At 53.5% G+C, this 139,963-nt stretch overlaps 25 protein-coding genes across 25 annotated transcripts; 15 read left to right on the forward strand and 10 right to left on the reverse strand.

Moving 5' to 3' along the window:
• Nucleotides 1-7,553: 7,553 nt before the first annotated feature.
• On the reverse strand, nt 7,554-8,090 carry KRP23_307 (uncharacterized protein; the record flags this gene model as incomplete). Its single annotated transcript, XM_067887650.1, has 1 exon — nt 7,554-8,090. One exon carries the CDS (start codon nt 8,088-8,090, stop codon nt 7,554-7,556), a length of 537 nt encoding a protein of 178 aa, XP_067750864.1.
• A 7,624-nt stretch (nt 8,091-15,714) lies between these two features.
• Nucleotides 15,715-16,135, forward strand: KRP23_308 (uncharacterized protein; the record flags this gene model as incomplete). Its single annotated transcript, XM_067887661.1, has 2 exons — nt 15,715-15,790; nt 15,870-16,135. 2 exons carry the CDS (start codon nt 15,715-15,717, stop codon nt 16,133-16,135), a joined length of 342 nt encoding a protein of 113 aa, XP_067750865.1.
• A 6,013-nt stretch (nt 16,136-22,148) lies between these two features.
• Nucleotides 22,149-23,168, forward strand: KRP23_309 (putative S-adenosylmethionine carrier 2, chloroplastic; the record flags this gene model as incomplete). Its single annotated transcript, XM_067887673.1, has 1 exon — nt 22,149-23,168. The coding sequence occupies one exon, from the start codon at nt 22,149-22,151 to the stop codon at nt 23,166-23,168; it is 1,020 nt and encodes a 339-aa protein (XP_067750866.1).
• A 203-nt stretch (nt 23,169-23,371) lies between these two features.
• KRP23_310 (Replication protein A 32 kDa subunit-B) lies at nt 23,372-24,244 on the reverse strand (the record flags this gene model as incomplete). Its single annotated transcript, XM_067887685.1, has 1 exon — nt 23,372-24,244. One exon carries the CDS (start codon nt 24,242-24,244, stop codon nt 23,372-23,374), a length of 873 nt encoding a protein of 290 aa, XP_067750867.1.
• A 26,059-nt stretch (nt 24,245-50,303) lies between these two features.
• KRP23_311 (uncharacterized protein) lies at nt 50,304-50,696 on the reverse strand (the record flags this gene model as incomplete). The annotated part of the gene is made up of 1 exon (XM_067887697.1): nt 50,304-50,696. One exon carries the CDS (start codon nt 50,694-50,696, stop codon nt 50,304-50,306), a length of 393 nt encoding a protein of 130 aa, XP_067750868.1.
• An 879-nt stretch (nt 50,697-51,575) lies between these two features.
• Nucleotides 51,576-52,985, reverse strand: KRP23_312 (uncharacterized protein; the record flags this gene model as incomplete). The annotated part of the gene is made up of 2 exons (XM_067887708.1): nt 51,576-52,017; nt 52,489-52,985. 2 exons carry the CDS (start codon nt 52,983-52,985, stop codon nt 51,576-51,578), a joined length of 939 nt encoding a protein of 312 aa, XP_067750869.1.
• Nucleotides 52,986-53,434: 449 nt separating this feature from the next.
• Nucleotides 53,435-53,776, reverse strand: KRP23_313 (uncharacterized protein; the record flags this gene model as incomplete). The annotated part of the gene is made up of 1 exon (XM_067887718.1): nt 53,435-53,776. The coding sequence occupies one exon, from the start codon at nt 53,774-53,776 to the stop codon at nt 53,435-53,437; it is 342 nt and encodes a 113-aa protein (XP_067750870.1).
• Nucleotides 53,777-54,380: 604 nt separating this feature from the next.
• Nucleotides 54,381-54,649, reverse strand: KRP23_314 (uncharacterized protein; the record flags this gene model as incomplete). The annotated part of the gene is made up of 2 exons (XM_067887730.1): nt 54,381-54,408; nt 54,471-54,649. The coding sequence occupies 2 exons, from the start codon at nt 54,647-54,649 to the stop codon at nt 54,381-54,383; spliced, it is 207 nt and encodes a 68-aa protein (XP_067750871.1).
• A 5,073-nt stretch (nt 54,650-59,722) lies between these two features.
• KRP23_315 (uncharacterized protein) lies at nt 59,723-61,198 on the forward strand (the record flags this gene model as incomplete). Its single annotated transcript, XM_067887741.1, has 1 exon — nt 59,723-61,198. One exon carries the CDS (start codon nt 59,723-59,725, stop codon nt 61,196-61,198), a length of 1,476 nt encoding a protein of 491 aa, XP_067750872.1.
• A 2,125-nt stretch (nt 61,199-63,323) lies between these two features.
• Nucleotides 63,324-63,548, forward strand: KRP23_316 (uncharacterized protein; the record flags this gene model as incomplete). The annotated part of the gene is made up of 1 exon (XM_067887752.1): nt 63,324-63,548. The coding sequence occupies one exon, from the start codon at nt 63,324-63,326 to the stop codon at nt 63,546-63,548; it is 225 nt and encodes a 74-aa protein (XP_067750873.1).
• A 1,097-nt stretch (nt 63,549-64,645) lies between these two features.
• On the forward strand, nt 64,646-66,427 carry KRP23_317 (uncharacterized protein; the record flags this gene model as incomplete). The annotated part of the gene is made up of 2 exons (XM_067887764.1): nt 64,646-64,663; nt 65,621-66,427. The coding sequence occupies 2 exons, from the start codon at nt 64,646-64,648 to the stop codon at nt 66,425-66,427; spliced, it is 825 nt and encodes a 274-aa protein (XP_067750874.1).
• A 715-nt stretch (nt 66,428-67,142) lies between these two features.
• KRP23_318 (uncharacterized protein) lies at nt 67,143-67,442 on the forward strand (the record flags this gene model as incomplete). Its single annotated transcript, XM_067887775.1, has 1 exon — nt 67,143-67,442. One exon carries the CDS (start codon nt 67,143-67,145, stop codon nt 67,440-67,442), a length of 300 nt encoding a protein of 99 aa, XP_067750875.1.
• A 157-nt stretch (nt 67,443-67,599) lies between these two features.
• On the reverse strand, nt 67,600-70,110 carry KRP23_319 (uncharacterized protein; the record flags this gene model as incomplete). The annotated part of the gene is made up of 1 exon (XM_067887786.1): nt 67,600-70,110. One exon carries the CDS (start codon nt 70,108-70,110, stop codon nt 67,600-67,602), a length of 2,511 nt encoding a protein of 836 aa, XP_067750876.1.
• Nucleotides 70,111-73,060: 2,950 nt separating this feature from the next.
• KRP23_320 (uncharacterized protein) lies at nt 73,061-73,990 on the forward strand (the record flags this gene model as incomplete). The annotated part of the gene is made up of 1 exon (XM_067887797.1): nt 73,061-73,990. One exon carries the CDS (start codon nt 73,061-73,063, stop codon nt 73,988-73,990), a length of 930 nt encoding a protein of 309 aa, XP_067750877.1.
• An 82-nt stretch (nt 73,991-74,072) lies between these two features.
• On the forward strand, nt 74,073-75,797 carry KRP23_321 (uncharacterized protein; the record flags this gene model as incomplete). The annotated part of the gene is made up of 1 exon (XM_067887808.1): nt 74,073-75,797. One exon carries the CDS (start codon nt 74,073-74,075, stop codon nt 75,795-75,797), a length of 1,725 nt encoding a protein of 574 aa, XP_067750878.1.
• Nucleotides 75,798-76,181: 384 nt separating this feature from the next.
• KRP23_322 (uncharacterized protein) lies at nt 76,182-76,952 on the forward strand (the record flags this gene model as incomplete). Its single annotated transcript, XM_067887819.1, has 1 exon — nt 76,182-76,952. The coding sequence occupies one exon, from the start codon at nt 76,182-76,184 to the stop codon at nt 76,950-76,952; it is 771 nt and encodes a 256-aa protein (XP_067750879.1).
• Nucleotides 76,953-83,759: 6,807 nt separating this feature from the next.
• KRP23_323 (Ammonium transporter Rh type B) lies at nt 83,760-85,160 on the forward strand (the record flags this gene model as incomplete). Its single annotated transcript, XM_067887830.1, has 1 exon — nt 83,760-85,160. The coding sequence occupies one exon, from the start codon at nt 83,760-83,762 to the stop codon at nt 85,158-85,160; it is 1,401 nt and encodes a 466-aa protein (XP_067750880.1).
• A 4,625-nt stretch (nt 85,161-89,785) lies between these two features.
• KRP23_324 (uncharacterized protein) lies at nt 89,786-90,982 on the forward strand (the record flags this gene model as incomplete). The annotated part of the gene is made up of 2 exons (XM_067887841.1): nt 89,786-90,076; nt 90,599-90,982. The coding sequence occupies 2 exons, from the start codon at nt 89,786-89,788 to the stop codon at nt 90,980-90,982; spliced, it is 675 nt and encodes a 224-aa protein (XP_067750881.1).
• A 565-nt stretch (nt 90,983-91,547) lies between these two features.
• On the forward strand, nt 91,548-92,762 carry KRP23_325 (uncharacterized protein; the record flags this gene model as incomplete). Its single annotated transcript, XM_067887852.1, has 2 exons — nt 91,548-91,802; nt 92,373-92,762. 2 exons carry the CDS (start codon nt 91,548-91,550, stop codon nt 92,760-92,762), a joined length of 645 nt encoding a protein of 214 aa, XP_067750882.1.
• A 136-nt stretch (nt 92,763-92,898) lies between these two features.
• On the forward strand, nt 92,899-95,202 carry KRP23_326 (uncharacterized protein; the record flags this gene model as incomplete). Its single annotated transcript, XM_067887863.1, has 3 exons — nt 92,899-93,673; nt 93,739-93,778; nt 93,843-95,202. The coding sequence occupies 3 exons, from the start codon at nt 92,899-92,901 to the stop codon at nt 95,200-95,202; spliced, it is 2,175 nt and encodes a 724-aa protein (XP_067750883.1).
• Nucleotides 95,203-95,272: 70 nt separating this feature from the next.
• KRP23_327 (uncharacterized protein) lies at nt 95,273-97,528 on the reverse strand (the record flags this gene model as incomplete). Its single annotated transcript, XM_067887876.1, has 1 exon — nt 95,273-97,528. The coding sequence occupies one exon, from the start codon at nt 97,526-97,528 to the stop codon at nt 95,273-95,275; it is 2,256 nt and encodes a 751-aa protein (XP_067750884.1).
• Nucleotides 97,529-97,944: 416 nt separating this feature from the next.
• On the forward strand, nt 97,945-99,638 carry KRP23_328 (uncharacterized protein; the record flags this gene model as incomplete). Its single annotated transcript, XM_067887887.1, has 4 exons — nt 97,945-98,007; nt 98,076-98,088; nt 98,148-98,317; nt 98,400-99,638. The coding sequence occupies 4 exons, from the start codon at nt 97,945-97,947 to the stop codon at nt 99,636-99,638; spliced, it is 1,485 nt and encodes a 494-aa protein (XP_067750885.1).
• Nucleotides 99,639-99,832: 194 nt separating this feature from the next.
• Nucleotides 99,833-100,867, reverse strand: KRP23_329 (Guanine nucleotide-binding protein subunit beta; the record flags this gene model as incomplete). The annotated part of the gene is made up of 1 exon (XM_067887898.1): nt 99,833-100,867. The coding sequence occupies one exon, from the start codon at nt 100,865-100,867 to the stop codon at nt 99,833-99,835; it is 1,035 nt and encodes a 344-aa protein (XP_067750886.1).
• Nucleotides 100,868-102,600: 1,733 nt separating this feature from the next.
• KRP23_330 (uncharacterized protein) lies at nt 102,601-103,260 on the reverse strand (the record flags this gene model as incomplete). Its single annotated transcript, XM_067887910.1, has 1 exon — nt 102,601-103,260. The coding sequence occupies one exon, from the start codon at nt 103,258-103,260 to the stop codon at nt 102,601-102,603; it is 660 nt and encodes a 219-aa protein (XP_067750887.1).
• A 2,640-nt stretch (nt 103,261-105,900) lies between these two features.
• KRP23_331 (uncharacterized protein) lies at nt 105,901-106,290 on the forward strand (the record flags this gene model as incomplete). Its single annotated transcript, XM_067887922.1, has 1 exon — nt 105,901-106,290. The coding sequence occupies one exon, from the start codon at nt 105,901-105,903 to the stop codon at nt 106,288-106,290; it is 390 nt and encodes a 129-aa protein (XP_067750888.1).
• Between the last annotated feature and the right edge of the window lie 33,673 nt (nt 106,291-139,963).

Consider the following 139,963-nt stretch of genomic DNA (forward strand, 5'->3'; position numbering starts at 1 on the left):
TACGAGATGCTGGAGAAAACGTTCTGGAAGAACTGGTAGAAAATGACCTGGTAGACTGCGCGCTTCTGGACCAGCTTCCACAGCTCGCTGATGTAGTGCTTGAACTCGATTCTGGGCTTCTTCTCCTCATTCACGAAGAACCACGTAATGGGAAGAATCGGTGCTGTGATGACCGCCACGATGGTCATCAACTGAGGAAATGTGAGAGAAAAGTCGAAGTCACCGCCGTACTCTTCGCCGTTGAAGCAGAACCCAACCAGAAGCTGACCAAGAATGACGAACACCGTGCGCACCGCGTAGATGGCCGACTGGGTTTTGCCACGCCGTTCAATTGGCTCGCGTTGGGCAAAGTCAACCACGATACTGTCGGCGCAAACGACTGCAAGCACGTAGCCAAAAGCTGCGAAGAACATGAGCATAACGTACTTGCCGGCCTGGCTGCCGGCATTGAAATTGATGCGGGCTTCGATCTCCGCAGTGTAGTCCGCAGGGTTGACGTCGCGGTCTGACGGAACCGTGTAGTACGGGTCTCCGGCAGGCGAGACTGCCATCACGATAAGCATGGCGAGACAGATAGTCCATCCTACGAGCATCCAAGACTTTCGGCGGTATCCGTAAATGGGGACACAGTCCGACAAGATGCCGTAGAAAGCCTTGAAGCTCCACGGCAGGATAACGAGAGTCGACGCCGTCGTAACCTGAGAACCCGTTGCATTGAGATACTGCTGTAGGAACGGGTAGACCGTGGCTGGCAGCAAACCGTAGTTGATTCCGACAACGGCATACTGAAAGAGTAGGCCGATGCTGTCCTTACTCGTCAGACTGGGGACTTCCCCAGCTCGCAGTGCACCACCTTCGAGGCTGGCCGGGTCGGGGGTCTTGACTGTCGATTACCCGTGGTCGGTATCCTTTGCTTGCGAAGCGCCGCTGACGTAGGATAGGCGGAGGGAAGAGAGATCGTGTTTGCTGGGTCCAGTTGATGCCATGCTGCTCTGCTTTGAGCTGCTGCGGCGCGAGAGCGGAAATTCCGGAATGGTAGCCTCGGTCTGCTCTGAAAAACCGAGGCAAAGTGTACATGTAGATGTATAGCCGTTGTTGCTGTGAATCGAGTGTTTGGCCTTTCAAGATCTTCAAAGCTGTGCTGCTTGGGTATTCTTTCGTGGTCTTTGTTGATTCCTGGCTGGTGGTTTTCGTGAGAAAGTAAACCTGCTGGATGCGTCGACGGATGGGAGGATTCATATCTCTGCGCCAGCTGAAGATGGAAACGAGTGACGCACTCGATTTATGAGCTCGCATTCGCCCCTATAATACTGCAACATCTCCACACCGGCTTTGGTTGTGTGCATGTATCTGCTGGCCCAGCACAGCCAATGGCGTTGTTGGCAACACCACATCAACACCAACAGCTTGCTGCAGTTGATGTCGTGCGGTGTTCCTTTCCAAAAGATCACGACCAAGATAGGCCTCCCGTTTTCTACATCGACAGATTAAAAAATGACGATAAAAGCGTGCAGGCGCCACACCGCGGGCATTACATTACCAGCTGGTCAATGGTGTGCGCGTCATTCGCCTTCAACTCCCCAGACTTCGAGTTGCGGACAGCATCGACAATATTTTCCCGATTCAATAACGAGGATGCAGGCTGTCACCGCAGGGTCATGCAGCCTCAAGAACTAAAGTACTGCTAAATTGGAAAACGACTGAATTGAACACCACGGTGACTCTGTTGCTCTTTCCCACCTTGGCCATGTACTTCGGTAGCACAACGTCAACATCCGCTCCCCCCAGCGATGAGCAGACAGCTCGTGCTCGGTATGATCCCCATGATATTCGCCGTGACAGACCAAAGCAGCGCGACGATTAGATAGCCCACTGTCAGCGCTCCCAGCAATGCACTTGATCCTCCCGATTGCTTCAGCTCTTGCGTCTCCTTTTTCTGCTTAGGTAGAAGAAAAAGAAAGAGCCAAGATATCGCACTCATACCGTACATTAAGAGCACTGCCCCCGTGATGCCACGCCGCACAGCATAGTCGTCGACTTGCACCCGCTCGTTGCTTAGGTCCCACAAGCTGCTGTCGACGGCCTTTGTCAGTGTGGTTGCAAAAGGCGCCGAGAGGTTAGCCACCGTCGTAAGAAGACCATACATCGCGCCTTCGTGGCCTTCTCCTACCAACTCCACCGTCACAAAGGTGCCGATCAAAAAACTGATGCCGGCTGGGACGTTCACGGCTATCGGCAACCCCAGCCAAAGCCACTGACTGCGATACACGTCCCATACCGTGACGAACGTGCACACGGCGTCCACAGCAATTACTATCGCACCAGTAAGCACCGTCATGGTGCGCCAGTTCCAAGCTAGTCCGTACTTGCCCGTGAGCATGATGCCAGCCATGAACACGGCACTTCCGAGGATGTCGCTGGTGTTGTTGATGGGCGTGACGCCAACCATGAACAACTGAATTGGAGACCCTGCAGTGTACGAGAAGTTCGCAAAAATACCACTAAAAAACGCGTAGAAAACGACTTGGTAGACCGCACGCGTTTTCATGGCATACCAGAGCTCGCTCACGTAACTCGAGAAGCGCACCGGCGACTTCGTCGATTCTTCGATGTAGAGCCACGTAACGGGGATAATTGGCGCTACGCAGACCGCGAGCACGAGCATTAGTTGAGGGAACGTCAGCGAAAAGTCAAAAGACCCTCCGTACTCGGCTCCGTTGAAGGCGACACCGGTTAGAATTTGCCCCACCGTAGCTGCGAACGTTCGGGTGGCGTATATGGTGGACTGGGTCCGTCCTCTCTCGGCCAACGGCTCTCGCTGGGCCAGTTCTACCACGACGCCATCGGCACACACATCCGATAGAACGTACCCGAAGGCAGCAAACATCATAAAGGTAACGTAGATGCCACCTTCAGACGCAGCGCTGCGGTTCAACCGCGCCTCGATTTCAGTCGTATAGTCGTTAGGAGAAACGTGACGGTCCGAAGGCTCCAAGAAGTAAGGTTGTCCCACTCGACTGCACCCCATAGCAAAACATTGCCACACAAACTGCCCACCCCATGATCATATACGGTCGGCGACGGTAGCCAAAGAGTGGGAAACAATCGGAGAGGACTCCGTAAAACACTTTGAAGCTCCACGGCAGGACCACCAATGTGCTCGCAGTGACTACCTGCGCTCCACTAGCATGAAGGTATGCCTGCATGAACGGGTAGATTGTCGATGGTAACACACCGTAGACAAGTCCAACCGCTGCGTACTGCATCACGAGGCCAACATGCTGCTCAGTGAAAAGATTAGGTGCCCCACCTCCACGCAATGCACCAGCAGTTCCGCTTTCCACCTCTCGGGGAGTCTGCGGGGTCTTCACATTTTCATACTCGCTGTATACGCTTTCCATCGAGACGCGGTCTGTCGCCTTCATATCACTAGCTCGCTTGGCACGGAACCACGTCATCTTGCAGCTTTCTTCGTGTCTCTCGGGAGGCTGTGCAAATGAAGTGCATACTGGTTGCTCAGTGCTGCGTTGAGGCATCAACCTGTCTGATTGGAGTCCACATCTTTCAACGTCGAGTGAACACCAAGGACCATGATGGTTTCGTTTCGTTTTTCAGTGAGGTACATTGATGTCACTTAGTTGTGCTAACGACTTCCTATGTCCGTTCTAACCATCGCCCCTATGTCGGTAGTTAACCTTCTCCAGGTCCTAGCTTACGCTTCCCCGTTACGTGCCGGTGTCCTTACTGACTGTCGGCCACGACGTCCGCTTGCGCCGCGTTGTCCTCGTGTGTTTTCCATTGTATCATGTCTCCATCTAGGTGGCGGAGTACTTTCCTCCATTTCCCTGAATCGGTGCCCGTGTCAGCCGTGTACTGTTGTACGCTCGTTCTGCTTTCGAGCGCTGTGTTTGTTAGCTCCATTGCCATACGGTTGGCTTCTTTGGCGTGGTGTAGCCATTCTACTTCCCGGAGCCGATCCACGATGCGCCGACTCCTCCAGTAGACTTGTGTTAAATGCCGTGCCTTTGGGGGCTTTGCGTTGCCGATGCTGTGCAATCAGCATCTTGTTCGTGCTCACCACCCATAGCGGCCAGTACCGCTTCTTCTCGCACGCCTTGAGTCCCATGAGGAGCCCTAAGTGTTCCGCTTCCGTGGTCGTCGGTGACGAGCTGGCGTATGACATGTGCCCGCTCCAGTTGGCCCCGCTCGATATGTCATTACAGCTGACAATGATCGCCCCGCAAGCTCCTGATCGTTTTGTTCCTGCCACCCGTCCGGCCACGTACAGTATGTACCTGGTTCCTCCCTCGGCGTGATCCACTGCTGGCAGTGTGTCCCCTCCCGAGTGAAGGGCTCTACCGACGATCTTCGCCGCCGTCGCTCCAACTACTAGTGATGGCGCTGCCCGTAAGTGTGCCTGGACAGTATTGTAACCCTCTCGCAGCCGCTTGTTAAGGAGTGCCACGTGGTGCCCTTCCGCGATGTTGTTCGACTCGTCAAAGTGGTTGACCCGCCACCGCCAAGCTGCGTGGAGATAGATGGCTACCCCAATGCGCCAGCTGCTCTCAACGAGCAAAGTCACCTCCTCCGCAATCTGAGGGCGAAAGTCCATCACTTCCCGTTGTACTGTAGCCATGCTGCCCCATACGCCTGCAGGTATTTTCGATAAGTTGCATCCCGAATACTTCCTGCTGCAGTCCGTCGTCTGTCAGTCCTAGTTGTCGCCATGGCTGGAGTAGGTGCCTCCGTAATTTTCGCGTCGCTGGGCATCCCCAGAAGACGTGTTCCAGATCCACGTCCAGCAAGTGTACACAGGATTCATGTGGGCAGCCGATCTTGTCGTGTCGCCTGTCAAACATCGAGAGTGCTCTGAGCTTGAGGCGCAGTAGTAGTTGTTCTCCCCACGGATTGAGGCCCACTACTCTCCGGATGCGTTTCCATTCGAGTAGTGCAAGCCCTTCCGCCAGTTGTGGGCTCCGTTCCTGCCATTTTTTGGTCCTGCCGTCGAGGTCTATAATCCCTCGACGTCGTTTCGCCGCTGCCACGCGCTCTTTGTACTCACGGCGAGTCCGTGTCCACCTGCGGCGTCCCGCCCATAAGCACACGAGTCTGCTCAGTCTTGGATGTGGGTGAACCTCATGCACCTTCAGTTCCGGTCGCATTCTGGCCGTAAGTACTCTGCATAAGTCTGCCCCGCCGTGTATTGTCTGCACCCACGGTTCCTCAGTGATGGATGTGTGGAAGACCACTTCCACCGGGGAGTGGCCTCTGACCGTCACTATCACCGGGTGTTGGTCTGGGGTAGCAGTGAACTTGACTTCGGCAGGGTATATCTTCCGCGTCAGCAGGTCCATATAGTTAAAGAGCAGTGCTTTCGCAAATTTCTCGGCCTGCGCTCGGTTTTGCGACGCACCATGCGCTGCGTTGAACGTGAAACATCCCTGCCCTGTGGCCGTCCTATTCCAGGCAGCGATGTCCACTACCGTCGGGGTTCGCTCGCCTGTCAGTCCCATCTCCTCCGCCAGCGATCTGCGTTGCCCGTCACTCGAGATAATCTGTAGTGTCTGCACGTCCGCGTGTGCTAGCCACTACCATGATGGTTTCGACCAAGGTCATTGAGTTGGATTAGCGTTTGATCGGAAACAACGAACCTTTGCGGTGACAAATTGTTTGTGACTGCGACCTGATGCATGTAGATACTTCAGCTCCGGCGGCACGATGGTCACTGCTGTCCTGAATATATCGTTGCGGTTTTTTTGGGATCGTACAGAACCCACTTACTTCGAAGAATTGAGCTTCGTGGCGCCGACATGTTGTTCGCCGCGATAATAAATAGAATTAGGTCCGCTCGCGGTGCTGTCTTGCAGCATCAGCCGATACTTCAGTTTGTGAACTTTACATGTTTCAGAGGAAATGTGAGCAACTTCGAAGGAGGCGCATTGCGGTACGGTGTAGTTTCTAGACTATGGCCTCGCGAGTGTATTGACCTTTCCACGCAGTATGCAGCGGTGGAATTGTACGTGGAATATCGTGCGTAACCAGCACTTCTTCCCGCTGACGCTGTCGATTATGGAGCAATTCATGTAGGGCGTGGGCTTCAACGTGTCTACTGGTGTGGTTGTGGGGCTCACCGAGCAGCACTTTTACGGACTATTTCGAAGTACGGACTACTCACCACTGTGGAAAACCATTTGATATCGCAAACGAGCGCATCCAAAACGATGAGCGAGGAATCCGATGGGATGCCACGGCTATATTGGTGGTCATGTACGTTGCGCGGCTGCTTTCGTTGAGTGCTGCCCAAGCAGACCTCAAAGTCACAGATGGGCGACGTCACGGCAATCTACGTGATATTTGCCGTGGTCTGGTCAGTGGTGACGAATTTATTGTGCATTCTGCCGTCTACGAGGAATGGCTGTGGCAGCTCGAGAAAATATATACTCGGAGTATGAGCAATTATTATGTGATTGATAATCTTGACAATCTTGCAATTACAATCAAGTTTTCCACAGCCCTGCACAGGGCATGCACGTACGTAGCACCATGGGGGTTTGTGCCAAAATACAGTGAAATGGACTCCCTAACTTCTTTACACTGAATGATTGCCATTCTCAGCGTCTTACTCTTCAGTCCGAGCCACGTTACGACGTCAAGACGCACATTCATTGCGACTCTCGCTTTCACCGATCAGCCAGCGATAGAACTGCTGTGCACAACGCGAATACTGAGAAAGTATGATAAGTTCGTGGTGCCCTTGGCTGTACATGTACATCATTTTCAAACAACCTGGCAGCACGAAAATATAGGCGTTGCTGCATCCATTAAACGATGCCCAGGCGGTCGTTTGCTTCGGCAGCTTCCACTGCATTTCGTAGGCGCCCATTGACTACGTTGTGGGTGGCTGGGTAAAAACAAATCCGTAAAGTGGTCACGACATGCTACCTGCGCCGCGATCATGCAGTCAGAGCACAGCATCAAGATGCATATTCCTCCAGGCATTACCATCAAACCAACGAGACCATCGAGCTATCCTTGCCCCTCCAGCTACAGTAATAAATTCATTCGTCCTGAATTATCTACGTCTACCAAAGTGTAAATCTGCCCCGGATACCATCTCGACACTACCGCTACTAAACGCTGTCTCCAGTACTGTACTGCGCTGTCGGCATCTGAAGCAGCACGCTCGATCCCCACGACCGCAAAACGCTTTGAACTCTCTAAGATAAATAATTCCCCGTCCATTGGATGCGAAGTCCTATCGTGTGCCAGTCCTCATTTACATTCTCCCGAGTATGATAATATCTGGGTCGTAGAAAACTGCACAGTATCCAGGGCATCCAGCACTCGCAGCGTCGGCCACACCTCCGACGTGACTTTGGATGTTTTAACGAGCTGTCGCATCATTTCCAAATTTCCAGGACGCATCTGCTCGCCTTATTGACAGCGGGAATTAAAATGGTCTGTAGTGAGGATCGTTGAGAATAAACCTTGTGTTCTTCAGGAGTGTTGTCAATGTTTTCAAAGGAAAGCTACTTATCACTGGCAGGAGATTGTTAACGCAGAGATGACGGCTTCACGTTAGGGGCCTTTGCAGCGAGGTCTCCAAGATACGTAGTGTACCGTTGATGGATAGTATTGTACTCCGTAGTAGTTTTGCCCATAGACTGCAAGGCTTGAGCAACCCTTTTATCGGAGTATCCCAACTTGTTCCACACCTTGAACGTATTGTAAAGCGCATCGTCGCTGCCCGCAATATTGTCGAATAGCTTCGCATCCCCAAGCCACTTTTGGTCTATCTGCTTCGACGTTGGTTTCAAGGCTTTCGCCGTTTGCGCAGCTTTCCACGTTGAAGTCCCCGGGACCAGCTTCTTCAGCCAGGAAAAATTGAACACGCCTCTCTCTTCGTCGTCGGTTTCAACCCCCTCGAGTGCACGCAGAAACTTGTTGTCTTTGTCTTGAACTGTGTTGAGCGACTCAACCGTGTCCAGTGGCACGTTTCGAGAGTTCGCCACCGCCGCCGCGGGAAGCGAGTTGCTGCTGGCACAGAACGTGGTCACGATGGCAACCAGTAGCACCAAGGAGAAACGCATCTTCGAGCTGGACTGTTAGCGATCACTACTGCGACGCGGTTGTGGAGAGCTTGCGAAGTGGAGCAACTTCTGAAATGAGCACCAAGCTTCAGTCCGGCAACAATGTATAATACGGTAAATGCATGAACTTCGCCGTAATCAAAAGTTTTGCAGAGCTCAAAACGTAGCAAGCTATCCCGTCTGCTTGTGGGTCAGACGGACAGGTTGCGCGTTAGTTGGCCTCTTACAACTAGGCTTTTTGTTACAAGAAAGTACCAAAGACGTAATTGGTGATTTCAAAGGTGCCAAGTTAAAAAGAAGCGATACTGGAGCTACTCAAAACCGCAGAAGATGATCGGCGAATGCGTGGTCGCCTCGTAGAACGCGTACACGGGGATTCTCTCGTATAACCGCTTCTTGGGCATGTTCCACGACGCGGTGAGGCGCGCACAGCTGGAAATATCTTTGTATTTCGATTGAACTAACGACATTAACGGTGCTTTATTGTGCTGTAAGCGCTGGGATGCATGGCTTCATCTACTTGCACACTATCGAAAGTGTGGCTGTGGACATCCCATGTATCTGTGTGTGGTGGGCCAGAAGATTGTCGGCGAGCAGAGCAAGGAACTAAACGTGGGCGATCGCGTCGGCATCGGGGGTATCCGCGGCCTGTACCACCTGGGAATCCAGTTTGTCAAGCGTCTTCGCCTTGCTGTCGGGTTTTCCAACGCGGTAGCCGCCTTCATCAGGGGTGTTCAGAGCATTCAGATCGAAGTTAACAGCGAGATTGTGGCGGCGGTACCCATCATGTCTACGCGCCGCCGTTAATAGCAACGAGTCAAGCTTGGGAGAGCTTGTTTTGGTGAACGGTAGCAAGCTGAAGGAGTACTTCGGCACAGTTGCATGTAGTAAGGTTTGGAGGCAGTACGTGTAGATCAAACAGAAATTCGGGAGCAACAACTCGTTCCAAACAGCCGTGGAGAGATCCGAAAGGTCCGAAGTAGTTAATGCTTGGAGGGCCTTAGATACTGGCAAGGAGTTCAGCACCTTGACATCGGTCGTGCTCGGCGTGGCTTCGATTCCTCCCGGCACACATACTGTTGAAGGCGATTTCAGCACCCTCGAGGGGGTGAAAAGCCCACACCGTGGCTCATTGATCAAATATGCACTGGAGGGCCAGCTTCAAGCGAGGCAGTTCTTTTGCGTAGTTCCTCTCGCCGACGAGGTCGCCAGCGCAGTCATTTCGCATTAGTAAAGTCGAGGTGTCAGATAGGCGTCACAATCGCGATTATAATCCACTTCATACTAAAATCAACATTAATACATCTGCGTAATTTTCCCTTCAGTCGGATTTCCATAGTGTGCTGTTTGAGGTGCCGATTTGACGTTCGATCCCGAGCCTAAACGAATACATCTAGGCATTTTAGGAAGAGTGCCTAGTTGTAAGAGCCCAGCGCATTGCACAATCAGAGTGACTAATGTTGAGTCACTACATGTGTAACTGAGCAATCCGCTGCCTCAGGCAACTGATGAGAAGTAGATATTGAACGTGGTCTGAATCCTCCTAAGTTCAGTGCAGGTGTCCAAGGTTATTTTTCCTTGTTAGAGTTTGTATTCATGGAAATCTAGTATGCGAAGTAATAGTCATGCACACTATGAAGTGCCAGAACAGTCCGTGGAAATGCTGCGCCACTTGATGGCAGTGCATGTTTTGTATGCAATTTAACTTAGATGGGTCATAGCACGCATGGATTTATGCAATGCCTTCGAAAGCTCCAATTTAATGTTTTGAGACGCTCGGGTAGGACTCCAACCTTTTAATGTACATCTTCACCTACAACACCAGTTTATACAGCATATACTATGGTGTCAAGGATGCATCCATCGTCTTCTTGGGGGCATCTTTTGAAACTTTAAAGTAGACACCGCGCCCGGTCTACTCACAAAATGCCTACATTGATATGATGCTATTATAGCTCGATGCGACAACACCGGTTTTCTGCACGCTCGGTTTCGAGTTGATTACGCGACATCATAACCGCACACCGATGTAAAAGTGATGATTTGCAGAGGATTAAGACAGCAATGGATAGCGCGAAGAGTAAGGTAAGAGAGGGTTCTTAAGAAGGAAGTCGGCATTGAAGGTGGTTTGTGTATTGGAGGCCCAAAGGAGAAGTTTGAGAAGTTGTGAAGCGAGGGCTGGAAGTCTTAAGCGGGGATAATAAATCCTTATCTGTCATACCTAAACTGGTCTACATTGCACGGGATACATATCCCTAGTAATACTTGAGTAATATGACAAAGCGTAGGCACGTCGGAGATGCATACATGTACTTTAACACCGGAGGGGCGGGGGTCGTAGTTCGTAAGAACGTTATTACAGGGCTCCCCGGCAGAGGGAGAAAGGTGAGACCAATTGCTTACCCGAGCCGTTCCGACTCGGGGGGAGGCGCAGTTTTGTAAACAAAGATAAAAAATAGATCAGATTGGACATGAGGTGCGGAGTCGTTCCTGCAACATTGGGGCAACCCTACGACAACGGGATGAGAGTAACACAGTCGCTGTTTGTGTTGCTGGGTATTTTATTCCACTTTAAATACCACTTTCTTTCAAAAAAATTATCACTCAAATTCAGAAAATTGGGGGGTCTTAAAAATGGATAAGGATGAATATACGCGTCTTTCCGACGTATAGCACGGTAGGATTGTTGCCTGATCAGCTACTTCGTTGTTTTAACCAATTAGATAACGTTATTCCATGATTTTGTCCAATCCGGATCGATAGGGTTAGGTTTTATATTCCAACACTTTCCGACAAATATTTGTCGGAAGAACTCTCAAAATATGAATATATGTTTACAAAAACACAAGTGTAATTTATATTTTACAAATAATATTTCCATTCATACAATGAGGCATGGTCATACGGTATCATAGATTAGAAAACGTTGGCAGGATAGCTAAGTTGCGGGTTACTCGACACGTGTACGAGCTATTCGACACTTGTACGGATTAGTCGACGCACATATAGTACTTTTAACAAGCGTTTCGAACAGTAGCGAAAAAGAAGAAAAGGAGCCATGAGTCTCACGGCGTTCATCCCTACGAACACTCAGAAAATGCGTACCACCGCGATTGCAGCTTTCGAGCGGATGCTGTAGGGAGAGGATGTTAGCGTAGAGGTTTTCCATTCCGGCTTTCTCCTTGACACCTCCGGTAAACGTTTAGTGATAACAATTCACCGGTTCGGCTTCTATCTCGCTACAAATGAAGGTTAGAAAGGTAAGTTTGCTCGCAACACTGCGACATCATATCATAAAAATGTAAAACTATGGCTCTTCGACAAGTATCCGCACCTGCGTGTGCCTACTGAGTTGATCTTATTGAAGCAAGGAAAGTCTCTAGATAACCATTGCTTAAAACGAGAGAAGGGCGGCTTAATTAACAACGCTCCTGCTTGTACAAAGGAAAATTTACAGTCTTTGATCCGCGTGTACAGCACAGCACGAGTCAATGCTGACTACCAAGACGCTGCACTTGCATGCTTGATGTGGTATTGCTTTGGACGATCTTCGGATCTGGGCTACATAAGAAAGCAGCACGTGTCAGTGTCAGCGGATAGCACCTTCTACCTCCGGCTACTCCGCGTCAAGACAACAGAAGAGCAGGGACTCACCTTGGTCCCGGACAAGGACGACTTCCTGACGTGTCTTCTGCATGCGTTGGCTGCAGCGCTGGCGACGCAGGACTCTCCGTGTGCAGCGCTGCTCGGCCAGCTCCCAGAACTCGTGTCGGAAGACGCGATGCCGTTCGACTTGGGTGCCCCGCTGCATGACTTACGGTCTGTTGAACTTGTCTCCCTCAAGTGTATGTGGTGTCCGCGGCGGCATCGCTGCCGGTATCTTTAGACGCAAGCTGTTCCCCAGCTACCGCCGTCTTCACGCTGCCTACGAGCACAGAGACACAGACCCCAACCGTTTCAACGCAGAAGAAGACACCCAAGCAGGGAGAAGACCGTGTGCAGGCGTACGTGAACAGGATGCTGAAGCGTGTTGCTGAGCCGGCTGGAGTAGCGGCCGACTTGACCTCGCACTCATTCCGGCGCGGTGGAGCCCAGCACGCGAACGGAGACGACCGTCTTGGTGCCCAGTGGGTCTTTGACCTCGGCGCATGGGATATGACGAAGACCAACAAAGCCTTCGCGTACACCACGAACACAGCGCGGGAGAACAGGAAGGTAGCTCGAGTCTTGGGCGGCTGGAGCGCTGACGACAATCCATCGATCATCGACATCGTGAAGCTGGACCATCCGACTCAGGGACGACTTGGGCATTTCCAGACGCTCCTATTCAGTTCCTGCTCGGGTCTGAAGGTTCAACGACTCAACGTAAGCAACAAGGTTCACAGTGTTCTCACTGCATACCTGATCCGGTACTACCCGAGGTTGAAGAAGCTTTCTCCAACTGTCCCCATCGTGATGGCTGTTGGCATCCTGACTGCCAACATGCTCGCGTGGTCTATCGCCTGAATAACGGTGCCTCTCAACCTGTCCAAGAATCAGAGCAAGATACAAGCAAGCACACAAGCCCAAGAATCGATCACCGTTTAGATGTAGTTGATGAGTTTATCGCCTCGAACAAGGCCATGGCTGTGGGCATGACAATTGTCGAGACTGCGCTGCTTCCGTCTAAGGGGCAACCAGAAACGACTGAAGAAGAACAATCACATGAGGCGTCAAATCAAGAACCCAAGCCTAAACGCAGAAAGAAACAAGCTACGAACCTGTCGTCAATGTGGTTCGAGTGGTACATGCGCTTGCCGCGCGTCTGGGACTCCACCGAACGCCAGAAGAAGTCGGAATCCCGCCACGTTGTCGCCTTTATGAAGCTCTTCCTCGATCAGATCTTCGTCCTTGACGCCAAGGCGGAGGTCTTAAAAGATCACGTGCTAGAAATTGGTCATCTCGCTGAGCGCAACGTGCTTGAGTACTTGAGGGGTAATGACATCAACGCCAAGGGAACCGGGAGCGTGTTCCGCGAGATGCGGAAGCTGCTTCGATCTGGCGGTCTTGACGAGCGCATCGTCGCCAACAAATTTCTCCTCGCGACTGAGCGATTCCAAGATCCAGCTCCTGCGGACAAACAAGCCATACTCTCAGTGACAGGTCACGCGTGATAAGTGTAAGGTAACTTTCAAGAATACCAGAAAAATAGAAATGCGATAGGCTGCTGAGTAGTCCGTACATGTGTCAAGTAACCCGTACATGTGTCGAGTAGCCCACATAGCACGAACATTCTCACTTTGAAGCGATGAGCGATGGACACGGCCACCACAGTCACTGGCCAACAGAAGTTGGAGGCTGTATCACTATGGAAGCTGGAGGGGTATCAATTCTCGATCAACGCTACTGGGATAGCGCAAAGCTGAAGGGAAACTCCAAGTGGGAGTCAACAATGCCACCACGACTCGACCCGGTCCCCCATCATCTACACACGGTTATGAAGAGGACCTCGTGAACATGATCAAGCTCTCTAAATGTATCGACGCTGAGATGACGCGAGCTGTTATCGTCGACGACTGTGCAGTAAAAATTCCTGGATTCGTTACCCGTACGAGAGGAGCACAACTGTCGTGGTTAAATAGATTTATCAAGCGCCACAAGCTTAGTGAATTTATTGCCACCTATGAGTTCCACAAGCAGCCCAGCAAGAAGAAGAAGTTCAAGGTCTTCCCTCCTGCGGTATCGGATTCTCCCGCTGAAGTCCCTGTAGCGCCGCTGAAAGGGTCGCCTAAAAGCTGTGAGACTATCCCAGGCTCTCAATTGAGGTGCCTTTATCGCCAATCGGAACTCACTATTCTCCATTGGAAATGCCATCCGCGATCGATAAATCGATGGAACCGCCCAAGATTATACCATTGGTCGACAATACTGAAGAGGCGAAGAAATATGATTCTGGCGGAGAATATGATGACGGGTATATGAACCCATCCAATATTGTCTGCGAGACTCAAACTCCCAGCTTTGCTCCTGGAAAAACCAACATTCGCTTGGTTGTTGAGCAAACCAATCTGGAGACATTGGAATGTGATAACTGGCTAAATGATGTTGTTATCACGTACTACATCAGGGAACATATACCAGTGTCTGGGAGAGCCTATATAATGGACGCGAATTTCTTTGGATATATATTTGCTGCGTTCAAAAGTTCCGGGCGAAGCATGAAGGCGGCGTACAAGGAGTGCTGTGAAGCTATGAGTACATTTCCCTACGATGGTTACGATCACGTGATTGTTCCAATTAGCATGGGATGCCACTGAACATTTGCTGTAGTACAGAACCCAGTGCACGCAGTCGTTGGTTTACGATGATATATTGTCCACATGAACTCGCTCGGTATTTCGAAGATTGAAACAGTCAAGAAAGTTGTGGGTGCGTATTTTGATGAAGTACGCAGATAAGGACGCAACAGCATTCATCATGAAAGGCGTTCACACAAGCCCGAAGCAGACAAACACGGACGACTGCGGAGTGTTTCTTGTCTACTTCATGAAACGTGTTATCGAATCCTTCCTGCAAGGTGACGTGCTCCTTCTTCTTGACCTCGACATGATCTACACGGTGTCCAGATCGACGCGCTTTAGTCCTGCAATGATCAGGAAGGAAGTCGCAAACCTTCTCTCTTCAGGAAACAAGTAGCTGTAAAGTTAGAAGGAAAATCATTTTGCTTTGATTGACTTTATATAAAAGCTCGCACCTTTGGAAACCGAAGCAGGCAGCACACACAGGCAGCACACGCAGGCGGCAGAAACATCAAGCGGCAGAACCAGGCGGCAGAACCAGGCAGCACACGCCGATAAAACTGTGAGCATTTCGTAGTAGCAGGTCGAGCAAAACAGATAGGAAATGCCATCAGTAGGGAATTGGACCCCCCTCCCCCCCGCTCGATACCATCCGAGCGCTGCACCAGCAGTGTTGACTAACCTTGGCTGCGTCCTTGAATGCAGAGAGGTGTACGGTCGTTTGAGTGTGTGTGTGTGTGGGGGGGGGGGGGGGGGGGGGGGGCTTGGTCGAAAAAGCGAGACTGAGAGCATACTGGGGTGCGGCGCCGAAGTGAGCTGTGAATGTCTTCGTGTTGCTCTGTCTTTGGCCAGGTAAAACCTCGGTGACGCTTTATAAAAATGAGTGGCTTAGAGATCTGCTGTCACAATTGCGAGAGTTATGCCATTCTTTTGAAACCAATCGTAATTGTAGCCCCCTCTGCTGGGATGCAGCCCTCACTATTAATAGTGAATTGCTGGGCCTCGTGCACATTGCTATGGGGCCGAAACGCATGTATATAAAAATAGTCGTGTTTTTTGCCCCGAGGCCTCCACAGCCCATTTCCTTGCTGCTGTGAGTTCGCTTTCGAAGCTGACTGACCCCCTCTCACACTAGTTTCCCTTTTATTTCCGAGCCTATTTATTTCCGATTCTACCCCGTCTTTGTCTGGATCCTGAGTGTCGGAAAGTGTAGGGAAGTCGGAACAGTTGCGATATGGTACGATCCTTCCCGCCTCCCAATTGTTTTTGCCTGAACCAGGAGTGAAGCAGCTAGGATGGTGAGGGAAGGAGCACTCACTACGCGCACATCCACGAGATCCACTACGATGCCCAAGGGGGAGAAGAAAAATGCTGAGAACGATGAAGAAGTCCCGCGTGGGCACACTTCAGAGGAATTCAAGAGTAAGTAAGTTTGAGGGAGGAGCAGGTACATCCTGGGAACTAACACGCGTGTGATTAATGCTGCTAACGTTTTCTATAGCGCAACGCGAGTCACTTCGAGCGCAAAAGCTGGTCGACTACGTTCGTACTGCTTATAGCTTCGTCAAGGACAATGAAAGCGACGACGACTACGATCCGCATAAAAACCCGGACGATGGACTAGATGACGTTACCGTGAATGCTGCAAATGACCTCGATACTCGTGACGAAATGATTGACGACGCTGACGTCAACAGCCGAGGGCATGGCACGGCGGAGGGGACCAGTTCCCGTAAGTTGAATGGCTGTATTGTTTATTTATGTTAGATGAGCGTGTTGTTTCATTATGTTGTTTGCTGCTCGCGAAGATCCGAATGATGCTGTTGCCAAGAATGCTGCTCGCGATAAGACGCGTGATTATGCTGTGGAGGGTACCGTTCGTTTTACTATTATTTGTGTTGTTATTATTATTGTAATGTGTCTGCCGTTTACCCTGCACGTTCGGGCTTGGTCACCTAGCCAGTTTCACAGTCCAAAGTCCGTCAGGCCGTCGTCTACAGAACTCCTGTAGACGCGCCGGTGTGTACCCGCTGGTACCACGACATATTTTATTTGCGTTTTTCGTATCGATTCTCTACCTACTCGTTTTGCAAAGTGCTCGCAATGAACGCCAAAGGCGACAGCGTCGTTCACTTGGCCACCGGACTTACACCTCGGGCGCCTATCCGCTTCGTGCAGCTTTCAGCAAACGCGGGCCCTTCGGCCACTTTAGCTATCGTCCTTGCTGCCCACTGTCCGCGTCACCGTACACAGCCACCAGGACGTACGCCGTCAGTAGCTTGTTGTCGACTCGGGGCACGTCGGCCTCCTTCTCTGCTCGTTTCGTTCGTACAGCCGTTGCTGCAGACAGCTTGGCCCGGATGGCCGCGCTGCTTTTCGTTCTCCGGAGCTTGTGCTTTGCAGCCCAACTCTCGTAGCGGGGCTTGTGCTTCACCGCGCAAATCTTGTACTGGGGCTTGTGCAGCTAACTCCCTCGCCCTCTTGCTTCCAGATCTTACCTAGATGGCTTGTGAGCCTCCCGTTGTCAACCCACCAGCCATCCGATCTTTCAGCAAGCGTCCTTTTGTCGAGCGGCGCCCACCCTCAATCAGCAACTGCTCGCCATTCGCGCAATCTTCGGACGTCGCTGCAGCCAACTCATTACATTATGTTACTTGCTAATGTTGCTTCCGTATATTGCTTGATTATGATGTTGCTCGTTGGTGGGTTCCTTTATGTAACGCTAGGAGCTGGATCAAAATGAGACAAAGGACCAGCGTGCTAAAAAACCGTCACAGAAAAAAAAAATGAGAGCGTTGCTCGACGAGAAGGATAGTGATAACTGAATGGCGAAAATGCCATACAAGCAACAACACGCCCGAAAGCCAGCACGTCGAACAAAAACTTGGGAAGCCCGAGAAAAGATGAAGAAAGCCCCTTCACCAGTCACAAACTATGAGCCGAAGCTACCTCAAAAAGCGTTTGACAGTTGAGACGAGTTTGAAGCAACAGGTATGCACGTGTTATGTTGGTTTAGGTCTTGTGTTGTTCACACTAGAAATTCACTTTATGTGATTTTATTCGGGCTGGAGCAACCCAGCTTCCACCTAAAATGGCGTACATATTTAAGCGAATGTGGTGTACGCATGGAGCTTCGCAGGTTTCTCGTGGTGAGGGCCTACGCGATCGTGACTCCATGTATACCGGGTGTGAAGCAGGATCTCATGTGCGTTCGGAGAAGGTTGTCGAGGACGGACAGGTCAAGTGGCAGGCATGTGGTGTTCCAGGCTCAGGGGTACATCTACAGTATTATCGGAACCATCTACTTGATACTAACCGAATAGTGATGTACAGATATCGTTGCACAACCACAAAACCAACAAGATCATCTTTGACTCGTACCGCGGAGCAAAGTCGATGCCTCTTGCACCCCAGGTCCGCAACGAACTGGGTCTACTGACCGAGATGAAGACGCACACTGCTGACATTAACCGATATTTGTCGGATAAGCTTGATGGGTGCTTCTGGTGAATCTGGCTTCTCTATTTTACTGTTGTTATTGTCTACCAGTACTAGCAAAATTTAACTTTCTCTATTAAAATTGTGTTTTGTACTGGTATGAGGACAGATAAGGTTCTAACGCCGCAGCAAACACGAAACATTCTGCAACGTGTACTGGGAACGACAACCATTGAGCGATCCAAAGCTATTCTGGATTCATTTGCTGGAGAGAATTGTGGAAACGACGTCCTGCTTGTTCAGGATTCGATGGGTATCACTTGCGTCATTGCGATGCAGGCATCGATACAAAACGTTGCTTTGAGTAGTGGGGAGACGGCTTGGTGATGGATTGGACTCACGGTACTAATAACTGGGGTATCATCTTGGTAATAGCGATATTTGTGAGCTGACATTTATTGCACCTGGATAGAAGGCATGCTAACAGGACTTAGATTTGGATGTGTTGCATATGATATAGAGAGACTCAAAGACTGCTTTCGCGAAGCTGATCTACTGGTATGGTTGTGCTGTGTTGCACGTTCCGCTGTAGTAATGTCGCTTTCTTTACATTTCTATGTTGCTGGTTATTTTGTTGGTTGTTGTGTTGATTTCAGCGACACCCAGGCAAAATTTGAATCTGGGCTTGCCAATTTTACTCGGACCTGTGCGAAACAGTGCCCCGCACTTCTGAAGTGCTTGCAGGCAAACAGGAAAACCTGGACCTCGATGTGGGCAAATTACGTTCGAGGTACATTCTTTACTCTTTAGAAATATTACGACCAATCGGATCGAATCGAATTGGAACCTAGTCAAACTTCTTTTTCTTGGCAAGAGGTCAACTATTAGTGGCCTTCTAATTCACCAAGCCACAATTATTCGACAGCAGATCACTGCCATCCGTAAGCACTTGACTACATCTCGGCAACCTGAATGCGTTCCAGATTTTCTTATGATTGAGGCGAAACATCTGAGCGACGACACGCTAGCAAAAGCTCGCTGCCAATGGGACTATTTCATGGTCACTTCTGATAACATGGTGTGTGCTAAACGAGGGTCTGAAGTAGGTGAATGGGAATTAAGCATATGGGATCATGCGTGTCAGTACAATGACTTCGAGTGGTCCAGCTCATGTCTATTCTACTGCACCTACAACTTGCCTTGTCAGCACCTGATGTATATTGCTGTCCACGACCACCGATTTGAGAACGTGCCAACATTAAGCGTTCCTCCACGCTGGGATATGGCGGTAATTTTATAGCTGGATGACGATTTTAGAGGTGGGGTAGCATCGCTTCTGGCTGTACAAAACAAGCTGCAAAATACAAGAGAGTCGTTCCCGCACGACGGCTTGACGCAGTTTGCGGACGACTACGGAGATGGTGGACCAACACAAGTCGTTGAATCAACACCAGAATCTACGACGACTGTTACAGTAAGACAACCAGAAACACAAGCCGTGACATTAGATCAACACAACCGCATATCGCGACATGAAAATAGGGCAAATTTCGCCAGCCTAATCGCCGAGCGATCTACGCGAAAATGCGGCGTCGTGAGCGTGCAAACGTCGTGGTTCTCTCTTCGGAAGAGACGTATCGCTATGCAATAGTCGCCTTTGAGTCAGTAACGAAGCTAGATCGACTGGAGACGATATCCAAGCCACAAAAGCTAGCGGCCATGACGCTTCTGGATACACGTGTGCCACCCCTGTCCCGGGTACTGAAGTGGGTCTGCAATATCAATGCCAGGTATCACATCAGCGAACTGCTTCACAATTACCCGGTTATCATGGAGGATGGCTTCGTGGGAGCACGTACAGCACGTTGCAGTCGTGAATACGTTTGTCATGGCGACTATGACTACAAATACGTGATTCCCAATACCTTGGTGACGAAATTGGACGCGGTAGTATAAGCAGAGAAGATGAAACGGAAAAGGCCGAAATACGTTGGCAGTGTCTCTGATTCTGATCATCCCGAAGGTACAACAGAACTGATCATTGCTTTCATCCCGGGTGGAACGCCAAAGTTCACCAGGTTTGTCGGATGTGTGTTGCTCTGGTGCTCGTAATTTCGCACAACGTTGTGTTACTGGCAATGTTGCTGTCATTGTGGTGCTGGTTGTGTAGCTTTAGCTCACTAACCGTTACGTGTTACGTTCTTATTCAGTGGAGCTGTCTATCGAATGAAGTCGTTCTACGACATCCGCAGAAAGTGTGACGCCTGGTTGGCAGACATGGATTGGGTTCTCTCGACCAAATGGGACAACATCTTGGCAACCCCAGAGCTTTTTGATGAAGAGACTGCTTCGGACGAATTGACCCCAAGCACAGCGCTGGTGGGTGGTGTTGCTAACATTATTGGTGATGTATATCTACCGGCTAGATACGTTGTCTATCTTGCACAACACCACGTTTTAGCCGATTGGGAAGCAACCAGGTCGGAATAATCCATTACTTAAGTGCTCGATTTGCGCATACATAATGTACTATCACTTCCGACACTGTGCATAATACATAACCCCTAATAGTGTGTGCAATATTTTATATTATTTCTCAAAAATACTGTATATCCTGAGCAAAATGATACCGTTTTGAGCAGGGAATTTTTGCGCGCGCGCGAGTTTCGAGATCAAACTCGCTTTTTACCAACATTGACACGAGCGTGGGGGAATGGATGACCATCGACAACAATCGTGCCCTCATCCGCAAGAACATTGAGACTCCTAGACTTACTCAGACGCAGCTGGCAGAATGGGCGCAGCGATCATTTCGCCTGGGTAAGGCGCCGACTCGAAACACTGCCTCCGGCATTCTCAAGAACGGCAACACCATTGTGGAGGGTGAGTATGACAAGGGTAAAAGGCGAAAACCACTGAAGGTAAAGGCTCCGGTGCTAGAAACAAAATTGACAGATTGGGCAGAGAGGGTGGGACAGAGCGAAATGCGTCTGAATCGTAGAGCATCACAAGGAAGGCGCAAAGGCTGAGGTTTGAAGTTGGAGGTCCTGCGCTAGACTTGAGCTTATCAGTAGGTTGGCTCTCCGTCTTTTTGAACAGACACGAATTGTGGTTTCGTGTACAACGGAGACGCCGGGTCTGCCCTGTACATAACTGTACGTGAAGGCCGGCATGCATTACAAGAGGTGAAGGACATGTGCGACCTCAAGGACACGTACAATATGGACAAGACGAGGCTGAACTACAAAGCGGCTCCAGCACGCAGCATTTGCACGGCTTGAACGCCTGGCGTCAAGAAAGACAAGACTCGGATCACGCTGGCCTTTACTACGAATGCCGACTGGTCGGGTTCGCTTCCAGCGCTGTTCATTGGGTGGGCTGTTAATCCCCGATGCTTCGGCAAGAAGACGGGAGAGGATCACGGCTTCCTGTATAGGAAACCCGACAAAGCATGGATGAATTCGAGAGTGTACCAAGCGTGGCTGCTGAAACTCGACCAGCGGCACGAAGAAACATCCTCCTACTGGTCGATAACGTGTCTTCTCACGCAATGAGGGAAATTGCGCTGACAAACGTGAAAATCCAGAAGCTCCCGCCAAACACCTCAGCCTATCTACAGCCCTTAGATGCAGGCATCATCGCATCCTTCAAGGCCAGGTTTCGCTCGCTGCAGAGTGATAGAGCAATTGAGCGGTTTGACTCGGGCGAAGATGCCGATGGGCGTTTAATTTACAAGATCGACCAGCTCCAAGCAATGAAGTGGAGCCAGGAGCTGTGGGGTTCAATGCTAGCGGCGACTGTCGCGCACTGTTGGCAGAAAACAGGACTCGCTGCCCCTCTACGTGGCGTTGAAGAGTACGAAACGGACGGAGAATGGTACGGAGAGGAAGAAGATTCCGACGACGACGTAGTGGATCTCATGATGAAGGTGGCCTCGATTCAGCTATAGCCCACGTATATTCCTGCAAGCGATAATACCTAACATAAAAAGCGTGATACATCTGGTGTCGGAAGTAAGAGTACATTCTGTATTTCGTCATTTCAATCTCAACTTTATAAACAACTTTACTGCAATCTTCAGCTCCACTTAAGTTCGACAACTCGCCGGTTATTTGCTGATTAAACTATACACTGTGGCGGTTTCTATACATGAAGTGCACGATAGAAACACCAATTCAGTATACACTATACCCATCCGGTGGTCCACTCGCAATCTGTGGCTCCTGATCGTCCAGGCCTTCCAGACTTCTATTCACCGCAGCTATACCGGCGTGACTGTGGTGCTTGTAGCTCTCCCCTGTCACTTTCCCCTCTTGCGCCCCCGACGCAAGTCTCGCCTCTCATGTCTCCGGCGGCCGCTCCCCTTCCTGGCGTAATGACGTGCAACGGTCTCCGCTCCAATCGCCCCACCGCCACCGCCACGTCCGCGGTAGCTGCCGCATCCCCCGCCGTACGCGCGCTATGCTCGGGCGCCGTGGCCGGAGTCGTAGCCGACTCAATGCTGCACCCGCTGGAAGTCATCAACCTGCGCATGAAGATCCAGCAGCAGCCCAGCGCCAAGTACAGCGGCATTCTGCGCTCCGTCCGGACGATCCTCAAGGAGGAAGGCGTTCGCGGCTACTTCGGAGGACTCAGCACCACGTTGCTTGCCTCTCCAGTGTGTGCCGCAATGTACTTCGGCACGTACGAGACGCTGAAGGCCACGGCGGCCCCGTTGGTACCTGAGGAGCACCGAGGTGTTGTCTACTTCCTGGCGGGAGCAGCTAGTGAGGTGATCATTTCGGCTGTCAGTGTTCCTTCAGAGGTCATCAAGTCACGACTGCAACTTGGACGAAACCCCCGCAATGCAAGTGGAGGCGTCGTCAACTATACGCAGAACTACAAGGGTACTACACACGCGGTCAAATCCATTTTGAGGTCGGAGGGAGTTCGAGGACTGTACGCGGGCTACTCGGCGTGTCTGAGCGTTGACACGTTCTTCTCGGCGTTCTCGTTCTTTTTCTACGAGACGCTCAAGCACAGGTACCAGCACCACTTGGCGGCGAACCACGAGGAGCGACAGTTGAACTCTGCCGAGTCGTTGGCTGTCGGTGCTGTGGCCGGTGGAATGTCGGCGTTCCTTACGAACCCGCTGGATGTCATCACGGTGCGTCTCATGACGCAGGGCAAGAACAAAAAGTACTTTGGGCTGCGTGATTGCTTCGTCAAGTCGGTGAGCAGGGAAGGACCGGCAGTCTTGTGGCGCGGCGCTTCATGCCGAATTGTGTCGATCATGCCCACCACGGGCATCTGCTTCGGAGTTTACGAGACGATCAAGCACACGTTCTTCAATGGTGACCTAGACGAGTTCGACCTCGAGTGACACGACGCACGTGTGGAGATTATCAACTAGACTGTTAAGGGGGCGTATATAATAGAATCAACGAGTACGAAGCACGCTGAGCAGCAAACTTCATCACCTTCCTACAGAACACAACGACCAAGAGTTGAAAGGGTGCTGACTAATTAGTTAGGGAGATAGGTATCCGGCAGACTCCAACAACTGCTCCTTCCGTGTGGCAGCTCCTACGCCGTGCGCTTGAAGTGGTGCTCGTCAATGGTCGAGTACACGTGTCCCTCGCTGGTCAAGTAGTTGAGTACACTGCGCATTTGGTCCTCGGTCATCTTTCCCCTCAGATCCGAGTAAATCTGGTCGGTCTTGAGTCCGCGGTCGCTGGTGCACGTGCCCAGGACGTCCAGGATGGCCTTCTGCTCGGGCGTGAAGCCAGCGTCCATCATGCCGTAGTCCATACCTCCCCCTGCAAAGCCCGTACTCGGCTGGTTCCACTGACTGCCGCCCGATGCCGCCTTGGTTGGCGTATTGAACGACGACATGGAGACGTCCGTTGAGCCCTGGTGGAGCGCCCCCTTGGTGTTGTAGCAGTGCACGTAGACCACCTCCAGAAGGTGATGCGTGAGCTCGTTCAGGTCCACCACGGGGGTCACATTGAAGCACGAGAGACTAGACTTCCCCTGGAACGAGCGCAACTTCCCCACCACGCGCACGTAGCTGCCTTCGTTCAGGCGGTTGAGCTCATTCTCACTGGCGTCGGCGTCGTCCGCGGGCACAAAATACTGGCAGTCAAAAGCGCCCGAGCCATCGTCCAACTGGAAGCGCAGGCTGGTCGAGTGCGGGGCTAAGTTTGTGAGTAGCCCCACGAGTCGCACGGTCGAGAGCTCCTGGCCGTCCAGACGCTGTGCGTCGTCGTCACTGGACGCACCCAGCGTCAGCAGCTGCCTGATGGTCACCGGGAGGATACTCTGCGCGGCGCCGCTGCGCTTCGTAGGTGTGGACTGGCTGCCCGACGGCTGGCTCGACATGAAGCCGCCGCCACCGCCCCCGCCATTACCCGAGTAGTCGTCGCTGCCGTACGCCTCGTAGCCGCCGCCGTAGTTCATGACTTTTTGATTGGCGCCAAAATACTGAAAGTGGAAAATAGTTGGAAAGAAAACTGCGCAGAAGAATGCAGTATGCGATTAGATGGGGAATGAGATGGCTACAGTCTGCCAGCTCTGTGGGCAACTTCAGTTCTCGCCAACGGCAACAACGGCAGCCGTCGCCGCAAAACTGTCTGTGCTGCGTGGCATGCTTACCATTGGTTGCGCTTAGCAACTCAACCCGAACTTGTGTTCGCCGTCGGCGTGTACTTCTTGTAAGTTGAAGACTACAGCGTAGTCAAGAGCATCTTGTAGGCTAAGCGCGGAGCATAGCACCAGGAGGGATCGTCATGCCGTTGATCTCCATACTGTTGACACTCGTACATCAGCCTACTAAATACATTCACTTTGCTTCTCCAAGCGCGCTTGTCGGTTCGGCTTGGGAATTGCTTCAGATGCGACGCGAGGTTCTGTTGAGGCTTACGATTCTGAAGACAGCAGGTGAAGTTGTGATGTACTAGAGTACAAGTATAGTGGTAGACATGGGTGATAGCATGAGCTGCGAAAACAACGTGATAGGCACGGGTGTAAGTAGGAAGTAGGGTCAAAGTATGGTTGGAGATTGTTCTAGTTGCTGTAGTTGATGTTGTGTAAAGGAAAAGAAAAAAGGAAGAAGGGGTAGCAATAACTTCTCATATCACTCCACTCACTCACGCTGCCTTGGAATAGCGACAGCGGACGTTCATCAATGGGGTGGGCCGAGTCCAAAAGAGAACCCAGCGCTGCAACCACCGACATCCCGAGTCAATGAATGAAGTCGAATACGATCATCAAAGTTATTGAAATTGTCTACTTTTGGAAAGAAAGTAGAATAGAGAGTACTATAGAAATGATCCTGTAAAAGTACGGTCTTGGTTTGCTCAAATGAAGTTTGTTAATATCTATAGGGTTTGTGACAACCACACTATCCAAGGCGCATATAATATAGGAATATGATTGGCTTGTTCACTTCAACATCCATCACTCTGTACTGTAACAGACTTTCACTCTGATCATTTATCGTAATCAACGGTTGGTGGCTTTCATCCGTGTGTTGTGGTCGAAGCAGTAACTTGAATACACACCGAATGAATTTTACATGGCGATTTTACACTCTTGCCGTTACGGCATCATCTCTCGTATGGTCGTTTGCATTAAGCTGGACCGCTCTCTTGAAAACCAAGATGCAAAAACTGGGACAAAACGACACACAAGCTACGCCGCTTCCTTCAACACTAAACATCGCCATTAAAATCGCTAGTGTGCCAAGTATCGATCACCTCCAATTGTATCCAGCTGCAGGGTCCCATCATTCCCAGTCTGCCGGAGTGTGGCGATGGCAGTAACCATCGATCCGTTCTTCGCTCGACTTCGGCTGCGAGTTCGCTGCTTCATCCTGCAGTTCGACGTGCCACGCAGCCGCGGTTGGTACGGAATGCTCAGGACACGATTCGCGGGTGCCACGAGTTGCGAGGCAATACCAGCAAGTGTCTGCATGACCGCGTAGTCCGCAGTCGAAATGTTGTTGTGCGGCACTCGATCAGAAGTACACAAGGACGCTACAATGGACCCATCCGGCGCTCGAATAGGAAACCCAGCATAGAACCGAATACCGTGGTCGCGGACCACCGGCAGCTGGGAGAAGCGTAAATCACACTGCGCATTCTTGACAATCAGTGGTCTATCAACGTACACGGTGTGGGAGCACATGCTCTCGGTACGTGGCGTCTGAAGTCCAAAGTTCCGTGGGGGGTACGTTCCAACGGAGTGGAACACGTTTTCGTCCACGAGAGACACGAAGCCAATCGGGCACTTGAGACGTTTTGCAGCCACCTGAGCGAGAAGATGGAGAGCTGAGTGATCGTACTCTGGCTCTAGAATGCCTGAAGCTTGGATGTGGTGCAGCCGTCGAACTTCTCGAGCCGGAGAAGGGGTCGGGGGAAGTGGGTGCCCTTCGTACGTGGTTTTCGTGGCGTCAAATGTGTACCGGTAGTCGCGCCTCAAACCTGCAGTCTCCAAGCTGTGGGACTGAAATTTGTCCTGCGAGTCACGCAGCGAGCGGTTCACGTAGCGTTCAAGCTGCGTCTGCAAACTCTCGGTCGTCATGGATTCCTTTCTTCTGTCGTCCGGCTTCGCACGAGTTCGAGCTCCTCGCTTTACTAGAACTTGTCCAAGCTGGGCAAGTCCTTCGAACCGCTCGATGGTGTCACACGAGTAGAGCTTGGACTTGATATCTCCTCCCAGATCAGCATCAAGCTGCAAGCTGGGGCCTAAAGAATGGGAGGCTGTTTCGACGCCATCGTCATCGCTATCATCGCCAATGTCATCGCTCTGGAAAGCTTGAGACCACTCGGAGCTGCATCTTAAAGAAACTACAGTGGGTCCGAGCGCCGCGAGAATATCCTCGTCCGCAAAGGTGCACGAGTCGACGCGAACGACGCAGTTGATACAGACACGGTTCTTCCGGACTTCGCCAACTCGGGCCTCGACTTCGTAAAGCTGCGAGCAATCACCACACACAAGATGGCCGCATATCTGGCAGTAAAACTCACGTCGGAAGAAAGCAAAGCGCTTCAAGCAGATCTGACACGAGCGAAGTTGTGGACAGCTACCACGCTCGGAGCTGACTGGAGGCTGGAAGTAGATGAAGGACTGGAAACCAAAACGCCGGCGCCCGATAATACGCTCGAACTCGCTCAATTGATGCGTGAGCAGGTCCAGGATGTGCTTTGCCTCTGGGTTAACAACACTCGGGCCTCGTTGCTCCCAATTGTCTGGCGAAGTGCGACTGCGAGGGCGTCCATGACGATGATCCATTGCCGGAGAGTACTCGGCAGCGTTCTCAAAACTGGGTGCAGCCACGTACGCGTGAGCAAAAATCCTCGTGGTCTGCTTTTGGGCAGCAGACTCGGCGTCTTCAGCCTTCAACGGCGCGGTCTCAATGTCAAACGCAAGTCCAAGGTGATCCACATCCCGTCGGAGCACTGAGTGGTAGTCTCGCGGGGTGATTTGGTCGTGAACCCTCTTGGGCAGCGTCTTCATCACGTGCACAGCTCGATCCGAGTCCGGATAACGGTGTGTGAGTGACTCGAAGCACAGCCTCTGCGTGCTGGGATGTACCGGATGGCACAAGTGACTCGGCGTCAACAGAAGCCTCCAACTCGGACGCAACGCGGCCATCTGCACTCCCAGTAGCGCTTGGCTCGCCTCGCTCGACTCCTCGCCTGGAACGAGGCGACATCGCTCACGGTACAGCAGCTCACCTCCTTCAAACCTGCGTCCACTGAGCGCCTGCATGGTCGCCTCGTAGTCGCTCGACTTCTGGCTGACGAGGACGTTCAGCACCTCGTTCAAATGGCACTTCAACTGCATCGACGCCGCGACTGCGTGCTGCACCTCGCTTCCATCATCGCCCTCGTCTTCCGGCGGCATCCCCACCAACTCGAAAGTGTTGACACTATCCTGATCACCCGACGTCCGTCTCCAAAGCCGCTCATTGCGGTGCGGGTTACTCCGTAGCGCCGCGTGCAGCTTGGGCAGTGATCGGAGCAGGTCGTCGCAGATCTGCTGCCTGGTGAACACCAAGCGTGCTCGGCCGTAAATCTGTGCCACCAACCCGGACGGTGAATCTTCCGCTGGTGGGTGAGTATGTCGTCGAGGACCACGTCGGCGTCGTTGCATGCTAGCAGACCGACAAGCCCCGTCCTTCGGTGCTTGGAGAAGTGACTTGCAGAGCTCTGGGCAATGTCGGCGATGCGGCGAGCCTCAGAGTGGTAGGTGATAGCGGAGACTTGGATGGTGAAGCCCCAAGTCGCTCCTCTTCCTCACCGTCTGGTCTCACGTAATGGTCACCTCCCGCGCAGCGACCCTGCGAACACCCAGCAGGCTGCTACATGAACATCTTGAGATGCTCTGCAAGATCGCTCCAACGCTCGCCCTAAAAACGGCGAGTCTCTACGAAACCAACCACCTTTGCTTAGTCGGAACGACCGAGACCGACGCCAGCAGCAGCTTTGCCGGTATGGAGAGCACGATCCAGGCTGCCCATCAGCACTTGGTCGCTGACTCACCTCGGACGACGCGACGGAGGTGCAGAGACAACCAGGACGACGGGGCTCAGCTGGAGCCCTTCCAGGCCGACGTGGTGAAACTATCAGACCACATGGACAGCTTCCCGCTAGTGCCGCTGCCGGTCATTCCACTGCTGAGTATTGCAGAGCTGGAAAAGGTTGAACACGGCCTCAACGAGCTCCTGGAATCGTTGATGCCACACGAAAGCGATCAGCAGCTCGCAAGATATGCCACTCGACAGCTGGCGGCAGTGCAGCGTCATTTGACACAGCAGCGAGCTCAGGAGCGAGTGTTTCACATGCTGCGAGGCGATTTGCCCGTGACTCTAGTGCCCATTGGCGCTCCTACGCTGAGGAAGAGCTCGTCAGCTTCCGCTGCAGTGAAAATATGCCCGACGCCTCGCTCAATGGCAGTGTCGACGGACAACCAGCCGTCTGGACTGCCTCTGCGGCCTTCGTCGGGGTCGCTCACTCGAGCCGTACGACCCCAGTCTGGTAGTAGTAAAGACACAGCGAACTTGCATTGGAAGAGCAAGAAGGCGGCAGTGGAGATGGCTCGCGTAATGGTGCAAGCCAACGCGACGAGAAAGCCTGCTGCAGTGTCTGCGAAAAGTTTCGTGATATCGGCCGGAGACAATAGCTCGAGGAAGCGAAGGAGGCCGCGTGCACCACCAAAGCGGACCGCGGAAGAAGCAGCTCAGTATCAGGCGCAGCAACTGGAGCGCGAGCGTGAGAGCCGTCGACAGGCTGCTTATCAACGATTGGTAGCTCGACGAGAGCTTCAAGCTAAGCGAAAGCAGGAACACAAGAAGCACATACAGGAAGAGCGCTCCGACGACGTTAAAGATGGTAGCGGGGTGAAAGATAAAGACCCGAACGACAGCGATAGCGACTGTGAAAGCGAAGCGAGCGAGGTGAGCAACTGTTCTGAGAGCGACGAAGCAAACGAGAGAACCATCCTCGCTCTGGCCGTGCAGATCAAGCCCTTAACGGACGATGATGCACGGAGTGAGCAAAGCGAGACTGCTGATGATGTTGACGATGGCGAAAGCGAAGTGTACAAGGTGGATGGAGAAGATGCAGGCTCTGAGCCTAATGAAGAGGCCTCAGAAGCTCCCGAATGCCACTCTAGTCGTAGTATTTCCCTCAGCAACTCGGGGACGGATGACCAGGCCTCTGAAACTGTGCGTCACGAGACGGAAGGGCAGACTTTATCTTGGACACCTTCAGTAATTCCAGGGGGCTCGGTCGATTCAGAGGGTACAGCTCAATTTCCCCCGGGTGACAACGAAGTTAAGCAACAGGAAAATGACACCAAGCCCGTCACCGAGGTCCAAGCAAACGAGCGAGAACAGAACCAGGAAGAAGCAATTACCCTTGATCTGCAGCGTTTCATTGCTTCACGGGCGGCAGCAAAGCTTGAACAGCTGCAGGCAGAGAAAGAAGCTCGAGACATTGCGTTCCCAAGGCCAGCGTTTGCTCCTGTTGCCGTACCAGCCACACCTTTTACAAGCGAGATTTTGAACGGAGAACTCCAGTCCTTCGGTTTGCCTTCTCTCCGACCTGATGCGGGGCACTACAGCGCTGAAGGAAGAAGTGGCGAAAGTTTATCAACTACCCCACCAACTTTGACAGGTGAAAATGACGCTAATGCACCGATTGAACCAACTTCACATGAGAAACAGCCGTGTTGGATAGATGAAGTTCGACAAAGCGCTGTCGAATCGAAAAGCAATTCTCCTGCTCGTGGCAAGGCTTTAAGTCTTCCTCGTGCCCCAGCAGTCGAGTGCAAGGACTACCGATCCTACTTCAGCAATTTCCACTGCATTCTCACGTCCGTGTTCGAGCAATCCCGCGGAGCTTCGTTGAATACGTCGTCTTCGTCTTCTCTGTATCACCGACCGGTAGGTGCGAACGGGGAGCACACGATGAGACTGCAGCAAAAGCTGTACGAAAGTTGGCAAAGCATCATGCACGACTACGCCACTGTGTTCGGGCCTAAAATTGTGGCACCCGAAGGAATGGTGCCTGCAGCAGCAGCAACACCGTGGGCACCGCACTACCGGATCAACTCAACAGCACGGAAGGAGGTCTCGGAGATTGTTACGCAGGCCTTGCAGCGTTTGGGTGGGGATTGGGAGGATCATCCGTCGGGACTTGGTCTTAAAACCACGTGGAATTTACTCTGGACTTGGAGCAAGCCACGAGTAGAACGTCAGACGCTGCTAGCTTGGCAGAAAGTGAACCATTTCCAACATGCCAAGGCTCTCACTCGCAAAGATTGCCTGAAGAAGCACATTGGCAAGTATCTCGCTGCAGGTGGGCGTCTACGTCACGCTTTCGACATTATCCCGCCGACGTTCTTGCTGCCGAAGGAGTATGTGGCCTTTGTACAAGCGTTTCAAGAGCGCAGCGAGCGACTGCGGCAAAGTGGGTTTTCAGAAGGGAAGAACATTTGGATCATGAAGCCCGTGGCGCTCTCTCGTGGACGTGGGATCTCGTTAGTGAACGATCTGAGCCAAGTGATCTACGGCGAGCAGGTGGTTATTCAGGAGTATATTGCAGCGCCGCGACTGCTTGACGGCTTCAAGTTCGATCTGCGCTTGTACGTGCTGGTGACGTCGTTCAACCCTCTGGAGGCTTTCCTCTACGACGAGGGCTTCGTGCGCCTTTGCACTAGACCTTACGAGGACGGCGATCTGAGCAACATTCTCGTGCATCTGACAAACAGCAGCATCCAGAAGGACAACGAAGATGCCATTGCTGGTAGTGCGAACCCGATCGCTAGCGCGATGAAAGAAGAGACCGGCTTGAGGTCGCACGAGGTAGATGGCTGCAAGGAGAGCAGCAGTGCGCAAATTGATGCGGGGGGTACGAAAACGACGTTGGCTTATCTGTGGCGACGGCTGGCAGCCGAGGGCGTTGACGTTGACCAAGTAAAGCGAACCATCGAAGAGGTGGTGCTCAAGGCTCTCCTCTGTGGTGAGGATCACATTCCTTTCCAAGTAAACAGCTTCGATCTGCTCGGCTACGACATTTTACTTGACGCTGATCTGCGTCCGTGGCTGATCGAGATCAACTCGTCTCCGTCCATGGCGCGCGACAACGATCTGGACTACCAGGTGAAGGACGCCATGATGCTGGACACGCTTCGAGTGGTGGACCCGCTGCACTTCGACCGTGCGAAACTGGCTGAGGTTATTGCTCGGCGACAGCGTGAGCTGGAAGATGAAAAGCGGCGGCCGCACGCACATACGCGCCACCCTCGTGAGGCTGAAGAACTGGCAGCACGACAGCTCAACGCAGACCTGACTGCCATCCTGCGAGGACGAGTGCCTCGAGCGTACGGAGAAATCCCCGAGAATATTGGCAACTACAAGAGGCTTTGTCCGCACACAACCATCCACAACCAGCTCGTGAAGCTCAAGCGGAGCTGCCTGCGAGGCAAATCGTGCTGAAGTGTAGCCATATCGACTGTCAGCCAATCAGAAAACGAGTTTTGGTCCACTTCAACGTGCTCTGCATGTGCATCTCGAAGGGAAGCCCCGCTTATGCTTTAGCCACGCATTCAGTGAATGGTTCCCCGCAACGAAGCGTGTTGTCGCGAATAACACGAGATTCAGACTCTGCATGCAGTCAGCAACGTTCTCGTGGTACAGTAGCGAGCGGGTGGCCACCAGTTCTCTGTCAAAGCACCGGGATGGCGACCGTCGACTCACATTCAGGATCTGGCCCTGCATTCAGTCACGAGACGGGCCAGCAAAGTCGACAAGATCAGCAAGAGGTGTTGATTGGCGCAAGGCTTCTAGAATGGCCGCGCTCGTCGCAGCCCCTGACTCGGATAACGCTGAAGGAGTTCCCACTTTTGAATTCGCACACTGCTGCAGTGGACTCCTGCCGGACACAAGCTTCTCTACAACATGTCAAACGTCAGCGCCGAGAATCCGTTGGCTCCCAACGTGGCTGTCGGCTGTCTTGCACGACTGAGCCCTGTCGAGCTGATGCCCGAGCGGTACTCGCGCCACATGAAGATCATCACCAAGCTCAAGCAAATCCGCCAGGTGCAAGTGTCTCGGACTGGAGGCAGCTACACCATCGACGTGTACACTACATCGCAGTCGACGACACGCATCCCAACGAGGTTGATGGCCGCCGACGCGGCGTTGGTCGCAGCAAAGCAGCAGCAATCCGTGGCACTTTTTAGCCGACCTGACGTCCACATCGAGAAGCAGTTCGCCGACTTCGTGGATCTCCGCGACGAGCTGTACGACGCCTGCCACACAGGACCCCACTTGTACATGAACTGCAGGTTTTGCAGCGAAGTGACACGCTACCTACTATTCAGCGCAGTGCTGCCGGGTGCGCTTCTGACGTGGATGCTGCCGCCGTGGCAGCGAACCAAAGCGGTGCAGAGGTTCGTCGAGTCCCTCCTGTTGCTGGCAGTTTCTTGCCCAGTGATCGACTCGCAAGCTTGCACTTGTCAAGAGAAGCTACCAAGGAAGCTACACCAGTTCCTCTTCGAGACCTTAGCTTGAAGACTACGATTTACCGACACTTGAACCTTAACGTTAACTAAAGTATGCTAAAGCCAACACTGTACAAGCCACAAGTTCATGTAGCAGAGGAAAGTAGCGTAACTATTGACGGGGGCAACGGTCGTGGATCCATGTTGCAAAGCGCCGGACCGTTCGCATTCAGCGCTACGAGACGGTCCAGTTGAAGGTTGCGCGCAGGACCGGAACCAGTCCTGTGCTCACTTTTGGACTTCTTCGCTACTGCACTCGCCTCCTGCAGCAAAACTTCATTACGAGCATGACGAGCGTTCAGTTGCAAGCTCCAACCACCGTCGTAGGCGGTGGTCTCGCACGACTCACTCCGATGAGCGTCATGCCCGAGAAGTATTCGCGCCACATGCAGACCGTGACCAAGCTCAAGCAGATTCGCAGCGTGCTGGTGTCGGCTACCACCAAGAGCAGTTACGCCATCGATGTGTTCACTCCGTGGCACTCCACATCACGCATCCCGACGAGCCTGAAGGCTGCAGCCAAGGAGTTGCAACGTCCAGACGTCCACATCGAGAAGCAGTTCGTCGCCTTTGTCCATCTGCGCGACGAGCTCTACGAGTCCTGCAAGACGTCGCACCCCACCACGGGCTGTCCGTTCTGCAGTGAAGTGGCTCGCACTCTGCTTTTCGGAGCTGTGCTCCCAGGTACGGTGCTGACTCTAGTGCTCTCCCAGCACCAGCAAACCAAGGCAGTGCAGCGATTCATGGAATCCTTGCTGGTTCTTGCTGCGTCCTGCCCCGTTATCGACTCGGACGCTTGTCCATGCCAGGAGAAGCTCCCGCGACAGCTCTTCAAGTTCCTCTTCGCGGATTAGTTGGCTTGAAGTCTCCCGCCAGTGTGCTCTTGGCACGCGCGAGTTATCTATCTATCTCTACTTATACAAGTGTCCTCTACAGCAATAAATAAAAGTATTCCTTCGACACAAGCTCAAACCATGTACGCAGTGACATTTGAACTGCAGAGTCACCCCTGAACCTGGCCCAGTTGAATATACACCGTCGTTGGTAGTACTGTAGGTCGCCGCTGGGGTACGTTGCCTCGTGAAGAAGTGCACGACTGCGTGCTGCTATCGCCATCGCGCAGCGTGTGAGAAGCAACATGGCGTCAAGTGTCTACAACTGACTTGGAGACGAAGGTCTCGCTTCTAACAGTCCAGACCAAGACACGCCAGTGGACTGCCATAAGCAGTAGCCTGAAACCCTGGAAGCGGAAAGCCACAACCGATGCGGCCTCGGACGAAATGTTCACGAGGCGTTGACGCCCGCTGGCCTGAATGTTTGTAACCAGCCAGGAAGCGCACAGCTTTGGGCTTGGACGAGAGTTCTTCAAGCAAATAATTTACGCGTTAAAACCCGAGCGTTTTCGATGCTCGTTCGCAACCGCCGTCTCTAGTGGCGAGGTGCGAGTTCAAGTCACCAAGGTGGTGTTGGTTGCTCGGCGACGCCATGCATCGCCGGTCGCTAACTTAACATTCCCTCGTCCTCCTCGTCCAGCCAGTGACTACGTCACCACGAGCTTTCTCTCTCCAAATACTATACTTCCACCTCCTACATCATCAACGGACAGTGATCCGTCGGCGTAGGCAGCCTCCTGTTCACTCTGGTCAGCAGCCTTGGCTGCACAGGCCCCAGCTCGTCCTCGCCCACGAAGAGACCTGCTCGTTTCCTCTCCCTCGCTTCTGAAAAGTCCGAGGCCTTCTGGCGACACAAAGTCGGACCGCACGGAGGCGGTGGCCCGAGGCTGCCAAAGTCAAAGTTCTCGGGCGTCTCCAACCTGTTGTTTCCTGTCTCCTGCGCCTTCTGCTCGTCTTCTGCTCGGCACGCGACGCACCACTCGCCTCTCGCCCGGATGCACTCGCAACACCGTCTCGTCGCTGCACGCCACAGTGAAGGTCCCTGTGATGTCCTGCCCGCCCGTTCTGCCTCGTTCCCCGCCTCTGGGAGCATTTTGCGGCCTGCGTGTTGGTCCAGCGAGACAAATTCCCCCGGACGTGGCTAAATCGCTCTTTTTGCCGCCGAATTTCGAGTTGCCGTGCGCCTCTCCCACTCGCACGACGCTGCCGAGTTCGCTGAAGCCCCTACCCGCTCGCTGCTGCACGTGGTCGCGTTGATGTCCTCTCCAAACGCTCGTCGATGCTGCTACGCTATTGTGAAAATGGTCAGCGCCGTTTTAGTTTAGAAATGAAAAACCTCGCGCTATAAAACCTCGATTACCATCATTCAGACAAACTGATGAAGAGAATGGAGATGACTGGAGGCAGGACACAGATGAGAGCGTTGGTTTACATGACAAGATTTGCTGCGGCATCTTCTGGACGTGCATTTTTTTATATCAGGGCTTCGCTGTGTGTGAGCCAACACGCATCTCAATTCATCGACAAATACTGCTCGCAGACATGGCGGGCGCTTCAAGGTGAAATCATCGCGGAGCTACATGTATTGTATTGGCGAGCCTCTCGATGAAAGCTCCAGCCACGTGTTGAAGTGGGTTGAACATCGCCATCTGATTGGCCGACTGGTGGTTTCCGATTTTCACCGATGGCTACACTTTCGAGTTTCGAGAAATGGGTACATGTGTCCTTGGCAGCATCATCCGCGACTGCAGTGGATTTGCTGCCAAAATCAATGACAAACATCCCGTATTCTTATTTCGCCAAGAAGTATTGCCTTTCATTATCGAACCATACAGCTATGGTACATGTGCTTAAAATAAAGTTCATGTTTCTGTAGATGAACAGGTTATCCTTGCCGTTTTGGTCATGACTAAGGTCATTCTCATGCAGTTAACTCCGTCGTGTCGAATGTTTGTGCCGATAATAGCACGTGCGAGCTGACACTGCGTGTGAAGCGTGGCAAGACGCAGTTGTACATCTACGCAGTTCACACAATCGTGGTTATCACTGGCGAGATCATCATAGAATACTGCATCAACTGTGAAGAACACGGCGGTGACTTCGACTTTTTGCTGCGTTTTCCCCAATGAATGATTATCACGACACCAGCCCAGAGATCCGTTTGAGGAAACTAACGATGGCATACTCGGACCTTCAGTGGGTTGAACCAGAATCGGGCTGAGGGTGCACGCAGAGAGCATTGATTAATGCAGCTCACGATTCCATTCATATGTTCAATGGTTGCATTTACTGCATGTTGGCTACGCTTCATGATCCACGCGCGCTTTGAGGAGAAGCCTCCTAGGCCTCGAGTCGGAAAGCGTTGTCCCGCACACCTACCATAGCAGTTAGTTTTCCACTTTCGGACCCAAAGTGACAGTGAAATCAAGGCCATACCGTTAGATCCCCGAATTACGTCCAAACCAGCTTGTATTCTAACAGATCGCGTTGGTGTGTTTTTCACGACCAATTTATTGGCAATCCTCGACACAACTTCATGTCTCGTCATTGCTGGAGGCACAGTCTTCTAAGCTGAGGGTGCTATGCCTAGTTGAATGTATGTCGACGGCATTCCGCTTCACATCGTGCTTTGAGTAGCACTTCAAAAAGAAGTCATTTACAAGCATCATTTCACCCCTACCTTGTATTTGTACGTGGGTTAACGAGCAAGGCGAACACACCATAATAGCCTTCAGTTGAGTCAACAAGTTGTGCTTCGCCATGAAACGATCCATCTAAGATCTAGTCATTTCTAGTGCAACACACCGACAATCGTGGTGGCTCGCTCGAACGCTGAGATTGCCCTTATCATCCAGCAACTTGCAGAACCAGCACCTCTTTTCATTTACTAACGCCGTGAACCCCACGGAGTGCGAGAGCCTTGCTTAAACAGAAGAGAGCAGATGCCTGTTGTTTGTCCAGCAGCGAAGCGAACGAAGGTCAGAGTGAATGTCTATTACAGTGCAGAGTGATGGATGTTGAAGTGAACAAGCCAATCATATTCCTATATTATATGCGCCTTGGATAGTGTGATTGGTCCAAACCCTATAGACATTCTCGACGTTCAGTAGAGCAAACCAAGACCGTACTTTTACAGGATCATTTCTATAGTACTCTCTATTCTACTTTCTTTCCAAAAGTAGACAATTTCAATAACTTTGATGATCGTATTCGACTTCATTCATTGACTCGGGATGTCGGTGGTTGCAGCGCTGGGTTCTCTTTTGGACTCGGCCCACCCCATTGATGAACGTCCGCTGTCGCTATTCCAAGGCAGCGTGAGTGAGTGGAGTGATATGAGAAGTTATTGCTACCTCTTCTTCCTTTTTCTTTTACTTTACACTACAACAACTACAACATCTACAGCAACTAGAACAATCTCTTACCATACTTTACTGTACCCTACAACAGCTAGAACAATCTCCAATCATACTGTCACTCTACTTCCTACTTAGACCCATGCCTACCACCATACTTGTACTCTAGTACATCACAGCTTCACCTGCTGTCTTCAGGATCGTAAGCCTCAACATAACCTCGCGTCGCATCTGATGCAATTCCCAAGCCGAACCGACAAGCTTGCTTGGAGAAGCAAAGTGAATGTATTTAGTAGGCTGATGTACGAGTGTCAACAGCATGGAGATCAACGGCATGACGATCCCTCCTCGTGCTATGCTACACGCTTAGCCTACGAGATGCTCTTGACTATGCTGTAGTCTTCAACTTACAAGAAGTACGCGCTCACGGCGACCACTGCAGCTGCCGCGACTCCCAATGTGGACGACACCTGCGACGCACTGCTCGAGCCGGACGCAGAAGCCGACGCCGCCGATCCCTTTAGTGAGCTCGATGAACTCGATGTCGTTGAGGTGCCTGAGGAAGACGAGTCCAGCGTGGAGGAAGACGCAGTCGTCGACGACGACGAGCCGGTCGTGGTCGTGCTGGATGAGCCTGTCGTCGTGGCGCTGGAGCCCGCCGTGCTGGATGCCGTCGTGGAGGTGGCTCCACTACCAGTCGATCCCGCCGTAGATGTTCCTGTGGTCGTATCAGTGCCAGTTCCAGACGCCGCAGTGGATGCGCCAGTCGCCGATGCACCTGTTGCCGTTGTCGCTGCTCCGGTGCTTGATGCCGCAGTGGAGGCGGCGACGGAGGTGCCGGTCGCTCCGGTTGTGGTGGTTGTGGCACCCGCAGTCTGAGCAGACGTGCCGGCAATGGCAAGGGTGGCGATGAGGAGAACCTGGAAGACCTTCATGGTTGTGTTGGTTTGGGGTCGAGTATTCGGTGGAGCTTGTTGACTCGATAGTAAATGTGATAGTGAGGTCTATCGAGGCAGCTCTTCAGCCGAAGGTGTCGGCACAATGACAGACATCGTAAGCGCTGTGGATACCCTCGCCAAAGCCTCAAAACCCCTCGCCAAAGCCCCTCACCAAAGCAGACTACTGGCGTGAGCGGCCAGCTGCGAGTATCGCATGGGCTAATACGTACGTGAGAGCCACACAAGAAGGGCGACCAACTGTAGGCGCAGTATTTCTTTCCGGGTAGCATACCTGAAAAGAAATACACATGGCACCGCATGTCAGAATCATTTCGAGGCTATCACATAGACTTACTCGAAATATAACTTGCCCCAGCTCACGGGAAGGCTATCTGCACGCACTCTTCAAGGAGCCCAAGTCACCCACAAAGATACACATTCTGGTAATGAAGTGAAGTGCCGATCAGACACTGGCAAAATCCCTCCGTTTGGTAGTTCTAACGCAGGCGTTGACTCCTCTGTGGAAGCTGCGGGCGTGGACGCATCATTGAATCCTACACGAGTGCAACTTGACTCCTCAGTGTATCATCCAGAGGCGATGGGGAGTTGGTCATGGCACCTCAAACGACATTGCGAGACTCGGGTTCAAGGCTGGTGCCCGGCCAGCAAGAAATGGACGCTCTGCTGGGGTTACAGTCGTCGTTCGGTTGGCTTTCCCTCTTTGGTGTAGGGGAAACGAGCATGCCACCCCTGGTGGCGACGGCCATGGAGCAAACAGCCCACACGGTTATGGAGCGCGCGTTGCTCAAGACGTCTGTCAGCGATCAATGCCATATCAAGCGCTTTGGCAGGTGGTTTTCGAGCAGTGTGCCACTTTATCGCCGTGTATCCGCTGCATCCCGCCGTCATAAAGTGTCGAGTCTGTTGGTGACTGGAGCCCGAGTCAAGGACACGCCGTCCAGCTGACCTTTTGGTGAGCCTGATCGCATGGAGCGTCTGATCTATCCGTTCAACGGTAGTCGTCGCCGTCACTGACGTTGTACCACATGCATCCTAGACAGCTCACCAGGACGGTCGTCTGCACGACCAGCGCAGTCTCCGCTAGCGGAGGATCCCTACCTGCATGTCACCAGCCATTCTTCAATCTGCGGCGCAGTGCTTGCAAGTCCGTCGTAGCAGTTGGCCATGAGTACTCGACCCGATCGTTCGGGCAGCATCCAGTCAGGCCGAGCCCCGACATATCCTCGCAAGTCCTTGACCTTTAAGTCGTACCGGCCACCACAAGAGCAGCGTCGTGGTGGACTCGCGATCCAAGGCAGTCGCGGCAAGCAGAACGTGCTCTTCACAGACCAGCAAATGGCCGACGACCTCTTGGCCTCCGTCCCGAAGCTGCACGCTGCCATCTCCACGGACGCACGAGGCAGCTCCGTGTGGCACCGCAAGAGCCGCAAGGACGGAGTGGCCACGTACGCTCTCGTGCCCAGCACCGACGGCTCGGACGACTTGGACTTGGCCTACGCGTCACTGGCCAAGACGCAGATCAAGTGCCACCTGAACGAAGTGCTCAACGTGCTCATCAGCCACGAGTCAAGCAACTACCAGAGCACCATGTCGGCCCTGTGCGGCGACAAGTTCCGTGACGGGCGCGTGGTGTTCCAGCAGCGTTGTCGCTTTTCAGAAGGAGCGCGACAGACGTTGTCTGGCCCAGACACGGCACAAGGCCAGAAGGTGCTCATTAGTGTGAACCAGGCGACGCTGCAGCCCACGCTGCGCTTAAAGCTGCAGTCGAAGAAGCACCGCGAGCCTCAGAAACTGTGCTTCGCGTCGTTCACGCACCAGTACGCGACCAAGGACCGCGCGGTGCATGTGATGAAGACACTACCCAAGCGTGTCCACGATGAGCTCGTGCCCCGTGCTGAGCGCACAGCACTGCGTCGTGAGGTGGATCACCTTGCGGTTGGCTTCGACATTCAGTCGACACCAGCCCCCGGTGGCAGCAGCAGCCAAACGACCAGCATCATCGCACACGGCTACGCCGCAGTGACGCCACCAGAGGCTTTCGGTGTTAGTACCGACACTCCGAATCCGCGATCACGGTCTCAAGTGGCGCATCGTCGCGCGGCAATGGCGAACCCGGAGGCTAAACACGTCGTCGACTTGCTGACTCGCTCGTTGCGGGCGTTCGAGCGCGTGATTCGGCGCCGGCGCTTCGGTTTCCAGTCGTTCGTGTACTTCCACACAGCGTCGGTGGGTGACCCAGAGCTGAGGTCGTGCTCCATTTGCAGGAAGAGGTTCTCGCTCATCCGACGGGACTTCTTTTGCCAGCTCTGCGGTCACATGGCATGCAGGGACTGCTCTCAACTGTACGAGGTCGAGGCACGCGTCGGCCAAGTCCGTCAGAACCGCATCTGCGTGGAGTGCGTTGTGCGCGTGGATGCCTGCAAGTTTGAAGACGAGAACCTCATCGCCGCACTCGGACCTACAGTCGTGAGCGACGATCGCTGGTTCTCCGATAGCGACCTGGAATCGCTTGATGACGACTCGGAGACGGCTTCACTCGAGTCCGATCCTCCGTACTCGTCGCCCAAGGACATGCTACATGACCAATTGGCATCGGACGACCCAGCTACGAGATCTCATGCTCTGGAACAGCTTGGGCGGCTGGTTAGCCCTACAGAGTCTGCAGCATCGCAGTCGAGACGCAGACGTAGACACAAGTCCAAGTCTGCTAAGGAACCACCCAAGGGGTTGGCCGAGAAGGTGCGTTGGGACATTGAGCACCACCTCAAGCAGAGTTTGCGCGCGGCCGAGAAGTACACCCAGCCGGAGAACTGCGACGTGGCTGATCTGGAGAGAGACTACGCCTTCGAGTTCGATGGCTCTCGAACGCGCGACCCGAACCACCCGCTCCCGCCCACGCCCGAGTTGGATAAGGAGAGCAGGCGACTGCAGTACATCACCCAGTCGGGGGTGCTGGATGCGACGTATGATCGAGCTGCTCTCAACCTGTTAGCTCAAGTTGCAGCCAAGCAGCTGAATTGCCCGGTTGGCTACGTGTCGATGGTTGGGGAGGACACTTTCCACGCTGTGGGCACCTTCCCCCAACGACCTGCAGAGATGAACGTGGCTCCGCGCGTCGAGAACATGTGCGCTCACACAGTTTACGCCGACAAACCCTTGGTCGTCAAGAACCCGCAGCGTGATATGCGCTTCGCGCAGATGCCTATCATCAGGGACGCCGGCGTCAAGTTCTATGCGGGCTTTCCGATCCGTGCCCCCGATGGTGCCATCGTGGCGTCGTTGTGCACTTCCGACTTCAAGCCGCACGACAGCATCTCGACGAAAGAGTTCGCGACTATGGAGACCCTAGCCAAGCTCGCAGGGCAACTTGTGGCACCCCGACAACTTGCTGCTGCCGCATACTAAACACCACTTTTAGGTAGCCAACCACGCTTTCCGAGGCAACAAACTCCCCCATTCAACAATCTACGCGCCTTGTTCTCAATGAAAAGCGAGATCGACGCAGGCGAAACGTCAAACCATCGTCCGCTGGCACTGCCCGCGCCTTATTTTTGCTGTTTGTGCCGCGTACAGAAACCTCGAGACTTCTTCAAAAACAATCGGACGCAAATTACTTCGCTTCAACACGAATGTCGCCCCTTGTGCACCACAACGTGCGAGATGCCAAGGCTCGATCTGCTCGATCTGCACTTGGGCGCTCCTCTTCACCACGCCCTGGCTTTTATCGTCTATCGATCGCGCCGCTGAAAGTTCCCTCCTTGAGCTCATTCTAGGTTTATCTCCATCGCAGCGCGTTACCAGCTCGACTCAAATCGAAGCAGAAATGATGTTCCGACAGGTTTGGTTATGGGCGGCAGCGGCGCTTCCTGCGGTGGCTCTGGCAGGCGCCGACACGTTCTACATGGGCGACGGCACGGGGAATGACGTGGGTCAAGCCGCCGCTGGGAAGTGCAACTCGGCAATCGGTGCCAACTACGCCGCGATCAACAGCGACCAGTGGAACTCGACGCTCAACTGCGGCCGATGCATCCAAGTCTCGTGCGATGACTCCCGATGCGCTAACACGGAGAGCACCGTGACGGTGTACGTCGTGGGCGAGTGCACCGAGTGCGAGGACGAGGGCCTGGACCTGTCCCCGACGGTGTTCAAGAAACTCACCGGCAGCGACACGTCCCGATACACCATCGAGTGGAAGTTCACGGACTGCCCCACGATCAGCGGCAACAGCTTCAACACTCTCAAGTCGACCGGCACTGGCAGCGGAAATACGAACTACCAGGCCGGCAAGGTGTCGGCCGCCGACGAGACCCCGAGCAGCGTCAACATCCTTCAGGCGAACGCTGAGGGCGTCGAGAAGACGTCCACGCAGCAGCAGCAGGGCGAGTCCGATGGCTCTTCCTCCCCGACCACGAGCCCGTTCTTTATTGCTCTCGGAGCTTTGGTTGCCGTGTGCGCCGTCGCGCTGGCCGCCGTCGCCTACTCGGCCAAGAAGAAGAAATGGAGCGAGAAGGGCGAGTGCGTGACGCGGTCCTTCGACACGTTCAGCTCTCCTACCCAGTCCAAGGCCGCCATCGCCAAGATCTAAGGCAGGCGCCATGGCCTCCGGAAGGAACTGGCAGACAAACGCTCTGCTCCAGTGATGTTGCAGTCTTTGAGTGTATGGCTTCGATAGGGTGTACGTGCATGTTAGTTTTCAGTGGCAGTGGAACCACTACTATCGCAGTCATAAGAAAAATACACACGGTAGTGGTATGACGTTCGAATGGCATGGCACACGTCTCAATTGCAAGTTTGCAAGGCTCACGGGCTTGATCGACGCTCTTGGAGCGCAACAAGGACTGCATCTTCACCGAAACGATGCAACGCGTTCATTTTGCAACATCATAGCACTGTAGGAGCTTCGCGGCAATTATTTAGCCGATGCCGCACGAGTCACTCCCCAAATTCGACAAGGGACTGCTTCGCTTCACTGCTGTAGCCACCTCGGCTGTCTACTACCGAATCTGTAGAGGAACCGCTCGCGTTTTCTACGAGGCTGGAGTGCCATCTGCGTGCGGCCATATTTTACGTCAAGGTTTCCGATACGGCGAAGTGTATGACTCTGGTGTTATCGCCGAAGCTTCGAGGGAAGATGTAGAATCACCGCAACTTTTCCTTCGTTCCACTCAACGTCCTCGAGGCATGAGCTCCCCATGGAGTAGACTGGGGCGCATCTGTTCAACGTGTACCAATCGCCACTGTCTCCTTTCTGTGCCGAGTTATGCTTTGCGCAGGATGGTGGGGTTGATCTGCATCTCTCCTGCCTCTTTCACGCGACTCGCCTCTGCGTCGAAAGCAGCCAGTCAGTTCGGTGCCTCATTCTTGGTTTGTGCCTGTTACCAACCCCACCGACAGACATTCGAGCATAATGGTCCGACAAGCTCTGCTATTGGCGGCGGTGCTGCCCGCCGTGGCCCTTGCAGGCGGCGACTCGTACTTCACAGGCGACGGCACGTCGTACACGCTCGGACAGGTCTCGGCCGGCAATTGCAACTTCATGTACGACCCTGGCGTCGGGGACAACTACGCCGCGCTCAACAGCGAGCAATGGGACTCGACACTCAACTGCGGCCGGTGCGCCGAAGTCTCGTGCGACGACTCCCGGTGCAGCGACACGAGCAGCACCCAGACGGTTTACATCGTGGACAAGTGTCCCGAGTGCAGCCAAGGCGACTTGGACCTGTCCCCGACCGTGTTCAAGCAGCTCACGGGCAGCGACCCGTCCCGCTACAGCATCAAGTGGAAGTTCGTGGACTGTCCCGTGAGCGGCAACATCCAGTACTGCACCAAGAGCGGCAGTAGCAGCCACTGGCTGGCCGTGCAGCCGGCCAACTTCGCCAACGGAGTGGCGTCTGTGAAAATCGCCAACCAGGACGTGACCATGGTGGACTCGTGCTTCTACTTCCTGCTCAACGGCGGCTCGGACGTCGACATTTCGGCGGTGGACATTGAGCTCACGTCCATTTCGGGCGAGACCGTCACGGACACGTTGTCCCTCACGGCGGACGTGTGCACGGAGGGGACGTCCAACTTCGGAGGAAGCACCACGCAGAGCTCCACCAGTCAGACGAGTCAGAGCTCCACCAGCCAGAGCACGACCCAGTCGACGTCGGCTCCTGCTACGACGCCGACACCGACGACTGCTGCACCGACGCCGACGACTGCTACACCGACAGCTACGACTGCTGCACCGACGACGTCTTCAAATACCAGTTCGTCTCAGTCGCAGCAGCAGCAGGGCGAAGTGAACAACTACTTCGATACTCTCAAGTCGAGCAGCTCTGCTAGTGGCTATACGGCTGGTAAGGTTGTAGCAGCTGACGAGTCTTCGAGTGGTGTGTCTATCCTGCAGTCCAGCGAGGCTGGCGTTGAGAAGACCCCGAGCACTCAGACTGACTCGGACAGTACCTCGCAGACTGCTGGCTCTGGTGACGCGAAGCAGGTTACCACCAAGTCAGAGAACAGCTCTTCGAATACAAGCCCGGTCTTCATCGCTCTTGCAGTCGTGGCTATGGTGGCCGGCATCGCCCTGGCCGCAGTCGCCTACACTGCTAAGAAGAAAAGACTGGACGATAAGAACGTCGACCGTAACGAAGCCATGGCGCGATCCTTCGACACGTTCAGCTCACCTGTCCGTATCAGCACGACCATCGCCAAGATCTAGACCGGCTCTGGACCAACGGTGTGCCAACCAGTAGTGTGTATGTGCGTGCTCAATGCGTTAGTTTTGTTTTCCAGGTTTTTTTAGTGGCAGTGGAACCGCTCTCGTATCCGATGGTACGCGCGAAGCCCCATGTTATAAACACAGTTTCTCTCTTAGTACCCACGTTGCCTTCCGCCTGGGAGTGCAGACACCAACATTGTCTTGTTCAACGGAATTCATGAAGGCTGGCGTGCGAGGTTTCGTGGTTGAAATGGAATCAAAAGTAAAATCGAGCTGCGAAGTGCACGGCAACGCCGACTTGATCAGATCTTCTTCAATTGCCGGATACTACTAGGCATTCGCTCACTGAATCGCTTTTAACCCGCTTCAAGCTCAGATACCGAGTCTCCTTGGGCTCCTCGTAGTTTAACCCGACGATTCGAGTTGCAATATGAGTTGGTTCTTTTGAAAAGCAAGCAAGCTCAGGATATTATTTTGTACTTGTTGCTCATCCACTTGGATATTGATGCCTGCAGCATCCAGCTTCTTGATTAGGACCACTGCTTCAAACTAGTACCCCAGCAATATCGTCAAGAGCGTCGCAAAGAACGTGTCGCTGGACGGACGAGTATCAGTTGAATGAATTGAACTTTCACTTTCATTGTTCATCTCGTCTTCATCGCGAATTTCTACTTTCGAAGCGTCGTAACAAGCTTCGCTCCACGACATTGAGGTCAACCATTAAAATGCCCAGGTTAATGAGAGCGGTTTGTGGGACCAGCACACTGCACCCCCGTCCAATCCGTTTTCCATTTCTCGAGGCAAAGGTGCTCATTATCCTCAATAGAGTAACAACAGACGCCAACATGTACGAGCTCCGAGAAGAACCACAACTGGAAAAAATGTTGAGCTAGCGATGAAGTACGAGGAGTTCTCCGAGAACACCCACCGTGCTGCCCTTGAACATATATCGCGCGTTTCCACCTACAGTAAACAAAAATATCCCCCAATAATTGAATCCGTTCTTCTAAAGGCATGAGTGAGGTTCGCTCACAGACTCGAACAGTTCATCGCTCGCCAGCGCTTTCGCGCAGTCGTTCAGTATCCATGACATGAGATTGAACAGTCAAAACTCGCCTTCGTCTTTCTTGAATGAGAAAAAAAACCTATCCGAGAAGTCGGTCCACAGATTTGGATTGATGGGTGCTGCTGGATAAGCACTACATTCGACAAAAAAAATGTTGGGCAAGTTTCTACCATGCGGTTCCATGTGCAGCCTACCCGGAAAGAAATATTGCGCCTACAGTTGGTCGCCCTTCTTGTGTGGCTCTCACATACGTATTAGCCCATGCGATACTCGCAGCTGGCCGCTCACGCCAGTAGTCTGCTTTGGTGAGGGGCTTTGGCGAGGGACTTTGAGGCTTTGGCGAGGGTATCCACAGTGCTTATGATGTCTGTCATTGCGCCGACACCTTCGGCTGAAGAGCTGCCTCGATAGACTTCACTATCACATTTACTACCGAGTCAACAAGCTCCACCGAATACTCGACCCCAAACCAACACAGCCATGAAGGTCTTCCAGGTTCTCCTCATCGCCACCCTTGCCATTGCCGGCACGTCTGCTCAGACTGCGGGTGCCACCACCACCACAACCGGAGCGACCGGCACCTCCGTCGCCGCCTCCACTGCGGCATCGAGCACCGGAGCAGCGACGACGGCAACAGGTGCATCGACGACTGGCGCATCCACTGCGGCGTCTGGAACTGGCACTGATACGACCACAGGAACATCTACGGCGGGATCGACTGGTAGTGGAGCCACCTCGACGACGGCATCCAGCACGGCGGGCTCCAGCGCCACGACGACAGGCTCATCCAGCACGACCACGACCGGCTCGTCGTCGTCGACGACTGCGTCTTCCTCCACGCTGGACTCGTCTTCCTCAGGCACCTCAACGACATCGAGTTCATCGAGCTCACTAAAGGGATCGGCGGCGTCGGCTTCTGCGTCCGGCTCGAGCAGTGCGTCGCAGGTGTCGTCCACATTGGGAGTCGCGGCAGCTGCAGTGGTCGCCGTGAGCGCGTACTTCTTGTAAGTTGAAGACTACAGCATAGTCAAGAGCATCTCGTAGGCTAAGCGTGTAGCATAGCACGAGGAGGGATCGTCATGCCGTTGATCTCCATGCTGTTGACACTCGTACATCAGCCTACTAAATACATTCACTTTGCTTCTCCAAGCAAGCTTGTCGGTTCGGCTTGGGAATTGCATCAGATGCGACGCGAGGTTCTGTTGAGGCTTACGATCCTGAAGACAGCAGGAGAAGCTGTGATGTGTACTACGTGTAGAGTACAAGTATGGTGGTAGGCATGGGTCTAAGTAGGAAGTAGAGTGACAGTATGGTTGGAGATTGTTCTAGTTGTTGTAGGGTACAGTAAAGTATGGTAAGAGATTGTTCTAGTTGCTGTAGATGTTGTAGTTGTTGTAGTGTAAAGTAAAAGAAAAAGGAAGAAGAGGTAGCAATAACTTCTCATATCACTCCACTCACTCACGCTGCCTTGGAATAGCGACAGCGGACGTTCATCAATGGGGTGGGCCGAGTCCAAAAGAGAACCCAGCGCTGCAACCACCGACATCCCGAGTCAATGAATGAAGTCGAATACGATCATCAAAGTTATTGAAATTGTCTACTTTTGGAAAGAAAGTAGAATAGAGAGTACTATAGAAATGATCCTGTAAAAGTACGGTCTTGGTTTGCTCTACTGAACGTCGAGGATGTCTATAGGGTTTGGACCAATCACACTATTCAAGGCGCATATAATATAGGAATATGATTGGCTTGTTCACTTCAACATCCATCACTCTGCACTGTAATAGACATTCACTCTGATCTTCGTTGGCTTCGCTGCTGGACAAACAACAGGCACTTGCTCTTCAGTTTGTTTAAGCAAGTTCTCGCACTCCGTGGGGTTCACGGCGTTGTGTAAATGAAAAGAGGTGCTGGTTCTGCAAGTTGCTGTTCTGTTTGGGATGATGATAGACAAGGTATCCAAAGTATAATGATGACTATTTTCAAGTAGATTGGCCGCGCTACCATCGCCAGGTCAGTACGAGGTGAAGCTCAGGTCCGCGCCTTCGGGAGCTGACTGCACAATGTGGTCAACCATCTGCGGAAGCATTCGCTGGTTGACCGTGTGCCATCCAAGTGAGATGGACTGATCGAAGCTGCCCGTCCAGCAGTGCTCATACCCACGGCCGTCGGTGACGCCGTAGACAATCGATCCGTTGTAGAACGGCTCCGAGGTGGTCTTCAGGAAGTCTTCGAGCAAGAAAACCGCGTCGTTCAGGTAGTAGCTGTCGGTGACACCCACGTAGACGTGCAGCTTGTTGACCAGCTTGGCGCCAAGACCACGAGCTTGCCACTCACGCTGCAGCTTCGCACGGACGTCGTAGTGTGTTTCCCAGTACGCGACGACGTCAGGGTGGACTTCACCCGTGAGTTTGTCCCAAACTGCAGCCGGATATCCGTCCGTGTTGTTCACCGGGGAATACACAGCTTGCCAGGCATCCCATTGACCACCGGACCGTCCTCGCGAACCCATTGCGAGTTCGTGGTGGTTCTCCTCGGCCATCGTCTCGCGGATATCGCCGAGATAGTCGCGCTTGGCGCCGCGATCCTTCTGGGTCCAGTCACCGCGAGCGAAGTAGGCATTCTTGTTGGTGAAGAGGTCGACCTGCTGAAATCGGCGGAAGTCAAAGGCGTCCGGACAGAAAGACCAGCAGCCATTGTACTCGTCGGGGTAGTAGACCTGAACGGCAAAGGATTCCCAGCCACCAGTGGACCCGCCGTACATCGTGCGAGCCCAACCCTCGCCAATACCACGGAACTTGTTCTCGATATACGGCAGGAATTCATACGTGATAGCGTCTCCGTAGGGACCGATGTTGGCACTGTTCACAGCGTACGAGTCGTCGTAGTACGGGTTGGCGTGCTGGAGCTGAACCACGATGCCGCGCTTGTTTGTAAACGGGTCTGAGGCCTTGTCGGACGTCCAGTTGGAGAAGAAGAAGTACCCGTATTGCTCGCCGACAGAAGCGGTGCTTGTGTTCTCAGGCGCGGCAGACACGAAGCTGTGCTCGAAGAATCGGTTGTAGTGCGTGTGGTAGACGAACAGGGGGTAATGCACGTCCTGCACGTCATCGTCGAAGAAGCGGTACGGCAGCAGCACCCACGCCTTCAGGTACACGTCGGTCCCCCAGAATTCGGACAGCGAGGGGCTGCGGAACGTCACGTGCTTCAGCAGCTCATGCGGTTCTTCTAGGGGCGGCAGCTCCGGTTCAACTTGGTCCAACACGAGGTCCACCGAAAACGTTGCGGGGTCATAGAGAGCGAGCTTTGCAGCGCTGTAAAGCGTTCCGGGTGCTGTGAGCACACCACCTTCACTCTCGAAGGTCGTGAAACGCGGCAATTGTAGGTTACGGCCGTCCGACCGGTTGTACTCCACGTACGGATGCAGCACTGCCTGCACCCAGTACTCTCCTGCAGGCACCTCCTCCATGGACAGCATCGGATACCCCACCGCGTGCGTCGCGTTCACCTCACGGTTTTCCGTGCCAACGTCACCTGGAGCAAAGTCCCACACGTCCACCGCGAAAATCTGCTGGGTGTCCTCCGAGTCGTCCACGAGAAAGCGCGGCTGGTCCTCACCTTGCGGGTCCTCGACTGTATGTCTTTTGGCAATGCAAACCATCAACCGGCCCGTGATCCGCTCGGCGTGCACCGACGCCGGAAAACTCACACGGAACCGCGGAGCCGTCGACTCGGAGCTGAAACCAGTGGAAGTCACGGCTTCCTGAGTTGCAACGGGGTGACGGATAACGAGCAAGAAGCCGGTGATGGCAAACGTCCACAGCAGCGCGACAAGGACCGCCCACCCGAGCTTTCGTCCGGAAATTCCGGCGGTGGGCTGCAACGTCACGCCAGACTTGGCAGTGTCGGAGATGAGCGAAGATTTCTCGGTTTCGGGGCCTTGCAGCAACATGGCAATTGCACAACTTGGTCGGCGCTTGACTCACGTGACGGGAACTTGGCGAATGAGCTCCATGGCAGAGAAGAAGTGGCGAGAGGCGAATGCCCCCGGCCACTGGTGAATAGGAAGTGTACCGTCGTTACGCTTTGTTAGTCGTGAGCGTTTGGCTCGTCTTGACAGGGTATGTTGTGCTAAAGATATTTTTACCAACTTTTGGTGCTGGGGTATGTCAAAGCAAAATATAATGTTTGTCAGGTTTAAGTCCCATCCACTCTGAGATAAGCGTATGGTGATGCTGCCGCCGAGTGATACAGGCCATGGCTATTGCGCTGTGCAATCCACCGACTGCTCGATCGAGCAACGCTGCTATTGCAACCGCCTGTGCGCCGCTTCACGCTTCCATTATTGCCGGTGTTGCTTAGAGGGTCAAAGGATATATTTCGTGTACAGATGATGTAATGCTGAAGAACGGGAACTGGGCACCTGAGTCGTCATCACTCAGCTGCACTGCGCTGCTGTACGCACCGCCTTACTCGCTGCTGGCGGACGTGCTGTTGTCGCAGGTGCACTCGGCCACCGTGAGCACAACGTCCATGGACGCGAGGCCGGACTTGTAGATGGAGCAGAGACTCGTGGGGCGGTTCACGCAGTTGCGCACCTGTTGAAACTCCCAGAAGTTGTTAAGCAGGCACAGGTCCTCGCACTTGGCGGCGCGCTCCTCGGGCTGCGAGTCCCACGGTGTGGACTTCATGTGGGCCATGCGGTAGTACATGTCCTGCTTCTTGGCCAGCGCCTCCTGGTTCACCACGCGCTCCTCTACGTGGTGCTCGCTCACGGTCTTGGAGTGGATTTTGAGGTGCGATGAGGCATCGGCCGAAGTGGCGAGCAGCACGGCGGCGAGTACGATGGTGAAGATCTTCATGGTCGGATTGCAGTCGTGGAGGGGAGTCTGGGAATGATTTCTAGATGGCTCTGGCTCCGAGCCAAGCACGGTGGGTTTTCATAACGGCTCAGGGGTGATGGGTTAAATATGTGTGTACGGCATAAACCTGGTATGTGGGATGTAAATCACTCTTAATTAGATATTAAGATTTGTGAAGGAAACAGCATATTCCTGGGATACTGACTGAAGATGCAGAAGCCATGGCACGGGTTGTCACAGTGTGTATTACCGTACCGGATATTGCTGCTGGAGGAATTTACCTGCACGTATTCATGTAGACCCAAGCCATTTTTCAAAACGGTACAGTGAAGACAAGCATTCCGAATTCACCACGCGGTCCTACATGTTTGATGCCAGGATCAAGTTGGAGCGAGCACGGTAGCTTAATCAATGCCTCTAATCCATGCTGCATCGCGCGTGCGCTTCCTTTCTGCCGCGTCGTCGACGGGAGCAGCTTTGCTGTCGAAACTCGTAGCTGGACACTGCCCAGAGATTAAAAGTTAAAAGGAAAACATCAGCTCGGTAACCAAACAAGAATACGACAACGACGCGCTTCAGAGGCTTGCGCTCTGCGTACTTGGGCAATGGTGCTGAAGTATCTTGTTACACCAAGGAGGTGTTGGCTTGGCGGTCATGAAGACCAGTCTACTTGTAAGTAGTCATTGTAATCTACGCCCGTTTTGCAAAATGGCTTCGATTTACTTGAATATATTAATTCATCATGCTGCTGTCAGTGCGTTTTGTGGTCCACAATAAAAAAAAGTGCGCAGCACCCTAAAAAATTGCCGTTCACGGAAATCACATCTCGCGTTACTTGAAAATAGTCATCATTATACTTTGAATACCTTGCCTACCTACCTACTCGCTCTGCGCTGACATGGTCGTGTGGAACACGTCGTCGCTGTCCCAACGCTGCAGTTGATTGCTCTGGAGCTGCTCGTCCCGAGCAATAGCTGCGGCACTTTCAGAAAGCGCCTCCGCCTCGCAACTTCTACAAATCGTGACGAGCCGCTGCTTGAGTCGCTGGTCCGGGAGCAGGAACGTGAGTTGGTGCTGTCTCCTGCAGTCCAGGCACATGTAGCGCGAACAGATTTTGCAGTGCCGCCTCTTCTGCAGGATCTTGGAGCCTCGGTTCGTGCGGCTAGCAGCCTGGACAAACACCGATTGCTTCTTGCCACAACCAGAGCAGCACTTGTCATCGAAAGATCCGCTGGATGAGTCCTCCGTGCACTCTGAGCTTGATGAAGATGACTCGCCATTATACTTTTGACGGAGCGCCCACGCGAGCTTCTTCATGTGGCTGCAGTAGACATCCTTTGCCACCGAGAGCAGGATTCGAGCCGAGGACCGGATAACAATCTGACGCATGATGCCGCCTGCCGGGTTGAAGAACCCCTTGATGTACACGTCCGTCACGTTCTTGGTTCGTTGTCGGTAGAGAATACTGATGGAGCTATTACCGCGGAAGTGCGTCTCGAGCGCCGGCGTTTCGGGGAATTGGACGGAGTGGACAATGTGGTAGCCCACACGCTCTCCATTGCGGAGTCGCTCGATTCCTGTAGTCTCGAGGTACACGAAGTCGCGGTGCTTGACCACTGGGCGGACTGCGAACGGGACGTGAACTTCTACCCATTTGATGTTGACCGAGTTGAACGGAGCCTCCGGTGTCGGATCGACGAGGTTTGCAAGCACGCAACTGCTGGGGATGTCGTCGTGGATGTACGACGTTTTGATGCGCATTTGCTCGGTGGTGCTGCACACCACGCCGTACATGACGTCGTCGAGGTCGCCGACAACCGATCCGGTGATCATCACAACCGGTACATCTGCCGCCGGGGTCTCGAGCTGGTACCCCGGGTGCGGCGACTCCGAGGACCGAGGCAGCTCCCCGTACGCGCGCAGATCGTCCTTGGCCGCCACGAACTTCCACTGCGTTTCGTCCACCTTGCTATGGTTGTCGAGCAAAAAGCTCTCGTACATTCTGATGTTGCGAGACACGAGGTTCTGCGCCAAGTTTTCCATGCTGGTCGCGTTCGCAGGGGACAAGTGTAAAGGTGGGAATGGACTTTGGTGGCGCTTAGCCACGGACGGATCCATCCTCACCGTTGCAGAGCCCACGGAGCCCACAGAGACCGCCGAATCCGCGCGCTTGGCCGGAAAAGGGTCTGTGAAGACCATTTCGGAGCTCTTGCCGCCGGTGGTGCCAATGGGTTGTGTCCTCGACGGTCGGGACGAGTCGCCCGTAGCGAGCCGCTCGCTCAGCTGCATCTTCTCTCTGCGGGAACGCCACCACATGGGCTGATCGACGCCAGCCCGTGCCATGCGCCCTACGCCAGTCAGTCCCATCCCATTCCTGCGCGTGGACACCTCGGATTTGAAGCTCCCAGCGTTGGGGTGGCAATAAGGTCACCTGGAAAGCGGGTCGACCGGTACTGTGGCTCCATGGAAATGCATTGATAGAGCGAGGATTCGTGTGAGACGAGCACCTCGACTCGAGTCGCCGTGTAGCACACGACAATTGCCCGGTAGTTTGAAGACGCCTCCTAAGACTTTGCGAGCGCGAAAGCAAGCCCAGCTGATTGTCTGTGAGAGACCAGGCGACGATCCTGGCTCTCAATCTGCCTCTCGAATGGACACATGTAGGATGGGGTCACCAAGCAGTCTGACTCACGGCCACTTCAACTGGATACGATGGCCCCAGGCTGATAAATACTGTGTCAGTTCAGGTCGTCGAACAGGGAGATCTCCGTGCCGGAGGTGTATGCGCAAGTTTCGTTCCAGCCGTAGACGTCGTTGAAGAGCAGCTCTCGACTCGCCACGGCCGCCGTCTTGGCGTCCAGCGCCTCCTTGTAGCACTTCGGGCAGAACGCCACCTCCTGCTCCATCATCTTGCGGTCAGCGAGCAAGAAGTGCAGCTTCTTCTGGATGCGGCACGACGAACAAACGTAGAGCGAGCACACGCCGCAGCACAGATGCCGATGCAGCAGGCGGTGTGTACCAGAAGGCTTCTTCAGACACGTTGCGCAGATGGCGGAGCGCTCATACTCGAGCCTTTCCATCGTAGGACAGCGGTGCCGGATACTCCACGCCAGCTTCTTCATGTGCGCGCAATGCACATTCTTGGACACGGACAGCAGCGCCTTGGCAGCTGAGCGGGTGATGATGGAGCGCGTCAAGCCGCCGGCTGGATTCAGGAAGCCCTTGATGAACACGTCCACGACGTCGTTGTCTCGCTGGCGATACACGGCGCTCATGGACATGTTGCCTCGAATGGCCGAGTCACGCGCGGGCGTCTCGGGGAACTGCACCGAGTGCACCAGTTGATAGCCGACACGCTCGCCGTTGCGCAGGTACCGGGTGCCTGTTGACTCCATGTAGACGAAGTCGCGGTTCTTGATCACGGCGCGGACGTGGAATGGTTGACCCTTCTCGACCCATTTGATGCTCACGGAGCGGAACGGGTCCTCTGCTGTCGGCTGGACCAGTGACGCCAGCACAGAGGCTCGGTACAGTGTGTCTTGGACGTACGAGGTTTTGATGCGCATCATGTCCAGCGTTGGGCACACCAACCCGAAGATAGTGTCGTCCAGGTCGCCTTTGATGGTCCCAGTCACCAGAACAATCGGGAGGTCGGATGTGGACGACGACAGCGATCGCGGGCGATTACAAGACCCCGATCCGGGCATTGGAGCTGCAGGTTGCAGTGCAAACCCGGCGCGTTCAGCGTATGACTTGACGTCGTCCTTGTTGTACATGAACTTCCATCGGTTGTCATCGACCTGGCAGTTCTCGTCGAGCAGGAAGCGCTCGTAGGCGCGGATGCCTTCGGTCACGAACAGTTCTGCGAGTTCTGTGAGCTCCGACGCATCTTCGGGCGTCAGATTCAACGGCGCGAACGGGTTCGTGAACCGCTTGCTCGTCTTCAGCTCCATTTGAGACCACCTAGGAGCGGGAGACCTTGCTGTGGGCGACAAAAGCTGAAATGAACTGCGACTATATCGGATCTTGGCCGAGTGTTTGCTGCACGCGGGACTGTATCCTTGCAGCTGGAGAACAGCCACCCCATCGCAGACAGATACCGCACCAAGTTGGCGACTAATAACTGATGGCTTGCCTGTCGAATATTTTTGACGTAGTATAACTTAACTGAACTCCAACGCCCCACCTTGTGGCGCCGACCGGCGAGTACACAAGCAGTCGGGGTGTTTTCAAGGCAGGTAAGGAGCATTGCCTGCCAATTTGACACATAGGCGTGTCGTAACGACGCTGTCGTTGACAGGAATTCCTTCCCAACCAACAACAATGCGACCACCCACGCTCTACAATCCTATACCATTTCGGTGGAGAAAACCGGACGTGGCAAGCTCGTGCTATATGTGATGTCGACTAAACGGCGTTCCTTTGCTGGAAGTAACCAGTCTCTTGGATGCAAGCCAAACACCGCGACAGCTCTGGGCGCACCGTCAAACGCTCATAAAATACCAGGTCTGGGTAACTTTCAGAATGGCGACGCAACAACTCAATCTTTACCATGACGGCAAAGCGGAAGAAAGGGGCTGCCCCCAAGACCAGGCGTGCAGCGACACCAAGACCACCAGCACTAAGATCACCAGCACTCATTTAGCTTGGACAAGTCAGAGGGCGCAAGCATTCTGGAAGCGATGGATTGAGCGTTGGCTGGGTCACGAACTCCCACCAACAGGACTCGAAGACTTCAAGGGCGACGTCTCGGCGCGAGTTGCACCTCCGATTGGTAAATGCTTGAAGGAGTGTATGGTGGAAAGAAACGGTAACTGGAACGACGAACACGCAGAAGCGGTGAGGCGCCTGTGGTGGGCGACGTGCAGCATCGGCTTCGCATTGCTATGGCAACTTTGAAGCCAAGGAGTATACGAAGGCAAGGTGTGGACGGCTCCACAGCTATTGGAGTTCGTGTGGACACGTTTGATTCGTCAATTGACAGCTGTGGCAAAAGCCTAAGACACGCACGGACGGCCTCCTGCTACAAATTAGCATGGCATTCCTAATTGATGAAGTGGTCGTGACCGCTTCTTCTGGCTGTCAGCCCCGTGGCGTAAGCAAAATGAGCTCAAGCTCATTAAACGACTGCGACTTTACCAGGAAGCTATTAACGAAGGTTAAATAGGCTACCTTCTCTCTCTCTCTCTCTCTCTCTCTCTCTCTCTCTCTCTCTCTCTCTCTCTCAGTTTCTTGGTTACTTGACCTCGACTCGCCAGGTTACGAGTTGCCGACATATCGAAGAAACTCAAACCTGACGACAACCGAGCTCCGATGCGGGCAGCCCAGCACTGAGTTCGTAGCGTTTTAAGGCTCCTTGGATCGGCATTCGAGCTCTATGCTCTAACGAAGACGCGATTGAAAATTCGTTTTTCGTGGAGGTGTTGACATCAAGCGGTGGAACGACGAGTAAAATCCTGGGATTTCCCGTCTGTACTACAGACTGTAGCTCTACCGGGGCTTGAACCTGAAGCACCTTGAGACCGGCGCAGACAGCATCGAGTTCGGTGGGGAAAACAAAACTGGCAGCCAGGCTGGTGGCCGTCAACGATGGCAATCGCCGACGGCAATTGCCATTCTGATCCATTAGTACCAGCTGTGACCTGACGGACTCGCCATTGTCCGTCAACTTGCGAATGCCAAAGCATGCTCAATCTGGGAGACGGCGTCAACGGGCAACCGCTTATTAGGAACGGCACTTTCACCGTAAGAGGCAAGGAGGCGTCGAGGTTTCTAACTGCGAGAGCTCTTACATCGTAATTTTTGATTGCGTGAAGGCACAATCTGATCAAGTCAGCCAGGAACCTGACCGTGGCCATCTGCACCGATCATGCGGCACATAGAGGTCTACTTCCAGTCACTCTGTATGCAAAGTCAATATGTGTCCATATCGTTTTCACGGGGAAAGCGTCAGAATATCCATTATCGCAGGTGCAACTCACTGTCACGTTCGCTCGGAGAGACACCAGCCAAGAATCGGCCTGGCCATCTGGCGGTCGCTGGCTCCTCTCTGCTACGTGGGACCAGCATTGCAATCGCCGATCGCTCCACCTCCGCGTCCCCATTCCGCGCTTTCATTCCCGATTCCGCATTACCAACTCAAGTCGGAATCCATTCCGCATTAGAACGATGCGACAGGTTTCTCTATTGGCGGCGGTGCTGCCCGCCGTGGCCCTTGCAGGCGGCGACTCGTACTTCACAGGCGACGGCACGTCGTACACGCTCGGACAGGTCTCGGCCGGCAATTGCAACTTCATGTACGACCCTGGCGTCGGTGACAACTACGCCGCGCTCAACAGCGAGCAATGGGACTCGACACTCAACTGCGGCCGGTGCGCCGAAGTCTCGTGCGACGACTCCCGGTGCAGCGACACGAGCAGCACCCAGACGGTTTACATCGTGGACAAGTGTCCCGAGTGCAGCCAAGGCGACTTGGACCTGTCCCCGACCGTGTTCAAGCAGCTCACGGGCAGCGACCCGTCTCGCTACAGCATCAAGTGGAAGTTTGTGGACTGTCCCGTGAGCGGCAACATCCAGTACTGCACCAAGAGCGGCAGTAGCAGCCACTGGCTGGCCGTGCAGCCGGCCAACTTCGCCAACGGAGTGGCGTCTGTGAAAATCGCCAACCAGGACGTGACCATGGTGGACTCGTGCTTCTACTTCCTGCTCAACGGCGGCTCGGACGTCGACATTTCGGCGGTGGACATTGAGCTCACGTCCATTTCGGGCGAGACCGTCACGGACACGTTGTCCCTCACGGCGGACGTGTGCACGGAGGGGACGTCCAACTTCGGAGGCAGCACCACGCAGAGCTCCACCAGTCAGACGAGTCAGAGCTCCACCAGCCAGAGCACGACCCAGTCGACGTCGGCTCCTGCTACGACGCCGACACCGACGACTGCCGCACCGACGCCGACGACTGCTGCACCGACACCGACTACTGCGGCGCCCACAGCTACTACTGCTACCCCGACAGCTACTACTACCGCTCCGACGGCTACTACTGCGGCACCGATGGCTACTACTGCGGCTCCGACGTCTACGACGGCGACCCCTACGACGTCGTCGAGTAGCAGCAGCTCTTCTCAGAGCCAGCAGCAGAGTGAAGTGACCAACACCTTTGACTCGCTTAAGTCGGGTAGCAACTCGAGCAGTTCTGGAGGATACAAGGCTGGTAAGGTTGTAGCAGCCGACGAGTCTTCCAGCGGGGTGTCTATCCTGCAGTCTAGCGAGTCAGGAGTTGAGAAGACTTCCAGTACGCAGCAACAGGACGACGAGTCGGACAGCACGTCACAGACCGCCGGCTCGAACACGAAGCAGGCGACGACCAAGTCTAGCAGCGGCTCTTCGGCCACGAGCCCGGTCTTCATCGCTCTTGCGGTGTTGGCTGTGGTGGGCGGCATCGCTTTGGCTGCCGTCGCCTACGTGGCCAAGAAGAAGAAACTGGACGACAAGCGCGTCGACCGTGACGAAGCCATGCTGCGATCCTTCGACACGTTCAGCTCTCCTGTGCGCTTCGACGAAACCATCGCCAAGATTTAGCCATGTCTTGCGACGGTACTACTTCAGATATCCAGGCATGTTCCACGTGCCAGCAATTTTGCAGTGGTTTGTGTGTGGTGGCCTCAATCGCGACCGGTAGCGTGTATATGCGTGTTGTCCGTAACCAGGAGCAAGTGGCAGTGGAACCGCTCCGACCGCAGTCGTAAGCTAGAGTAGATGGAGGCCTGACGTCAGAACAATAGCACACCCGCGCAAAGCCTCATGTTGTACACATCACAATTGTCGGTACTCGTTCGCTAGATCCTTACAGTGGGTCTGTGCCAAGGTGTCTACGTTAGTACTTCTCCCATTCCATGAAGCGTCTTGGAGGCTTGAGCAGCGCACGACAGGGCATCACCTCGATCGAAGTTGCTCCAGTAATTTCGAGCCTGTTGCCGTCTCCACTGCAACGCAGGGGCGGACCAATACTGCGATCGTGAAAAAAGGCATTCGCCACCTGCGACGCAGAAGCTGAAGCAAGAATAACGGAAAATAACGGGATTCGCAGGGGCTTCATGTGGTTGTCGTGTGACACAGTGAAACGACGGAAACCAAGCTCAGTCCTGTCATGAAAGTTGCCGTGAAAAAAGTGAAAAATTAAGGCTTTAGGGACGCAATTTTCTTGTAAGTCCTCTTAGAGTCCAGCGTTGCCGATGTGAGCAAGCATCGAAAGGATTCCAGTTTTGTCGCCTGCTTGAATCGAGTAAGACGCGTTCGCCAGACAGAGAGCACGCGTAGCTAACGGCGGCTCCTTGCAAGCGTCGAATCTGCCGACAACCTGGTTGCTAGCGCATTTTGAAATGATTTTGAAACGACGAGTTTGCTCAAGGCCGAAACCCCGATAACGGACCTCTTCTCGTCAAGGATTCGACCTCCCCATTCTTGAACTCGACAACAGCTACCACTATTACAACGGCGACTTGACGTGCAGAATGCATCCAAGCTACGTCGTGCTGGCGGTCAGTGCCGTAGCATCTTTTAGCAGTGTGAGTGCCTTCACTGGTCATGGAACAGTTTACGGACCGATCCAGCCATCCGGTGGCAACTGCGCCTTGATGTCATACCCCGAGTATGCGGTCTCCAACTACGCGGCAATCAACAAAGACCAATGGGACGACACCATGAACTGCGGGCGCTGCGCCGTCGTGAAATGCGTCGACTCGCAGTGCGTGAGCCCATCGAAGGCATCGGAGATCGTATACATTATCGACCAGTGCCCTGGATGTGAGAATGGGGATCTCGATCTATCTCCGACGGTGTTCGAGGCGATCACGGGTTTGTCCTACACAATTCTTGACATCGAGTGGGAGTTTGTGATCTGCCCCATGGACCAGAAGATTGAGTACTGCCTCAAACCCGGTAGCAGTGCATACTGGGCTGCTATCCAGCCGACGAACATGGCTGCTGGAGTTGATAGCGTCACCATTGATGGTAAGACGGCATCGATGGTCGATTCGGCGTATTTCTTCCTCTTGGACGGCGACAGCGTGGCAACAACCGATCTCTCACACGTGACAATCCAAATGACCAGCGTCACGGGTGAAGTCATTGAAGATGTCGTATCGTTTGAAAACGCAGAGTGCGTCGAAGGTACTTCGCAATTCTCCAGTGACACCAGTGAAATGACTTCAACACCGACGCCTACATCGACGCCCACGCCGACACCAACACCTACTCCAACACCGACTCCCACGCCGACTCCAACACCTACTCCAACTCCGACTCCCACACCTACTCCAACACCGACACCAACGAATGCCACTTCTACTCTTGAGTCTACGGCAAACTCGTCATCTACTTTGGTTCCTGCAACAGAGACTCCGGTGCCTGCAGAGACTTCGGTGCCTCCTACAACTGAGACGGCTACTTCGGTGCCTGCTGCAACAGAGACGGCTACTTCGGCTCCAGCTACAACCGAGACAGCTACCTCGGCTCCAGCTACAGAGACTCCGGTGCCCGCTACAGCAGAGACGGCTACTTCGGTGCCCACTACAACTGAGACAGCTACTTCGGCTCCAGCTACAGAGACTTCGGTGCCTGCTGCAACAGAGACGGCTACTTCGGCTCCAGCTACAGAGACTCCGGTGCCCGCTACAGCAGAGACGGCTACTTCGGTGCCCACTACAACTGAGACAGCTACTTCGCCTCCAGCTACAGAGACTTCGGTGCCTGCTGCAACAGAGACGACTACCTCGGTTCCAGCTACAGAGACTCCGATGCCTGCTACAGCAGAGACGGTTACTTCGGCTCCAGCTACAGAGACTCCGATGCCCGCTACACTTGAGACGGCTACTTCAGTGCCCACTACAACTGAGACAGCTACTTCGGTTCCAGCTACAGAGACTTCGGTGCCTGCTGCAACAGAGACGACTACCTCGGTTCCAGCTACAGAGACTCCGATGCCTGCTACAGCAGAGACGGCTACTTCGGCTCCAGCTACAGAGACTCCGGTGCCCGCTACAGCAGAGACGGCTACTTCGGTGGTTGCTATAACAAAGATTGCTGCCACTGAGGCTTCCCCAACGAGTGTTGCGACAGCTGCAGATGAAAGCAATGCAGCTGCCGCAACGACGTCCCCGCCAACTGAAAGCTCGGTGCCTGCCGATAGCACCACGAGCGGGGGAACATCCGAGTCAATCAGGACTCGAAACACAGGTGGTTCAGGTCACGCCATCGTCGTCAGCGTGTTGGCTGTGCTTGGATGTCTCTTGATCGCTGTTGTTTTGATCATCGCACTTGTGATCAAGAAGAAGAAGAAACTGAACGAGCAGCTCGAGCAGGAGAAGATCCCCGCCCACGGCGACGGGTGTCGCTACTCGTCCGAAAGTGACTTCCACACCAACATCGCCGTCGATCAGCAGACGGTGTTCTCGTACACTGCAGTGACCACCCCGCAGCCCGAGATTTCGTCTTCCATCTAATCGGATCCCGTACCCCGTACAGCACCTAGAACGCAAAGGTCTCCTTCAATAGATATCCACCCATTTGCACTCCGCGTTTGCAATCGCTCCCTCGCATTTGCGCCCAGTCCCTACTGCCCCACGTGAAGCCATTTATAGCGGTGCTGTTGCTCAGAAGCTTCTCGGGCACAAGCGTGGTGGTCCACCCGATATCTTGGACGAATCACAATGCCCGAGCAATCAAGCGCGCAGAAAGGGCGGTCGTCGTGTCGTTTAACGCTTGACAAGCTAGTGTGCGCTACATTATATAATTAACCTCGGGTTTTGTATGGGAGATTGCGTGAAGAGACTTTTCTGAAGTTTGGGACGTGTCGCAACACCGAAAAAGCGCGATCTTGCTAAAAGCGCTGGTCACGAGAGCCTCGCCGTTCTGTATCCCGCGCCCCGAAAGCAGGCGGCGCCGTCAACGGCGACTGCGATCCATCGTCGAGAGGCAAGCACGCAAGCGCGTCGCATACTCCTGGTGGTTTCCACTCATCGCGGAGGCGGTCTCACGCCAGCGCAGATCACACTCTGGCGTCCCACGCTCCCGCCTCCAAGCGCTCACAAGCCGCGCTCGCGCCGATATATGTAGTCCCCGTCTCCGAGACTCGCGAAGAGTGGACGTCAAACGTGGTGTTGCGTGACAGGCAAGTCGCGCAACGCGGTCATCCAAAGCGCGGGCCGTTTCCTCCGGCTCCACCCATTCGCACGAACTGCTGACTCCAAGCCTCGAGTCGCATCCCACACTCGACGCACGCACACCGACAGAGACCATGGGGGTTTCCCAGATGGCTCATTTAAGACGCGTCCACGCGCGAGAATGGAACTGGAGACGAAGATACAGAACCTTCATCGCTTGGTATCGATAATAGCTGGCTGTGGTGCCGCAGCCTCACCCAAATCACAAGGTTCATTTCACATTTTGCCCGCGTTTTCACAAGTGTTTGTGCCTCAGCGACGATTGACGAGCAACATGGCGCCAACCTTCAAATCATCACTTCAACTTGCTCTTGGCGTAACTGTACTCGGACTGGTGTCCGCTTCGACGTCTTACGAAGGCTACGGCACAGTCTACACGCTCAGCTCGCCCTCTGATGGCAATTGCAACTTCATGAGCGCGCCCGCCGACGCGTCCACCAAGTACGCAGCGCTCAACGCAGACCAATGGGACGACACCATGAACTGCGGACGATGCGCCGAAGTCTCGTGCACCGACGCGTCCTGCGCGGGCCAGTCGTCCGAGGTCGTGTACATCATGGACCAGTGTCCGGGCTGCTCGTACGGCGACCTGGACCTGTCCCCGGACGTGTTCGAGAGCATCACGGGCCAGTCGTACACGAAGCTGAGCATCGAGTGGAAGTTCGTGGACTGTCCGGTCTCGAAGAACGTGCAGTACTGCTTGAAGACGGGCAGCAGCGAGTTCTGGGTGGCCGTGCAGCCCGCGAACTTCGTGTCGGGCGTGCAGAGTTTGTCGATCAACGGCCAGGACGCCAGTGTGCTCGACTCGGCGTACTATTTCCTGATCGACGGGAGCGGCGAGAGTGTGGCGGACTTGAGTTCCGTGAGCATCTCACTGACGGGAGTGAACGGCGAGGTGTTGGAGGAGACCTTGTCGTTGACAGCCGACGAGTGTACGGATGGGAGCTCTCAATTCGCGTCTAGTGGTGACGAGTCTCAATCGACGCCATCCACGCAGACGTCGACAACGTCAGCTCCGACTACGGCGACCCCCACGTCGGCCCCAGCAACAGCAGCTCCGACCCCGGTACCAACCACTGCTACACCGATTCCAACCACCACCACTACACCGACTCCGACACCTACGGCTACATCAAGTCGAACAACGAGTGTTATTTCGTCGTCCTCTGGAAGCTCAAGTTATATTGCATCTACTGACAGCAATTCGACATCTGCATCAGCGGATGATGAAGTCGCCGGTTTTATCAAGACCAAGACCGGTCAAAGGTCTGACGCGTCAGGGTCGATTGCTGTTGAAGCAACAGTGACAGCGACACCAAGCGCCGTGAGCTCTTCGACGGCTGCTCCGGACGAGACTGTTCAGTCGAACGTGCAAAGTTCTGGTGGCTCGCACTCGACACCTTTGATGATCGGAATGGTCGCCTTGGTGTGCGCTGCTGTGGTGATTGCAGTCGCGTTGGCTGTGTACGTGCGCCACCGCAAGCGCCAGATTGACTCGTACAAGCGTCGGGAGGACCAAGGCACGGCGATGTCCGACGCTGACATGTCGCCGCGCGCGTCGGATGCATCGTCCACGTACGACTTCGTGAACAGCCCCAACGTCCACTTCTTGTCCATGGAGTCGATGTGAACGAGTGTGTAGGCAAAAGTAGTAAGCATATCGATTCGTTGTAGGGTAGTCTCTAGCGGTAGTTAACCGCAGGCAAGTTTGTTTAAAGGAGTAGCAGACGCGAGGAAACAAGCTCCAGTATTTAGGAAAGCAAGACATTTATTAGCCATCGTTTTCTACGCGTCGTAAAGTCAGAGGATCGCTTGGCAAAAATAGTTGAAGCATACAGATCTTGTGTAGAGACCATGAAAAAGATCGCCTTGGTCTTCCTTTCACTATGCCGCAAGTCAGTAATGCATTCCTGAAAGTCTCCGCTAATCATGCGACGTCTTTGCGAGTTCTCCTTGCACTCGCTTCAACCACGGCAAGGCAGGTATCAAGACAGCGTTGCGATGGCGTGCGATCATTTGCCGTGCGAGTGGCCCTGCATCTTTACCCATCAAGACCGACCCATGCAACTCGTGACGAAGACGGTCGACAGCGTGGAAGGAAGCGAGCAAGCACGCCAGTCACAGAGAGGCTCCGCTGTTGCAGTGTGCAGCCTCGCCCCAGGGTTTCGATCCGGAACAGGTCAGTGCCCGAGTCACCAGCGAGTCACTGCAGCCACCCACGCCTCGGCAAAGCTGTCGACGTCCTGCCTCGTGCGCCGCATCGTCCGCGACATATCCGCCTTGTTCTCCACTGGAGTCTCCAGAGCCCGAACGTGTTTGACATTTCTCCGGACGAATCCATCGCTCGCGGCCACTCGTTCAGAAGTCCCACCGGACCGCGTCCCACTCCGACGTACGCGGACGAACAGAGACGGTCTCCGATTCTGAAGCAGACCAACAGAGCGCGTCGTGTCTGGCGCAACTCGCCACATGTAACAGCCGAATGTGGAACGCTAGCTCGGCAAGGGGGCCGTGATACATGATGCTCGCTTGACCACCTATTTAGCACAGCTTTCCACCACGTCAGTGCACCTTTCTGCCTCTCTTCGCGTCCCTAGCGCGATTTGAAAGCCACCTACACTTCCGAGGGGCACGTCAAACTCGATCCTAGCGATTTCCTCACTTTCAATTTCGCTACGCCGCTAAAGCGTGTCCTCCGAGTGTAGTGCTTTGCAAACCCTCGTCAGTATGACCTCGAATCGAATTGTCAGTGTGTTGCTGCTCGCTGCGTCACTTGCGATGGTGTCCGCTTCGACGTCTTACGAAGGCTACGGCACAGTCTACACGCTCAGCTCGCCCTCTGATGGCAATTGCAACTTCATGAGCGCGCCCGCCGACGCATCCACCAAGTACGCAGCGCTCAACGCAGACCAATGGGACGACACCATGAACTGCGGACGATGCGCCGAAGTCTCGTGCACCGACGCGTCCTGCGCGGGCCAGTCGTCCGAGGTCGTGTACATCATGGACCAGTGTCCGGGCTGCTCGTACGGCGACCTGGACCTGTCCCCGGACGTGTTCGAGAGCATCACGGGCCAGTCGTACACGAAGCTGAGCATCGAGTGGAAGTTCGTGGACTGTCCGGTCTCGAAGAACGTGCAGTACTGCTTGAAGACGGGCAGCAGCGAGTTCTGGGTGGCCGTGCAGCCCGCGAACTTCGTGTCGGGCGTGCAGAGTCTGTCGATCAACGGCCAGGCCGCCAGTGTGCTCGACTCGGCGTACTATTTCCTGATCGACGGGAGCGGCGAGAGTGTGGCGGACTTGAGTTCCGTGAGCATCTCACTGACGGGAGTGAACGGCGAGGTGCTGGAGGAGACCTTGTCGTTGACAGCCGACGAGTGTACGGATGGGAGCTCTCAATTCGCGTCTAGTGGTGACGAGTCTCAATCGACGCCATCCACGCAGACGTCGACAACGTCAGCTCCGACTACGGCGACCCCCACGTCGGCCCCCACGTCGGCCCCAGCAACAGCAGCTCCGACCCCGGTACCAACGACTGCTACACCGATTCCAACCACCGCCGCTCCGACCGCACCACCGACCACGGCTCCTGTGACCGAATCGCCAACAACCGAGGCGCCTACTACAGCCCCTGTGACTAAAGCTCCATCAACAACTGCCCCGCCGACGGAGGCTCCGGTGACCGAAGCACCGACCACCCAGCCGCCTACTGCAGCTCCTGTGACCGAATCGCCAACAACCGAGGCACCTACTACGGCCCCAGTGACTGAAGCGCCGACAACAACTGCCCCGCCGACGGAGGCTCCTGTGACTGAAGCACCGACCACTCAGCCGCCTACTACAGCTCCTGTGACCAAATCGCCCACCACTGAGCTACCGACAATCGCCCTGGTGACCGAACCGCCGACAACCGCCCTGGTGACGGAGGCTCCTGTGACCGACGCTCCTACTTCGCAGCCGACTACGGCTGCCCCCACGCCGACACCGACACCGACACCGACGTGGACCCCGGTCCAGACACTGTCGGTGGTTCAATCGGCTTCGACCAGTTCGGACGGCACGACGAGCACCTCGTCCTCTATCGACCAAAAGACGCTGACGAAAGCGTCGACAAACTCGACGTTGAGTGGCACCGATCAGGACTCGGAAACCGCGTCGGTCGCTACTGAAAAATCGACGACAAAAGTATCCTCATCAACGTCCACACAGACGTCGACAACCCCAACATCTGCACCAGCGCCCACTTCAACGCCAACCGCTACCGAGGCTTCCGTGCAGGAAGAAGCGAGCAGCAGCGGCGGCGGTCTCCACTCGACCGCCGCCATCGTGGGTCTGATTGCTGCCGTTTGTGTGGCATTGGGGGCGGTCGTGGGCGTGGCGATGGCCGTGCGCAGGAAGCGCAAACTGCTTGAGGAGAGCAAGACCGCGGAAGACCGCGACTCGTTGGCGTCGTACACCAGCATCCGCACCCCCAGGTCGGACGTTCCTGTAATGCACTCGGCTGTGTAAAGAGGAAGACTCCGAGGCTCCATGAGTATGTGCAATGTATATAGTTGTAGGTAAGAAATGTAAGGGCACCGAGAGTGCGCAACGTCCAAGCGTAGTTTGTACGAGAAATATAGGAAACATGCTAGCTACAGAGGTGCTTCAACCGCTTTCCATGGACTCCATGCGGCTCTTTTGAATGAGCTAGCGTGCTTGCAACGAGCGCACCCTGCGTTGAAGCTCAGCTCATCAAGAGTTGGCGAGCAGGTCGCACGCCAGTGCCTTCTCGACGCGACGGATGCGGTGCTGCGAGGGGATCACGCTCGGCAGTCGTCACGCCAAGTTGGACAAGTTCGAGGCCAACGTAATGGCGTGCTCTTATCCTCTTCATGCAGCATCGACAAGAACCATAGCGCAGTTGACATCTATCCTTTGCCGTATGGCGGGTCGCGCGTGGAAATCTAGCGAACAAGCATGGAGAAGGCACCCGTGCAGCACCTGCTGGCTAGGGCACAACGACATCTGCCGCTGTCGTGTGCGTTTTCGTAGGAAGACGCTTGAAGATCGCCAGGGTTGGTGGCATTCGTCAGCCATGCAGCTGCTGGGCAGCAGACAATGAGCAGAGCATGGAGTGGCCGGCGGCGTCAACGCCACGGACGCCGTTGTGCGTGTTCACAGCGCTCTCCATTCTCCAACTCGCCAGCCACCGCTCAGGACTGCCGACAACCCACCACCTAACATGGCCGCCATCGTCCCCATCTCCTGCAACCAGAGCTGGCGTAGTCGCTCGCGCAACGCCAGCACGGACTCGGACTTCTTGGGCCTCGTGCCGACCTCCCCTTCCGTCGGTGAGCTCTCCATCGACCTGCTGCACGAAGCAGCTGACGACGGCGACGAGGAGGAGAAGGGCGTCGAGCGAGTCGAGTCCCCGCACACCCTCATCATGCCCCGGGAGTTCGCCGCTCAAGAGCCGGCGTGGCCTGTCGTTCGCCCGAACAACGCCAAGGCCATGGAGCGACGGCGTGCAAGCGGCTTCTAGAGCGCCAAGCAGCGGCGTCTCCGTGTGAACCAAAAGTGTCGTCAAGTGCGTAACGAGACGAAGAAGGTCTCAGTTAAATATCAACTCTAGGACATTCATCCATTCTACCTTGCGTTCTTGAGTTATCAAGTTGTACGCTAGCCAAGTCGTGCCCAGGTCACTGTGGAGGCGGGAACGCTGCCTTGACAGCTTTCGAGCTTAAGAACTGCAGTGCACGCTCCACAGCTTGCTCGCCACTTTTCTGCGATGCCTCGCTGCTGCCGGTACAGCCTTCAAATGAGGTGATGCACTGGAGAAGCTTGCGTTGAAGTTGCTCCACGAGCGTGGCTTGTGGGCAGAGTGGGGGGTCATACGCGCTCTGTTTAAGAGGCTTGTTGGCCATCTCCGCTGCGACGTCGTGCAAGTGTACGAGTTGGTGCTCTACGATACTCAGACTCACGAGCTGCATGCGCTCGAAGACGAAGAGGAAGAAGATGCTCGTTAGCAACGACCGTCGGTGGTTTGTTCGAGCTTTCCCTTGACTGACGAGCTGCTGTAGCTGCTCGATGCGAGAGCGGAAGGTCTGAAGTGACCGCCGACAGCACGAGATGATCTCCACCATGCACGAAGCCACGCTGAGACCATCTTGGTCGCTCAATGCCAGCAGATTCCGCTCCATCGACTTCTCCAGCAAGTGCAAAGGATCGACTGCTGTGCCTTTGTCGTCCTGAAGCGCAAGAAATACGCTACATCGAGGCTCTCCAGTACTCGATCGATGATTCACGTAGAAATCGTCACGGATCCGAGCTGCAACGCCATCCAACTGACCTTGCAACTGCCCGATCAACTGCGCGAAGCTCTTCTTCGTCTTTACAGCGCGCGCGTCAGTCGTTGGAGCTAAAGCTGCTTGAAATTCTGCCACTCGCTCCGTTTTCTCCGTCAATGTGAACGGGACGCCGTCAATAGCTGCGATCGAGGTAAATTCGACGCGGGACACCTGGGATTTACTCTCGTTGTCCACGTGGACTTCTTCCAGACGATACGCAGTCCAAAGGGCTCGAAAGGCTGCAAATTCTGACGCGACGTCATGTGCCTCGCGTAGAATCCGATGCAGACGGTAGAACGGGTGGAACGAACTGGTTAAGTCAGCACTGAATGACGTGAGGTAGTGGCTGATTGAGGCTGGCAGCGGCAGCAACGTCGGTTCCGCTGGCGCAGGGGAGCTGGGCTGATCGGGAACATCCCAGCAGCTCTCGCAGAGAAGTACCAGGGCCCCAAACAACCGCCCAGTGGCTGATGAAGTAGCAGGCCTCTTCGGTTCACTCTTTGCCAGCAACTTGGACAGACTTGCTTCGCCGTGACAGAGCTTTGCACGAAGATTGGGCCCACTCGACATCATGAAGAGATCTAACAGCACCACCAACGATGCAAAAGGAAGCTGCTCGTAAAGCGCGTTCGGTACTGCGTCACGAGAGATTTCGTCTTTCTCCTCGCTAGCGCTTCCGTCATTTCCATTATCCAGCAGAACAACAGGATGCAGTAGCACTTGGTGCTTGTCCTTCTGGCCGAAGCCATCCAGTGTTGAGTAATACGCGTCAATCTGCGCAAGACCGTACGCACTCGACAGTGCTGCTCGCTGCTGGTTTACACGAAGAAACGCCAGGCGCAGAGCGTGTTCAAGCACCGGGAAAATTGCAAAAAGAAACCACAGCTCGTCTCCACGTTCCACCAGTGCCTCCGTAGCACGTCGTAGTAGATTTGACCTCCCAAGAGGAATGAAAGGGGCGTTCGACCACCTAGCTATCCATGCGTCTCTTGTGGCAGGAGTTTCTTGACGCAGCACTTCAACAAGATCCTGCTGCGGACCGCCTTCATCTCCCTCCACACCGAGTATTTCCGCTGGTCTAGCCGCAAACTTCGTGTCGAAGCTGCCAATATGAAAGAGCTCTGCGTCCACTGTCTTGTCGTCCAGCTTCTTCGAGGGTCTATCGAAATACGTCGGCAGCGTCACGATAAGCAGCAGTGTGAGGCAGCCAAAGCACTTGGGGAACTCGGCGGGGGCCATAAATCCATGCCAAACCAAGTTCCTCAGGTTCAAGCCCGAAGGCAGAAACAGAATCTTCAGCAAGCGCAGCAGTCCGTCAGGTAGCGTGGCAACCAACGTCTCTGAGTGCAGTAGATCCCTCAAAATCATGTTCTTCCTCCGCGTCTTCGCCGAATCCCTACAACTCGATCTTTCGTCGTGTAAATCGTACAACGTCTTCTCCAAGATAGTGACGCCCACCACAAACGCCAAGAAGAAGTCGCCCGCGTCGTCGTTCAGCATCAGCGCGACTTTCCCCAGTGAACTCGAGTGGGTCAAGCTGCAAACTGCTCGCCAACTTGAATGTTGACTATCTCGGTCCAAATTCACTGCCCCGTTGGCAATAAACTGCTCAGCTTCGATTGCAAGTGCCCACGTCGTCTCGATCTCATTGGCGGAACCTCCAGTAGCATGGGCAAAGCGGAGCCACGAATTCCAGTCCAGAGTCGCGACCCCATCGACGTCCAAGCGGAATTTGGGTAAACTCGCCTGCAGTGAGGAGCGGGTGGAGGCAGGAAGTCTCCAGAACGAATAGAGAGCGTCGTTCACTGCAGACGACAGTGACGGACGATACATCGATGCTGCCAGCATGGCTGAGCGAGACATCGACGAGTCCGGCGTAGCGGAGACCTTCGCACGTAGTGACACATGTTGTGGCGTAGCAGCTTGTGGCAGTAGACAGGAGAAGCAAGACTGGCACCAACGTCTGACGTTTGCGCCATCTTCCATGTTGGGCTCGTCGTCCTCGAGCACATCGACGACATCGAGATCATCGATCTCACTAAAGGTATCGGCTTCTGCGTCAGGCTCGAGCAGTGCGTCACAGGTGTCATCCACATTGGGAGTCGATACGGCAGCTACAATAGTCACCATCGGCGCGGACTTCTTCGCGTCCGGTTGAAAATGGGCCGTACTTGAAGACTACAGCATAGTCAAGAGCATCTCGTAGGCTAAACGTGTAGCCCCAGTAACACACAGCTTTGAAGCATAGCACCAGAGGGATCCTCATGCCGTTCACATTCATATATAAACCTATTGCATACATTCACTTCAGGCGAGCTTGTCGGTTAGGCTTGGACCAAGCCGCTTGGTAGTCTGACGACGACGTATCTTGGCTGGCTGCATTTGATCACAGAAGCAAAGGGCGAAGTATCGGTAGGCATGATTCCAAGTAAGAAGTAGAGTACAAGTATGATAGGCATGGGTGTAAGTAGGAAGTAGGGTCAAAGTATGGTTGGAGATTGTTCTAGTTGTTGTTGTGTAAAGTAAAAGAAAAAGGAAGAAGGAGTTGCAATAACTTCTCATATCACTCCACTCACTCACGCTGCCTTGGAATAGCGACAGCGGACGTTCATCAATGGGGTGGGCCGAGTCCAAAAGAGAACCCAGCGCTGCAACCACCGACATCCCGAGTCAATGAATGAAGTCGAATACGATCATCAAAGTTATTGAAATTGTCTACTTTTGGAAAGAAAGTAGAATAGAGAGTACTATAGAAATGATCCTGTAAAAGTACGGTCTTGGTTTGCTCAAATGAACGTCGAGGATGTCTATAGGGTTTGATACAATCACACTATCCAAGGCGCATATGGGTGTTCCTAGCTAGAACGATGTTCCCCTTTTAATCGTTGCATATCCCCCGTAGTCCCCACAGTCTACTTAGCAGCCTGTGCCGCCAGCAATGACGAGGCATGAAGTGCTGTCGAAGATGGCCAAAATGTTGGTCGTGATTGACCACACCAACGCGAACAAGAGGTAGCCAGCCCACAGTGAGCCCGCTCCGGATCTTGCTGTGATTACCTTTGCGAACGAGCTCTTGGGTCTCTGTCTTTTGTCTGGGTAACAGGAACAGGAAAACCCATGAAAGATGGTCATCGCGTACATGATGATGGTGTACGTGATATCGGCGCGGATCGAGTGGTCGTCCGTCAGTATGCGCACATTTGTGATCTTGAACGGACCGTCGATCAACAGCGTCTACGTCGAGGCGAACGGTGAGGATGGTAACTAGGTCATACATGGGTACATCACATCTTCATTGCCGAGACCGCCAACTCCAGCACCACATGTTCAGCGTTGGTACAGCACCACGTGGTCGTGATCTTGCTAGAGCTGCTTGGCTAGGGTGGAATGCACCATTCAGAACATCGACGAACCGCGTTTGAACTGAGTCCGGAAGAAAAAAAAAAGCTGCAAATCACACCCTCCGTTGGCTGCACCAAACTGCCAGAGACGTTAGTGATTCAATTAGCGTTGAATTGGAGTAGGAAATCGTAGGCGTTGACTTTTGTTCGGCGAAATGGTCAACTTTCGTGGTTTTTCGCCGAATGCCGCGTAGCAGTAAACACGGAATACAATCTATTCATGACACATTCATACACGTACGTTCTGTAGTACGTAATTGAAATACATAGGCGGCCAGTCAGCCTTGAAAATTTGGGGGTATTCTCGAGGACACTCCGAGCACCGGACACGCAGTGAAAGCCAAGCGACGCACAAGCAGCACACTGAGAAAAACCGCAAGGAGCCCACACGACAACAAAATCACCATCTTCCAACGGACAAGGGCGAACCTTTGTTGCAAACGTCGTGACTGCATCCGAGTCTCAAAAAGAGCCCAAACACCGTCGAACGGCAACCCTTTGGAAGAAAACGACTCCGTCATTGCTTAAAACCCCCATCGAAGCTTTTCTCTGCTCCTCCAGCACATTGCACCGCTTGCACGAACCTCTTACCTTTCCATTGTGCTCCCCGATACTTGAAAGTGCTTGACAGAGGCGTGAAAAAGACTCGGAATCAGAACTTGAAAAACACCACTGGCAACTGAACCACCACCAATCGACGTCGAGCAAAGCAGAGAGCGAGACTGGAACACTGCGTCAATATCCTGACACACTCCAAGCAGCAAAACGAGGTAACAAGAGGCACTGAAACAAGTGAAACCCAACATGTAAACAAGACAAAGCGGAGTATCTACACACATGCACATAGTCTAATACACACCACTGAAACCCCATCATTTCTTCCTCCTTTTGACTCTTGACACCTCGTAGTTTACCCGAGTGTGAGGAGAAGAAAGAGGTCAATAAACAACACACAACACACTCGGACGAGGTGTACCCCCGCAATAATAGCCTCCCGTTTCTTGTCTAGGGTTACAGGCAGCCCATCAGACTTGCCTCGAATAAGCGCAGTGCATACAAAATGCAAGATGTGTGTAGCCTCCGCTCCGCCATGTAAACAAAAGAGTAACCCTCGATATCAGTCGATTCCTCCCCACCCATCGCCTTGTTACGAGGAAGTTCCGGCCTCCCTCCCCCTCCACGCCAATCAGCAACGGCCCCGACGACACAGAGAAGTCTTCCCAGCCCAGTAACGAACCCTGAGCCTCCGCGCGCACGCTGTCACTCGCTGTAAGTCTCCATCATCAGCCGCCATTTTTTGGTTATGTATCCTGTAGCCAAGTTGAGTGATAGTTGATTGGTTGAAACAAATACCTTTTGAATCAGATCCACTGTAGCCATATCGAAGCGGCACGGCTGTTGAAGCAGTGATCATGGCGGACATCGCGGCGTTCCCGGCGCTAGCCCGCGCCAAGAAGATTTTCTTGCAAAGGAAAAGTGTTGCAAAGCGGAGTGGAAGAGGAACAATTGCTGGCTCAAACGCGAATCGACGGCGTGAAATTTCGAGCTCGAACGACCTCGGGGGAGCTCAGGATCAACTGGAATCAGTCGCGCGTGTTGGATCGGACGCCTGTGCTCGTAGATACACTGCGTTGATCGCCTCCTTTTGCTCAGACTTCGATGGGCAATTGCGAGTGATTAATAGCGACGTTTTGCTACTGAGTACGTCGACGAGACGAGAGTATCAGCGCGAGTCGATTGCGCTCGAAAAGCTGACGTCGGAGCTGCTGGACGGACAAGTGCACGGGGTTAATACACCAGCAACAGTCCAAGGAGAGACGGGGTGTTGTCGCGTTCGACTGCGAGCAAGAAAGCCAATCATCAAGCTCCGTGTGGCTCGCCAGACTTCGGTGAAGCTGCTTCGGAGTCCAAAGAACCCACCGATTAGTCCGAAGGTACTCGGTCGAGCGGCTCTGCTGGCCCATCAAGCTATGAAGGCGAGCGTCTTGCAGGCGTACACCCGCTTTTACCTCTATCGCTGTCTGTACAGTGGAGGTCCGAGTCAGCTCACTGCTACTGTCCACTTGGCCACTCGCTGCCTTAAAACTCGAGCTTTTCGTCAGTGGCGACGAGTCGCCACCCATCGTGCCAAGCTGCGACTGCGCTGTCGTCGAGCCCAGCAACGCATTGCCAACTCTGCTGCATCATGGGCTCGCTCCAGAGCAGTCGAAATCCTCGCCTCTGAAGGCAAATACGCTACGGCCAAAGAGTTCCATCAGACCAAACTGACAGCAAAAACCTTCCAGACGTGGCTCGGCTGGTTCGGACAGCAAGAATCGGGTCAACTGCTGCGTCAGTCCTAGTCCCACATAGCATTTCGGTTAGTCAAACGCCGTTGGCTCAGACTCCTGTTCGTCATTCATCACTATCCACGAGATCGACACGATGGCGACGACCGTCGATTCCTCGGGACACACAACGCGTGCGCGCTCTGTAGTGACGTTTGACGGGTATGTGAGTCGTGGCCGAGCTCCTCCCCCGTCGGTGCCTCGAGACCACGCAATGCTGCAGGACTTTGCGGTCTACCTGGAGCTGCGTCTCAAGTCGCAGAACTTGTGGATGCTGCGTCGCATTTTCGCCGATTTCCTCAATGAGCAGGAGAACACCTTGGTGCCAATGATGCAGCAAGGCTGTACCATCATCACCGTCTTCCCGGTGCTTCGAACCAGCGCCCAGAGACGGCAGCAAGCGAAATTCCTGCTGTCCAAGCCGAAATGGACCCTCGACTCCCGCGGCTGCGTCTTCCTCTACCTGCAGTACCGCACGGCCACGAGGAACATGGCGTTGCTCAAGCACATGTTCCTGCAGTTCGTGTACCAGCGAGATACGGCGCTCATGGACTTCGTGCAGCGAGGATGTCAAGTGATCAGTGTGATTCCGTTCGAGCTGCCCCAACTGGTATCTCCTGTGTATCAGGCACCGCCTCCAGAGCAGCAAGTGGCGACGGACGTGGCTGTCGAGCAGAAGGGGGAGAAGAGGAGAGGGAGGACGGCAGCGTCGCCAAGAGCGGTCACTCGTGCTGTAGCACGAGCTGACGAGGTGCAGATGCCTCAAAAGAAGAGACTTCGTCGTGTTTCGGCGACGAGAGAGACTACAGCGGTTGTTGCTGATGATTCAGCGCAACGGCAAGATGTGGTAGCTCTTAGAGAGCCTGAAGATGACTCGGCTTCGGTGTTGGAGGAAGATGCTGCAGCTGTGGAGGGTCCTGACGATGCTCCTGTGGAAGAGCCTGAGATTGTCACCAAGAGGCGACGCAAGCGGATCCCTGTGAATGCGCCCGACAGTGAAACTGAAGTCGCCGCTGTGTCAACTCCAAAACGTGGCAGGAAGCTGCAAGAAAGAGCTGCAAGTGATGAATCAAAGGGTTCTGGTGTTGCTACAACTGCAGAACCGGTTGAAGCTTCTCTGGCTGAATCGCTGGAGGCCCCCAAGGCCAATAGAGGACGAAAGCGTAAGGCTGATAGAGCCGCGCGAGCTAAAGAGAAGTCTCACAGAAGAGGTAAGCCGGCAATGAGTGGTGACATTTGCCGCAGTCAGCTGGAGTTAACTCGGAAAATGGGGCCTTTTGAGGCGCAGATCCCCTGGGAAGCGGTGTATTCCAACTTGCCAGCACCATTTGATGAGCCCAAGCACCCTGAACTTTCACGAAGATTTCGTAAGTTTTGGCGCAACCACGCTCGTGCTGTGTGGGAGCGCAACTTCTGGGCTCCCATGTCACGCAAGACGAGCCTGCTCGCTTGCAACAAGCGCAGCAACCGTCAGCTCACGGCGAAGAACGCGTTCGAGTCGGTTATCATATCTGCTTACGAGGAGCTCGGTGCTGAGTTCTTTGTCATGCTGGACACGCAGAAGCCGCGGCACCCTGGGTGGTGGTACCGAGGCCCCGTCGTGGTCTTGTTTGCACTCCAGCAGGTCAACGGCGAAGGTGCGGTTTGGGACTACGTCAAGAACGAGGCGCTTGAGCGTTTTCCAGCTCTGCCACTGAAGGCGCCCAACTCGGACGCAGTGTCAAAGCGCCACAAGCGAGACAGTGAATCGATGTGGATGGCCAACCACCAGCTGACAACAGAGATTCTAGGCGCAATTGCAGCGTTGAAGGCAAACGCATGAGCAAGCAGAGGCCTCCCAAGAAAATGGTATTACGGTGGTGGATTATCCGGCCATGCTGCAAAGGGTGCACGAAGCTGAAGGCGTTGAGATCATTCCTCGCGAGGTTTGGCAGTGTCGTTTGCTGTGTAGCATGCAGTGTTGAAGAAATGAAGATGCTGATAGCCAAACATAATGCTTAAGGTATAACTGTGATTATTATCCGTAAATGGGACTGGTCGAATTAGACAGTCACTTTGAACTGTTGGCCCATGGCGTCGTCCCGCTGCTGATTGTGTCGGTATTACTCCGCTCCAAGCCCAAGTTCGAGTCGCGCTTTCACGTCGTCGACCTTGTCTCCAGCTTTGTGGACTCTTCCGTGGAGCGAAGACATGCAAACTCGGGTCCATGGCGCTGCTGAACCGCATCTTGGACAGCCAAGCGCTGCTACAGTCGTCACATGAAGACGTGCCGTGGTCCATTCGCAGCCTGATGCTCTCACAAGCCCACTACCAGACATTCCAGTTCACGTTGTCTCTGTTGGAGGCAGCGAAACGCAGGGACCTGGAGATGACAATGTGGCTTTTTGAGCACTTTCGAGGCTTCGCCGTGCCTCAAAGCGTGGTGAAGGAGGCTGCAGCTGCCGGAGCAAGTGAGCTCCTGGAGTACTATCTGGATTATGACATTAACGCTCGAAGCGCCGACGAGTATAGTGACGAGGAGAGAGACCTGTCCAGACCAGTTGCATGGGGCGGCACTGATGCAGCAGATGCAATTCGTGCGGGTCAGCGGGACATTGCCGCTTGGATGTACCGCTACGTTTATGTCGACCACAGAGACGAAGTTGGAACGCTGAAGGCAGCAGTAGCTACTGGCGATGTTCAAATGGTGGAGATGTTACAGGAGAAGCTGGATATGGACTGTGACAGAGGAATCCAAGAAGCCGCTGCAAATGGCCATCTCGACATGGTACAGTGTATGTACGAGCAAGAGCTCGAGGAAATGTATGACAAGGGAGTTGTTCTGGCTGCAGCAACGAACGGTCATCTGGATGTTGTACGCTGGCTTATTCATCTCGACTCATCTGGAGATCGCCAAGCACCTTCACAATTGTGTCGACAAACCCTTAAGCAAACAGGGCAGCCGACGCGAAAAAGAAAGACTGAGCAGAACATTTGAAGCGCTTTGGGGGCAGTACAGTCGAGTGCATGACACTGCATACCCAGCCGACGAAACGATGCTGGTTGCCGCGACAAAAGGCCTGTATGATGTCGTACAATGGCTCTACAGCGAGTTTGGCGTAAATCCCAGGATCAACCTATTTTGTGTCCACGAATCTAGAGATGACAAAGACTACTGCGCCATCGATGCAGGAGCAACCAACGGCAATTTGGAGATCGTTCAATATTTACACCAAATGGGAAAGCAAGCAGCCACAGAAGTGTGGAAGTTCAGGAAACGGAAACGGGAGAAAGAGAGATACCGAGCTTTGTTTGATCCACTTTACGATATCAAGATGATAGTGTACAGGAACGGCGTGAAGCCTGAAAAGCCGATCAGACCTCAGTGCACGACAGAGACTATCGACGGTGCAGCCGCTCACGGGCACCTGGAAGTCATTCGCTGGTTGGCTGCTAATCGAACTGAGGGGTGTACGACGGAAGCGATGGACCTCGCAGCGAAGAATGGCCACTTGGTGGTGGTTAAATGGCTGCATGACTATCGTAAAGAAGGATGCACAACCGCTGCAATGGACGGCGCCGCTAGTAGCGGCCATCTTGCAGTGGTGAAATGGCTACACGAACACAGAAGTGAAGGTTGCACTGCGAAAGCGATGGATGGTGCGGCCAGTAGCGGCCATCTCAATGTTATGAAGTGGTTGCACAAAACCGAGGAGAAGGATGCACAACTGCTGCGATGGATGGAGCGGCAAGAAGGGGCCACCTTGAAGTCGTCAAGTGGCTCCATTGCGAACGACCAGAAGGCTGCACAGGCGCCGCATTGGATGGAGCGGCCGCGTGTGGAGCGCTCGATACTATAAAGTGGCTTGCTCGCAACCGAACCGAGCGGTGCACCACAGCTGCAATAGACGAGGCTGCTCGCAATGGCAATTTGCAAGTTATCCGGTGGTTGCAGGAGAATCGCTTGGAAGGTTGTACGGTAGCTCCAATGGAAAATGCAGCGATAGGACGCCACTTTGAGACGATCTTTTTGTTGCACAAGTCCAGAGACGAATGGTATACGGTGTCGCCATAATCTTAGCCTCACCATCGATCGAAATTAACGAATGGATTCGAGAGCACTACCCAAAGCGCAACTAACGCCTTGGAAACGATAATGCCTTCAGCTGAGGCGACGAAGCATAGTTTCTCGTGGCTCAAGCTTGTATAACATTCTTTCTGGTCACAGAGGACTCGATCTTGCCTACACGGTATTCCTGCGTAAAACGTAGTCGTAGATTCATGTCGATCGAAGCGATCACAGGTGCAACTGTCGGTAAGGTCGGAGTCATCCTGATCTGAACTGGGAATGCTTGAGCTCCCTAGCTGGGGTCGCAGCCTGACGCGGGCAGTGTTAGTGCAACCTCTTGGGATGGAGGTTGATGCAGTCTGATTTAGACCCAGGGTGTGATTTTGCCGTGGCCACAGCGCTGCTCGGAGACAGCGTCAGCTTAACCAAGCTGTATATGGATACGACCGCTGGAGCTGAGCGGGTTGCTGTCAGCGACCCAATGGTCTTCGATTCAACAAACGCGCCGTTTCCGGCTTGGGTCCGCTCGACAAGCAAACGCGGCGAGATACCTACACTGTTATGGGGATGGCTACAGACGCATGGCTCTTGTAAAACAATTCATCTGAGAACCAGTACATACATGCAATCAGCTGCGACTAGAACGAGTTCAATTCGACGAGGAGCTGCTAACCCACTGCCGATATAATTGCTCTGGTATTTGCTTACTTTTACTGCTTCCACCACAGCATAAAGAGGGTACAGCCGCCAAACGAAAGTCTGCAAGGCGAATTAAGCGTACCGGTAGTCAGCGCTGGTTGTTGACGTTCGAAGATCAGAGTGAATGTCTATTACAGTGCAGAGTGATGGATGTTGAAGTGAACAAGCTAATCGTATTCGTATATTATATGCGCCTTGGATAGTGTGGTTGGTCCAAACCCTATAGACATTCTCGACGTTCAGTAGAGCAAACCAAGACCGTACTTTTACAGGATCATTTCTATAGTACTCTCTATTCTACTTTCTTTCCAAAAGTAGACAATTTCAATAACTTTGATGATCGTATTCGACTTCATTCATTGACTCGGGATGTCGGTGGTTGCAGCGCTGGGTTCTCTTTTGGACTCGGCCCACCCCATTGATGAACGTCCGCTGTCGCTATTCCAAGGCAGCGTGAGTGAGTGGAGTGATATGAGAAGTTATTGCTACCTCTTCTTCCTTTTTTCTTTTCCTTTACCCACCATCAACTAGAACAATCTCTTACCATACTTTTACTCTAGTTCTTACTTACACCCATGCCTATCATACTTGTACTGTACTTCTTACTTGGAACCATGCCTACCGATACTTCGCCCTTTGCTTCTGTGATCAAATGCAGCCAGCCAAGATACGTCGTCGTCAGACTACCAAGCGGCTTGGTCCAAGCCTAACCGACAAGCTCGCCTGAAGTGAGTGTATGCAGTAGGCTTATATATGAATGTGAACGGCATGAGGATCCCTCTGGTGCTATGCTTCAAAGCTGTGTGCTACTAGGGCTACACGTTTAGCCTACAAGATGCTCTTGACTATGCTGTAGTCTTCAACTTACAAGAAGTACGCGCTCACGGCGACCACTGCAGCTGCCGCGACTCCCAATGTGGACGACACCTGCGACGCACTGCTCGATCCGGACGCAGAAGCTGACGCCGCCGATCCCTTTAGTGAGCTCGATGAGCTCGATGTCGTTGAGGTGCCTGAGGAAGACGAGTCCAGCGTGGAGGAAGACGCAGTCGTCGACGACGACGAGCCGGTCGTGGTCGTGCTGGATGAGCCTGTCGTCGTGGCGCTGGAGCCCGCCGTGCTGGATGCCGTCGTGGAGGTGGCTCCACTACCAGTCGATCCCGCCGTAGATGTTCCTGTGGTCGTATCAGTGCCAGTTCCAGACGCCGCAGTGGATGCGCCAGTCGTCGATGTACCTGTTGACGTCGTCGCTGCTCCGGTGCTTGATGCTGCAGTGGAGGCGGCGACGGAGGTGCCGGTCGCTCCGGTTGTTGTGGCGGTGGCACCCGCAGTCTGAACAGACGTGCCGGCAATGCAAGGTTGACGATGAGGAGAACCTGGAAGACCTTCATGGCTGTGTTGGTTTGGGGTCGAGTATTCGGTGGAGCTTGTTGACTCGAGAGTAAATGTGATAGTGAGGTCTATCGAGGCAGCTCTTCAGCCGAAGGTGTCGGCACAATGACAGACATCATAAGCACTGTGGATACCCTCGCCAAATCCCCCAGCCCAAGCTGACTCCAGAGATCTGGCATGTTCAGCTCCGAGATATCGAAGGACACCCAGACTTAATCACCGCACTGCAAAAATGGACTCCAGCACACCCAAAATGTTACCCTACGCCCACATTTGTGCCGCGGCAACCTGCCGTGCTACAGAGCTCGGTGATCTGCCGTGTTACCGAACTAGGCAACTTACCGTACTACAGAGCTTGGGCGCCTACCGTATTCGTCGACTGTAGAACGTTCCAAGTTACAGTCAACCGGGTTCAGTATGGAGGGTGACCTCTCTACTGCTCTTCGGGTCTGGGGACAGGATTCTTTTCTGGAGGAGCCAGCATTAACACTCAATTGGTTCCCACGCCACGATTAGGGCCAAGCGTACGCCCACCATGCCTGCCGGCAGTCCGATATCGCCAACCCTATATGGCAACCTGCCAACAACGGCAAGAATACAAAATAATAAATAAATATTATATCATTTGTGAATGGCATCGCCTACATCCCTTGTTGGACACAAAGCACACTATCCCACTGCTAAACACCGCCACCGATGCGCTCAATGATGCCGCCAATTTGCATTCTGTTTGCAATCTGTACGCCTGGCGCTTCCGGTATTACCGTTTGGCACCAACGCTTGATGCAGGTGCCGCTGTGCGTGCGAAACGGCGATCACATCTACCTCTGTCACGTTGGCGTTGCTGACAGGAGATACCTAGGTACAATATCTAGCGACGCTAGCAAGAAACTGAAGGCTGGCATCGTGCTCTTGTAACTCGACGCCACGCCCGTTCATATTATTTTATGGCTCATATAACCGTTTTTTATTTTCATATTTTTTGAAATAGTATTATATCTGGTAAAAACCATAATATATTACCAATCATATTTTTAAACACAAGGTAAAATACCTTTTGATGTTAATGTACGTAATAAAACTCTTGACATTTTAGAATTCCAATAAAAATACTTTTTCTTAAATTTACATATCTCTGCAGACCACTTCTGACTACTGGAGCGACATTGAAGAGCACGGTCCAAGTTGCTCATATATGAGCCCCCATCCCGTCAATTGATGCCTCACAGTAGGTGAACGACGTATGCTGACGGTCAGCTCGGTGAGTAGCACGCGTTGTTGCTGACACCCTCGTGGTTGACACACTCTATGGGCGGGCTCACGATGGCCGGCATACTTGCACCTTCGCTTCCAGCACAGCATGGATCAGTATGAGCCCGCCAATGGGTGATAACATGAGTTGCGAAAACAACGAGGTAGGCATGGTTCCAAGTAAGAACTAGAGTAAAAGTATGGTAAGAGATTGTTCTAGTTGATGGTGGGTAAAGGAAAAGAAAAAAGGAAGAAGAGGTAGCAATAACTTCTCATATCACTCCACTCACTCACGCTGCCTTGGAATAGCGACAGCGGACGTTCATCAATGGGGTGGGCCGAGTCCAAAAGAGAACCCAGCGCTGCAACCACCGACATCCCGAGTCAATGAATGAAGTCGAATACGATCATCAAAGTTATTGAAATTGTCTACTTTTGGAAAGAAAGTAGAATAGAGAGTACTATAGAAATGATCCTGTAAAAGTACGGTCTTGGTTTGCTCTACTGAACGTCGAGAATGTCTATAGGGTTTGGACCAACCACACTATCCAAGGCGCATATAATATACGAATACGATTAGCTTGTTCACTTCAACATCCATCACTCTGCACTGTAATAGACATTCACTCTGATCTTTGAACGTCAACAACCAGCGCTGACTACCGGTACGCTTAATTCGCCTTGCAGACTTTCGTTTGGCGGCTGTGCCCTCTTTATGCTGTGGTGGAAGCAGTAAAAGTAAGCAAATACCAGAGCAATTATACGAGGTGATTCAGGACTGGAGTAGCAGCTCCTCGTTGAATCGGCACCTTCTCCTCTCTTTGATTGGCATAAAGTCAGAGGGCGTAACTTGCTGGGCTGATTGCACGGCCAAGAAATCGCCCGCGCATGTTTGATACTGACGGATTGTTTTAAGGCGCCATGTCCTCAAGTTAGCTGTAGCCATCTGAGAGCACAGACCGTACCGGTCCGGAAAAGTGCTCTTGTTGAATTGCGGCAACTTCTAAAGCACCATGGTATCACTGACGTCAGCCCGCACGGATTCAGCGGTCTTATAGCTTGGTTAAAAACTGAAGTTGTCTTCGACCAGCGCCGTGGGCACGGCAACTTCGCGCTCTGGGTCAATACCAACCTTCATCCCAAGAGATTGATCTAACGCTGCCCGCGCCAGGCTGCGCTCCCAACCAGGGCATGCATAGTGGGGACCACGAACCATATTCCAATGTGATGTCGCCCTTACCAACAGTTGCGCCTGTGGTCGTTTCGATATGCGCCAACGCCATGAATCTTCGACAGTCTTTTAGGAAGGAGTAGGCGAGATCGAGTTGAAGTATGATACATGTAGGTACATGTAGCGGAGTCGCCCCTGTGATTGGTGCTCGGGAATCGATGGGATTCCCATCGACATTCCCATTGGGAATTCCATCAAAGCTCGCGCAATTGATCATGCAGGTGTTGTTGCCTTTCCAGTGCAGCTTCAGCTGCGGATTGAGTTCAAGTGTAGCCATTCATTATCTTGGCGGGCAATCTTGGGTTGGAGCGGGCAAAGTAGTGAAACCATTGATACAAAACCAATTCTTTTAACTCTGTTGCTGGAGTTTGATCTCTAGATATCTTCGCTGATGTATCGATCGTTAAACTACCGTCAGCGGTCGCGGATCCAGCCCATTGTGCGGCGTCGTAGCATTCTGTGTGCGGACTGGCGCAAATGCCATAGATGAAACGCCCCCTCCCCAACAGCAGCACTCCATACCACGTGAGAAATCCTTGCCGATCGACGCGACAGCCACCATTAAAGTGAGCTCCAGGTCTTCGATCAGCCAGGCCACCTTCTACAAGACACGTTGTCTGCGTGCACGGGTTCAACTGGACGTGTATTAATACGAGATAATGTCTACGCAGCGAAGCGTTCTCGGTTTGGCATTCAAAAAATCGGAACTTAGCCGGGAGCAGTAAGCACGACAGCTGACCAACGGCTAGATCTGACCTTTGGGCAAAGCACCGGAAGTTCCGGTGCTTTTCGCGTACATGCACCTTCGAGCGCCTGCCATAACCTCGAAACTCTTGCGCGGGAGCGTCGTGCGCGTCATGAACCATGTCTCATGAATTGCAACGCGACGAAGTTTGCCTCGTCTCGTTATTTGGCTCGCGGCGTTTGCTGCCTCGACCAGTGCTTTTGTATGCCAGCGCTATCCCATCCAATCCAGATGCTGTAGGGCTTTCTTCTAATCAATACTAGTTCAACTTGAGCTTCAGCTTTAACAGGCGATTCCCAACTGCAAGTATGCACTTCGGTTGGTCCAGGTCTCCCCCAAGGCACGCTTCGCGCTCGTGCTCGGAGTTCATTCTCCAATTTCCGGTGCCGAGCCGCCATCAGCCAAAGGATCGAGCGTCATGCCTCAAGTTTTCAACCGCGTGGCCGCGTTCGCCGACAAAATGTGGACTTCGATCACGACCACCCCGTCGGACGGCGACTACGCCGGCGTCACGACGCCCAATGGCCGCAGCTCGCCGCCGACGCAAGAAAAAGGCTTCGCGCTATCGGTCATTCTGTTCCAGGCCGTGTGTCTGATCTTCTTTGCTCTCAAATTCGACATGCCCAGCCCTGGCAATGCTGAGACCGACACCACCAGTTCTCTCAACTACTACCCCATGTACATGGACGTCCACGTGATGATCTATATTGGTTTCGGCTTCTTGATGACCTTCCTCCGCAAGTACAGCATGAGTGCCGTTTCGCTCAACTTCCTCATCGCTGTGCTCGCTCTTGAATGGGGAATCATTGCAGTGACCATGGCTCACCAGATCGGCGGCAACCACTACACGAGCAAACTCCTCGACATCCCGACGATGATCAACGGTGACTTTGCCGCTGGTGCCGTGCTCATCAGCTTCGGAGCTGTCCTGGGCAAGACCACCCCCACTCAGCTAGTGTGGATGACTTTCCTCGAAATCATCTTCTACGCCTTCAACGAGTACATTGTGTTGGAACAGTTAAAGGTGAGCGACGCTGGTGGGTCGATGGTCATTCACTCTTTCGGTGCCTTCTTCGGACTCGCACTCACCATTCAACTGGGGGCTCCGACTTCTGTCGAGCAAGTGCACAACACATCGCGGTACCACTCGGACGTGTTTGCCATGATTGGCACGCTCTTCCTGTGGATGTACTGGCCGTCCTTCAACGCGGCTCTCGTGGGCTCGGACGGTTTCCAGCAGGAACGGGCTGTCATGAACACCGTGTTGAGTATCGCGGCTTCTTGTGCGTCGGCTTTTGTTGCGAGCAAACTCATGAGCCACTCCAAGAAGTTGGACATGGTTCACATTCAAAATGCCACACTTGCGGGTGGCGTTGCCATGGGCACGAGCTGCAACCTCGCGATCAGCCCTGCCGCGTCTATCACCGTGGGTCTGGTTGTTGGCATCGCGTCCGTGTTTGGCTTCAGCTTCGTGTCCCCACGCTTGGAGGAGGCAATTCGCATGTCCGACACGTGCGGCATTCTCAACTTGCACGGGATGCCGGGTGTGGTTGGAGGACTCGCTGGCGCTATCATCACCTTCAGTGCGTCCGACAGCTTCTACGGAGACAGCTTGACGGACGTGTACGCAGCACGCGCCTACCGTTCCGCCAGCGAGCAGGGCTGGTACCAGCTCCTTGCAATCGTGTCTTCTGTGGGAATCGGCACGATCTCGGGCTTCCTTGTTGGCTTCTTCCTCAAGTCGTCGCTCTTCCGCCAGCAGAAGCTCAAATACGAAGACGAGGAGTGGTTCCACGTGCCGGAGGAATGCCATGCTTGAGCAACTAACTACAGGTAGTCAATAAATGACTCAAATACATCATCATACGAATTTCATAACCTCAAATTGTGCTTGTGTATCTACAATCTACACTACTGTAACACACCAGAAGAGCAGGTCCGAATGCGACGAGGATCGGAAGGAAGACACAGATGGGGTGGACTCCTGGTCCATTTCGTATGCGACCATGGTGTCCGCCTCCACGAGCGTCGCGCGCTAAGTTCACAGCGATGTGTTAAGTTACATTGAAAAATTGATTGAGATGTCTACCGCTCTACAGCTTCTTGACGATCGCCAGGGCCTTAGTGATCGTTCAGATCATCGAGTGGGACAGGTTCATCCCCCGAGGAGCTGCCGTACGTGTTGCTCCACTCGTGTACTTCGTCGGAAGTGATGATTTCGTCCCGCGCTACGGCCTGTGCCTTGGACGACAGTGCTTCGTCCAAGCACGGCTTGCAGAAGTAGACTTCCTGCTCCACAAGTCGGTGATCCGGCAGCATAAAGCACAGCTTGCGCACCTCGCGACATGATTTGCACACGTAGCGGAAGCAGATCTTGCACGTGCGTCTCCGCCTTTTGCCCAAGGGGTTCAGCGATCGGTTTGCCGAGTTCTTGCAGGTCACACATGTGTCTGAGGCATCGGACGCAGATCCGTCCACGATGGTCAGCCGGCGATTCCGGATCGTCCACACGAGCTTCTTCATCTGCGCGCAGTAGACGTTCTTGGCCACCGAAAGCAGCGCTGCGGCCGCAGAATGCAGCACGATGGAGCGCATGAGGCCCCCCGCGGGGTTCAGATACCCTTTGATGAACACCTCTGTGGAGAAGGGGTCTTTCTGTCGGTAGCACGCGCACATGGACATATTACCGCGGATATTCTGGCCCAGCGGCGGCGTCTCGAGGAACTGCACCGAGTGGATGAGCTGGTACCCGACGCGCTCTCCGTTACGCAGATAGTCGACACCCGTGGACTCCATATAGACAAAGTCTCGGTTCTTGAGCACGGCGCGCACGTGCATCCGTTGGCCCTTCTCCATCCACTTGACCGTGACCGACCGAAACGGGTCTTCAGGCGATGGGGGCACGATGGTTGTCAACACGTGAGCTCCGATGAGCTGGTCATTGACGTACGACGTCTTGACGCGCATCTGGTCCAGCGTGGGGCAGATGTATCCGTAGACGGCGTCTTCCAGATCGCCCAGCACCGTGCCGGTGACCAAGATCGTCGGGAGCTCGGACCGGGGCGTATCCGCGTGAATTGGCACGTCGTCCCCACTGGAGCCGGAGCTATCGTCGATGCTGCCTCTGCGTTCGCCATAGGCGCGACAAGCGCCCTGCTCGCTCACGAGCTTCCAGCGCTGCGGATCCACGCGGCTGTTGTCCTCGCTCAGAAACTGCTCGTAGAGGCCGATGTGGTCCTGCACGAACATGCGCGCGAGTCGCTCCAGCTCGTCGGCCGCTGTGTCGTTGAGGTGGAGCGGCGCGAACGGGTTGGCGAACCGTTTGGTCATGGTGGGCAAATCGAATTCGGAAGTGACTTTCATTGATGGTCTGGATGGTCTCCGCTAGAGGTCCGGCCCCTGGTCGGCAGGGTTCCCGTGGCATCGAGCGTCAAGCAGGCATGGACGCGCGACCGTTTTACTTTCGCTAGTCGGACCACGTCTTTTATTGAATACCCTGTTATAACAGATACGGAGCATGTAGAATAATGAGTGGTTTAGAGTGGTCAATTTATATATACCTTTTGAATACGAGCTCTTGCTAGTGATACAGTGTCTGTGCGCGGCTGAAGATCACATATCTTGCAAGACGGTCTTGAAGATCTCGTGCCGCTCTGCACGAAAAAAAGAAAAAGAAACCAGAACGCGACACCTGATTGCCAAGCAGCGAAATGGAGCAGATACTGCAGCGAGGCTTGGTGTCTGAGGACCCCACGTTTGCCCCTCGACGATCTCCATAGTGACCACACGACAGCTCGACGACAGGATTTTTGTGTCCGGCTTCATGCGGTTTATCGGACGATTACGGGGTCCAGCTCGATGGTCGGTGTTAGTTGAACTCTTTGAGTTGGCCAGCGGCGCTTTCGGAATTTATCCGCGGGTGAGAACAGAGCAGTAAGCTCAAGTGACCTTAGAGGGCGATCCCCCGGCGTTTGGAGATGAAGGAACATACATGAAGACTATTGCTTCACCAACCGTTTTGGCCTGCATGGCATGCAAAGTCTGAGATTACAGAGACGATCGTGTTTACTTCACCACCGACTCCGACTACGCGATGCCTTGCGACTGTAGCGTCTCAGAACGGCTCGCTGATCTAGCCCGATGAACCATCGATTTGCATAACGTTCCTGTAGACGAAGGCTTGAGGCGGTAGAAGAAAATACTTTTAAGACCTTGCACTCGCTGCTCACTCTTCGTTTGTAGCCTCCACATCGCCAGGGTATTACTCATTGATCCATCCATGTACATCCGGAGTCCCACCGTCCACTGCCCCGGCCGAGCACCCTTCATCTCTCATCCTGTGCAGTCGAACTCATCACTAAGGATTGCGTTGTCCATGGCGTCGGTCGTGCATCCTTCGATGCTCATGCAGCCATCGGATGACCCGCAGACGACCACATTCAGCAGCGTTGTTCATAGCTGCCGTCGTGTATTCTTCGGTACGATGCACGTGCAGTCACTTAACGACATCTAGAGCGCCATGCCCAGCAGCTCCATCCATCGCAGCAGTCATGCAGCCTCCCGCCGTGTTTTCGTGCAACCACCGCACCAATTCCAAGTGATCATTGTTCGCCGCATTATCCATAGCGTCGGCTGAGCAGCCTTCCTTTCTGTTGGCATGAAGCCAGCGAACAACAGCTAAATGACCATTTGCAGCAACGCCGTACATCGCGGCCTTCGTGCAGCCAGGCATTGATGGCTCATCTGGTGGCGACAGCTCTTCCGAGTCAGATGAGCACAGGCTCGCAAATCGTGCAGTTCTCCGCTTTGGCATAACTATGGTCGGAGCCTCCTTGCTAACTTGATGCAAACACTGAACGACGTCCAAATGTCCATTTCTCGCTGCCGCATCGATTGCGCTGTAGCATTTTCCTTCACCCTCGTCGTCGACCCTGAAGAGTTGGTGCTTGATGCTAAACTCCGAGTAAATCCACTGCACGATATCGAGCATACCCTTTTGGGCAGCGACGAGCATGGTGTGAGCCGAGACATCTGCTGCAAGATGACCTGATCCAAGCCGGCTTGTTAGAGCTTCGATCGTTTTCGAGCGCCAGTTTTTCATTTGAGAGGTTTCCGCAGCATTCAGTGGGGTCATCATCAACACGAGTGTGAATGTACTTGGCGACGTCCAAATGGCCATTGATGGCAGCTACGTGTATGGAAAGACTCACTTCTCCCCGCCCCCACACACTTGTGATACGTGCAGCCCTCGATTGTTCCCTCGAAAGTCAAAACTATAGCCGACTCAAACTCGTCGCTGTCGTCGTCGCTGCCCGTGGCCAGATCTTCAATATTCCAATCCTGCTCAATGACCCATTTTACAACGAATTGGAATTGCTGGTAGTGAGGTCCCGTGTGGAGAAGACGTCGGACGGACCAGGAGTGATAGTGCCCAGGTTCAAGACCCACGTGTGTGTTCCAGATGCGGTTTAAAAGCGACAGAGACCCGAATTTGCGCAGGCTTTCGAGAGCGGCAGCTTCATCGATGAGTCCAGGAAGGACGAGGTGCAGTCGATCACGTGGGGAAGAGAGCCGAACGCGGCCTTGGACAGGAATAACAACGTCACACACAGCAGAGGAGGCGGAGGTGGCGCCATGACGGTCATCATAAACTTCGACGGAAAATTGATACAATATATGTGGTGCACACCAAAATGGATACTTTGAAAAAGTACTGGCGACAGATGCTATATCAGTACATAATACTAGTACATTCTGAAGGAGCACTGGACAAGCGTGAACACGCGGTTGGTTACTTTACATGGCGCCTTCATCTAAGAGCGGTGGTGGTTCGTGGAATACTTCTTAGCTCCTTTATCCTTTTGTCCTCAACTGCTTCAACGTGAGCGACACCTGCCATTGATTGCGCCTTAGCCTTCAAGGGCAACCATGAGAGGCTGCAATCAAAAACCATTTGTGATGACACTTCGAGAGGGATACGTGTAGCCATTCCGATCACAGGAACGTGGATGATCAACCAGCGGCGGTGCCTGGCAAGTGGCGGTACATGTACAGCAGACAGCAAATGAAGATCCGGTTCCTGCGCTGCTCCATCTCGCCATCGCCGTCGACTCCCGTGGACGCAGGCGGTTGAGTCAGACATGACCTTTTGCTCTGGTGCTGAGGCCCAGCAGACGGACCCATGGACGTCGACAAGTGTCGACAAGGGCCCCACCGTCTCCAAGATGGTGAAATGTGGCAGGACCGGGAAGCGAAGGTAAGACGCACGCCCCATCGCCAGCTGGGTATCTGCCGCCTGACGTACGACGTTTGCCCTTCTGTCTGGGTATCAGTGGAGCACTTTGACTCAAAGTTTAAGCAGGTCAAGTAGCACCAGTGGTCCTGGGACGAGGGACTCCCTCGTCAAGGCCTGCATTGTTCATTTCGACGGTCTCCGTTGCAGTAATGCGGTTCCCACTGCCAGCCGACACGTTCCCGACCCTCTCGCTGCCTCTCGATGACCAGGACACGCTGAAAAACCTGGCGTCGGCTTTCATCGACGACGCCGTGGTGCAGTACCGAGCCTTCCGCCAGAATGACGCTATTGATGACGCGCGCTGGAAGCTCATCAAGAAGAGAGATGGTCTCTCTTCGTACTTGGATCGAGAGCTCGGCGACCCGGCCGCCACCCGCAATTCGGTGCGAGAGAGCGTGGGCTCCATGACGTTTTCGAGGAAGCTGCACGGCGTCTTGACGGTCGGCACCATCGACGGGTCCCTGAACGACCAGATGTACGGCATGCACCACTGCACCATGGAGCTCATGCGGATCAAGTCCGCGTACATGGTGGACAAGATCGCCGACGGTAAGATCCTGAGCGAGATCTGCGCCCCCACCGTGGAAGACCCGGTGCACGGGCTCTACATCAAGTGGAGCGTGTCGGACTTCGCGCCGGCCTGGTTGAAAAAGGTGATTCGGCCTCGAGACTTTGTGTTTTTGGACGGCACCGGCATGATCGAGGACGACTCGACCGGCGAGAAGATCGGCTACAGCCTGATGCACTCGCTCCAAATCCCAGACATCCGAGAGCTCACCGACCACCAAATCGTGCGCGGCACGCTGTCTATCGTCGCCCTGTTCCGGCAGGTATCCCCCGGAGTCGTGCACGTCTTCATGAAAGGCTTCGTGGATTCCATGGGCGACATCCACACGAGTGTGGCCATCCCTGCGACGGCCGAAGCGCTCATGTCCTATCGCAGGGGCGTGTACTGCGGCCAGATGAAGAAGCTCAACTGGCTGCTCAAGACCAAGAAGACCGTCGTGCTCGACCGAGCAAGCGGCGTGTGCTCCATCTGCCAGCGGACCGTGAAGAAGGCCTCGTCCACGTGCCAAGTCTGCATGAACCAGGTGTGCTCGTCCTGCAGTGCGATGCAGAAGCTGGCCTTCCTCTCCACGTCGCGTCGCATTGTCCGACGCAATTTGACTTTCTGTGCGAGCTGCTTACGCGTCGCAGCGCTGGCCGACGGTCTTGACGTGGCGGCGGAGGAGCTGCGAAGCCAGAACCCGCTCGAGTTCTTCGAGCTCTCGTCAAACGACAGCGGCACACCAGCGTCCCCATCAAACTCGACCCTCCCCGACATCCAGCAAGAGTTCTTCGGTTAAGACGTCCCAGCTACAGCGTTGCAACGGACGCGAGCGTATTATCAAGCAGTCAAGTAAGTATAAAACTCAATGGTGCGTGTACATGACTCGGGTGCTGCTTGGTGGCGGCGGTTGCTTGGTTTCTCGTTGCCCAATTGTAGAGGACGGAGTGGGATCAAGGGGCTTGTTCGTGTCTGCAGGTTGATGCAGCCGACGCTCGCCGAAAGCTTGTGAGTCCACCGTAATCACTTGCACTGCGCTGCGCGATGACTTGAGCGATTTGTTCGTCCATCTGCTTCGCTTCGGCTGGCGGATACAGGCGCGATTTGAGTTCACGACCAAGTTTCGAGTGTTTTCGCTCTGATATGGGGGTCAGGAGCTCGAACGCGGTAAGGTGAGCCCACCCACCAGACCACCTTCAGGATTGGGCACGTACTTGTGTCATTCATCCCCAGGCCAATGCAGAGATCGATCGGCTTCGGTTGCGCCGGGAAGCCAAAGCTCAAGCCGCTCTCCGGGATAGGCCAGACGTGGGTGGACGCCACTTTTGGTTTTGGTGTGTCGGGTCCAGGGGTTGAGGACGTGAATGATGCGCTTTCCACTGCCGGCCGACACGTTCCCACCGCTGCTTTTGTCGGAAGAGGACCAGGTCGAGCTGCAGAAGCTGGCGGAGGGCTTCGTCCACGAAGCTTTCGAGGAATACACGGACTTTCGCTGCGTGGCCGGAGGAGTCTTGGACAAGGAGCGCTGGAAAGCGGTCAAGACCCGCGACGGGGTGACGTCCTACCGTGATCTGCGCATGGTCGACCCCGAGAGGTCTCGTGTCGCGCCCAAGGAGAAGGTCGGGTCGAGCCAAATGACCGCTTCCACGAAGCTACACGGCGTGCTGGCCGTCGGCACAGTCCCAGGCGAGTTCAACGACATGGCCTTCGGACTTGTCAACGCCACCACCGAGATGCTCAAGCTCAAGTCGTCGTACACGAACGACAAGATCGCGGACGCCAAGGTGTTAGCGGCCATTGTGGAGCCGACACCAACGGAACCTGCGCGCGGAATGTACATCAAGTGGAGCGTCTCGCAGGGCGTCCCCGTGCTGCTCCGGACAATCGTCCGACCTCGAGACTTTCTGTACCTCGAGTCCATCGGCACCCTCAAGACCGACTCAGGGGAGCGAGTCGGCTTCAGCTTGATGCACTCGCTCCAAATCCCGAGCATTCACGAGCTTGCAAGGCACAACATTGTGCGCGCGAACGCCTCCATCTGCGTGCTCTTCCGGCAGCAATCCCCGGGCAAGATCGAGCTCTACGTGAAAGGCTTCGTCGATGCTATGGGCAGCGTGCACCAGAGCATTGCCGTGCCAGCGACGGCAGACGCCCTCATGTCGTTCAGCAAGGTCGTGCACTGCGGGCAGATGAAGAAGCTCAACTGGCTGCTGAAGACCACGAAGACGGTCATCCTGGACAGACACAGCGACGACTGCACGGTCTGCGGCAAGCCCGTGAGCCGATCGAAAAGCTGCCAAGTGTGCTTGAGCACCATGTGCTCTCGCTGCGCCGTGACGAAGAAGCTCAGCTTCCTCTCGCCGACGTCTCGGCGAGTTTCGCGGCGCAGTTTGACGTTCTGTGTGCGCTGCATCCTCGCCGCATACAAAGCCGACGCGCTCGACATCGCAGCCGAGGAATTGGTGCGTCAGAACCCGTTCGACTTCTACGAGAGATCTACAGGCTCCTCAGCGTCGTCGAAAGCGCCGTCACCCTCGAATTCCATTCCTCCCGACGCGACCAGCGAGTTTTTTGGATAATCCTCACGGAAGTCGAGAGTCGTTACCGAATTCCGATTGGGACGTTGCCAGGACTCGGTTCGTTTCTCTGCATTCGTCTCTTCACCTTAGCCGTTTGCTACGACTTGACCAGTCCTGCAAACGCCGCACCGGTAGGATGCCGTCATCGGAAGAAGCGGACGATGTGCTTGGGTTTCGCGACAAGGAAGAGGACGGAGACAGCTCGTCGTTGTCGTCCTACGACTCGGAGGACTTTGGACTCGTCGCTCGAAAGGGGTTTGCACGGATGTACGTACTGTCCCGAAGTTTGCAGCCGGGTGACGAGGAGGACTGCAAGCGCGAGTCTTCATCGACGCAGGGGGGCTGGAACTTGCTCTATGCAAGTGGACAGCACTATTTCCACGGCCCCATCGAGCTGCCTGAAGACATCGACGTGCGCGAAGAAGCGGACCAAGGCCGACCCAGTAGCTTTTACGAAAGCATCTCCCGTCAACACGAAGGTGGCGTGGAGCTAGCTGACATCCCACGACTGTTGCCACTGCTTCATGCCCAGCAGGACTCGCTCACGGCCGTGGACGAGGTCACGGAGCTGACCCCTGGGCAACGAGACGCGGTGTACCAGATGATGGAGGTCGGCGAGTTTTTCGTGGAGGAGCTGGCCAAGCCGCGCACCACCGAGAGACTGGAGCGAGGGTCACGTGAACTGCCGTGGCTGTCGGAGGCCACGGAGAACAGTAACCCGGCCTTTTTTGAGCTGCAGACGCATCCGAACACGAACAATGATCTCGCGGAGGCGGGCGTTCGACTTGTGGTGATGAAGCTCGTGCTGCGCGGTGTGCTGCTTGACGTCATCTACTCCCGAGACTCGTACTTCGTCACGCTGCGAGACAATGAAGGGGAAATCGCACTCGAGGACACGTTCGTTCCTAATGGTAGCGCTCTGTCTCGCTCTCATTCACCTTCCTTGTCTAATACGCGCCTAATACGTTGCTTGCAGTCGCTTGTGCTGGGCCGTGCTACCTCGTGCGTCGCTACAGGTGAGCGTGTCTGTCTTGTGTGAAAAGTAAAAGCTCCTTGGCTGACTCCTTGCCCAATCGATAGTGACGAGGACCTCAAGCAATTGCTGCTGTGGTGTCCGCTTCCTGCGGATGCGCCGTCGTCTTTGCAGCTCCAGCAGCCTCCAACGAAGACAAGCAGTCCTGGTGGGAAGTCTCGACGGGGTTTAGCAGCCAACGACACGCAATTGTACTGCCTTCTCGCGAAGCGCCCTCCGTCGAGACAGAAAGCCAAGAAGAAGAAGTCTCCTACGCGTCAGAACGACTCGAAGAGGACCGAGGACGACGCAGACGCAGACGACGAGTCGGGTGGCGTCGTGGACGATGCTGTAGTGTTCCAGTTCAACCAGTTTGTGTACCATGGCAGTGCTCAGCTTCCGACAAGCATGCTGGACGACCCAGGAGCGCTAAGTTCTCGCGGATTCCCACTGCTCCGTGCACAGGCGAGCGACCTCGCCTTTGCTGGGGTGTACGAGGACCTGCTAGGGCCTGGAGGCGAGCATGACGCTGAGTTCCCTCGAACGAAGTTTCTGAGGCGCTTCGCTACTGTGCACCGTCGATTCCAGGACGAGCTCGGACCGGTACTGCTCGAATTGCTTGGTGGCGCGCAGAAGTGGGTGAGCGATTTCATGGCGGAAGTTCCTGCTGCTAGCGGCGGCAGCTCGCTCATCGCCTCTCACCTGGCTCGCTGGCTGTCAGTCGAGGACGGATCCGAGTCGTTCTTTGAGCTCGAGCTGGCGCGCGGCTCCATCTGCCCGTTTGCTCCGATGGTGGCTGAAGACGACGCTTTCGCGGACCAGCAGGCTCTCGACTTGATGGTCTGGAGAGGAATTGTGCATGGCGCGCTGCTTGGGATCATCTATCGTCGAGGCAGCTTCTTCATGACGCTGCGGCCCGTTGCAGAGTCTTCGGACGTTGTGAGCGACGGCGTGCTGGACGACGATGCCTCGGCGCAGCTTTTTGCCGGTGTGCCGCCTCACCTCAACAAGGGCCGAGGCTACCTCGTTCGTCGACTGCCAAGCTCTGCAGGAACGCCGGCGTGGTTAGCTGGAGCCAAGCTGCTGCTCTGGCAAACGAGTCGCAGTCTCGAGCGTGAGGAACAGGACGAGGCCCAAATCCAAGCGAGCGACTGCAAGACCCCGTGCAAGGACTGGTTCGAGGACAACGACGTGAAAGCGGAGGCCAAGAAAGCCCAGTCCAAGCCTCACGCGCTTCGACCGGTTGAACTGGCCGGTGACAAACTTCCTCTTGGGGCCGAGTCTGCGCTTCCGAAGGCGGATAAAGTGGCGAAGCGCCACCACGTGCCCCGCCTTTCAGGGAGCGACGCGCTTCTAACGCTGCAAGCGAAGGCGTTAACGACTCCGCAGCCGGTGCCTTGGGACCTTCGCACGGGTCGTCCGCTCTGAGATCGTCGTTCGTCGAGCTTGAAACTCTCTTACTGCAGCGTGAAATACACCACAAGCTCCTTTACTTTCTTTATTGAGGTGTTGAGTCGCTTGTGAATCTACCTGCAGGCCTCACGAGTAGCGTAGGAAGTCGCTGCAGCACGTGCCTCGTGTCCAGCATCATATCGTCGTGTGTGAGCAGCTCACGGGCGCTTAGCCCCGAGACGGCAACCAGAATTCGCGAAACGTCAGGCTCGGGCATCGCGGAATCCGCAGCATGAAGACAAGCTCGAAGGTCATGCAACGAGATCATCAGCGCCGCTCCGACCTCTCCCGATAGCTCGAGTGCCTCGCTGTCGGGAGCATTAGGCAGCACATGCCGTCGGATGTGGCGTTGAATATGATATCGGAAGGCCAGGAGATCGTCGAGACGCTGCATCTTGAGGCATTCAGCGAATTGGCACTTTGCTTGGACTTGTCCGGCGCCAGGCTTTGACGTAACAACATGAGGATGGTGCGACAGCAACGTCGTGTAGTCAACCTGAGGCTGGCCACGCAAATCTACGAGCAGAGCGCGATGCAGTTGGCTGAGCGAGGCGTCGGATTTCCACGGGAACGTGAGACGCAGCGTTCGCACCACGTCGGCAAGCAGCACGCGACCTGGAGGCAGTGAGCCACTGGACGACTCTGCCACTTCGCTGTCGTTAGAGGAGTTTGCGAAGTGGCGGTCGTGATCCACCGCCACAAGCGCCTCGTGCAGCCTTGCGAGCTCTCGAGCTTGGTCGCTGCGAGCCTCGATAGGCAGTTGGTGGTTGACTACGAGGTGAAACAGGCGACAAGCGCTAGACTGTGAGCTGAAGCGCTCTACGCCCGCCAGGAAATTGTACGCGAGCTCGACTCGATCCGGTCGGTTGTCGCGAGAACGCTGCAGAAAGCGCTCGAGAGCCATCGTGAGCAGTGGAACTCCTGACGCAGAGCCCAGAGCGGCAATCGAAGTCTCATTCCCGGCCAAAGCTGCCCGAGCTGTCGAGTTTCGGTTGTGTGCTGCTCGGAGCTGCTCGTCCAGTTGGTCCCACACCTGTCCGACGAGCTGCTCAGTCTTCACGCGCGGGAAGAAGAGGTTGCGTACGAAGCCGTCGTGCTGCAAGTAAGTGGGCACCTCCGCGCTCATTCCTCGGCCAGTGAGAAAGTCCCCACTCGCTTTTGTGAGCGCAGCGGAAGAAGCCACGAGGTGGTCAGCCGCAGCTCCGTCGAGCTTCAAGAGCTCAGCTGGCTCTGTGAGGAACACGACCGGACTCTGGTCCGCTTCTCTCTTGGCTGTAAGCAACGCGAGGTGCTGCTGTTGAACCTGCCTCAATCGCTGGGTAATGGCAGCACCCGTTGCGTCGATACCTTCGGGGATCGTTGACGCACTGGCGATCCCGTCCAGCAGCGCGGGAAGCTCGAGTTCGAGTCCAAAGCCGTCCAACGCCACCACAAACGCGTGATTCAGTGCGACGTGCTTGCTTTGATCGTTTTCTTGGTTAGACGTCGAGTTCCCTGATGACGCTGCTAAAGCTGCGGAGAGTTCCTGTAGCTCGCGACTGAGTAACACGATCGTGTTCTTGTCTGCTGCCACGTGCTCTCCATTTCCCTGCTCCTCCAGCGCGGCTACCGTCTTCTTGAGCTCGGCGAGTTCATCACACGCGTGATAATACCGAGCCGTAACTTTCTGCAGCGTCCTGGCATCTTCCAGAGAGCGCTCGTGGCCAGCTCGTAGACTCTCATCGTGGCGACGCACACTGCTAGCTAGTGCTAACGTTGAGCGTTGCAGCTCTGCGAGCTTGCTCTCCGCCTGGACGACGTTCTTCTTCTCAGCTTTCAGCGCAGAATTGAGCCGAGCGTTCTCAGCCGCACTCGCAGCCAGCATTGCTTGCGTCTCTGCAAGTCGCCGTTTGAGCGTCAGAGACCGAGCCTTGGCTTCGGCACTGCACGCACTCAATTGGCGAAGACAGTGAGTCTCCACGTTCTGAAGGCGAGTGTGCAGCCCCGGAACCATCAAGCTCCGAGCATACAGAGACTCCACCGCGTGTTCGTATTCGTCACGGATTCGCATCAATACCGGAGCGTACACGCTGAATCCGTCGATGAGTCTGCCCAGCGCTTCACGAACGACCTGAAGTCTCCGTAGACTTGGCTTACCGGCCGACGAAGTGTCTCTCTCTCCACCGTCTAGCTCAGCTCGGAGGAAGTCTTGCAGCTCCTGAAGCAAAGCCGGTCGCGTTCGACTGTCGTCTACGAGACGTGTACGAGTGTGGAGCTTGTGCGCCTTGGGCGAGATCGGCGAGAACGGGTCGAGGTCAACCATCGACGCGCTCTGTCCTCGTCGAGGGCTCCCAGGTGAAAACGTCAGTGGCCAGGACGCAACCTGCGCTGCTCGTTGTACATGGTGATGTGGTTTCTCAATGTGAAAATGGTTCACAGTCGTCGGTGACCTGGGTGATGCAGTCACGACTTCATTGATCCCCCGTCTCGAGGTTGAGCACTCACTGGTAGCAGGGAGTAAAGGTGGGAGACAAGAGTTGGTACTTGCGCCGCCTTTCGATTGGGTTGAGCGTCGAGGTGGCGGACTGGCAAGGCCGATAGCAACGAAATCCATCACGGAAGCTGCTGGAGGGTGCCCAAACTCGGCTAAAAGCGTGCCTAGGCCATTGCGAGCGGTCGGGACACCAACCTTCCGTTACTAGTCTTTGCGTTTCCCCCACTGCTGGAGCTGCTGACGTCATGGGCAACACGCTCAACCTCGACGCTCCTGACCCCATCGTGAGCGATGACCCCCTGCTCAAGGTGTGCACCCTGAATTTGGGTCCGAAGCTGGACACTAACTGCTTGTTGTGGGTTTCTGGCTTGTTTAGGAGTACCGAGCAGGTTTGTTTGAGCTTTGAGGCCGCAATAAAGGAGATTGGTGCCTGACTTCCTACTGGTAGCGACAATCGACGACTATCAAGAGGCCAAGGAGAACTTCGACTTGTTGCAGGCGACGGTGGGGGACAAGATGACCATCACCCCGGAGGAGTTCAACGACATCTTCTCGCTCATCTGCCAGGACCCAGTCGAGCATTTCGCGTTATTCGACTCATGGGGAGTCGGCAAGGTGGTGTGTTTCGTGCTCTTTTCTGGTATCGACCTCGCCTGCTCGCGCGGCAACCCCTCATGAGCGTTGCTGTGTGATGTACCAGGTGGACGCGATGGAAGTCTTTGCTGTGGTCATCGTGTACTGTGACGCGACGATGGAGGAAAAGATCCCGCTGCTCTTCGATCTCTTTGACTTCGATCACTCCAAGGAGATCTCGCAGGAGGAGCTGGTGCTTTTGATGCTGTGCACGACTCGAGGACTCTGTAAGGCCGTCGGGATGCCTCGTCCAGCCACCGACAGCTTGGAAGCGTTAGCAACTGACGCGTTCACACACATTGATCGTGATCGGAGCGGCCAAATCTGTCTTCAGGAGTTTTCGGACTGGGCATTGAGGGAGCGCAGCGTGATGGCGTATCTGGCAAAGTTCGCAAACACGCGTGTGATCTACGAGAACCAGGTGCAGTACGACCTGATGCTCAAAGAGATCTGTACGGCTTTCATGAACTTCTCGGACATGGACGCAACCGAGGAAGACGAGCGCGGCCAGCAAGCCATGCTCTGCTCCGAGAATTTCTGTGGAGAAATGATCCAGCGATACTGCCCCGCTACCGAGCCACACGAAATCGCGTTCTTGCTGCGTACGATGAAGACTACTATGTCAGGCGGACGAAATAATCAAGCGGAGGACAGTACTGCAGACCCTACGATCTCCATGGACGCATTCTTCCTCGTGATATCCCCGTACGCTGCTTTTCTAGCAGCCGACGACGATGGCGAGCACTCGATCAACATCAAAGAGTTGAAAATCCTGGTCTGGCTGCTGCGCGGGTCGGAGCCGAGTCCTCAGGTCGTTGACAGCTTCATGAAGTCGCTGGATGCCGACCACGATGGCTCCCTGAGCGCGACGGAATGGGTCTCTTACGCGCTTGAGACCAACAGGAACACTGGAAGTCAGTCGTTCGCAACCCAAATTCATTTGCTCTTTGCAACTTCCGATCTAAGCGGAGACGCAATGCTGTCATTACCGGAGCTACAAACCGGCCTCGCTGTCATCTTCGCGGACCACTTGGATCGTGTGAACGCACCCAACGTGCAAGCTGCCGTATCGCCCGAGTCAGCTTGGGAGGAACTCACAGCTCCGGAGCGCGTGGAGAGACGACGAAAGTCCCAGTTCTCATCCATCAGCAGTCTTGTCGAGGAATTGGCCAAGGAAATCACGCAGGAGCTCGATGCAGACGAATCGCAGCGCATCGACTGGTACGAGTTTCGTCAGCACTTAGACTACCTCGAGCAACGTGTGACGCAGACGAAAAGCTACATCCAAGAGCACGTGTTAGACTGATGGGTACAAGAGCAGAGAGAAATGGAGTGGATTCGAGATGTCGTAGAGAGAGGAACACGCTGCACTCATAGAGAAAGACAAGCAGTGAAATGATAAAGGAGCTGATATAAATGTTTCGTTGACTCGCTTGGGTCTCCCTCGTACCTTGACTCTCGACGGCATTTGCTCGACTTGATGGCCAAGACATACAGCAGCTAAGCCCAGATCTTGAGAAGCGTGTCCCAGCTGCCTGTGCAAAGTGCCTGTCCCGCAGGGTTCACCCCGAGGCAAGATACGCGGTTTTCGTGTCCCGCGAGCTGGTAAATGTGAGCGCCCGTGGTGCTGAGCACGTCCCAGCAGTAGCAGTTGTAGTCGTCGTATCCCGCGAAGAGGAAGCGGCCCGACTTGGAGAAGCTCACGGACGTGATGCCGCACAGAATCTTGTCGTTGCTGAAGTTGTTCAGCTCGCCATACGCGCGCAGGTCAAAGAGACGACAGCTGGAGTCATCCGACCCGGTTCCTAGAGCGTTGCCACTCGGGAAAAAGTCGACCGAGTTGATGTCGGACTCGTGACCCTGGAACGTGTGCGTGGTCTTGCCCGTGCGGATGTCCCAAACCTTGGCAGTGGAGTCACACGAACCGGAGATGAACATGCTCGGGTTGTGTGGGTTGATGCTCACGGACATGACGTCGCCCGAGTGCTCACGGAAGGTGGTCTTGACCTCTCCGCTCTCGACATCCCAGAGGATGCAGTTGGAGTCTCCAGAACTGGTAACGATACTGGCTTCGTCAATGAACCTGCAGCAGCTGAGGTATCCGTCGTGGGCTGCGAGCTCCTTGGTGGCGCGCATCACTTGAGCCTGGGACAAGTGGAAGATGCTGCAGAGGTTGTCGAGCCCTCCACAGGCCACCATGTTGCGCTGTTTCTGCTCGAAAGCACAGGTCATGACCCAACTGGAGCGCAGCGGGATGGCCTGGATCTTGTTGGTCGTCTGGGCGTTCCAGACGATGAGTTTGCCGTCCTGGGAGGCTGACACGAGGCTGGAACTGTCACCGCCCCACTGCATGGCGTAGATCTTGCCGAAATGGCCTTTCAGCAGCCTCCTGCACTTGGGAGGGGCCGGGATCGCCTTGGCTCCGGCGCTGACATTGGCGGTCTGGAAGCCTCCGTCCGCTTTGGCCTCTCGGGTTTTCTCAATGGTCTCTTTCAGGCTCTCGCACTTCTTCTTGAGCTCAGCGGCATCTGCCATGACGGAAAATGGCTAGGGTGTGGGCTACAGAGGGCGGTGAAAGGCGAGGGAAGGCTCGGACGGAAGAGCAGACGCTGGACGAGATGGCGGAAGCACTGGTGGAACGCGGGGAGACGCGCGGAGAGGAATGGCGCAACGGGAAGAGCAGCTCCGCGACGCTTGGCAAGTATTTATAACTGCTTCGTCGCGACGCTTGGGGGGATTATATCTTCCATGGAATAGGGTGATCTGATTGGAAGAAGAGAAACTGTGGTGGACCACAACATGGAGTTGGCTCCAGAAACTCTTCTCGTCGCTTTCGGAGCCTACGTCGTGCAGATATCAAGCTGATGTTGGGATCAATGCCGAGCTCTTTGTAGATCCACTGACCGACGTCCAGCAGACGGCCAGCATCCGCTTGCGATGAGTCGATCCAGCAACGCCAACACACACCAGAGCGAATACAGAAGTAAGTGGGAGACACAACGAAATACCATCTTGCTGTAAATCTACATCCAGCTTCATAGTCATCGCGTGCTGCACTAATCACACGTTATGTGAAGGCAAAGCTCTTATGAAAAGAGTGATTGTCGCTCTCAGTGCAGAGTGATGGATGTTGAAGTGAATAAGCCAATAGTATTCCTATATTATATGCGCCTCGGGTAGTATGGTTGTATCAAACTCTATAGACATCCTCGATGTTCAGTAGAGCAAACCAAGACCGTACTTTTACAGGATCATTTCTATAGTACTCTCTATTCTACTTTCTTTCCAAAAGTAGACAATTTCAATAACTTTGATGATCGTATTCGACTTCATTCATTGACTCGGGATGTCGGTGGTTGCAGCGCTGGGTTCTCTTTTGGACTCGGCCCACCCCATTGATGAACGTCCGCTGTCGCTATTCCAAGGCAGCGTGAGTGAGTGGAGTGATATGAGAAGTTATTGCTACCTCTTCTTCCTTTTTTCTTTTACTTTACACACCAACAACTAGAACAACAAGAACAATCTCCAACCATACCTTGCAGTGATATCCTTCCACTTCTCTTTGAAACACGTATACTTCAGCGCAGCTTGAAGCGTGTTCTGGTATTGAGTGATCAATGAAAAGGCTCGTTCGTTTGGGTATAGATCAAAATGCTACAACGAGAGCAAGAGGTTTTTGTCTGGTGCAATCAGTCCAGCCCACTTTCTACCTACATGTATCTCTGTTGAACAGCTAGATGCATCCCTTCTGGTGATACATGTGATGCCTGCTAGTCTTATTGGTTGGTTTGTCCAACTTTTAGATTGATTCATATACATGTACGTGCGGAATACGGATGCAGTAGCTGGCACGAACAAGGGCATGTCCCTGGCAGCGCCCTGTCGACCTTCTGCTTCGGACAATTCGTTCGGCGTTGCACCTTACTTGGGCATCACAGACCCAGGCATCTTATTCAAAATGAGGTTGTTGATGAGGTCGTACATTGCTGTTCGACGATCTAGGAGCCAGAGGTTCTGCCACACGTTGCGAAGGGATCTGTTGACTCAAACCGGATCGGACCTTTGCTGGTGTCTTTCAAAGGTTCTAAAGCGGATGCACACCCAAGTCGGTGCTTGTGGCAGCTAGGAAAGCCGATTTCAACGTGGACGGACTGCAATCAATTTTGCGCTGATGTGGGACTATAAACAGACAAACAAACAAAACCAATCTATACCGCTCACAAAAAAACACTGCCGTAATGAATCAGAGAACTACACGCTTTCACGCTTCATTGTCTTCCAACAAAGTGACACTCGGGTGTGATCATAGCGTTTTCAAACGCGCAAGAAACACCCTCTAGGCCGCCGAACAGCTTGACCATCGGACTCAAGATGTCAGCTTGTGCCTCTAGCCTCACCACTTTGCCCCTTAAAGTGTCCCAGCTGAAAGTCACGGAGCCGCGCATGACCAGCTTCTGCCCGAGCATCCTGGCAGCGAGGGGCGACCACACACCTCCTTGAGTTCCGCCACTTCCATCGCTGTTCAGATGTGGGAACGCGTAGCGCAAGGTGTTGCTGGTGAGAGTGACGGTTGTGGTGGTACTCGCGACGAGTGTATCTGGAGTTGGCGAACTCATACCTTCCAGCTTCAAGTCGGCATCGGCAAAGTAGAGTGCAAAGAGTCTCCAGTTCTCGATCTGTTCCTCCACGCCGAACGATGAAGCATTAGCCACATCTGGGGCCAACATCCTTCGAAGAAAGTCTGTTGGGCCTTGCAGCGTTGCTGGAGACGACAAGAAGTGATGCAAGTGACGAAAGTACTCACCTGCAAGAACCCAAATCGTTGGCGTGGTCAGAAGGCGAAATGGGTCTTGTCCTCGTAACTCTAGCTCCTTAATCTCAGCTTGGAGTTTGGCGATCTCGTCTTGAATATCATCCTTGACCTTCATCTGCCTCTGCCTGCAGCGCGCCTGGTTCACACGACAGCGTTCTCGGTGGCGAATCTTCTTCTTCAAAGCTTCCTTGATGACCGCAGCTTGGAGCTCAGCACTAATCACGTGCCTCCCAGTTTGAATACTTGAAATGATCTCATTAGCCGTCTCCACGTCCGATGGACGAATATTTTGACGTTTGCGGCTCGCTGGCGAACCCATTTGCTCCATCAGATTCCTTACCGAAGTCAATGCTGTATGGGCCGGAGCTACATCGTCACGTGCGTTTGGGCCTTTCTTGGGAGAGTTCGTCTGAGGCTCTCTCATGTAGGGTGCTTGGCGGTATGTGTGGCGCTGTGGTTGTTGCTTGTAGAGTGGCATTTCTTCGACATGTTCCTTTCTGCTGTGAGCCGCCCAGGTACGTTGAACGACACTGCCTATCACGTGGTCACTCAGTGCTGCACTGTTCGGCGGGTCGAGCGCGTAAAAGTCCATGGCAGACTGGGTTGAGTTGTGACGGAGGTGATTGCGAAATGAAAAGAGAGGAAGCAACCGATAGGCGGTCAGAATGATGAAGGAAATAGCACCTGACACTGGTCAATTTGAGTTATAACAATGCATCGGCTGTCGTTATTGGACACGTTGTACCAGCCGCCTCGGTTTACGCATGAGGAGGGGTCTGAGGACAGCAGTAAACAAGTACAGAATCCGTATGGGATTTGTGGTGCTGAGCCAGCGTGACGACATGTAGAACCACAGCAAATGAAATCTCAGACTGGGATTCACACCCGGGGTTTTGGCTTTTGCAAACCTCACGGAATGGCGACTGAGTTGTTTTTTCGTGCTTTGCTACAGCATTTGTGGTCGGTGTAGTGCCAGCCCTCGGTGCAAACGTAGCTCAGGCGAGATAAATCATAAGGTTGTCAGTCACGACTTATAACTGCGATAATTTGAGACAGCAGTCTTGCCACAAATGTTATAATCGGTGTCTAAGCCGCACATCTTTTCACAGCCGGCAGGGATCGTTACAAACGCTTGCAAACAGTGATTGCGTGCTTGGCGTGTGAGCCACAAGATGAGTTTTGCGTGCTTGGCGACTCACATGCCAAGCACAGCGAGGAGACCGTGATCTCCTGGATGTTGTGCAGTAGGTTTATGAACAGTATGGTTCATGCGATGCCGGATCATTTGACAATGACGAGTCAAAAGAGGGAATGCAGCAGCGTAAGGAAAAAACTTGAGCGCGGGAAAGTATTTGCATGAGCTGCACCGATTCGAGAGCCAGGAGGCGCAGTCCACATGCGACAGACAACCAATGCATTGTGCGGCTGCAACTGCCATTTAAGCGTAACCGAAGAGATGGCGCGCTTCCAATGCCGTGTCAAACGGGCATTTGGCGAAGTGGTTGCATGAGCTCAGATCCGAGGACTGTAGAACCACAATAATCTGATGATAGCCATCTTGAAATGGTGAAATAGTTGCATGATACACGGCGAGAAGAGTGCACAATGGCAGCATTGGAAAGCAATGGCCACCTCCGAAGTGGCTGTATCCATCGATCTCATCCTATCGGGTCAATAGCGAGTCCGCTCTTCTTACCGATAGAACCGCGGAGATAACTATTTTATCGTCATCAACAAGCTTCACTCAAATGAGATAAGGGCATCTCAGTGTTCTCAAGTTTGCCAAGGTTGAGATATCCAGCAAGCTGCTTGAGACTCATCAACACCGCCAGAACAGCAGATATGAGTCGTACCTGCTGTTCTGGTGGCATCTATGAGGGACATCGCAAACAAATGGTCCTGAGGAGACCGTCGAAGACCAGATTTGGTTCTATGTACATGTACAGTATATCTTGAGCGAAGCGAACTGAGCTCCAAGAAGGCCACTGGCGATTTGTCGATTACGGTGGTTATGGGGTATCGTAGGGGACATAATCACAAGCCGCTCGCACTTCGAGGAGTCCTGAAATGCGTGCAATTTTACCTCAAACGGTAGCCTCGTAGCAGCATAACTGATCAACAACGTCATTTTGAGTAAGATGCCCGGGTACGCGATTTCCAGGTAAGATGCAATAGCAACATATGGTAAGCTCACGAATGCCCTCCGAAGTAGAACGTCAACGACTACGAAGTACAGTACGGTACATGCAAACGTATCACGGACACATCGTTGTCTATTATCCTGCTTGTGCGATACTAGGTGTCGTGGACCTCGTTTTCGGCACCGCTATAAACTTGTAACCTAGGATAATATACCCTGATTTGAACGAAAACTACGTAAATAAATATTGTGAGAAGTAGTTTTCTTGTAAATAAGATATGGTCCACCCTGCGGAAAATGAGGTGCATGACTGTACTGCACGAGTACAACACACGGACGTACTCAAATGGTTAAGATATTGAATTGCTACAGTTTATAAGATGTAAGTGGTGCCGAATATTGGGGGCACAGCTGTGTTCGATCGTGCAACTGCACATCTTGACCACAACCCATGCGGCGGCGGATGAGGAAAAAAGAGGGAGCCTGGCACACTCCAACTGAGGACATATACGTACGTGTCGATGCCTTCAGTGAAAGTCTCTTCACTTTGAAGTTCACTACTTCGTCCACAAGCCGACTTTACACACCGACACCCTCTATCCGCCTTCAAGCACGATGCGTGTCTCACAAGTGCTGTTAGCAGCTACTGTCACACTCCTCGCAGCTAGTGCCGATGTCGCCACCGCCAGTGACGCTGCCGTAGCTGCAAAGACCAAGTCTTCAGCAGCAACAAACGAAGTCCCTGAGCTTTTCGTGAAGAAGATTCCGTTCAAGTATGGCAACGTTACTGGCACGATGGTGATCACGATCGACCCGGACAGTCTGCGCGAGGTTGACGATGACTCTGCCTCCACCGACGCATCAAAGGTGTACGACTTCACCCAGTCTGACGAATCTGGATCGGACGCAGAAGAGAGAGCGCTGTTTGGGAGCAAGTTGATGGAGTCGCTTGTGCTAGGATTTAACGGTTGGCGCAATACGTGGACTAGGTTCAAACTGGGGTAGAGTGATTCGTATCACGCAAATGCCTGTAACCGCCTACAGTAGTTTTCGTTGGCTGTAGTCTACTGCATCTACTGTGTTGAAAAAAGTAATTGTCCCCACCCCAGATCGGTTGGCCGCTACGTAAGTACTTCTCTGGTGATGGTGCAGTTGGCATTCACTGCATCTCCAGACTCCTCAGTCAATAGCCTCCTACAGTAAGATCGGCTGATAGTGTTTCTCCAAGCAATTTTCACAGCGTCCAGAACCATCCTCTTGATCTGTCCGCAAACGTTTCACTGTTGATGTAGATGCGAGCTAGACCATTTCCTCTGGTCGGAATCGCCTAATTCATTGGCACCTGTACCGATTGAGCTAAAATTTCCCCCACAAGCAGTCTAAGGTATATGCATCACAATGACGAAGTACGAAGCGGAAACGCTAAGTAGTTTTCGCTCTATTCAATCAATTCAAGTGGAATCTGGCGATTCAGTGCTCACGAACCAAAACTATCCACTACTTCATGCAAGCGGCCGTGTGGCTGTTGCTCTGCAGACGGCGGATGATGGCGTCAAAGGAGCGAGCAAGCAGAGGAAAGGTGATGCGGACCGAAAAGTGCATCATCTCCACTCTCAAGGTTTACCAAATGGCTTCCGAGATATGTTGATGGTTAGGATCTGATTGCAAGTCATAGTACAATTGACATGCCGCTCAAGCCTTTGTGTCGGCGAAAAATTGCTCAGTAGAACGTCGCGTGATTTGATCTGTACTGTGTGAAATGTATCCTCGAGCTCGGTTACGAGAAGCGGAGGGAATGTTTGGAAGCTTTCATATTAGCAAAAACAGCTACTACTGTGGTCGAGACGGACTTAATTGAGAACGGATCGCTTCCTAAACACATAATCCCTAAGGAGTGCTTTGATAAACCGGTTGTGGATAAAGCAATTAAGGCAATTTTGCCTTTTAACAATGTTGCCTACCTGTCGTGGGGCACGAAACGAATCGTAGTTGACGGCAAAATTCACGAGGTCCCCGCTATTGCTAGGAAACGAACCGTCAAGCTTACATACGATAGCTATTTGGCTTCAATAGATGTCGGTCCACCGATGCCTAAAAGTACATTTTATAGAGTACGTACGATTCTCACTCACGGAGAGGTACACGTTCGTCAGGCAGTTGACTACATCACCGGGTTTTGATAAACGATAATTTCGAGACTCTTCAGAGAGTCATGGCTGAAGTACTGCCATCGGATAGCGCATTGATGGTCAAAAGGTTTGAGAACCTGAAATCTTGGTTAAAATACGACGGGTTTTGCACACAAAAGCAAATCGAGATCTTTCTGGCGATACGCAAGTATGCCCGCACCACGACACCAACTTTGGCCTCACGTTTGTTCGTCGCAGAAAAAAATGTAGCACCAGAGAAACGGCTTGTGACCTGTGCAGCTTGCTAAGTGCCGATAGCCTACTCAACAATATCAAGGAAATGATAAAAGGAACAGATTCAGACCCCAGCACACTTAGTGCGGCGGACCAAATGAGACAAAGGTGTGTTGAAAGTGGCAGGTCGGATGAAGTAATTGCAGTACTTGACTACAAAATGAAATTTAACCCCCGGTACTTTCGCGGAAAAAAAAAAAAACGGTAGACCATTACGTCAAGCGTGGAATGACATGGCATGGCATGATGGTGCGGATGTGGAAAATGGACATGATGCTTGACGGCGTTGACGCGGTTGAAACGAAATTTTACTTCGATCATATTGGAGCCGATGATAACAAGTAAGACAAAAGATCAGTTGCAGCCTTTTTCGAAACAATGCTTCTGACTTTAGCACGAGACGCTCCTACCGTTCATCGCATTGTTGTTCAAAGTGACAATGCCACGAGTTACCAAAACCCTTTCATCACCATGGCTTTACCTGTACTACGTATGGAGCATGGAATTTATATCGATCGGCTCATCCATAGTGAAACACAGGATGGAAAATCAGTTCTAGACGCCCATTTCGCACGTTCGACTGTTAAAGTAAAACGTGGGTTCAACAGGGCCACACTTGCACTACCCCACGGGAGCTAGTCACTGCTCTGACTACGGATGGCGGCCTTCCGAACTCTGTTGCAGAATTGGTGCAGTGCAATCGCTCAAAACTGAACACATTTTGTGATTAAGTCGAACCGACGCTGCGTCACTTCTCCAAATTCGTCAATAGAGTTAACGATGTCCTTTATCATTACCTACCAGGAGAATTCCTCGGTCAAGATGTTGAACATTTTAGCTTCGCTTTATGCTCCGTGTTTGTTGCTCAAGTTTTTGCTTACTCTGGGATTGGCGAAGAAACGAAAATTGAAGTTAATGCTAAAAATGTCAGTTTGCAGGCCATGTACGAATCCTGTCCCAATTTCACAGGCCGTCGAACCGGTTTATCCAGATACCTTCAATAGCTCTCTTCCGAATGGGAGTGCTATTAAAGAGTTTAGTTTTTTTTTTTTTTTTTTTGGGGGGGGGGGAGGCAGATGCATACACATATAGTCTACTACAAGAAGGTGTTGATGAGAGTGAAGACGATGACGAAATTGATGATGGTGCATATTACGACGAAGAAGTGGTGCTTCCTAACGTGAATGTTGGCGTCGTGACCGGCGTTTCAATTTTTACAACTGTGCAGATTCGATCATGGCTGGAGGAACCCACAAAGTCGAACGTACTTACCTGTGTCTTCAAGGCGAAACACTCCAGTTTTGGAAAAAGCACCCCCTGCGTATGTCAAGCGACAGCTGCTCGATTTTTGAAGCGCCGGAATTTTGGGTGTTGCTCAAGGATCTGAATTGACGGACCTGCTTGTAGCATCATGCACATCAATTCCAGTCATATCGTCAACCCCCATTGTGACGAAAGGCTGGGCCATTCGCCCAGCTAAAGGAAGCATGTATGGTGCTAAGTATGTAAAACTATTTACAGAAGAAATCCTGGAAATGTTTTCTCGTGGTGAAAAGAACAATTCGGAAAAGTTGGGCCCAGGGAGAATGCTTGAGCATCTGAGACTGAATTATCTTTAGAGATAAAATATTCCCAGTGAAATTGATATAAGGGGAGAGATCTCGAGGCTAATGCAGACCCGAAAACGACAGCTAGCGAGTACGGATAATACTAATAGTGTCAGTCCTGCAGCAACAACAAAAACGCTATCGAATGTAGCAAGACTATTCCGATTTCTTGAAAGAACTCGTCAGCGATGATCCTGACATCCGACCTTCTTGAGCAGTTGCTAAGTTTCGAGTCCTTTTTCGAATAGTAGCTCGGATGCTACCACGGATCAAGTTTCACACAAAGCGTCATCTTTAAAGCATCAAGCTATGATGTCTGCTAGTCTTATTGGTTGGTTTGTCCAATTTTTAGATTGATTCATTTACGTGCGGAATTAGTTGCTCTCAGGCACCGTCCACTCTCGTGTTGAGATCCTCTGCTAAAAAAAACGTAAATTCCTGTAATCTATTGGCTAAAAGATTTAATTTTAGTATGAAGTATGCGCCACTGTTGTATGCCGAGATTTGCGTTGCCGGTTTTTTAGTCGTTGTCTGTACCTGCTGCCTCGGTTTACGCCTGAGGGGGGGGGCTGAGATAACAAAAAACGAGTACTACAGAGATCCTTTTCAATAAGCGCAGGAGGTCAACGAATTGACTTCGCAGGGATTAGAGATGTGCACGGGAATCTGTATTGGCTTCTTTTGCATCGATGATCAGAAATATCGGAATATCGAAACGACGAGGTGCACTTATTGAGAGGGACCTCTGTACGTAGTACAGTATCAGCATGGGATTTGCGGTGCTGGGCCAGCACAAGTTAAAACTGATAAATTATCTTGACTTTATGAACATCCCTGTAGATGGCGACCGAACATGCGCAGCATTTTCAAATTCGGACGAAACATTCATGAGCTGCATGTAACCCCACCTACATAATGTAAGTCCGAGAGTGTAAACGGTTGCATCTCACCATCCCGCCGTGGAGGCTCACACAGTGTTGGCAATCAGGTTCCTCACTGGACGATTCGTTTGGTCCATTTGAGGGTTAGAGAAAGGATTTCGGCCATATGCAGCTATCTCTTAGTACTAGTATACTAGTATTATTTAATACATGTATTTCTTTTATGATGGATGAATAATTCATCCATTCATCATGAATTAAACCTCAGAAAAGGCCTTCTATCACGTGTTTTGTCCAATCGCCACGGCCTGTTTCGGTCACATACCATGAAAGTGGGCCGAAATGCCTCTACTGAAAACGTCGATTGCGTGATTTGCGTGTGAGCCGCCAAGCACGCAATCTCAGCTTGCAAACTCAGCTTGCAAACTCAGCTTGCAAACTCAGCTTCCAGCTTACACGCCGAGCACGCAATCGCAGTTTGCAAGCGTTTGAAACAATCCCGGTTTAGACACCGATCATAAAATTTGTGACAGTTGCCGTTCATAAGGCCTGATTGACAACCTTGTGCTCTTTCTTGCCTTGCACCGAGGGCTGGCACTACACCGACCACAAATGCTGTAGCAAAGCACGAAAAAACAACTCAGTCGCCATTCCGTGAGGTTTGCAAAAGCCAAAAACCCCGGGTGTGAATCTCAGCCTGAGATTTCATTTGCTGTGGTTCTACATGTCGTCACGCTGGCTCAGCACCACAAATCCCATACGGATTCTGTACTTGTTTACTGCTGTCCTCAGACCCCTCCTCATGCGTAAACCGAGGCGGCTGGTACAACGTGTCCAATAACGACAGGCGATACTTCGAAGTACATTGTTATAACTCAAATTGACCAGTGTTAGGTGGCATCCAGACTGCCTATCGGTTGCTTCCTCTCTTGTCATTTCGCAATCACCTCCGTCACAACTCAACCCAGTCTGCCATGGACTTTTACGCGCTCGACCCGCCGAACAGTGCAGCACTGAGTGACCACGTGATAGGCAGTGTCGTTCAACGTACCTGGGCGGCTCACAGCAGAAAGGAACATGTCGAAGAAATGCCACTCTACAAGCAACAACCACAGCGCCACACATACCGCCAAGCACCCTACATGAGAGAGCCTCAGACGAACTCTCCCAAGAAAGGCCCAAACGCACGTGACGATGTAGCTCCGGCCCATACAGCATTGACTTCGGTAAGGAATCTGATGGAGCAAACGGTTTCGCCAAAGGGCTGCAAACGGCAGTCTGTTCGCCCATCGGACGTGGAGACGGCTAACAAGATCATTTCAAGCATTCAAACTGCGAAGCATCCGATTAGTGCTGCGCTCCAAGCTGCGGTCGTCAAGGAAGCTTTGAAGAAGAAGATTCGCCACCGAGAACGCTGTCGTGTGAACCAGGCGCGCTACAGGCAGAGGCAGATGAAGGTCAAGAATGATATTCAAGACGAGATCGCCAAACTCCAAGCTGAGATTAAGGAGCTAGAGTTACGACGATGCAAGGACCCATCTTGCCTTCCGACGACGCCAACGATTTGGGTTCTTGCAGGCGAGTACTTCCGTCACCTCCGTCACTTCCTGTCGTCTCCAGCAACGCTGCTAGGCCCAACAACAGACTTTCTTCGAAGGATGTTGGCCCCAGATGTGGCTAATGCTTCATCGTTCGGCGTGGAGGAACAGATCGAGAACTGGAGGCTCTTTGCACTCTACTTTGCCGATGCCGACTTGAAGCTGGAAGGTATGAGTTCGCCAACTCCAGATACACTCGTCGCGAGTACCACCACAACCGTCACTCTCACCAGCAACACCTTGCGCTACGCGTTCCCATATCTGAACAGCGATGGATATGGCGGCGCTCAAGGAGGTGTGTGGTCGCCCCTCGCTGCCAGGATGCTCGGGCAGAAGCTGGTCATGCGTGGTTCCGTGACGTTCGGCTGGGACGATTCAAGTGACAAAGTGGTGAGGCTAGAGTCCCGAGCCGACGTCTTGAGTCCGATGGTCAAGCTGTTTGGAGGCCTAGAGGATGTTTCTTGCGCGTTTGAAAACGCTATGATCACACCCGAGTGTCACTTTGTTGGAAGACAATGAAGCGTGAAAGCGTGTAGTTCTCTGATTCATTACGGCAGTGTTTTTTTGTGAGCGGTATAGATTGGTTTTGTTTGTTTGTCTGTTTATAGTCCCACATCAGCGCAAAATTGATTGCAGTCCGTCCACGTTGAAATCGGCTTTCCTAGCTGCCACAAGCACCGACTGGGGTGGTGCGTCCGCTTTAGAACCTTTGAAAGACACCAGCAAAGATCCGATCCGGTTTGAGTCAACAGATCCCTTCGCAACGTGTGGCAGAACCTCTGGCTCCTAGATCGTCGAACAGCAATGTAGTTACTGCTTCGACCACAACACACGGATGAAAGCCACCAACCGTTGATAACGATAAATGATCAGAGTGAATGTCTGTTACAGTGCAGAGTGATGGATGTTGAAGTGAACAAGCCAATCATATTCCTATATTATATGCGCCTCGGGTAGTATGGTTGCATCAAACCCTATAGACATCCTCGACGTTCAGTAGAGCAAACCAAGACCGTACTTTTACAGGATCATTTCTATAGTACTCTCTATTCTACTTTCTTTCCAAAAGTAGACAATTTCAATAACTTTGATGATCGTATTCGACTTCATTCATTGACTCGGGATGTCGGTGGTTGCAGCGCTGGGTTTTCTTTTGGACTCGGCCCACCCCATTGATGAACGTCCGCTGTCGCTATTCCAAGGCAGCGTGAGTGAGTGGAGTGATATGAGAAGTTATTGCTACCCCTTCTTCCTTTTTTTACTTTACACACCAACATCTACAGCAACTAGAACAATTTCCAACCATACCTTGCAGTGATATCCTTCCACTTCTCTTTGAACACGTATACTTCAGCGCAGCTTGAAGCGTGTTCTGGTATTGAGTGATCAATGAAAAGGCTCGTTCATTAGGGTATAGATCAAAATGCTACAACGCGAGCTAGAGGTTTTTGTCTGGTGCAATCAGTCCAGCCCACTTTCTACCTACATGTATCTCTGTTGAACAGCTAGATGCATCCCTTCTGGTGATACATGTGATGCCTGCTAGTCTTATTGGTTGGCTTGTCCAACTTTTAGATTGATTCATATACATGTACGTGCGGAATACGGATGCAGTACCCAAGCGACAGCTGGCACGAACAAGGGCATGTCCCTGGCAGCGCCCTGTCGACCTTCTGCTTCGGACAATTCGTTCGGCGTTGCACCTTACTTGGGCATCACAGACCCAGCCATCTTATTCAAAATGAGGTTGTTGATGAGGTCGTACATTGCTGTTCGACGATCTAGGAGCCAGAGGTTCTGCCACACGTTGCGAAGGGATCTGTTGACTCAAACCGGATCGGATCTTTGCTGGTGTCTTTCAAAGGTTCTAAAGCGGACGCACCACCCCAGTCGGTGCTTGTGGCAGCTAGGAAAGCCGATTTCAACGTGGACGGACTGCAATCAATTTTGCGCTGATGTGGGACTATAAACAGACAAACAAACAAAACCAATCTATACCGCTCACAAAAAAACACTGCCGTAATGAATCAGAGAACTACACGCTTTCACGCTTCATTGTCTTCCAACAAAGTGACACTCGGGTGTGATCATAGCGTTTTCAAACGCGCAAGAAACATCCTCTAGGCCTCCAAACAGCTTGACCATCGGACTCAAGACGTCGGCTCGGGACTCTAGCCTCACCACTTTGTCACTTGAATCGTCCCAGCCGAACGTCACGGAACCACGCATGACCAGCTTCTGCCCGAGCATCCTGGCAGCGAGGGGCGACCACACACCTCCTTGAGCGCCGCCATATCCATCGCTGTTCAGATATGGGAACGCGTAGCGCAAGGTGTTGCTGGTGAGAGTGACGGTTGTGGTGGTACTCGCGACGAGTGTATCTGGAGTTGGCGAACTCATACCTTCCAGCTTCAAGTCGGCATCGGCAAAGTAGAGTGCAAAGAGCCTCCAGTTCTCGATCTGTTCCTCCACGCCGAACGATGAAGCATTAGCCACATCTGGGGCCAACATCCTTCGAAGAAAGTCTGTTGTTGGGCCTAGCAGCGTTGCTGGAGACGACAGGAAGTGACGGAGGTGACGGAAGTACTCGCCTGCAAGAACCCAAATCGTTGGCGTCGTCGGAAGGCAAGATGGGTCCTTGCATCGTCGTAACTCTAGCTCCTTAATCTCAGCTTGGAGTTTGGCGATCTCGTCTTGAATATCATTCTTGACCTTCATCTGCCTCTGCCTGTAGCGCGCCTGGTTCACACGACAGCGTTCTCGGTGGCGAATCTTCTTCTTCAAAGCTTCCTTGACGACCGCAGCTTGGAGCGCAGCACTAATCGGATGCTTCGCAGTTTGAATGCTTGAAATGATCTTGTTAGCCGTCTCCACGTCCGATGGGCGAACAGACTGCCGTTTGCAGCCCTTTGGCGAAACCGTTTGCTCCATCAGATTCCTTACCGAAGTCAATGCTGTATGGGCCGGAGCTACATCGTCACGTGCGTTTGGGCCTTTCTTGGGAGAGTTCGTCTGAGGCTCTCTCATGTAGGGTGCTTGGCGGTATGTGTGGCGCTGTGGTTGTTGCTTGTAGAGTGGCATTTCTTCGACATGTTCCTTTCTGCTGTGAGCCGCCCAGGTACGTTGAACGACACTGCCTATCACGTGGTCACTCAGTGCTGCACTGTTCGGCGGGTCGAGCGCGTAAAAGTCCATGGCAGACTGGGTTGAGTTGTGACGGAGGTGATTGCGAAATGACAAGAGAGGAAGCAACCGATAGGCAGTCTGGATGCCACCTAACACTGGTCAATTTGAGTTATAACAATGTACTTCGAAGTATCGCCTGTCGTTATTGGACACGTTGTACCAGCCGCCTCGGTTTACGCATGAGGAGGGGTCTGAGGACAGCAGTAAACAAGTACAGAATCCGTATGGGATTTGTGGTGCTGAGCCAGCGTGACGACATGTAGAACCACAGCAAATGAAATCTCAGGCTGAGATTCACACCCGGGGTTTTTGGCTTTTGCAAACCTCACGGAATGGCGACTGAGTTGTTTTTTCGTGCTTTGCTACAGCATTTGTGGTCGGTGTAGTGCCAGCCCTCGGTGCAAGGCAAGAAAGAGCACAAGGTTGTCAATCAGGCCTTATGAACGGCAACTGTCACAAATTTTATGATCGGTGTCTAAACCGGGATTGTTTCAAACGCTTGCAAACTGCGATTGCGTGCTCGGCGTGTAAGCTGGAAGCTGAGTTTGCAAGCTGAGTTTGCAAGCTGAGTTTGCAAGCTGAGATTGCGTGCTTGGCGGCTCACACGCAAATCACGCAATCGACGTTTTCAGTAGAGGCATTTCGGCCCACTTTCATGGTATGTGACCGAAACAGGCCGTGGCGATTGGACAAAACACGTGATAGAAGGCCTTTTCTGAGGTTTAATTCATGATGAATGGATGAATTATTCATCCATCATAAAAGAAATACATGTATTAAATAATACTAGTATACTAGTACTAAGAGATAGCTGCATATGGCCGAAATCCTTTCTCTAACCCTCAAATGGACCAAACGAATCGTCCAGTGAGGAACCTGATTGCCAACACTGTGTGAGCCTCCACGGCGGGATGGTGAGATGCAACCGTTTACACTCTCGGACTTACATTATGTAGGTGGGGTTACATGCAGCTCATGAATGTTTCGTCCGAATTTGAAAATGCTGCGCATGTTCGGTCGCCATCTACAGGGATGTTCATAAAGTCAAGATAATTTATCAGTTTTAACTTGTGCTGGCCCAGCACCGCAAATCCCATGCTGATACTGTACTACGTACAGAGGTCCCTCTCAATAAGTGCACCTCGTCGTTTCGATATTCCGATATTTCTGATCATCGATGCAAAAGAAGCCAATACAGATTCCCGTGCACATCTCTAATCCCTGCGAAGTCAATTCGTTGACCTCCTGCGCTTATTGAAAGGGATCTCTGTAGTACTCGTTTTTTGTTTCCTCCACCCCCCCTCAGGCGTAAACCGAGGTAGCAGGCATTGATATTGAATCATATTTCATATTATTAGAACGCTTGACGAGGTGGTTAGCATTTGATCAAAGAGTGGATGATTTACGGGGGACAATTATCCGACCCGCTGGTTGACACAGCAGCTAGCTAGATAAGCGCAACATCAGGATTTATCTGAAGGGGTAGTTCATTTCAGATGAGCAGGATCGCTGACTCAGTATTCACAGGAGATTTAGGAGTTGACGATGTGGATGTTACCAGGAGAGGATGTATATTGTACATTGTCGCGTGAAACAAATAATTGATGTAGTTACATTGGACGCCTACCATAAATAGCATAGGCACCCGTCACATCTGCTGCAGACATGCCGATGGATATGTCGGCATATCGCTTCGTGAGCCCAGAATGTGGTCTCACGAGACTCGCCTACCCCTAAATTTATGCAGTGAACCCATATTAAGCGTTTGTCTTAAAATATGTATAGTTTATGCTGATCATCACTCTGAACCTATCAACCGTCACTCTGCTGTTTGAAAGCCCGACATATATCTTCCGACACTGCGAGAAGCCGATCATTCTGCAATCTGCCGCGGAAAGGCAAATACGACAGGTGATGGATGCTAATGCAGTTTGTTGTATATCGGTCTAACGGACGTTATCCTGTAGGGAACATGGTCAACCTCATCCACTCTGCAGTCCATTAGAGACTGCTCCGGATCTTGGATTCCTCAAGCAGCGAGAACGAGAACACCTCGCCCAACGTGGCGAGCGCGAGAACAACGAGCCGCACCGACGGCTCCTATGGCGACAGTAGTAGCGGGAAGACTCGAGTCGACGCTGGTTCTGATTGTGGCGTGAAGACCGAAGGCGACGCTGCTTCGAGCGGGACCACGACGCCCCCGTGGCTTCCATGCGGCGTGTCCAAGCTTGGTTTGCCGAAAGAAGTCACGAATCCACCACCAAGCTCCCCGGAAGTGGTATATCGCACGCGGAGCCCGACCACTTCGTCGCATGTTCTTCTCGCGACCCCTCCACGATCACCGCTGCTGTCGGCTCAGCGCCCGATGTCCCTACGCACACGGCAAGATCGCCGTCACTCTCGTCGCGAGGATGCGGTGCCGTACGCTCGACCCCGCGTGTCGACCAGCCGTGAGTACCGTCGAGGAGACAGACGTCCTGGACGCGCAGACCCGGTGTTGCTCGCAGACCGTCGGGGTGACGCCCTTCCAGGATGAACAACACCGGCGTCTCACGTCGGAGAGATGCGTCGTCCCTCACGTGCTTCCGCCCCAGATGACGTGCTGGTCCTCGCGCGTTGACCGTGTCGTATGTTTCATCTACGGGAACAGTTCAATCCAGTGGGCATCGTGTTCCCTTCCGTCGATCATTTCGGCTGGTGCACCTGCACGTCGCCGTGTCGAACCGAGACGTGCCGTAGCGCGTTCATGAACGTATACTGCAATTTAAACTGCTGCCTCTACGACGGTCTGTGTGGGAACGGGCTGTCCGAGTCCAGCAAGGTGTGCTTGAAGCGCAACATGCGCACTTCGTCGCTGTGCGTGGTGGCGGCGGAGCCGATCCGCCAAGGAGAAGTCCTCGGCCAGTATTTGGGCGAGAAGTGGCACGTGCGAGCGTCGGTTCGTGACCGTCCTCGCAATCGAGGCTATTGCCTCGTCATGAAGACGCGCCCAGAGTTCTCCGCGTCGTCGGTGCGTGTCAGTGTCAACGCCGAGTCCATGGACGGCATGATGAGATTTGTCAATCACTCGTGCAACCTGGTAGCCGAGTTCAGGGAGGTCTCTAATGGGCGCCGCACGACCATCGTCGTGGCCACGACGGACTTCATCCGCCAGGGCGAGGAGACCACCATCGACTATGGCGACGATCTTTGGTTCATTTCTCGCTGCCAGGACGACTTGTGCCGCTACCGCGAGATGCAGGACCAAGAGAACCCGTAGCAAGTTACGCCGAGTAGCGATGGCGAGTAAGGGCGAGGTGTCGGTGATTTGCGAAGGTAGGTAGGACTCCCACGATGTACATGCATTAACAATGGAGCTTCGTTGATAATGACTGTTATGCTCTACAGTATCTTAGCGAAAGGTTGCAGCCGCTCTCAACACTAGCCGCTCTATTTGGCGCGAAAGCGAGATCATCTAACCACGACAGAATCCGCAAGCACGCGGATCCCATGACGTGGAAGTCGAGCGCTTGTTTGGCGTTTTCGCGCCTTGAAGATTTCGTCCTGCAGCTTCCCTGGCCGCATTCGTGGCAGCACTCACTACGTAGAACGTGGTGGGGCTGCCTCCGCCGTGCCAGGAGTTTTTCATCTCGCACTTCTGCTTTTGCACCGTTCCCCGCAACCTCCAGTGACCACCGCGCCACGTCGACCCCCGCGAACACCCCCTCTCTTCGATCCGGTACGCTGCGTTGATGTACCTCGGCGGACGAGTGTGTTTTTGCTAACTGTGGCATGCGCAGATGGTGAAGCTGTCTGGAAGCTCCAACTACAAGATGGCAGAGATCACTCGCCTCTTGAAGCTCGTAGAGGAGCATTTGCCGCTTGGCAAAGACGAGTGGGAGCGTGTGACCATGGCGCACAACACGAACTGGCTGAGCGAGACCTGGACAGCCTGCGCCGGAAGTTCAAGGCACTGTACAGTGTCCGCAAGCTCACAGGAACTGCCAAGATGCCCCCGCTTATTGAGAAGGCCAAGTGGGCCAAACAGGCCATCGACGACAAGGCAAACGTCGTCGAGATTGACGACGCCGCCGACGTCGACCAAGATGAGGGCAATGGCGACGGGGAAGAGAAGCGCTATGTCGAGCCTGACTTCAGCTTTGAGCCGTACTTCGACGAGCAAGGTTGCAACGGAGATCCTGTGCTGCTAGGCATCGACCAGACCAGCGACAGTCACTGCGGCAGTGACGACACGCGCGCCGGAGAAGGAGCCGGAGCCGCGTACACGGACACTGGCACTCCCTTCTGTACGCCACTTGACGCCACCCCGGGTCCCATCAACTTGCAGCTTGGCGACGAGGGTCTGCAGGCATTTGCCTCGACGCCGAGGACTGCGCCGCTTCCTTCGGCGCGCGCATCGCGCCAGTTCCGCTCTTCTGGGCTGAAAAAGCCGGCGAAGACCAACAACCCGGTTGCCACTCTCACCGAGGCAGTGACCACCGCGAAGGCTACCAAGTTGCCGGCTGCGCGTGGATACAAACTCGGCAGCCGCGACGAGCAGGAAGCGTACGTCCACAAATCGTTGCGGAGTGCCTCGAATCGGCTCGGTGGGAGCAAATTGTACGCATTCAGGGATAGCGTTGGCTCCAAGCGCGCGCGTGACGACAAAGACAATGACCAGGTCGAGGCAAGCTTCGCCAAGGCGAAGCGCATCCGAGCCCAGAAGACAACGAAGGCGCTGCAGCAAAAGCTGGCCGACCTGGAAGGTAACAGCAGCAACTTGGGCAGTAGCGCGTTCGAGATGATGCTCCTCTTCCGTGAGAGGAATGAGCGAAAGGCGGAGGACCGCCGTGTCGAGGAAGACCTGCGTCGCCGCGACGAAGCTGCCGCGAAAGAGGTACGACTCATCGTTGACAAGGTAGAGATGGAGGAGCGTCGCCGCCAGGATAAAATTGATATGGACGAGCGTCTGCGGCGTGATAAAGAGGACGCGCGCGCACCCAAGAGCTGTTGTTGCTGATCGAGGCCGTCATGAAGAAAACCTAACCCGGGGCGAGCCAGTCGGTTGCACACGCAACATGTGCCCGGTGCGGGGCTACATTGGCGCGTTCAAGGTTCCCACGATTCGCTGGGCTCACAATATCTGTCAACCACAAGCTGTGCGCAGATTTGGAGCTGAACCGATGCACCCTTGACCATCGAGTTACGTTCATGTTGTACCGTTCTATTAGCAAGTAATCTACGGAGCCTTCGAGCCTCTAAATACGCAGCTATCCATAACCCTTCCGGACGCCCAACAAGAGAGCAATATCCACGCTGCTTGTTGCATTTTAAACTTGGCTGCGCACCACGTATGCACTTAGCGTCACAGTCTAGTCAAACGTTGAGAAGACATCTCTATGTACAGCATCAAAACAAGATTATATGAAACTTCATTACGCAAATATACACACACACCGACGCTGTTGAAGGTGAAGGCACTACTCGCCCACACCGTCGCTGCAAAGCCCATGTCGCCGTTGAATGTTGTACGGATCTGTGAGATCCCAACAGTACGCACCCGAAAGTTCGTCATCCGGAAGATATTGTTCAGCCGGCGACCGCAACGTCCTGGGTCGTACGGCAACGGGATGTTAAGGCGACTGTACACCTTCTGCATGTTGCCCATGCCCCACTCCGCAGCCTGGTGGACGGACGTGATCGCGTTGTGAAGCGTCCTGGCGAAACTGCGTAGTGAAGGCACGAGCCGGTCGATATCCCCGTCCTTCAGCGGAGTCAATATCCGGCCTGTCATTGTTGTCGAACATGGAAACGCCGAGTCAGAAACGACGTTCATCCGTGCGTCGGGGCACACAGCGGGGTCCAGCAGCTTCATGCGGAAGCCCAATGATGTGTCAGAATCATTCCATGACCCTGGGCAAATTGTGCTTGCACCAGATGATGCAACCGTCCACTGCGAAGCAAATGGTGCCCGTCACGAAGACAGAGTGCAGCCACCCGTTGTACATCGCGTTCTGGAGGTCCGCGTTGGACGGTTGCATCACCTGCAACGCATTCACGCACTAGTTAGCCCCATAAACGACATCAATACAATCTTCCGCTCGACTTTTTTACCCGAAGATTCTTGAATAACCCAAACGTGTGCTGGAGCAGCGGCTCCCGGGATTCGACCAACTTGGCCAAGTTGGCCTGCTGCGCGGGCGACGGGAAAGAGATTCTGGCAGGGGCGTAACCTTGCAGCGCTCGATAGAGAGCAACCTCAGCCTTGCTCATCGTCCGAGACAGCGTCGCCAGTGGTAACCCGAACACCATGCACAGCGTGCTGTGCTCCATGCTGCCCACGTAGAAGCACAGAAGCAACCCCAGGACTTGATGTAGGTACCGGAGCTTGGGCGGTCTGCCTCTCGCAGAAGGTGGCCGGAGCGAGTAGAAGTTGGCGAACCTCCCGAGCAATTGGTGAAACGGGGCCCTGCAGTCGGCACCACGGCGAGTTAGGGCGCCGCATGACAAACACGACTACCTCAACCTACCTCGTCAAACACGTAACATTAAGGAAGTTCACATCGCTCCCGGACGTGTACAACGCCATCCAGGCCGACGTATTGGGAGGGTCCAGACATTCAGCAGTCAGGTAATGACGGCTACTCTCCACGCCTCGACTAACAGCAGTCGATGCGCTTCTTCGCGAGCCTTGCACACGTCCTTCTCGTGCCGCATGAGCACCGCCGTCAAGCAGAGCAGCACGTCCGAATCGTCGACCTCGTCCATGTTGCTGGAGCGTGAGATGTTCGCGAGTGAGATGCAAGGGGAATATAGAAGGGATTTGGACCTACCCACTGTCCGGTCTAAAGTGTCGGGTCTCCTCCAGTCGCGGTTCATCCCCGCAGATCTCAGGGCAGTACTAGGTCGTCACTTTCCGGCATTTGTGGTGGCCGCTTCGGCCGGTATGTCGACATATATCTACTTTTCCCCCGTCATATCTGCAGCAGATATGACGGGTGCCTATGCTATTTGTGGTAGGCGTCCATTGTATTTAATGAAAAGCTTAGTCACATCCTGAAAGCGTGTGCATTTCGTGATTTCTCAAGTCTTCCATACGGCATCAGTTCGTTCATGGGATTTATTGCCATTGAACGGGATTTATTGTCCTTCAGCAAAGATAAGATATTTAGTTAGGTACCAACGTAGCTCACCAAGCGACCTATTGCGAAAGCCATACATAATGTCCTGTTTATTTACAAATCAATAGATTTACAGCCTATTAACCTTCTGCCCCTCCTTCTCTGGATCAGTACCAACTACCGTTATCTCCATCAAGTGCGGAAGAAGCTGTGACATCAATGTTTGCTGATGTAACGCGGTACACCGACGTGTACCCATGTTACATAAAGAGTGACGGGATGTCTCTCTTTTGCGCCCATGGTACGTGGTACCGGTTGGCGGTGAGCCAACCATTGGGCACTTGTTTAGCTTTTACTATAGTTGACTTAGAGCATGTAAGGATCAAGCTTGGCTCACCTATAAAACATATTCAGTCTTTAAATCTACCGTCTAAGCCGTAGTCGTTCCCTCAGACCGGGAACCGTGAACTTGTTGTTCACCGAGAGCTTACGCTCTCTAGCACTTCATCTGTGCAAGGTGCTGTGTGCCCCGTCACAGCTGACGTGCCGCGTGCCAGTATCGTACATAGTGGTGCCACACCTCACCTAAACCTTGGATAATTGCTGCCGGGCGGGGTCACAACGATGCTGCAAGAGCTTGGTGAGATCGATGAAACGGACGTTTTCTTTGATATTGGTGCGGGGCTTGGAAACATTGTTGCTCAGGTCGTTCTCGCGACCACGATATCAAAGGCCATTGCCATCTAAGTGAGCACAAAAGTCTTCAATACTGGTGTGGAGATGATTGCAAAGAGTCCCTATCGCCGACATATTCAAGAACGAGTGGAATTCTTCTGTGGAGATGTTACTGGCCTTTGCTTCTCGCGCATACCCCCGTTTGAATTAGCTACAATTGCCTTTGGAACAACATTTTGTTCGAGCCTGTCACGATTGAATTCGTGAATCGCTAGCTGAGTGAGCTGATTCAGGTGCGTCTGTTTGTGAGCACAGCTCCTATGTGCCCAAGACACCGCGAACCTTGCTTCTCCGAGTTTTGTTCTTCATTTGAGCTGCTCAAAGAGGTGGAGCTCATCTGTAGCTGGAAAGCCGAGCCTCAGCGCGCGTACTTCTATCATCCCTATTGAAATGTTTCATTTGAATAGTGAAATCAAGATAAATACACATTTCAAAATCGTGTGTTGATCTCAACCAAGACTTATCGCTCAATTTTCATACTCAATTCAAGACAAATGCATTTACAAGATGATCGAGCGCACAGCACTTCGGCCAGCCTCAGTCACTACTTGTTGTCCGTGACTTGCATTGACCTGGTCAATATGCTACTTTTTCAGCTTGTACAATTGAGAGCTCGTGCGTACCTTGCCCATAAGTGAGAATAGCTTATGTGCCAGATAAAAGCGATGATACTTCTCCCAGCAGGTCCACGTTTGCTGCAGGCACATGTGCGGCTTTGTGGCCACGAACACGTGCTGGCAACGGCAAACGTTGTGGAGAACGCAGAAGTCATTAAATTTTCGTTGCATATCTGTCCTCCCACCTGCACACAACGAATTGTCGTCGCTTCCGATTCGACTCCGGGTATAGCTGCTTCGATGCGATTGCAGATCACCGCTTCTGGGGACTCCCAAGGCTCCCGTTGACTTGGCGTCTTCCGGCAATCCATACAGCACTTGATGGCGACGTCACTTCCTCCACCCCTGCCAACGCGTCCAGTGAATTTACGTCAATAAAGCATGCGCCGTTCGTTAGGTGCCTCTTTCCATTTTCCAGTCAGTAACTCTGAGCTGAGCTGGACGATGAAATCACGATGGGAGTCGCGATCATTTGCTAAATCGAGTGCCAACTTGCGGGTGAAGTACGCATTTGAGTGAGCGATATCAACAAGCGCTAGACCCAGCTTCTTATACCACTTCTTGAAGTAACGACCACTTGCCAAAGAGAACCTCCCTCGAACTTGATCATGTCGGTCAACACATATCATATTTGTGTTGTACTCTTTGATGCAAGTCTGGGCACTGAAAATTTGCTTCTCAAAGAGGACTTGGCGCGTCACAGTAGTTAGCGTAGATGGATCAGCATTAGAAATCACGGTTACGATTGAGCTATCGTACCATGACGCTGCAACCGTGTTTCGGTCAGCAGAAACCCCTTGCCTGGACGTTCCACGAGGACAATCTTTCTTGTCGAGCACCACGTGTCTTGGAAAATGTGCACTAGACTTTCGGACTGTTCCTCGTCCATACAGTCCTTTTAGACGCATAGCATCAAGTAGCTGCACGGAGGTGTAGTAGTTGTCGGAGTTGATGATGCGGCCTGTATCATAAAGCGGCAGAACAACTTCGAGTACACACTGGCGCATTGACGAAGACACTGCTATTTCATCACTCAGGGCTAGAGCCTCTGCTTCACTCGTCACACCTGCTAATCTCTCCATCACGTCGCTCTGGCAATGCAGACGAAAGTTCAGCGAAATCCACGTCGTAGAGCAGCAGAGCATGTAAACGCGAAAATGGTACTTCCCAGTAGGTTTCATAGGATTGCACACAATCAGCGGTTTGCCGTACTTCGATCTGCACGCGACACTTGCTTCGTCTAGCACTACGTTTCGCCCGACATCCACGTACTTCGAGCCTGTCACCTTGAGCAGATTGAGAAGAGGTCTTATTCTAGCGGCCTGGTCACCATTGCTGCTATTCATTTCAACACACTGAAAGCAGAATGCGTGTCGAAGCCGCTTAAACCGACGTAGCGGTATGACGCCATCAAGGCTAATTGAACTTCCTCCAAATATCGTGTCTTCCACAGTAGTTGCTGTGCTCGCCCTTATCCACTAGTCCCATGTAGAACAAAATACCGAGAAATGCCATAATCTCTTCCAACGAAAACGGTTTTGCATGAGTGATATCATGCACACGTGCATAGCTGTTTGTTTCTCCAACCACTTGTTGCCAAAGCGAGACTGGGATGTACGCCAAGAAACTTGCAGAAGCCGAGTGCTCAAAAAGATGCCTGAACTGCGGTAGAAGACGCGCCGTTGTGGTACCGTCCGGATGCCGAAACAAGTCTACCGTTTCTTCACTCTGTGCTTCAGGTTCGGAACACATATTTTTTATTGCTTCAACTTCGGATAATGTTGTTGGAAGCGCCATCGGTGGATCGAACCTCTCCACGCACTCCTTCATATCTTCAATGCCACCATAAACTTGAATGTTTCTCCTTCGTCAACCGCACAGAGTTGGCTCCACCCCAGCCGTGAAGAGATGCCATGCAGTGATCGGTAGTTAGCATTTCCACGATGCATCATGCTCAGATTCATATGTTCATCTTTCTTCTGGTATTGCGACTCTAGCCGGTCACCTGAAACATCGTGCCTTTGACGGTCCGACACACACAGCCGACAAGATAAGCATTCCCCGCACCTATGTACTTGTCCTTGGGCTCCTTCCGTTTCGTCCAGCCTTCTTTCACTGCTGAGAAAGCGACAAGTGTGTCAACGTACAAGGCCGGGATGAGCGGTGGGCGGGGTAATCTGTTTCGAGGTGTATCAGCGGCAGAGGGCCCGGGTGAGGTCAATTCCTGTAGTGTGTCGTCCCGCCACGTCGCAACGTCACCTTCTCCTTCAAAATGATCAGTTACGGGAATACCGGTGGCCAACCTGTATTTTGGCAGCGATAGACCCTCCACCGATGCTGAATTTGGCTGCGACACTGGAGGCACTTGGTCTGTGGTGTGGCTCATTGCCTGAGATAGGCTGCACTTCTGCGATGGTTCACTCCCCACAGGACGACCGCGCTTACGGTTAGGCTCAGCACCTCTGGTTTGTTCTTTGATCCTTTCGGTCTACCCTTCTTTCGCTTAGGAACAGGAGCAGAAAGAGCATTGATTGTCTTGGTAGCAAGTACCCCATGCATGGCGTCGTTCCCTCTGTCTATGACTCGCTTTCCGGGAATAAATGGTCGCCAGCGCACGAAGTGTCCGGCTGAAGCTGGGCTGCTGTATTGGCCGGTGAGACGGGCGGCACATTGCCAACGCTTTGGCCGGCTGGTGCAACTACGTCTGTAACTGGGCCACAAAACTCACCGCCGCTCGTATTCACTGCCCCTCGTAGCCGATCGTGACTCCCGATTTCGCCGCCGCTAGCTGATGCGGTTCCGCGCAGATGATCGTGCTCGTGGTTTGCATCCCTGCTTCCAGCAGCAGCCCCGCACAGATGCTTGTGACTCTCGTTTCTGCCAGCCTCCATACTCTTTGTCAAATGAGCAGTCTATTGCGACCGTCGATAAGAACTTGAATTTCCATACTGAGATACATATAAATACAACGGTCAATTGTCATAGTAAAATCAAGTTACATACATTGGTTACGCCCAGCTTCAGTTCACCGTAGGCATCATGTATGAGCTCTCTAAAGTCGGAATCTTCTACGCGTCGAGCTTCTCTGAAGCTGGCAAGATGTCGCACTCAAGCGCGTTGGAGTGCAGTCAGTGATGTGTCCGCTACGCTCTGGCGGTAGTTGACTTGGTTAAAGAGCTGCGGTCTCACGAAGGTGTTGAGTCAAGTGCTGCGTGGATTCCGAATCGTCATCATCGCTCACAGATGCGTGGCCCGAAAAAGCGGTTCAACCCCTGGTCCCCTAGTAGCGTGACTAGGAGCAGCATTGTGAGCTGTGGTAGCATCTGGTCTGCGGTGGGTTTGACCATTCGTAGCGAGACGAGCGACCGGCTGCGTGCATGCGGCTGATGCACGAGAAGCTTCCTGTTCGTCATGAGCTCGAGCGATGCGATTACATCCATGAAGAGGTCCACGCACAGGATCAGCACGACACTGGAGGAGGTAACGACTCCGATGCATACCACGCCGAGCACGACGGCGCTGACGGCGAATTGGAACTGCAAGATCTGCGAGACGCCTTCGAAGACACCGCGCCCAGAGACGACAGCATTTACCATGACGGCTACTTAGTCGTCCATTAGAACAATATTGTCCGCCTCCTTCGCCACGTATGTGTTGCTTTGGCCCACTGCAAAGTCCACATGCGCTACACGTAGTGGCAATGCATACTTGGTACCCTCGCCGGGCACAGACGCACACTGGCGAGGAAGAAGCTGTGAGAGTCACCAGCGTGTGCGACGATATATTTCAAGTGGTACTTCGTATCTTACGGGATCTGGTCCGGGATCTGCTAACCTACGTCATCACTCCAGCCAGAGGAGCAGCCAATCAACAGGCGTGGCTGACGACAACGTTTTTTTTGCCAATCAGAAAATCAGGCGGAAGCTGGTGTGGTAGTGGTGTGACTCATCAAAGGGGGCAAAATGCCCCCTTTCATCATATTATTTTGCCCTAGCCCTCCTAAATTCTATCCCCCTATCAGTATTCAAAAGGGATTGCTTCAAGGTGAGTACCGTTGGCAAATGAAAGGGGGCATTTTGCCCCCCTTTCACGGCTTAACATCTTGGTTTGTGTAGTATAGTTTAATTGAGTGAAGACCCAGCGTTCACGAAAGGGTTAACCCTTCTAGCACCGTATTCTGTATCATACAGAATAAGCAATCTCACAGGATTTAATATCCATCAAACACGGCTGCAAATCTAAACTTCGCATACAGCTCCCCGCGCCATGTCAACCTGACATCAATACCTCCGCCCGAGCTCCAGTTGGCAAGGAAGTGTCGTACGCATCCATAGATCAGCTGCCACCTCACGAGTGAGCCTCAGCTTTGTGGCGGAGCAAGACCACAAAAATTGCTGACGCGATCGTAACTAACCAACCGTTGTCCGAGCTGCTGTGGCGAAGCGATCAGTCAATTTGGCGGTCACGACCGATCAATCATGAAAGGATGAGATTGGGACCGGAGATGGGTGGATCTGGCCGTGGGACAATAAGTCCGAAAATCCGGATGACCATCACTTTCACATGGGACCATCACTCTTCATCGAATGATCGACATGGGTACACGCGATCACACAGGACATGGCTACAGAATAGATGATCGACATGGGTACAGGCGATCACTCGGACGATCGCCGAGGAAATGGGTACAGATCGGCCGATCATTTGGGAAGGTACCACTGAAAGGGTACACAGGAGGTATAGGATGGGTTGTGGATCGTAGGATAGGAATCAGGATGGGGAGTGGGTACTTAGTTCTTAAGGGATAAACAGACCAGAATTTTCCTTGCAAGACACAAGTGGCCAGCGGAATTCCGGGGAAGGAAGTATATTGGCCTACCCGACGACCCGACAACCCACATAGTGAAATCAAGTGTAAACGTGGAAGCCCCTAGATCGCTTGGCTAGGCGCGCTCTCCCTTCTGTCTCAACTCATCAAGACCCCGCCATAGGAGGCGGCAAGCAACGTAAAGGACCCCGCAAAGGAAAACAACCCCCCGTGATCGATCCCACACACGATCGACACCTGATACCGACCGACTGCGTGAAGCATATCCGCGTAGTTGTCAAACCCCCCATCCCCTGAAGAGCCCATCAAGCTCAAACCCCGATCTCGATCACCACTGATACTCCTCGCGTGAGTACCGGAAGAGTGCAACCCGCCCAAGCCGTCGGGTACACAAGGTGAGCTACAAGGTCAAGATCCACCGGATCAACGGAGTACCCCCTCCGACAGTCGGCAGTCCGGGCAACCGTTGGCGAGTGCCGGTCACATCAGCAATTTTGTGATCCCGCTCCGCCACAATGGTGCGCGTGCCCGGATCTTCTGGTGACTCACAGGGATTTCACCGCGAGTCTAACCAAGAGGATGTCAAGATCAAGATCAAACCAGGGAATGAGTCGTCGACGGAAGATGGATCGCCGTCGACGATGCTGATTGCGCAAGGATCATCGAGTCAGCAGAGTACTGGGAGGGACTCTGATGATACGAAGAAGGAGGCAGGTTCAGCAATGGACCTAGAAGAGAAGCCTTACCCCCCTCCCCAGGTCCCTTCGGGGACCCCCGCGGATCGCGATGCGAATCGTGATCCGCCGGATGAAGATCCGATGGCGAAAGCCAAAGGATCTTCACCAAAAACTACTCCTCCGATTTCGCGATCAGCGTCGAAGAAGCGGTCGCCGACCGGACGCACCAAGATGAAAGCGCCGGAGTCGGATGCCGAAGACCCGGAAGATCGCAAGATGTGGACAGAGGAACAATTGGAGTCTGCATTTTACCGGAAGGACTTATACAAGTTCTTGGCCGAAGATCGGGTGATGAAGATCATGCACCCGAAACTGATTGGGGACCTACAAGGTCCAGCGAAGGCGCCCAGAGAAGTGTCTAACATGCTGGACGCCACGAAACTCCTGATGCGTATGCTGAGAGAAGCAGGAATTGTTCTTGGCGCGTTTGACGCAAACGATCTGTTTGATCTGAAACCGGAGGCGATCAGAGAATCCACTCTGACCTTGTTCGCCAAGCTGACACCGATCGTCGGTAGCATCGTCCCAATACAGCGATCAACATCGCCTACGACTCGCAGCCAGACGGGCTCGTCGCACTATGCCTCCGCCACGTCGGAAGCAGGCTCTGACAGCTCAGTCGAGCCGCAGCGCATGTCGCTCGGACCATCCGGAGCAGCCATGTTGCGATCGCGTATGGACGCACCGGTAATCGAGCCGTCGATCGAGAACAGACCGGCTCAAAGTCGAAGCACGCCCGACCGCATGCAAACCTTTTTCAACTCAGCGATGGAACGTTTCCTGAAGGAACGACAGCAAGCGTCGACAGCGCCGCAAGTATCGAGTCGTACGGTCCTTGATCGCCCAGTGGCCGATCGGACCCAAACGCCAATCGTCCAAGATGTCGAGATGGAATCAGTTGGATCAAACCACCCAGAGCATTCGCACCCAAGCGAATACGATCCGGATAATCTGAGCGTTGGAGTACCCACTCGAGCAGCAGTTGCGTCCGCCGAAACTTCGGGGAGTGGATCGTTCTCGGCCACGCGGATCAGAGTCTCCGCGATCTCAGAACTGAAGGAGTTCTCCGGCAAAGACCGCGATGAGGATCGTGCCAGAAGCTGGTTCAGCAAGATGAAATCAGCCTTCATCCGTGACCAGGCTCCCGACAGCGAGAAGTGTTTGGTGTTCGGAGACCTGCTCACCGGACCGGCGCGTAACTGGTACCGCCAACTGAGCAGAACCACGAGAAACAACTGGAAGAGTCTGTCCCAGACCTTCCAAACGCAGTATTGTGGCCGAGGAGTATCCGTCGCGAGACAGTACTACCACGCTCGGAAGCGCTCGGAAGAATCGCCGTTGGAATACTTGCATCGCCTAAATGTCGCTGGCCTCAGGGCCCACTTGCTGATCAAGGATGGGTCGATCGAAGTCCGCCGTGAACATGTCGATCACTTCATCGAAACCCTGGACGACCGCGAGCTAGCGAACCAGTTAGCGCTGCTAAGGATTCCCGATGCAGATACGCTAGAGGAAACCCTGCGATCGCGACAGCGTGCTAAGGCCCGACAAGGGAAAACGGTGTATGGGTCGATCAAACCGAAACCTAAGGCGCCGACAGGTGTCGCCCCATCCGCAAACGCCCGAGCTGTTCGCGCGATCAGGAAGACGGCAGCCTCCAGTGATTCGGAGCCTGGAACCAGTGAATCGGAGGGAGAAGGCGATCTGCGCAGGATTTACTTGGCTGCAACGGCCGATCAACCTGAAAGATCGCCGCCGGATCGGGACCCAAGACGCCAGACTCGAGACCCGAATCGTCGCCGTTTCGACAAGTCGACTGAACCGCCGGATGAAGACCCACCAAGGAAGCCATGCTCTCACTGTGGATCGACCAAGCATTCGGAATTGGGATGCTGGCAGAGATTGACGTGCGAGAAGTGCGGTAGGAAGGGTCACCCGACTGATCGCTGCCTCTTCACGTGCAAAGCCTGCGGTGAGATCCATGGCGCGGGTGAGTGCCCGATGGAGGAGTTTTATAACTTGATCCGCCAATGGTACAACCCCAACAAGCACGGCGGCATGCTCCCGCAAGCCGCCGAGAAGATGTTAAACTAGATCGCTCGCCGGAATGGAACCCGGTACGAGACGAGCGTTCTATGTTTTGCATCTATGCATATGTCGAAAAACAGTCGCAGTTGGAAGTGAGTGAGTTGATCCAGCCGACGGACAATACACGTGACCTGCATGATTATCGTGTCCCGGCGATCGCCCATCTTCATCAAGTCGATGAATACTCGCGATCAGAGGTGACGATGGCCTTGGAACTTCTACATGGAGAATCACGAGGATATTGGAAGTACCATGTGCCGGATAAGAAGTTCCGGCAAGCGAAAGCCGTGGGGAAGATCAACAATGAAAAAGCCACACTGCTGTTTGACAGCGGCGCCGAGGTGTCCATTTTGGATGCTGCCTTTGCTCGTAAGGTTGGGTGCTACATTGACAACAGTCAAGAGTTAGAGTGTGAAGGTGTTGGTAAGAACCCCTACATGGCCGAGGGACGTACCCGAATTAAGATCACGCTTGCGGGGTCGCTGGTGTACTACTTCGATGCTTGGGTCGGACCTCCCACTGGCGGTCAAGACTTGATACTCGGAATGGACTTTATGGTACCAGCGGGAATTCGACTGGACCTGGCAGACGGCTCGATCAACCTCCCCGATGAGGTGCGGATCCAACTAGCCGGCAGAAGACAACTCTTCGGAGACAAGGTCCAGCAGATCAAACTCGGGGAACACAGTGTGATCGACGTGGGGCGATCGGTTGAACTCTGCAAGGGGTTCATCACCCCAGAACATCGGAAACTCTGGGTTACTCGAGGCGATCGATGGGTACCGAGCGTGGTAGCAGGATTTGGAAGGACGCGTTACTTGAAAATCACGAACATCAGCGATCAAAAGTTGGTGTTGCAGGATGATACACGTGTTGCCATGTGGTTGTCCAGTGGCCAAGTACCTCGCATACCAGGTTTCGTCCTGATCGGGTCGCGCAGGTACACAGAGTGGCAGAATTTAGCATTTCAAGCCACCACCGATCAGATCGAGAAAGAAGAGATCGACGCCGAACCGGAAGGGCCAATGGTCGACCGCCCACGATATGATCCGCCACGTAAGATTCTGCGACGCGATCGTAGCACCCCGAAGCCGGTAGTCGCCACAATAACCACCGAGGTGCCTGCCGAAGCGGTCGCCGCTGCCGACCCGAAGGAGGAGACACCGATCAATGATCTTGATCGGGCGGAGGACGAAGAGGTATGCCTACACGAAGGTGGCGATCTGTTTGCTGAAGACGTAGAGGGTCACATGGCAATCCTTCCCGAGGTGTCCAGCTCAACCGACGAGGTCTCGATCGAAGACATCCAAGTGGGTGATTCGGAAGCGAATACCCCAAAAGAGATTGATCGCCTGCGGCAAATCATCTGGCGTCGCCGTCACTTGCTGATCGGCAAAGGAAATGCCCTGCCGCCAGCCGCGAACGGAGCGGTATGTGATATCGATGTTGGAGGAGCAACGCCTGTGGCCCAACGCGTCAGACGTGTAGCTCCGCAGTTCCGAGAGAAGTTGTCCGAGCTGATCAAAAGTCTGTTGTCGGCAAAGATGATCGAACCTTCGACATCGCCGTGGGCATCACCAATCGTGATCATCATCAAGAAGAACGGTGTCGACATTCGGCTGTGCATTGACTACCGTTTGGTCAACAGTCTCACCCGCCTGATGGTGTACCCCATGCCTTTGGTCAACGATCTTTTGGAGGATCTGGACAAAGCGCTCTGGTACTGTTCATTGGATATGGCAAGTGGCTTCTGGGTAGTCTCAATGACAGAACGCGCTCGGAAGATCTCAGCCTTTGTCACGCCGTTCGGCCTCTTCGAATGGACGCGTATGCCGTTCGGCCTGAAGAATGCCCCACAGATCTACCAACGACTGATAGACAACGCGCTGTATGGACATTTCCGAATCAGTCCAAACGCTGATCCTTCCAAGCTGATCGACGTGTTCAAGGAAGGCGAACCCGAGGATGAACCGAGACCTTCAGTGCTGGGGCGTCGATCATACATCGATGATATCCTGATCACTGCCGGCTCTTGGGACGACGTTTGCGAGAAAGTAGAAAAACTGCTTGACGCCTGTGATCGGTGGAACTTGTCGATCAGCGTGGTTAAAAGTTTCTGGGGATACCGCAAGGTCGATTACCTTGGTCACCGAGTGTCTGCGGAAGGGTTGGAGGCCAAGCCGAAAGATCTCGAGTCACTGGAGAGGCTGCCATTCCCGAAAACGTTGCGATCGATGCAGTCATTCCTCGGGAGCCTGAACTATTATAGTCGGTTCATCGAGGACTTCGCGGTGTATGCGGCGGTCTTGTACGAACTTCGTGAAGTGGACTTCCACGAGATAAATCGCATCGGAAATGCCGATCAAACAGGCAAAGCAAACGACCGCTGGGTCCGTGCGAAGACAGCATTCGATCTGCTGAAGTCCAAGCTGGTAACTACCCCGATCTTACGGCACTTCGATTCTGATCGCCAACCGGTGATCGTCGTATATGCGAATAAGTGGGCGATCTCTGCTGCGCTGGTGCAGGAGCACGAAGGAACGTACTGGCCAGTGATCTTCACGAGCCGTACGTTGAAGTCGAACGAGTTGAATTACGGTATGGTCGACAAGGAAGTGCTCGCACTTCTTCGAATCCTGGACGTATGTTACACCACCCTGACCAACCGATCGATCAAAGTTCTGTCAAGATACTCGACACTCGCTTGGCTTTTGAAATCAACGGGTTTCCAAGGACGTCTAGGACGTTGGGCCGCTCTACTGTCGGAATGGACGATGGAGATAAGGAAGTGCACCAAAGGAGAAGACGAAATACTGGGGGCGATCGCCGCCAGTATCACTCCGCGGTCAAAGGTGGACGATGCCTTGATCGCCATAGCCCCAGTTAAGGAACCGAAGCAGACAATCGCGAAGCTTCCACCCACAGTGGGTCTAGACGAGAGACTGCTTGTCGTAAGCTTCGACGGCTCGGCACGTGTCAAGCGGAGCGCGGGAGCATACAGCGCGATCGTGTGGCAGTTACCCGAATGGTCCATAGTAGCCGCTGCGTCAGAGTTCACCGTTGATCTAACGGTGAATGAAGCCGAATACCGCGGTCTGCTACTGGGTTTCAAACTCCTGTCTGACCAAGACAAGGGGCGGGTGATCATCTGTGGAGACTCCAACCTGATCATCCGACAAATGAGAGGGGAGATCGACTGTAAGGCGCCGGGACTCCAGGTGCTGCGCGAGAAGGCGATGGGACAACTGAAGGCCTGGCCGACGCACGACCTACTCCACGTGAAACGCGACTGGAACCAAAGCGCTGATCGGCTAGCAAGCACTGCCTTACAGCGAGAAGCAGGGGCGATTGTGTCGGCCGAAGGGGAGATCGACGATCTGATCGCGATCAACCGATTAGGTGAAGTGCTGAAAACGGCAAACGATGACTCTATTGTCCAGGTGACCGCCGTGACGCGATCAGCGAGGAGGACACACCAAGTATCGGCTTCGCTGCAAGAGACGATCGTACAACGCAAGAGAAGTGAGCGGATCGCCAGAGCACAGAACGAGGAAAAGTGGATCGGGGACCTGAAGGCTTACCTGAGAGGAGACGTTGCCGATCTTAGCTCCAAAGATGCGAGACTGTGCGCGAAGATCGCCGGAGACTACGACGTAGGCGAAGGCGATCTGTTGTTCTATTGCGGGAACATAACGCGGACTGACGAAAACCGCGACTCGATGGCGCGTTTGGTAGTCCCCGCGACCCTGCATCAAGATTTCCTCCATCATTATCATGCCAGTTTGGAGGGCGGACACCAGGGGATCGGCCGTACGTACCAGCGAATCAAGGCCCACTTCCACTGGCGAGGCCTATTCAAGAGTGTCCAGAGATTCGTGGGGCAATGTTTGGATTGTGAGACTGGGAAAGGGCGCCCAGTGGTACAGGGTGAGTCGCCAGGTAACGTACAGGCTACGTACCCATTCCAGATTATTGCGATGGACCATATACCGTCTCTGCCGAAGTCTTTCAAGGGCAATACGGAGCTGTTGGTGTGGGTAGATCTGTTCTCGGGATATGTGATCGCCAAGGCTAGTGCTTCGCGGACCGCACAGACCATCGCAGAGAACTACGAAGAATGTGTCTTCCGTCGTTTTGGAGCCAGTGAGGCAATCCGCCATGATCGGGAACCCGGGTTTATGTCTGATTTCTTCCGCGCATTCAACCGGATAATGGGACAGAGACAGCGCGCTACTATGGCGTACCGCCCACAAGCTAATGGAACGGCAGAGAGGATGGTGCAGACACTCACTCGCGCCTTGAAGATGTACGTCGCAGATACGAATCAGCAGGATTGGGATGAGTACGCCGAGAGGCTGACCTTCGCGATCAACACCGCTCACGATCGGGTACGCGGTGACACGCCATTCTATTTCGTACATGGGTGGGACCCACGATCAACGTTAGAGGCGTCGTTGCCGCTCGGCAGTACGCGGAGGTGTGACCACGAGCCGCGAAGGTGGCGGTATCACATTCAACAGCAATACCAGCGAGCGCGTAAGGAAGTGAACGAACGTCTCAAGGCCGCGATACAAGCTAGAGCCGATCAACACAACGAAGGCGTGAGACCCCACGAGATTGAAGCTGGGACGCGAGTGTGGTTGTACCTCGACCGAGTTAAGGAGGGCTACGCCCGGAAGCTTGCGCATATGTGGCATGGACCATTCAGGGTGATTGAGATGGTCGGTCGCTATGCTGCTCGGCTCGAAGTAGCTCACACGGAGTATCGCCTGTTTCCGATCGTGCACGTCTCCAAGTTGAAGAAGGTGAAGAGTTTTCCTGATCGACCAAACGCGACGCTAACCACCCATGAAGAAAATCGTTTTGATTTCGATGAAGCACTTCTACCAGAAGATAGCTGGGAGAATGATTTGGGTGATAACGAATTCGAAGTCGAGAAGATCGTGGACGTCCGATCCGGGCGCAAAACCAGATACGGGCGGGTCCATCGAGAATACCAAATCTACTGGAAGGGCTATGCCGACCCATCGTGGGTGGACGAAGCTGATCTCAACTGTGGGGCGCTGCTGTATGAGTTTGAGCGGAATCGCACTAGCCGCAGTCGTTTCGGGGTGATGCAATCACACGAGGTGGCGGAGGACAATCAGTAGCAAAAGCTGCTGATTAGAGGTGGATACGGGTGCAAGACGGTTGCACGCGGTGGTGGAAGGGGTTTATGTGGATTAAGTGAGTATTAAGCAAGGGGATCATCTGTGGCCGGCCCCACGAAGACGAGATAGGAAGATGGAGGACGAAGACCCAGGTGGTGGCGGCGTGGAAGAGGCAGCGGCGGAGGAGGCGTATATACTGGCCCCGTGGAGATTCCCGTGGCGCAAGAAGTATTCGGGACCTGGCGTCACATGTTCGGGGCCGACCGCAGCGTGATTGTCGGTAGGCGGGGCAGTGGCAGGAGGAAGAGCCGACGATGTGGGAGTTGGAGACGTCCCCGAAGCAGTTGCCGATGCAGTGGACGCATCACTTGACGCCGAATTGGCGGAAGGCGTCGTGGGAGGCTGACCCTGGGACGACATTGGGGCTTGAGCGTGGCCGGCGGGTGACAGCGACCAGGTGAGTAAGCTACTAGCGGCGCGTGGCAAGTTGGGGACTGATGCGAGGATCGAGCGCTGTACGACCCCTCCTCGCACAGGGGGCGGTTGTGGCGAAGCGATCAGTCAATTTGGCGGTCACGACCGATCAATCATGAAAGGATGAGATTGGGACCGGAGATGGGTGGATCTGGCCGTGGGACAATAAGTCCGAAAATCCGGATGACCATCACTTTCACATGGGACCATCACTCTTCATCGAATGATCGACATGGGTACACGCGATCACACAGGACATGGCTACAGAATAGATGATCGACATGGGTACAGGCGATCACTCGGACGATCGCCGAGGAAATGGGTACAGATCGGCCGATCATTTGGGAAGGTACCACTGAAAGGGTACACAGGAGGTATAGGATGGGTTGTGGATCGTAGGATAGGAATCAGGATGGGGAGTGGGTACTTAGTTCTTAAGGGATAAACAGACCAGAATTTTCCTTGCAAGACACAAGTGGCCAGCGGAATTCCGGGGAAGGAAGTATATTGGCCTACCCGACGACCCGACAACCCACATAGTGAAATCAAGTGTAAACGTGGAAGCCCCTAGATCGCTTGGCTAGGCGCGCTCTCCCTTCTGTCTCAACTCATCAAGACCCCGCCATAGGAGGCGGCAAGCAACGTAAAGGACCCCGCAAAGGAAAACAACCCCCCGTGATCGATCCCACACACGATCGACACCTGATACCGACCGACTGCGTGAAGCATATCCGCGTAGTTGTCAAACCCCCCATCCCCTGAAGAGCCCATCAAGCTCAAACCCCGATCTCGATCACCACTGATACTCCTCGCGTGAGTACCGGAAGAGTGCAACCCGCCCAAGCCGTCGGGTACACAAGGTGAGCTACAAGGTCAAGATCCACCGGATCAACGGAGTACCCCCTCCGACAGTCGGCAGTCCGGGCAACCGTTGGCGAGTGCCGGTCACATCAGCAATTTTGTGATCCCGCTCCGCCACACTGCCGACTGTCGGAGGGGGTACTCCGTTGATCCGGCGGATCTTGACTTTGTAGCTCACCTTGTGTACCCGACGGCTTGGGCGGGGTTCGCTCTTCCGGCGCTCACGCGAGGGAAGTCAGTGATGAACAGGGCAGCACTAGGGCTTGAGGGTCATTCAGGGATGGGATGGGGGGGGGAGGGGGGGAGGGGGGGGGGGGGAGGGGTTGACTGCTACGCGGATATGCTTCACGCAGTAGTCGGTTCGGGTATCGATCGTGTGTGATCGATCACGGGGTGTATCCTTTGCGGGGTCCTTTTCGATGCTTGCCGCCTCCTATGGAGGGGAGGTGGGAGAAGGGGAGCGCTCTTGGCCAAGCTATCCAGGGGCTTCCATGTTCACGCTTGAGTCACTTAGGGTGGTTGTCCGGTCGTCGGGTAGGTCAATATACTTCCTTCACCGGAATTCGGAAAACCACTTGCGTGCTACAAGTAAAACCGCTCTCTGTTTATCTATTAAGAACTACGTGCCTATCCCCCATCCCGCTTGCATGTCCTATGATTGCTGACGTCCATGGACCCCCGATGTACCGGTCATAGTGATACATGTTGGTGTGATCGGTTGATCTGCACCCATGTCGATATGTTCGGTTGATATGAACCCATGTGCCCACCATGTGGTACCGCGATCTGATTGCCGAGATCGGAATGATGGTCCTCACATTCACCAGCCAATTGTCTGACCGTTGATGTTAGGTCCCAATCCATCCCATCACCCAATCACCTGGTCGGAAATGATCAATCCATCTCCAAAACTTCTGATCACTTCTCCACAACTCCCACGACGCCAAACTCAGCTTATTCGATGCCAGTTGTGGTTGAGGGGACCTGGTCGACTGTCGTTTGTGGTCGTACTACTACAAGTGTTCAAGGATCAGTGGCGGTGATCGAAGAGACAGTGATGTAGGTTGCAACGACTACGATAGCGCCTACAACGGATGATACAGAGCAAGATGCTGTTACGGATGACGCTAATCCGGATAGTCCGGAATATCAATCAAGGGAAAACGTGACGGATGCTAAGGAAGCAAAAAGCGACGAGCGACGAGCCGAACCAGAGTGAAGACCGCGTTGATTTGGATGTGCTTGATGGCGACAACGTCATGGAGGGTCTGCGGAAGGAACGATTGCTCGGACCAACAGCCGATGATGACGTAAACGTAGTGATTACTGGCAATTTGAGTGATTCAGAGTCAGATGGGACGACGAATACGTCATGGCCGAATATGTGACCGCACCTGCACTCGTAGAAGGGGTAGAAGACTTAGCGGATGTGCCATTGAATGGCGATGATCCCGACATCGGGCTTTTGACGTGACGGATAATGATTTCCGATCCATCGCTGAGTCGGGGTGGACTACGTATGACGAACATCAAACCGGCAAGACGAATGATACAGAATAACCTGTATTGCAATTGGTCTAATTCTGGATAGTATATATTTGTGACGATGAAGGCAATCTCCGAGTTGATGCTGCAACAGACTATTACGACGGAGAATGTGGCCCCACAAGATCGGCTGTTGCGTACGCAGACTCTCCTTGGGTATTCTCTTCTACTTCTTACCAAAAAACTATGGATACGCACCGCCGAGGAGACGAACCACTACCGAACGCAGAATATAATCGCCATTGCTACTTCTCGGCAAGACAAACCACTTGCACAGCAGGTCAAAGGTCCTTGCGTGAGTGTGCCCAACATGGAGGATATTGAAGAAGGCCTGAACAAGTTCAAGCCTATTCAGACTCATGAGATCGTGCATGCTGTAGCTTTGCTCTTTGCTAGAGCAATAGCTCCGATTCGAGACGGCCTCTCCAATCACTGGTGTGCCGACGAGGATGGTGCTATATCACGTGGAACATTCTCACGCTTCATGAAGTGTGATCGCTTCGAGGTGATCTTGAAATTTCTTCACTTCAACAACAATGAAGACGGTGGAGCACAGACTGACAAAGCGTGAAAGGTTTGGTCGCTTTTGCAAGCAGTTGAAAAATTTCGCCGTGGATATCGACTTGGGAAGGTCATCTCGTTTGACGAAGGCATGGTGCCGAACCGCAGCAAGTTCAACCCGATGCGCGTTATCATGCCTGACAAGCCAAGCAAGAGATAGCTTTTACTCTACGGTGTCGCCGAGCTTGAAGCTCCTAGAAATGGACCTGTACCACGTTGGCACCACACGGATCGATCGCTTGGGCTGGTGTCCGATCCACTTCACACAGAGAAACCGACCGAAGCGA

Source organism: Phytophthora ramorum, assembly GCF_020800215.1.
Source record: "Phytophthora ramorum isolate Pr-102 chromosome Unknown Phyram_PR-102_s0001, whole genome shotgun sequence".
In the NCBI taxonomy this organism is placed as follows: Eukaryota; Oomycota; class Peronosporomycetes; order Peronosporales; family Peronosporaceae; genus Phytophthora; species Phytophthora ramorum.